General features: G+C 50.3%; 4 protein-coding genes across 5 annotated transcripts; 1 reads left to right on the top strand and 3 right to left on the bottom strand.

Moving 5' to 3' along the window:
- Positions 1 to 56,110: 56,110 nt before the first annotated feature.
- On the top strand, positions 56,111 to 116,594 carry MASP1 (MBL associated serine protease 1). Of its 2 annotated transcripts, XM_065410596.1 has the most exons (15): positions 56,156 to 56,332; positions 71,351 to 71,528; positions 72,752 to 72,883; positions 73,800 to 73,996; positions 74,773 to 74,920; positions 76,561 to 76,679; positions 77,917 to 77,995; positions 89,350 to 89,487; positions 93,486 to 93,560; positions 107,660 to 107,794; positions 110,273 to 110,386; positions 110,901 to 111,086; positions 111,697 to 111,764; positions 114,600 to 114,699; positions 116,404 to 116,594. In XM_065410596.1, the coding sequence occupies exons 1-15, from the start codon at positions 56,174 to 56,176 to the stop codon at positions 116,592 to 116,594; spliced, it is 2,019 nt and encodes a 672-aa protein (XP_065266668.1). In that variant the 5' UTR covers positions 56,156 to 56,173. The 2 variants fall into 2 exon arrangements, with proteins under 2 accessions (XP_065266666.1, XP_065266668.1); XM_065410594.1 differs by lacking the exons at positions 107,660 to 107,794; positions 110,273 to 110,386; positions 110,901 to 111,086; ... (1 more) ...; positions 114,600 to 114,699; positions 116,404 to 116,594 and adding an exon at positions 101,946 to 102,841 and having other exon boundaries at positions 56,111 to 56,332.
- Positions 116,595 to 124,520: 7,926 nt separating this feature from the next.
- On the bottom strand, positions 124,521 to 129,702 carry LOC135883688 (receptor-transporting protein 2-like). The gene is made up of 3 exons (XM_065410923.1): positions 129,467 to 129,702; positions 125,952 to 126,400; positions 124,521 to 125,634 (listed from the first exon to the last, which is right to left on the bottom strand). The coding sequence occupies exons 1-3, from the start codon at positions 129,625 to 129,627 to the stop codon at positions 125,465 to 125,467; spliced, it is 780 nt and encodes a 259-aa protein (XP_065266995.1). The 5' UTR covers positions 129,628 to 129,702; the 3' UTR covers positions 124,521 to 125,464.
- Positions 129,703 to 132,275: 2,573 nt separating this feature from the next.
- On the bottom strand, positions 132,276 to 135,491 carry LOC135883935 (receptor-transporting protein 3-like). The gene is made up of 2 exons (XM_065411208.1): positions 135,237 to 135,491; positions 132,276 to 133,025 (listed from the first exon to the last, which is right to left on the bottom strand). The coding sequence occupies exons 1-2, from the start codon at positions 135,422 to 135,424 to the stop codon at positions 132,503 to 132,505; spliced, it is 711 nt and encodes a 236-aa protein (XP_065267280.1). The 5' UTR covers positions 135,425 to 135,491; the 3' UTR covers positions 132,276 to 132,502.
- A 3,479-nt stretch (positions 135,492 to 138,970) lies between these two features.
- Positions 138,971 to 142,334, bottom strand: LOC135884021 (receptor-transporting protein 3-like). Its single transcript, XM_065411309.1, has 2 exons — positions 142,189 to 142,334; positions 138,971 to 139,526 (listed from the first exon to the last, which is right to left on the bottom strand). The coding sequence occupies exons 1-2, from the start codon at positions 142,332 to 142,334 to the stop codon at positions 138,971 to 138,973; spliced, it is 702 nt and encodes a 233-aa protein (XP_065267381.1).
- Between the last annotated feature and the right edge of the window lie 389 nt (positions 142,335 to 142,723).

Below are 142,723 nucleotides of genomic sequence, written 5' to 3'. Positions count from 1 at the left end.
AGGAGCCTTGTCTTATAACAGGCTTATTCAAAGTGATACAACTACGAAAGTGAGATCTTGGAAGAGTGTCGCCATTTTCATAATGTAATAAAAATACTGTAATGATAAATAGTGTGTAATATGCATATCATAAAAACAAATTTTATATTTCCCAGATCACTGCTTTTATAATTTATATTCAGATAAAGGAGAAAATCCCTGGAAATATTCATTTTTAGGAGGGGGTTCACGAGACTTGACTTTTTAAGTGAAAGGGGTTCACAGGTTGTTGAAGTTTGGGAACCATCAGTCGCTCTTCTGTAAATGCAACCAAACTTTTCAGCTGAAGAAAGAGCATGTGACTATCTGCATCCAAATAACCCTCGCCAAAAATGTTAGGGAACAGCTAGGTTGTGGTGATTCATAAATTCATAGATTCCAGGCCAGAGAGAAGCACTGTGATCCACTAATCTGACACAGGGCCAGAGGACTTCACGGGGTTAATTCCTGTTTGAGCTAGAGTATATCTCTTGGGGAAACAGCCAGTCTTGTTTGAAAAATTTCCAGTGATGGAGAATCCACCACAGCCTTTGGTAAATTGTTCGAATGGCTAATTACCCTCATTGTTAAAAACGTGCACCTTACTTCTAGTCTGAATTTGTCTAGCTTTCACTTCCAATTACTAGATCTCGTTATACCTTTGTCTGCTAGACTAATGAGCCCATTCTCAAAGTTTGGTTCCCCATGCGGGTACTTATAAAATGTGATCATGTCACCCCGTCACCTTCTTACTGTTAAAATAACCAGATTGAACTCCTGCAGTCTATCACTATACGACGTGTTTTCTAATCTTTTAATCATTCTTGTGGCTCTTCTCTGAACGCTCTCCAGTTCTGGAATTGGGGACACCAGAACTGGACACAGGATTCCAGCTGAGGTCACACCAGTGCCAAATACAGAGATAAAATAACCTCCCTGCTCCTACCCGGGATTCCCCTGCTTATGCATCCAAGGATCACGTTAGCCCTTTTGGCCACACTGGCACCTTATGCTCAGCTGATTATCCACCACGACCCCCAAAGTTTTTCAGAGTCACTGCTTCCAGGATAGAGTCCCTATTCTGTAAGTGTGCCCTACGTTCTTCATTCCTGGATGGAACATTTACATTTGGCCATATTAAAAACACAGATTGCTTGCTTGCCCCCAGTTTACCAAGTGACCCAGATTGCTTTGTGCCAGTGACCTGTCCTCTTGATTACTTATCACTCCCCCAATCTTTGTGTCATCTGCAACCTTTATCAATGATGATTTGACATTTTCTTCCAGGTCATTGATAAAAATGATAAATAGTGTAGGGCCAAGAACTGATCCCTGCGGGGCCCTATTCCCCATCTACAGTTATGTTTGGAGCCCTGTCAGTTAGCCAGTTTTGAATCAACTGAATGTGTGCCATGTTAATTTTATATTGTTCTAGTTTCTTTATCAAATTGCCATGTGGTACCAAGTCAAATGCCTTACAGAGGTCTAAGTATACACCATTAACTTTATAAACCAAACTTATAATCACATCAAAGAAAGATATCAAGTTAGTCTGATAGGATCTATTTTCCATAAACTCATGTTGATTGGCATGAATTATATTACCATTCTTTAATTCTTTATTAATGGAGTCTCATATCAACTGTTCCATTATTTTACCCAGGATCAGTGTCAGTTTTATAGACCTATAATTACCCAGGTCATCCCATTTAGCTGTTTAAAATATGATTATTATTTATTACCACCTGGATCATGCCTAGGAACCTAGTCATGGACCAGGACCCCAGTGTGCTCTGCGCTGTACAAACACAGAACAAAAAGCTGGTACCTGCCCCAAAGATCTTATAGTCTAAGTATAAGACAGGAGAGTCTGGCTTTCTTCCAGTTCCCTGCATCTTCCCCAGTGTTCCAATAGTTATTGAAAATTGATCCAGAGAGCTCCTTGGCCAGCTCCTTTAAAACTCTTGGATGCAAGTTATCTATACCTGCTGCTTTTAAAATGTCCAACTTTAGTAGCTGCTATTTAACATCCTCCTGAGCATTTGCTTATGTAAAGCAGGAGTTTTCAAACTATTTACTACATTCGTAGATTTTAACGGCAACAGAGACCATTATGTTCATCCAGTCTGATCTTCTGCATGGCACAGGTCAGAGGATTGGACTTAGTGGTTCCTCCATCATGCCCATAATTTCTGGTTTCATAGCGGGCACCACATCTTGCTGGCGAGATTGTCTCATGGGCATATCTCCCCTTGTAAGCGATTGCATAGATTCCACCTCCCCTCCCATTCGCAGTCAAGTAGCCTCCAGGTGGCAACAATAGCAACTGCTCTCTTGGGAAAGGACTATTACGTTTCAAATATATTTTTATGTCCTTTTAATGTGATTTAGCAGCGGGAACAAAAAGGAGGAGCCAGAACAACGTGGCTGGCAAGCTCCCTACAGACCACCCACAAGGGAGTGTTCCCTGGACCAGTGTCTGAGAGCAGCTGTCGTATGCACCAGAGAAGGGCAACTAAAATGATTAGGGGTTTGGAACGGGTCCCATATGAAGAGAGATTAAAGAGGCTAGGACTTTTCAGCTTGGAAAAGAGGAGACTAAGGGGGGATATGATAGAGGTATATAAAATCATGAGTGATGTGGAGAAAGTGAATAAGGAAAAGTTATTTACTTATTCCCATCATACAAGAACTAGGGGCCACCAAATGAAATTAATGGGCAGCAGGTTTAAAACAAATAAAAGGAAGTTCTTCTTCACACAGCGCACAGTCAACTTGTGGAACTCCTTGCCTGAGGAGATTGTGAAGGTTAGGACTATAACAGCGTTTAAAAGAGAACTGGATAAATTCATGGAGGATAAGTCCATTAATGCTATTAGCCAGGATGGGTAAGGAATGTGTCCCTAGCCTCTGTTTGTCAGAGGGTGGAGATGGACAGCAGGAGAGAGATCACTTGATCATTACCTGTTAGGGTCACTCCCTCTGGGGCACCTGGCATTGGCCACTGTCGGTAGACAGGATACTGGGCTAGATGGACCTTTGGTCTGACCCAGTACAGCCGTTCTTATGTTCTAACCTCCACTGAACACCTGAATTTTGCAAACGACGCCTGATCTGAACATTCACCCACTCGGGAGAGTTCGAAATCTGACTCCAAACTCATGCCCACCTCTGATATAATGAACTAATGACAGATTCAAAGTCTTTCCCCGCTCAAATGGGGAGGCTTTTGTCAATAACCACATGCTCTGCCTTTGGGATGGGAGTAAGGATCCAGTGTGAATAAAATAAGAACAGAGATAACCTTTAGCCCTACACTGGAAATGAACTGACTGCTCCAAGGCTGAAAAAGGATAGATCACAATTTCTTTTCAGCAATCGTTTCCCATTTTTGTGCCCCTCTTTATTTCCTGGTTCTGATGGTGAGGACTGAGCCTGCCATTGCCAGAGGGTGAGGGAAAGAACCATTTGCACTTCTTTCCAGCCCAAACAGCAGCAGAAAGTGACCAGTCATCTCAGAACACAACACCTATGCACGTTACAATTCAAGTTTTCGCAGTCAGGTTTGTCCAGCGGCGAGGATGCGAGGATCACCACTCTGACTGGGGGCTTAGCTGAGTCTCCAAGAATTTTGAGAGACTGTGGCCTAACCGGCGATACAAGCTCAGGATGGATGAGCCCTGTACAGTGTCACTGCATCTCTCTGCCCCTCAGTTTCCACTTCATTGCCGGTACGTTGCGATGTTTAATCACAGCTGAAAGGCAGCGGCGGAAGCACAAAGGATCGCAATGACTGGTTTACACTCCGGGCTTTCTCAATGGAAAATCTGCAGGGAAAGGACCGTTTCTAAGCATGACCTTTCTGGTCTCCATCTCTCTCAGATTTTAAATACAGGCAATAAAGTCTACAGCACTTGGACCTAATTAACTGAAAACTCGGGAGCTGTATCAGGGTGGCCGTTGGTGGCTACAAGCCAGGGAATATCAAGAGAGGTGCTGCTTATTGTCAAACCACCTGCCTGATTGGGACATTGTCCGTTCTGTTGCTCTATTGTCCCAATGCCCATAAATTTGACTTCCCCTCCCTCCCTGCTTTACATCTTTATCTCTGTGTGGCCTAGGCCGGAGAGCTGCCTGCGGAAAGGGAGCAGTCTTAGCACGCTGCCTTCATTCATTCCCCTGAAAGCCTCCAAACCCACAGGGCCCCATTTCCGCTTGTGCAGGTAGCGATCAATCCATGGGCTGCCACTCGATACCGTGACGTGCGACACGTCCGCGGGACTCGATAGCATTGCTGAAAATAGCACCGTCTCTGGCACAGATCGGGTCACGCGGCTGATTATTCCGAACCCATCGGAGCTGCTATTCAGTCGCTAATTGTTGGCACTGCTTATTGATGAGCAATTCTATACAAATCTTTAATGGCTGCCTGGAAAATCATTGCCCCTGTCTGTGAGCTGCCCATGGACCCACAGCCTCACAGAAATGGAGGGCTGTTCAAAGGAAATGAACGCAGGGCCTTCCATCTGAATCGGAGAGGAGGAATGAGGCTCTTGCTTGAGATAGGAAGGGGTATTCTAGCAGTTGATAGACCTGAGTGGCTAGTGTAAGTATGGCTGCCCTCTACTGGACAGAATCAGAACTGCTTACCTGTGTGCCATAGCCCCTCCATTGACAGCAGAGATTCTCCGTTGGCTCAATTGCTAAAGGTCCCTGCTCTTTGATTTCAGTTCTACCCTTGCTTCAGCTGTGATGTTCTGAGCTTCCATTGCCTGTATCCCAGTGACAACCAGAAAGAAGTGATTTATTACAACACGTATAAATTCCCACTCGCTCACCATGCCCTCTGGGGTTCCCAAGGCAAGTGGGTTTGTTAACGTGAGACAAAATAAATCTATCTCCCAGCTGTGGCGCAGCCAATGCTCTGTATTTACAGCTGCCTGCCTCTGTGTCAGTGTATTGATTTGCTCCAAGCATGAGCAAAGCGTCACTTCTGTCCTAATTGAGTGCTTTGCTGCGATAGCCACTTTGAGCAAAGATGGGAACTCAGACTGAGTACATTTTCCTGCAGAAAGGAGCTCCAGTTTGGATGCTGGAGGCCACAATAGAGTGTGACTGAACTGCTCATGTACACAGAAGCATTAGATTCATTTAATGACTCGTTCTGAGATGTGCTCTGTGTATGTAACTCCCATGGGAACGAGCCAAGGGAAATCAAAAGGGCATGGGTGATTTCCCTGGAGACTGTATCGTGGGATCAGGCCCCCAGGAGGCTCATAGAAGCAGAGAGTCATTGGCTAAAACTAAGCAAAGGAAAACTGAGGATGGACATCAGGAAAAGTTTCCTGAGAGTGCAACCTACCAGACTGTGACAGGGTCCCGGTGAGCCAGCAAGCCAATACACCAGCAATTAAAGTTCCAGTTAAAGTTTAGTCTTTACTCAGAGGTTGCATTTAGGGCACAAGGAAAAATCCTAAACAACAGCAAAGCAAGTCAGAACACTGGGTAACAACACCTCCCCCAGGGCCTTTCCCTTCAACCAGCCAGCTGGGAGGAAAGAAAACAGTATTCCCTTTCCTTCATAGCCCCATGCCAGATGAGCAAGGAATCTGGTAACCCCTTATGTGCTGGAATGAAAGGAGCACCGGTCCACCCTGTTACACTCCCGTAGGAGAAGGCAGAAGCACAGGTAGAATGGGACCCATCCGGTAGTAGCTAGGTCAGATGGGCTGGGTAACCCAAGAGTCTTTTTTTCCATGATTCATTTCTATGACTCTCACAATACAACTGCAGCTTTGATTGAAATGTTGGGCATGGAAATGATGCTGGCGGCGTAGAAAAATCAAAGTGAGGAGAAAGTCCTTCCATCCGCCCGAAGGAGCTTCTTCTGCAGATTCCAGTCCTCCTGCGTTATCGGAGCTTTATGCAAATGAGCCACAGCTCGCAAGCTAGCAAATGAGTGTGAGGGGGAACTAAACAAGCCAAACCATTGAGCAGGCTGCCAAGCCATTCTGGTGACCGTTCCGGTTATGGTGTTCCACCCAGGTCAGGTCAGATGAGGATAGACAGTCTAGATTAGATAAACAACAATTATTAATTATTATTATTATTATTATTATTAGATGCTTTTGTGCCTTATGATACACGAGACAAGCCAGTGTTTCCCCTCCATCTGTCTAGTGCCATGTTTTTTGCTCCATTGTACTCTACTTCCATGACAGCAACATCTTTCTCAATGGTTTTCCTATACACCATCGGTTGTCTCCCTCCTTTCTGTCTTCCACCAAGTGGATTCGAGTCAAACGCTTGTCTAGGAATATGGTATTTTGACAGCGGTATAACATGCTGATCAACAGGCATATCAAGTGGGGTCCCACAGGGATCGGTCCTGGGTCCGGTTCTGTTCAATGATTTAGATATTGGCATAGAGAATATACTTATAAAGTTTGCAGCCGATACCAAGCTGGGAGGGGTTGCAGGTGCATTGGAGGATAGGATTAAAATACAAAACGATCTGGACAAACTGGAGAAATGGTCTGAAATAAATAGGATGAAATTCAATAAGGACAAATTCAAAGTACTCCAGTTAGGAAGGAACAATCAGTTGCACACATACAAAATGGGAAATGACTGCCTAGGAGGGAATACGGTGGAAAGGAATCTGGGGTTCAGAGTGGATCACAAGCTAAATATGAGTCAACAGTGTAATGCTGTTGCAAAAAAAGCAAACATCATTCTGGGATGTATTAGCAGGAGTGTTGTAAGACACGAGACACGAGAATTCTTCCGCTCTACTCCACGCTGATTAGGCCTCAACTGGAGTATTGTGTCCAGTTCAGGAAAGATGTGGACGAATTGGAGAGAGTCCAGAGAAGAGCAACAAAAATGATTCAAGGTCTAGAAAACATGACCTCTGAGGGAAGATTGAAAAAATTGGGTTTGTTTAGTCTGGAGAAGAGAAGACAGAGAGAACATGATAACAGTTTTCAAGTACATAAAAGGTTGTTACAAGGAGGAGGGAGAAAAATTGTTCTTCTTAACCTCTGAGGATAGGACAAGAAGCAACGGGCTTAAATTGCAGCAAGCGCGATTTAGGTTGGACATTAGGAAAAACTTCCTGTCAGGGTAGTTAAGTACTGGAATAAATCGCCTAGGGAGGTTGTGGAAACTTTGTCATTGGAGGTTTTTAAGAGCAGGTTGGACAAACACCTGTCAGGGATGGTCTAGATAATACTTAGTCCTGCCATGAGTGCAGGGGACTGGACTAGAAGACTTCTCGAGGTCCCTTCCAGTCCTACACATCAATGATTCTATGCCCAAATCACTTCAGCCTTCTTTCTCAAATCATTGCCTCTATAGTCTGTTAGCCAGTCCCATTGTGCTAGGCACTGTACGAACACAGAACAAAAAGACAGTCCCTGCCCCAAACAGCTTACAATTCAAGTATAAGACAAGAGACAACAGAGGCATACAGGCAGACAGGGGAGGACAAGGAAACAATGAGCACGGTCAGCATGATGAGCAGTGGTACCAGCACACTAGCCGCCTAACCATTATCAAGTGTATTTGTAGGCATCATGGCAAAGCAGGGTTTTGAGGAGGGCTTTGAAGGAGGCTAATGAGATGGCTTTGAGGGGCCACATGCAAGGAAGCATGAAGGTGTTTGAAAATTTAACACGCAGGCGATGGGGGCTGGGATGACGAGCTGCTCAGAGACAGGAGTTGACTTCTCGCTAGTGAATGAGTGCAGATAAGCAGCTTATGTTTGATGGGATAGAGAAGCGGGAGCCAGTGTTGGGATGCAAAGAGAGGGGTGACACCATCAAAGAGACAGGCTAAGACGATGATCTTTGCAGAAGCATTCCGAATGGGTACGAGTGGGGCAAGGCAGCATTTGTCAAGGCCAGACAGATGGACGTTTCAGTAATCGAGACATGAGATGAAGAGGGTTTTAGCGGTGTGGATGGACAGGTGTGGCGCTCTGTTCCTCAAAATAGCACCCTGGAACCCCCATATTCACCGCTGTGATCTGATGATGATATGTTTGGGACAAAGTATGCCCTTGTGGGGTATCATTTTAAAAGTCTTGGTCCATTGAACATGTCTATCCTGTTGGATGGCGTGTACGATCATTGTATGTGAAGTAATGAAGCATTGCTGTAGGTTTGTTACTGAAATATGTGGTAAGTGGGATATGCCCACAGCCTGCCTTTCAGTGGCAAGCAAGGAACTAACTAACACTGACAAGACAGATTTACATCAGGACCAGCCAGACACGTGTTGATGGCCCATCAAGAAGAATCCATTCTCCTAGAGACTCCTCAGAGGGGGCATGTACACAATGGGGGCTACCTAGCCCCCCATCACAGCAAGGATCTTTCCAGCATCTGGAGAGAAAACATAAATGAGGGTTGATGGCATCATCACTGGGTCTCTCTCCTCCCCCACCTAAGCTGAAGGCAACAAGAACGCTGGGAAGACAAAGACTTTGAACTCCAGAGACTGGTCCCAGGCTGAGAAGGAAATTCAGCCTGTGTATTAAGAACCGCAACCTACCTGGAACATCCTGTGGAGTGAGAAAAGCTGTTTGATTCAAAGCTTGCTTACTCTGTTCATGTTAAAATTTAGACTGAGATTCTACTTTTATTTCTTATGTAACCAACGTTGACCTCTGTGCCTAACACTTATAATCCCTTAAAATCTTCCTTCCTGTAGTTAATAAAATTATTTTAATGTTTTATCCTTATCAGTGAGTTTGCCTAAAGTGCTTGGGGAATCTGCTTAGATTGCAAAGGCTGGTGCATGTGCCCTGTCCTTTGATGAAGGTGAACTAATTAATGAGCTTGCACTGTTCAAGAGAAGGTCTTGAGCAGTGTGAGACAATATATTTCTGGGGTGCAAGGCTGGAGACTTGGGAGTTTTACTGGTGTTTCCCTATATATAGTTCATGAATGGCATGGAGAACATTCATGCAACTTAGCTGGGTGTGTTCCTGCATGCTGGTGGCTGAGTGATAACAGTCCCTGGAGGGGTTTGCTGCTTCTCACTGGCACAGCATTGTGAGGGACAGCCCAGGCTGGAGAGGTAAGGGGGCACAGCAGTACACCAGTTCCAGGTTGTACCCCGGGGATCCCGTCATAATAGCAAAGCTAGTATCTCAGAAATGTTATGCAGAAAAAAAATCAGAAAGACATAGACATAAGTCAGATGTGAGGACTGAGATAGATCAGCATCAAAGATGAGCCTGAGTCTAGCCCAGTCTCCTGTCTCTGACAATGGCCAGTCCATTTGCTTCAGAGGAAGATGCACAAAATCCTGCAGGAGGCAGTGATGGGATAACCTGCCCTATAATCTGTACAGTGCCCGACAGGCAGACAGACAGCGAGAGTGGGAATTCTTTGGATTCAAGAGCAAAACAATCACTTACTAAAATCCAGTAAAAATAAACGATTATCCCATGCTTCCCGCACTTCAGACTGACAAACCAGAATACGGTGCATTATTGACACAACAGACTCACTAACGTCTGACCGCTATCTCATCAATTATGCCAGGTAATTTACACAACATGGCTAATGTCAATAATGCAGCCCGGCAACTTTATTCCACGGCAGTATAAAAAACCAAAACAAATAAGGCTCTCTTAATAGGGGTGCCCTGTGACTCAGACCTGTGTGAGTACGCAGTGTCTCCTGCAGCATGGAACGCGTTTGCCTGATGCTCTCTAATGGGGACTGATGGTAAAAACCAAGTCTGCTGAGAACCTGTTCCACTTGGTTTCCATGAGCAAAGCTGACTTGACATGACATCCAGTAACAGAGCAGCGTTAGTCTATCAACGTCCATTCAGAGCTCAGAGACAAACTGCATTTGAATGACTTAAACACACACGGCTACTGCAGAAGGCATAAGATCTCAATGAATTCAATGTGATTGACCCTTAGGCCTTTGGTCTTATGACCTGCAGGCATTTTGCCTCCAGGTATGATCTTAGCTCCAGATAGCTAAACAACATTGGACCTTGTTGTTCCAGGTCATCCGTTATGGACTTTGCTATTGCTAGTGATTTTAGGTGGAAGGTGTTCAGATACTACAGTGATAAAACCCTGGGAGAAAGTGTAGGTACTTAGAAGGCTACAGGGTGACTTGATCCTGGCCTATAATTAGCTACACAGGAAGTTTCCCGATACACAAGGGTCTTCAGTCTAGCAGAGGCATAATAAGTTTCAACCGCTGAAGTCAGCAAAGTTCAAACTGGAAATAAAGTGCAATTTTTTACAGTGAAGGTCATTAACCCTGAAAACAGATCGCTGGGGGGAGTGGAGAAATCCCCACCATTTGGTGTCTTTCAATCAAGAGGTGTCTTTCTGAAAGATCCGCTGCACCTCAACCACCAGTTACTGGGCTGGATGCAATCACCGGGTAAAGGTCTCTGGCCGGTGCCATACAGGGGGTCAGACGACATTATCATAACGGTTTTCTCTGGTCTATCAGGCTACTTGGACTAGAAACACCATCTGCTTCTGGAAGTAACGTAGGGGATTCGTCACGTGGGACTCTTCCCTCTGAGTCCGTATGGAACCAACGCCCCAGCAATGCCAGGGGACGCTGGGCAGCCGAGCAGCCCATTGCAGTGGTGAGCTCTGGGTTACAGAGGTTACGCGCTCTTGGAGAATCTGGAAGGAAGATTGCCCCCAGCAGAGCGCTTCTCTCGGAGAGGTGCGGAACCGGGCAGCTAGTGCCAAATACAGAGGTGAAATAACCTCTCTGCTCCTACTCAAGAGTCTTCTGTTTCTGCAGCCCAAGATCACATCTGTCCAGTTAGCTGCCTGCTTCCCAACTATTTGTAGTTTTCCTGACCCCCCCATGCACTTCCCTGGACCATATTCTGCTCCCATAGGATAAAAAATAAGCCCCACAGAAGTTAATAGGCATTATAAATATATAAATCCATGGTACGCCCACATCTTGAATACTGCATACAGATGTGGTCTCCTCATCTCAAAAAAGATATACTGGCATTAGAAAAAGTTCAGAAAAGGGCAACTAAAATGATTAGGGGTTTGGAATGGGTCCCATATGAGGAGAGATTAAAGAGGCTAGGACTTTTCAGCTTGGAAAAGAGGAGACTAAGAGGAGATATGATAGAGGTCTATAAAATCATGAGTGGTGTGGAGAAAGTGAATAAGGAAAAGTTATTTACTTGTTCCCATAATATAAGAATTAGGGGCCACCAAATGAAATTAATGGGCAGCAGGTTTAAAACAAATAAAAGGAAGTTCTTCTTCACACAGCGCACAGTCAACCTGTGGAATTCCTTGCCTGAGGAGGTTGTGAAGGCTAGGACTATAACAGGGTTTAAAAGAGAACTACATAAATTCATGGAGGTTAAGTCCATTAATGGCTATTAGCCAGGATGGGTAAGGAATGGTGTCCCTAGCCTCTGTTTGTCAGAGGGTGGAGATGGACAGCAGGAGAGAGATCACTTGATCATTACCTGTTAAGTTCACTCCCTCTGGGGCACCTGGCATTGGCCACTGTCGGTAGACAGGATACTGGGCTGGATTGACCTTTGGTCTGACCCAGTATGGCCATTCTTATATTCTTATTACTGCTGGAGAATATAGGGCTCCCCAAGTTCTGGACAGATATGGAGGTGCCAGCATGCACCCGAAAGGCTGTTCCCTTGAAACTTAAACTGAAGCACCCAAGAGCCAGTTCTTATGAGACTTCCAGCCCAAATCTCAATGAAGCACCAGGGGATAACTGCTGCTCTCAATTACACCGGTGTCCACACCATCTAGCCAGTGTTTCTCAACCCCTTCCATAACTAGAACTCCCCTTGCCCCTCGAGGAACCCTCTTTCCATCTAACAAGCATCCCCCTCCCATTTAGCAATATGAAATGACAGGATTGTTGGGAACCCCCCTGGACACGTGTTCACAACCCCCAGATTGAGAATGGATCTTCTAAGCGGACGGAGGTAGCTGTCTAGAAGGAGATCTCCTTCGCTGTGCTGGCTTTGCAGATCCCTGGCTTGTCTAAGGAACCCGGATTTCTTACATTCTGTGGGTGGTTTCCTTTATCTTTTCTAGTGCTGTCAAGGCTGATTCCCCACTCTAGCACTTCAAGTGCAGAAGGTGGGGGCCCGCAAGGATTCTAAAAATTAATACTGGCCACTCCAGGCTTGTATTAAACTCCCAAGGTTACAGCTTTTCTCTGACCTTGGATGGGTAGATGCTGCCACCACCCAAGTGCAGAACCCCTTGGAGAGCCCACGAAGGTGCACTTGGGAATTCCTTCCTGTGGGGCACCCTCAAGCCTTTTCACACACACACCCGGGGAAGAGCTGAGAAAGAAAAACAAAGGAAATCAGCTGTTGCCACCATCTAATTAAACAACCTGTGCACAAACCTCTTAAGACACAAAAATCCAATTCTGTTCTTAAAAAAGGTAAATTTTATTACTAATTAAAAAGAAAGAAAGAGAATCCATCTGGGAACTCAGGTTATTGCTAGATTTTTAAAAGAGCAACCATGAGGATTAAGCACCAAGAATAGCTTTCTTGAGGTCCACCTTAAAGGTTACAAGCAAAACAAAAGCACCTGGGGTTAGCCCAGAGGAGTCCACAAGCCATAAAGAAATAAAAAGAGATAAACCTAATCGCGTCTTCCTAGACACTTTTCCTGATCTATTACATAGGTGGGGTTTTAAATGAGTAGTTTCTAGCTATGATACCGAGGATTTTTCATACCTGGCCCCGAGCTTCTTACAGCATAGCTCTGCCCTGTCTGCCTCTCCCCAGGAGAACAACAACAGACCGACAAAAGGGGAGCCTTTGTTCCAGTTTAAAAAGTTCTAGCCCTCCCATTGGCTCTTTTGGCCAGGTGCCCACTCACTTCCTTTTACCTATGCAGAGCAGTGAGACTTTTTAACCCTTTACAGGGAGAGCAATTAGAGAAGAGCTACTAAGGCCGTGGCTACACTTAAAACTTCAAAGCGCTCCCGCGGGAGCGCTCCCGCGGCAGCGCTTTGAAGTGCGAGTGTGGTCGCACGCCAGCGCTGGGAGAGAGCTCTCCCAGCGCTGCAGGTACTCCACCTCCCCGAGGGGATTAGCTTACAGCGCTGGGAGTACTGCTCCCAGCGCTGGGGCACTGTTTCCACTGGCGCTTTACAGCGCTGTAACTTGCTGTACTCAGGGGGGTGTTTTTTCACACCCCTGAGCGAGAAAGTTGCAGCGCTGTAAAGCGCCAGTGTAGCCATAACCTAAGAGGGATTTTATAGCTACTGGCTGGCTGGGTGTCCATAAAAGGGAGCTACCCCCCTCCCTTCATTTATCACAAGTGTGTTTTAATTTTCCCAGCTGCACCTCTGTTCAGGAATCTTCACTAACTAAACTGAACATAGAGGAAGCAATAACCCAGGCTGGTGAGAGGAGCCAGGTAGCTAGATGGGGTGCATCAAATTTGGAGAGGGATCAAAGCTGGCATCTTGCATCCAAATCGTCCTCCCTCCCCAAACATTGATGGTTCCGATAAAACAGAGCCCAGGTCCAAACAATTCCTGGTTTAGGGTCAAATCCAGACTATGCCATTTTGCCTATTATACTAGGGTTACCATATTAAAACATTTTAAAAAGAGGACACTCCACGGGGCCCCGCCCCTTCCCCGCCCCAACTCTGCCCCTTCCCCGCCCCGGCCCCGCCCAACTCCACCCCTTCCCCGGCCCCGCCCCAACTCCGCCCCCATTCCAACCCCTTCCCCAAAGCCCCCGCTCCAACTCCGCCCCCTCCCCTGAATGCCCCGCATTCCCCCTCCTCCTCCCTCCCAGCCACGCGAAACAGCTGCCCGAGCGCTACCGGCTTCCCGGTTTGCCGGGCAGCTCCCATACTTCCGGACCCTGCGCCGGGCACTTCCCCTCCCGGGCTCCGGGGGCGCAGGGTCTGGAGGCTGCCCGGCAAACCGTGAAGCCGGTAGCGCTCGGGCAGCTCGGCTCTTACAGAGCCGAGGAGTCAGGGAGCACAGCAGTCGCGGGAGCCCACTCTAAAGTAAGCCAGGGATGCCGGCAAAGCTGGGAGTATTTTTCCCGGACACATTCGGCTTTTTGGCAATTCCCCCCGGACGGGGGTTTGATTACCAAAAAGCCAGACATGTCCGGGAAAAACCAGACGTATGGTAACCCTATATTATACAGCTCTTATTTTTACAAATTATTTACACAGCACTGTTAATTAACACACTTTATAACAGAGAGTTAAGATCACCTGCCTCAAAGATCTTAACAGCTACGTAAGAAAAGACAGGAAAAATGCAAGATGAGATTTTGGACAAGATGGGGGGGGGGAATTATGGGTAAGGAAATAGTGGAAGGGAAGAAAGATGGGGCAAGATGACAAAACTTTTGATCTGCCTAGGCATTTGGGCCATGATCTAATCAGCCATCCCCTGAGCCAGCGCTGGTTTGATTTTGCAGATCATATACCTGACCACTAAGGTTCTGCAGAAGGGAAATGCACTTCCCTTTGCATGTCTCTGACCAGATCTTTACATTGCTGTGTGGGTGGAATGTCGTGAAATTCGCTACCTCTCTTGCTTGTTTGAAATGGTATCGCCTGCAAAATGAATGGCCAGGTTTCTAAAATTTAATAATGGGGGGCAGGGAGACATGGCTCTACGAGGTGCGTTAGCAGTCATCTTGGATTTGTTTAGCTTCGTGGCTCTGTCACTGCGAGTGGCAGGGAGAGGAATACAGGACGGACGGTTTGACTCAAGCGTGGGGAGTGTTATCACAAGCCAATCAGAATGAAAAGACGAGCGCTACCATTGGGAATTCATTCCCACCCCTGTCATCAGTGCAGCGATCTTACAGCCCATGCAAATTGCAAAGTGTTACTTTTCACTTTTTAGTGAGATTCCTTCATATTTGGAAATATGGACATGATCCTAAGCCCATTGTAGCTAGTCTCAAGCTTCCATCGATGTCAGACCAGGCCGTAGTTCATCCTCTTTCTACATTCCTAAAAAGCTCTTCCTGAGTCAGACCTGCAAATGCCACCGCTGCTCAGGCAACATGTGAGGTAGCAGGTCTGTCTACCCCCCCAACTCAGCCGTCTCTTTTTAAAAGATTATGGTACTTATGCATGCACCAGACTTCAAGCACCTGAGTTGTCCTGCTGGAGACAAGATTTGGTACATGAAGAAACTCAGATGCAGAAAATTGTACCAGCAAATTCATGGGTGCCCAAAGCTGCAGCCACACTTTTAGAGGCCACCTTGATAACCTGGGCCCCAAAAGCGTTTCCAATAGTATTTTAAAAAATGAAATAAAGTCAATGGAGAGTCGTTAAAAGCCCTGCACTGACCATCTTGGAGACAGACATTCTGCATCTACTGACTAGATGGTAAGTGACGATGTCATCTTCCCACACTAGCCCATGCTATTATGTCTTTTCCTTATCCTGGAGGGGCCGCTCTCTACAGGTGTGGGGCTACTTGTGGTCCATGGCCTAATTAGCTCTTAGTCTCTACAAGTGGGTCAGTTGTGCCGACTAGGGTGAAGTTTTTGTGCTGTGGATATCTGGAATGAGTTGAGGGAACGTCTGAGATGATTACACTGGTCTACAATTTTTGAGAAGTCGTCTGCTTCAGAGATAAAATGTGCTATTTTTTATGTATTTTGAAGTGCTGAATTCAAATCTGACAATTAAAACAACTGATTGGCTACTGTTTCGAAGATATTTAAGTTTTTACATTTTATGTCTATGTATATTGTGTAGGTAGTAGAGTTTTAATCATAAATTGTAAACGTAGGTCTTTTCATGTGTTTATGGTTGCTTTACATGATAATATTTCACCTGTCCTGTTTATGTAACACTTTAAAAATCAGCAAAAGGGTTATATAAATAAAATTTATTATGAAACAAAAGGCAAAAAACTATTATGTACATAGTTTAGTCCTATTCAGTGTCTACTCGGCGCTTCTTGGCTTGTCTCTTGTATTCATTAAATGGAGCATCTCTTGTCACTGTCCAGCAATAGTCTGCAAGCATTGATGGGCTCCATTTGCCCTGATAGCGTTTCTCCATTGTTGCAATGTCCTGGTGAAATCGCTCGCCGTGCTCGTCGCTCACTGCTCCGCAGTTCGGTGGAAAAAAATCTAGATGAGAGTGCAAAAAATGTATCTTTAGTGACATGTTGCAACCAAGGCTTTTGTATGCCTTGAGGAGGTTTTCCACCAACAACCTGTAGTTCTCTACCTTGTTGTTTCCGAGAAAATTTATTGCCACTAACTGGAAGGCTTTCCATGCCGTCTTTTCCTTGCCACGCAGTGCATGGTCAAATGCAGCATCTCGAAGAAGTTCACGAATCTGAGGACCAACAAAGACACCTTCCCTTAGCTTCACTTAACCGTGGAATTTTCCACAGAGGTACTTGAAAGCTGCTTGTGTTTTGTCAATGGCCTTGACAAAGTTCTTCATCAGACCCAGCTTGATGTGTAAGGGTGGTAACAAAATCTTCCTTGATTCAACAAGTGAACAACAAGCCTCCCAGGCTCCAATGACTGTCAGAGTGGCCAATCTTTCTTGATGTAGTGGGAATCTCTTGCATGACTATCCCATTCGCAGAGAAAACAGCAGTACTTTGTGTATCCAGTCTGCAGACCAAGCAAGAGAGCAACAACCTTCAAATCGCCACAAAGCTGCCACTGATGTTGGTCATAGTTTATGCACCTCAAAAGTTGTTTCATGTTGCCATAGGTTTCTTTCATATGGACTGCATGACCAACTGGAATTGATGGCAAAACATTGCCATTATGCAGTAAAACAGCTTTAAGACTCGTCTTCGATGAATCAATGAACAGTCTCCACTCATCTGGATCGTGAACGACGTTGAGTTGGTTGAGGGCTGCCATCACACCATCGATGTTGTTGCAGGCTACAAGATCACCTTCCATGAAGAAGAATGGGACAAGATCCTTTTGACGGTCACGGAACATGGAATCCCTAACATCACCTGCCAGGAGATTCCACTGCTGTAGTCTGGAGCCCAACAGCTCTGCCTTACTCTTGGGTAGTTCCAAATCCCTGACAAGGTCATTCAGTTCACCTTGTGTTATGAGGTGTGGTTCAGAGGAGGAGGATGGGAGAAAATGTGGGTCCTGTGACATTGATGGTTCAGGACCAGAAGTTTCATCCTCTTTCTCTTCCTCGTCTGACTCGAGTGAGAATGATTCTGGTGCATCAGGAACTGGCAGTCCTTCTCCATGGGGTACTGGGCGTATAGCTGATGGAATGTTTGGATAATGCACAGTCCACTTTTTCTTCTTTGACACACCTTTCCCAACTGGAGGCACCATGCAGAAGTAACAATTGCTGGTATGATCTGTTGGCTCTCTCCAAATCATTGGCACTGCAAAAGGCATAGATTTCCTTTTCCTGTTCAACCACTGGCGAAGATTTGTTGCACAAGTGTTGCAGCATATGTGTGGGGCCCACCTCTTGTCCTGATCTCCAATTTTGCAGCCAAAATAAAGGTGATAGGCTTTCTTAACCATAGTGGTTATACTGCGCTTTTGTGATGCAAAAGTCACTTCACCACAAACATAGCAGAAGTTATCTGCACTGTTCACACAAGTACGAGGCATCTCTGCTCACTTTGGCTAAACAGAAATGTGTCCCTTTGCAAAATCAAACACTGACAAATAAGAGAGCATGACACTGTATGATTTCTAGAGCTGATATAGGGCAATTTGTTCAGCAGAGTGATGTAAGCTTCGTTAGGATTGCATCATCCATGACTTCTAGGAATAACGTGATGCAATTCATATCATGTATGACGCAATACCAGCTTCAGATTGCATCATTCATTGTTTTGCCTAAAAAGCAAGTACTGTCCAAACCCAGTCATAGATTTATTCATAGATCCAGTCAAAGCTGTATTTTAGTCATTTCTGGTTTAAATTGAGATCCCTTCCCTTTATAACTCACTTATCCTCCGCCATTCCCAAGTCAAGGGTCGTATATACTGACCCAATAGCATATCTTGAAACCTAGAGCCAATCAACAATTTTAAGCATCATTTTCGTTCTCAGTGACCCAGAATTAGTAAAGTTTGACTACATTTATTTCAGAAGTATTTTGGCTGTAGAGCAGTGGAACTGATTTGTCTAATTTAAACTCCATCCACCTCCCAGTGGCTCTGGATGACCCTGGATTTTTGGCAAAAAGAACAAGGAGTCCTTGTAGCACCTTAGAAACTAACACATTTATTTAGGCAGGTTTTAGCCCACAAAAGCTTATGCCCAAATAAATGTGTTAGTCTCTAAGGTGCCACAAGGACTCCTCGTGCTTTTTGCGGATACAGACTAACACGGCTGCTACTCTGAAACCTGGATTTTTGGGTTGACCTGGATTTCTGGTCCCATGCAGAGAAGGTTGTCATATGGTGCTTACAGTACTTCCTTCCTGGAGAATTCACACTGCATAACTTTCTGTTGTTTTCATAGACAGATTAGATAGTTTGTCACCGTAATTAGCTTTCAGGCTGAGGTCGTTTATTCTGATTTTTAATGTACAAGAAAAAACAAGAAACAGGATAAAAGTTCATTCATTTTTGTGACAGCTATAGTTAACAGCTTATTAAAAAAAGAAAAACAATGAGTACAACTTGTCTCCGCTCTTCTGACAATGCAAGATCGCAGGCACCAACTTTATCCATTCTCATGGCACCGGAACAGAAGGGGAAGAGTTATAACATCCATCTATTCTCAAGAAACATTCATCTTCTGTCATCTTGAGGCTTCCTCCTGTGCAGTAGATCAAGTCATTTACACAACATGGTTTTTGACTTAGTCTAGTAAGCTTCATCCATTTACTTTAAAGCATAACAACACGGATGATGGGCTTCGATGAAAGCGGTACCTATCAAAATGTGCCTAACTATGCACTTTGGTTCTTAACTTTTGATACTCGAGTACTTAGCTATGCAGGAGCCTACCCCCTGTTCACAAATGAAAGCTGAGATTCTCACATATTCACCTGAACCACAAGCCGAGACGCTAACAAAACCTTACATGTTGCAGATTTCGGGGTGAAATCACGTGAGTTGACAACACTATGTTACAAAAAAACCCACCTGATTTACTTTCTGCTATTTCCCTACGGGATTAGGTCTTGCATTTCTCTCTGCTTGGACCGTGAAACTAGATGAGCCAGTTTCACTTTTGTTTCACTTTCTGGGTCCTTGGCACACACACAAGGCTTGAGTTACAATCAGAGCTAGAGGATGTTTGTTGAAAAAAACTTTTCCACTGGAGCTGGGGGAAAAAATTCCCAGCAGCGTTACTGCCAGTCGCCGAGCTCCCAGTCCAGGAAAGTACTCTAGCGCATGCTCTGTCTGAAGCATGTGAGTAATCTGATGGAGGTCAATGAAACCGCTCCCGGGCTTTAAGCTGCACATGTGTGAGCACGTCTTCCCAGAACTGTACCCAGTCTTGTACGCGATTGATGGGCTTAAAGAAAGCTGTATCTTGGGCCAAATTTGACCCAAGTGTGTCACTTCAAAAGCCAAGGTTGCCAAAATACCCAGACCTAAGCAGAACTCCACATCCTAGAGTGCAAATGTCCACACCCCACAATTACTGACGTAGCTGGCTCTAATTGCACACAGACACACGCCTGGTAGGCACTCCCAGTGGAGAGGACAAGGACTGAACTGGCCATGAGACTGCACTCTCCTTTCATCCTTCCAGGCCAGGATGGATGGACATTAGCTGGGTGACATACTGCGATCTGCAGTGTCCTTTGTACACGAGTGGCTGCGTCACAGCACCACCCGGTGGCCGCAGGGCAGCCATGCACACAGCCCCAGGCCAGAGTTTCCCCTTCTTGGATCCCCAAATAAACACCCCACAGGGTTTTTCCAGTCCCGTCACAACAGCCCTCCTTAGGGGCTGATCTTTTAACTTAACATTCAAAACTAAACACAGATGCCCCTGGCCTGGGCAGAGCCCTTCCTGCCTTAGCAGGCTACTCCCAGCCCTTCCTAGCCGGAGCAATTCCCCTGATCTCAGGGTCCCCCTGCAGGAACCTCAGGTGCAGCTCACTGTGTCATCCGGGGCTGGCTTGGCCCCAGGCTGTCCAGCCCAAGCCACCCTGTCACATCCTTGTTGTGTAGCTCATCAGGTTTTAGTCGCCAGGGCTGGCAATCCAGGTAATTTCACCAGCAATAAACTCACTGGAAAGTGTGTTAATGCATTGTTTCACAGGCAACGTTTTCAATCCAGAGATAAAACCCCAAAGCCCCGGGGTAGAGAAATTCTAAATGGGATCATTGGTCCCCCAGAAGAGGGCCTGGCGTTGGAGCGATGCAACGTTATCTCCGGTGGTCGATAAGGCGTGAGAGGAAAGGGAGTAATAATTACATGAACTACATGTTTTATGGAGTGTGTGTGTCTGGGGTCGGTCAGAGAGCAGCCATGTTATTCGACTGCCAACAGCTGTTGCAAACGGTGCCTGCTTAGCCTTGGGGAAGGAGGCAGCTGTGCTGAGAAAATGGCTACCGTATTTGCATTTGACATTTGAAGTCCTTTGCTAATTACACTTGATTTTTATGAACAGCAAGGTTTGGTCCTATCTCTGATGCAACGTATCCAGGCCTGCCTCAACTGTGCTAATTGCGTGTGTGTGGGTGGGGGGGGGGGAGTTCTTTGTCTTGAACTTACGCTACTGAGCAGGGATGGTTTCCAGGGTAAGGATCACAATCTGGCACTCGATCCCATGATGAGAGTCACCTCCGGTTCAAATGAGATCCATTCAGACAGGGCGGCAGGGACCCTGAGTTCTCTTCCCGGCCTGGCTGTGATTGGCTGAAGTCACGGTGGTGATTACAGGGTCTCTGCCCAGGGATCTCTGTATTGGACACTCGTGCAGCCGCCAGTCGAGCATGGTTTGGACTCTTGTTTCGTCGTATTAAGCACTCCTTCGTGACGGAGATCCCACCTCAAGCCTCCAGCCAGTCCCCTGTCCCGGTGCCCTTGGCCTCCTTCCAAATCCCTTCCCCTTCAGCTCCACAATTCATCTCCCTCCCACAGCAACCAGCTGGAGCTAAAACTGGCTCACCTGGGGTGTTCTCCGGGCTCCCAAGGCGATTATGGCCAATTGAGCAGCATAATGAATGTACACGCGTTGCAGTTATGATTCAAACGCCTTCATTAAATGTAGTCACTGGCTCCCGGTACCAAGCGATGGCGCCTCGGATTCCTGCTCGGCGTCAATGACTAATTGCGGCACAGCAGCTATTAGACTCGGTTAAATGATCCGTGTGCCTCCCAAATAATGGTCTGTCGAGCTGCACTCGCCCCAAATCAACTTGACAGTCCAAATATTAGCTTGTTTGGATTAATAAACCCAAACTTTCTGACTCCCTGGCGCTTGGTTTGCGACACTGAGGAGCTGCCTCCTTAATTGTTAGGGAACGGAGGTACCTCCACAGCTGGGAAGGTTCAGAGAAGCAGCTGGACTGGAGGAGTCGTGCTGAAGGCAACAGCGGTTAAAAATCCAGAGGTTAGTTAGGAAATCGCAGCGGGGACGGCTAAGATCTGGACAGAGTAGCCAGTGCTGGGCACAAAGTGCTGAGCTTCCACCCTGCCCCCAAACTCACCAGCAGGAAATTGAGAGTCGACACCTCGACCTATGAAACACCAAGGGTCTGTCTTCACCGAGCAGCTGCCCCAGGTTCTTGGCACCTGGCTCTGAGCGCCCGGGTTAGCGTCTCCTCAGTGTGAGCATCCCCACAGCAAAGCCCTACCCACCTCACTGTGTCCTCACGGTTTCTGCATTCGCCAGGTGTGTCTGGCGGGGGGCATGGTTCTTTGCACGGATACGCTCTAGGATTCATACCCGGTCAGCTGTGGCAATTGCGGGAGAACGTCTCTGCCCTCTGAGGGGCATTGTGGGAAGGCACTGGGGGACTACCAGCACTTAGCATGTGCCCACAGTGCAAAGTGGGTGGGTTCCCACCTGAGTTAAATTGGACCCCGGCTCCACCACCACCCCGCCACCTCCCAGATGTGCTAGGGAGTCCAGGCTTCAGGCACTTCCAAACCTGGGTTATAGGTTTTTCTGTGTGGATGGTAGGGGGGGTTGGGGCTAAAACCCAGATTAACAGTGCAGTGAACACACCCCCGGAGCCAGCGGGATGAACTCTCACTCGCTGCTTGCACTGTGAGGGCAACATACTGGAAGCCTGTGAAACTTGCCTCTTCCAAGACACCTGTGTAATGGGCATCTCCTGCCCCACAGTCTGATTCCCAAAGTCTCCAGTGGTTTGGGTGCTGACCTGAATGCCTCTGAGTCACCCTGAGCTGGAAATTGGATCAGCAACTCTCATGGCAACAGGACGCCTCGCAGAGACACCCAGTACTTCCTGATACAATTTCCCATCAGTGGTGTAGACTGAGGGGTCAAATTGAGGGGAGGGAAGCAGCGGGGCTCTTCCGAGCTCCACCCACAAAATAAGCTCCACCCATGCGCATCACCAAAATGAGATACGGCTCGTGGTAGGTTGTGCAGATGTTCAAAATATGATTGTGCATCAAGCTATGCTCCCTCGCTGGGGCATGAATAGAGGTAGGCTTGTAACCATCAGATTTTCGTCAGTAAACCTTGATTTCACCGTACACAAAGCCACGAAAATGATATTTCCACTGACAATAATTGAAACTGACAGAGAGGCAAAGTAAAGAAAAATGCAGCTTGAGAACGTATTCGAGTTGGATTTACGGATATGTATTTTGTACTCTTTGACATGTGATGTTGACCCCCCATAATTCCGTAAAAGTGTAAATCGATAAAAAAAAATTTAAATGCTTTAAAATAAACATTGCTAGTATCGATCGAAATTGTAAAAAAATAAAAATTGAATTCTGCCAAGCCTAAATATGGGCTTTGCTGGGCTGCTTCCTGACTGAAAATAAAATTATAAACACCGGGTCTATCTCCCAAAGGCCACCCACCTGTGACACCAACATAAGCTGTCAATCACAGTAAACTACGCAGATCTGCAACCTTCCTGATCCTTTCTTTCCTGGAGAATGAAATGGTTAACTATGTTGTCATTTAAATTCCCATCTCTGTCCACCTGAGTGAACCCCTGCCTGAGCTGAAGGGGGCAATTCACACCTCTCTCAGCTATTCCAGGCTCTCTGCAGACTCAGGCAAACATCCCTCCAGGAGGCCCACTCAGTTCACATGTTTTAGGTTTTCTTCGCCACCATCACAGACACTTAAAAAAAAAAAAGGCAAGCTGAGATTCTGGAACAATAGCTCAGAGAGGTGTGAACTGCCCCCTTAACCCCGCAAAGGGTTAGCTCAGGTGGACAGTACTTTACGGGATGGCTTTGAAAACACACAAAAAGCCGTGGCCCAAAGGGGAATGATGCCACAGGGTATGGAAAATCTCTGCAGTTAGCACAAGACTATACTGCCTGCTGAGTGCACTCATCAGTATGAGCAGAGAAAAGATCTGTACTGGGCCACTCTGAGACTTCTGTCTTACCTAACCACCATGGGAAGGCAAGGGCAGGATGGGACGACCAGCCCTCCTGATGGTTGAGAGGAAGAGGTTAAGAAAAAGGGATGTGAGCAAAGGAGGAAGGCAGACCATGGGGATTTGTTAGGGGTGGAGGGAAAGAGTCTTTGGGGAGATGGGTAAGAGCTATTGGGGGAGCTCCCCCAGAATTCACTCACAGGATCCCCCCTCCCCTATCCAGACATTGGCACTATGTACCCAGAATGCCATGGGGGTGCCGCGCTAATATCCTGCCCAGGAACCAATCGGGAAACACAACATTGCAGGGTGGGGTCTATTTATAGATTCCAAGGAGAGAGGGGACCACTGTGATCAGCTAGTCTGACCTCCTGCACTACACAGGCCACAGCACGGCCCCACAGTAATGCCTGGAGCAGATCGTCTAGAAAATTCTCCAGTCTTGATTTTTAAATGGTCAGAGCTGGGGACTCCACCGCGACCCTGGGTATTCTGGGGGTTCCCAGCTAGTTACCTGCCTAGAGAGCTTAAGAAGCATCTTGATTTTAAATGGGGCACGGGGATAACTTTGGAAGAAGCCGCTTTACCTGCCCACAGGTTGCTCCTGGGGTGAGGAGACTTACATACATCCCCCGACCCCAGTTCTGCACCAGCCAGTTTCACATCAACTAAGCACCTTTACGGATTCACTAGCTAACGTGCGTCTTAATCACAGCCGAGGGGGAGCAGCTATCGGTGACCTCTAGTGAAGAACGGCACCGTGGCAACAGGCAATTCTTACAGCTCTCCAAAATGTGCTGCCCCAGTGTCTGGCTAGCTCTGCACAGCTCACTGCCCCCAGCTCTGAACAGGGAATTACAAAAGCAATTACCTACATTAATGAAAACCGCCACTCCAGCTCGACTCTCTTCTCCCCACGGCACCTTGCAACAGCACATTCTAAACTTTCTCCAGACATGCCTGCAGCCCCCAGAGCCCCATCCGGCCTCTCCTTGTTGGTATGGCTTCAGTCAGCAGGATTCAGGATGCTGGAGCTGTTCTATGCCCAGTTACTGGGAGGCAGCTCCTTAAATTAACTCATGGAGAGCTTAAATCCTCAGAGCCAGCCAAGAGGAGAAGGAGATACCACCACTAACTCCCTTAATCCTGGGGCTGTCAAGTGCCCATTCAGCCTCCAGCTCAAGCTAGAGCAGCCTCAGGGCTGCTCTAAGTTTCACTTGGCTGCAAAAGCCCCCAGCGGGCGATTCTGGCTGCTGGGGTTCAGTGGAGTGCAGAATGTTCTGGCCACACACCCTTTCTGGTCCTGACATGACACCCCCCGATGCTGGGTGTTGAAAGAGGCATGGCCCTAGAGCTCCCAGAGATTTCCCTGTACAAAAGGCTGGCCAGGTTTAAGTCTGATTTGCATCACCAGAGTGGAACAAAGCACAGTCTGGCCTATGGACATGGCAGTGAGGTACAGAACCAGGAACCTTATTGATCACGTCTGTGCTGTGAGCGTGAGCAGTTGGACCCAAGCCCCCGGAATCCCATTCTAGCATGCCCTGGACTCAGTGTGAAACCTAGGATGCATTCTCTGGGTGCACAGCCCCTCCTTTGGTTGTTCCAAGTCCTGGCCAGGAATCTAAAGGGGATGTCCCAGGATATTACAGAATCAATGGACCTCGAGAGGTTCTTGCCAGGTCTTGTTTTTAATACACCTGTATCTGTATTTCTTGGCTATTCATCTGCCCTTTCACTCCAGCCAACATGTCTTTTCCCTGGGCTTGTGGCAATAGAAAGAACCCTCACCTCCCAAACACACAATCAATCATTCCATACAGTGTGCAAGCCATGCCTCGAACCAAAGCCCCCGGAAGCCAGGCCAAAGGCTCCCGCTGACCTCGCTGGGCTTTGATCAGGCCCCTCCTGAATAAACGGGACTGGTGAAGAATTCAGAAAAATCGAGACCTGCTCACGGACAATTGGTGAGCGGACAAAAAAGGGGGAAATCCGAGGAGTAAATTGCCCGTTCTGAACAGTTTATCCGCTTTGCGGTAGTGTCGGCGCTGTACTTTAACCTGTTTGTTGCATAGATTCTGAGCTTTTCAGGCCTGAAGAGGCCAGGCTGATCTCCTGCATAACCCAGACCGGGGAACCTTACCTCATAATTCCTATATCCAGCTCATAATTTCTGGTTAAAAAAATCCCTTACCAAGTTCCTCTTATTCTAGCGCTCCCTGGGCATTTAGGCTCTATCAATACAATCATCAATACTGTTTATTATGATTATTTATTATTCAGGTCACACTTGCTTCCCTTCAGTTGCTTTTAAGATGGAGAATCAGGAAAGCGTATTCTGTTCAGATTTGCCAGCTCTGTGCAGTTAACCATGTCTGATTCCTTCGAGGGTGTGATTTTTCTTTCCTTCGATTTGCATAGGGCATTTCATCCAGCAGGATCACAAACCGCTTTAGCTATTTGACACACTGCATGAGACAGGAATCATTTCATCGATGGCTGAAGAGCAGCCACCTCTGGGGTGCAGCACGAGAGACGTTTAACAGCACACAGCAACGCTGTGCCACCGTTTAGGAGAGGAAGAACAGAATCCCGTAACCAGTTAAAACCACAGGGCGAATGTAATTATCCCACTTGGACACTGGGGCTAACTCTCTAACTTGTACGAAAAGCATCTGGGGAACTTTGATCACCACACGGCAGTTTTATATCTTGGCTGAAAGCAGCACAGGATGCTGCTTCGAGCGTTGGTTCAGCATCAATCTAGAGAGAAGAACTCCAGCGACATCATTGCATTGGCCTTCCATCCATGTACAGCTCATTCCCAATGCTGCTTCGCAGTCAACCTCACAGGCCGAGGTAGCATAGCAACACACAGGCCTACCTGCGCTTAAAAAAAACGGGGAGAATTCATCACGCCTCGTGGCACAGGAAAATTCTCTCACTGCATGTCATTGATCAGGAGCACTGTGACTTTCCATCCCATGCGCATAGACACTAATGCGTTCTCCACTCCTTTACTTTTGGTGTCACTGAGCAGAAAACACGTCCATACATCTTCATTCCCAGAAAAGGCCCTTTCGCACCAAATCGTCCAGCACTCATCCTTTTTGTTTTGCTTCTTCTACGAGCAAACGCCCAGCCGGGCATCTGTCTTTCCCTTGTAAGTCTCACTGGGCTGGTGGCAAAGTAATGTCTGGTGTGGCTGATAATTAAAAAAAAGGACACCGTTTCTGAAAACCACCACAGAGCTGCAGACAGTGTAAAAAAAAAAAAAACCAGAGGACTCCTGATGTGATAAACAGCGACATTAGCATCTGGATAACACGGTAGGGAGATGGGAATGCCGTACTGAGGACTGAATAATGCAGGACTGTAACATACGTTTGCAAAAGGCTCCCTAGTGGACTTGAGTAGTAATTATTCTATGCACCCTCAATAGCACTATACGTTGAATGTAACACCATTATCATAGAGCTTTTATTATTATCATTTGTATGATCGTAGCAGCTGTGAGCCCTAGTCATGGCCAATTGTGCTAGGTGCTGTACAAACAAAGAACAAAAAGACTGTCCCTGCTCCAAAGATCTTGCAATCTAAGAGACAACAGATGGATACAGACTGATGAGGCAGTATCACTGTGATCGTTTCTACATTAAGGCTGGCTTCTGATTTTCCCTTAACGCTGGGACTGGCGTGGCTTGGTTTGTATGAAGAATGCAAAGGTGACCTTGGTTGCACAAGCACACACCACTCGCGTCACTTGTGCACGAACGCGTTTGCACCTCTTGCTGAGGTGGCAGGTAAGGTCTTGTGTTTCTACTAAGGGGAGTAACGTGTTGGGGGTTTCCTCATCGACTGGAAGCTCCATGGGAAGACATGGGGTCTGCCCGGGCAGTGCCACGTGGCTGGGAGGGTGTGGTTACCAGGCTTCCCGCAACTTGGCATTTCCTTGCTTTTTAAGGTTGTGCATTGCAGGGGATTCACGCGCCCCTTCTAAATAAAGCTTCCACTAACAAAGCTTTCCCGTTCCTCTCTCCTGCAAAGCTATGCCACACGAGGAGACCATTCCACAGAGACACCGAAAGGAAAAGTCACATTTTAATGAGTAGCTGTGGGAGAACACTTCTTGGCGTGGCATGGCATAGCATCTTGATGGCATACGTTCCTCTGCTGGAGCAGCCGGCTATACAAGAAGGGAGGGAGAACTAACTGGCTGGTGTTACACCAACGGCTGCCTTGCTTTTGTGCTCAAGTGATGGTTTGATTTCCAGCTATGGGGGAAAGTGACTGCTCATCTCACCTGTCTTCTTGAGCAGCCTCACAATCTTACCTGGGGACTGGCTTTGAGCTGGATCCACTTCTACATCTGATAAAGAGAGAAACGCTCTCTGGTTCCCTTTGCCTTAGGTGAACCCAGGCAGACCTGAGCTCATATTGACAGAAAGGGTCCGGGAGGCTTAATAGCAGCAGTGTGTTCTGACACCTTTGGACTAAGGGGTGAAATCAACCTCCGTGCAGAGGGCTAGCACATAGTCTATCCATCACCCGAGTCCGACATGCTGGGAAAAGGAGCGAGTTTGAACCCAGATCAGGATTCTATCCTCTTCCCTTTCCTGTCTCCCTTCGCTTCGAAGCCAGGAGAGTCTAAGTGCGTCAGGATCTCACCCTCCTATTTTCTGCACCATGCTCCCAACCGTGCCCCCGCTCATGTCTGTCACTCTAATGAATGTGCTATAATCACCCAGAGATCAGAAAGCGTTTCTCTCTCAGGCGAAGGTAATGAGACCTGATTCCCCCATCAGACAGCAGCTGAAATACTGAAGTCTGTGCACTCTGCATTCTGCTCCAGAACCATCGCAAAGAGGAACTCCGGCATCCAGGGGGTATCGTCCTTCCTGGCCATCCAGCTGCAGCGCACCCCATGGCTCTGTAATAGCCACTTGGCACTGCATTGGGCAACTGAAGATGAGCAGTATTGTAGACAGAGGCCAAGGTAGCATGGAGGAAGAGGAAGTCACTGCTTAACCAAAGCAATGGTCCATCCATTGCAACATCCTCCTACCCGTGGTGGGAGACCTTACAAAACCAGAGATTTAATTGGTCAAGTGGGTACCACTTGCTAGAGCTGAAGAAACTCTAGTCAGCAGTGCTAGAGACAGAGCTCCCCGGCCCCGGGGACGATGGAGGACCTTGTGTTACTCTGCAGCTCTTCTCTCTTGCACACACACCCCAGGCACACCAGGAATGGTACTAGCCTCCCTTGGTGTTTTGGAGAGAACCCTGAGGCTGGAGAACAAAGAGGAGGAGACTGAAGGAATCTCCCAGCACAAACAGTGAGGACTTCATGTTCCACTCCGGTCACCTTCCCCGCACACAAGGTGCAAAGACAGCACTGATGAATCTGGCAGTTTGGGACGGCGGAGCTGGGAGAGCCCCTCCCTGACTCTTGCCAAAGGGCTCGGGTACCTGTAGCAGGAACGTGGGCACCATGGGGAGCAGTCGTTCCGCTGAGCTGAGCTGAAAGTCAGTGCGCTGCACCCACACAAGAGGGGCCGGCTCCAAAGCCCACTGGCATGACCAGAAAGCTGCCAAGGCAAAGTCAGGAGTCCTGGGTTCTAAGCCTGGCTCTAGTCCACTCTGTGACCTTGGACAAGTTGCTTTTCTTCTCTGTTTCTCCTTCTGCCCTTTGTCTGGCTTGTCTATTAGGATGGGAAGCTCTTTGGGGCAGAGTCTGTCTCTTGTAGCGCACCTACCCAAATGGGGGCCCTGATCTCCTGTGAGCCCTCAGAGTGCTACTGGAATAAAAAACGACCAATCACACATCACCAGGAGGCCCAGTAGAGGATGAGCAACGAAAGCATTAACTCCTGCGAACAGCGCTAGAGAACTATCTGTCTGCCATAGCGGTAGCTTCATCCTTTATTTATGCACCGATCTCTTCTCTACAGGAGGGTTTTTAATTTTTCAGTGAGGTCTGGGCCCCCCCCCATCACCCAGAGTGGTTTAAATTTTTACCGGTTTCCTCACACACACGTAGAGGCAGGAGGACAGTAATTAAAGCAGGTCGGGAGTGTGACGCAGTCTATATGGTTTTATAAACATTTGATGATGAGTGAATATAATGTAACTGGAATATGCTTCATGCAAAAGGTCTCTTGTAAGGTATCATTACAAAGCTTATTGTCTACGGAGTGTGATCATCCTATTTGTATCAAGGTATCACTCTTGTATCTGAAACTAGAAATATGACATAACTCTGAGGGCCTATTGTAATTATGCAAAGGGTGGGCCATTAATGGTGGTTTGGAATCTTAATGGCGCCCATCAACCAGGACAATTGACTGGATGGCTCTGTTTGCAGGCAGGCCTTCCTGTGAGTCAGGCTGGGAGGAATGAAGGCTTGGGGTCTTACAGTGACATGTGATCATGTCACGTGAACTGGAATCCATCTTTAACCTGGTGCTTTTCCAGTGAGCAGGGGTGGAAACCCAGAGGGACAAAGGATTCCTGCCTTATGCAAAAGATATATAAAGGAGTGGAACAGAACAAAGAAGGAGAGGAGCCATCATGAAGAATCCCCTAGCTACCACCTGAGCTGGAACAAGAGCTGTACCGGGGAAAGAATTGTGCCCAGGCCTGGAAGGTGTCCAGTCTGAGGGAAAAAAATACTGAAGCATCTCTGAGGGTGAGATTATCTGTATTCAGTTTGATTAGACATAGATTTGCGCATTTTATTTTATTTTGCCTGGTGACTTACTTTGTTCTGTCTGTTACTACTTGGAACCACCTAAATCCTACTTTCTGTATTTAATAAAATCACTTTTTACTTATTAATTAACTCAGAGTATGTATTAATACCTGGGGGAGCAAACAGCGGTGCATATCCCTCTATCAGTGTTATAGAGGGCGAACAATTTATGAGTTTACCCTGTATAAGCTTTATACAGGGTAAAATGGATTTATTTGGGTTTAGACCCCATTGGGAGTTGGGCATCGGAGTGTTAAAGACAGGAACACTTCTGTTAGCTGCTTTCAGGTAAACCTGCAGCTTTGGGGCAAGTAATTCAGACCCTGGGTCTGTGCTGGAGCAGACGGGAGTGTCTGGCTCAGCAAGACAGGGTGCTGGAGTCCTGAGCTGGCAGGGAACACAGGGATAGAAGTAGTCTTGGCACATCAGGTGGCAGCTCCCAAGAGGGTTTCTGTGATCCAACCCGTCACAGGGAGATTCAAAAATCAGGCCCCAGACGAGGAGATTTATTTTACCCTGATGGGAAATGCAATAATGTCTGTTTTACAAGATGAAAATGACCAGCCTGTTGGTCGACTCGGTGACCTACGGGAATTAGAACAGAAAAACTAAATGAGTTTTTCACTAAGATCACTTAACAGGCTTTCCGCCAAGGAGCATTGCTGTTAAAAACAAACTGCTAAAGAATGGCAGTGCCCATGAAGGGGCTACCAGGTTTTAGGAGGACACACAATAATACCACCTAGCTCTTTCATACAGCTTTTCATCATTAGATCTCACACCACTAGTCACTCGTTTCAATGTATTTATGTCCTCTAAACGCACTTAGAAAGTTGGACAGTGCCCAACTCTTATCCCCATTGCACTGATGGGAAACTGAGGCACAGAGACTAAGGGACTTGCCCAAGGTCACACAAGGAAACTGGGGCTGAGAAGAGAACTGAATCCCGGTCCTAAACTGGTGCCTAACCCTGGACCATCCTTCCTCTCTGATGTGCAATAGGTCCTGAAAAGAGAGCTTAAAATATAATAAATTAAGGTCAAGGTTTGCAAACTGACTAGTCATTTGGGATGCTTCAGCTCTGGGACACCTCAGAGGGCTCTGATTTTCAAAAGGCAGATTTGCAGCATTTTCTGAAAACCGGGCCCCTTAAAGTGGCTCAAGCTGGACCACCTAAAAACCCGAGTCACTAAGATCTGGGCCTAACCCTGTATTAAGTCCCATAATGCAACTGGATCCACTAGCACTGACTGCTCAATTTCCTGTACCAGGGCCACATGAGAACCTACAAGTCATGTCGCCCTCTAGTGGCTGACCCTAGTGACCATAACAGCCTGCCACTCACTTGCCCTTTAAGGAGTCCTCCTGTGGCAGGGACTCATGTATTTGAGCAGAAGGGCCCAGGTTCAATCCCCAGGGACAACTGTGGAGCCTGCAGGTAGGTGGCCACGTGTCTCCGAGACACAGTCATGATGGCAATTGGCTAACCTACATTGAGGGCTCTGTGTGATCGGGTTGTTCGTGTACATAACCAGCACAACCCGTTGACTTTGCTGAAGAAATTGACAGGCAACTGTAGAGGAATATTTGACTGAGAGAGTGGTACCTTCTCCACCTATCCACCTACGATGTGATGCCATGCTCATCACCATGGTATCGGAGCACTTTGTCTCTGCAGTATTCCTGGGTTAAGAAAATATGGGACAGATTCTCATCTTAGTTACCTCATTCTTATTCATTGTATTGCAGACCTGCCAACAGGCTAGGGACTGTACAGGTACAAAGCAAGGCAGCCCCAAGAGCTTATGATCTAAGAAGACAGGACAAAGGACGTATTATGAGCTCCTGGGGAAACTGAGGCACCGAGCAAGCGAACAAGTGACGTGTCCAAAGCCACACAGGGAGTCTGTGCCAGAGCTGAACCTGACCCCGGAGTTCACAAGTCCCAGTGAAATGCCATAACTAGAAGACCACCCTTCCCCCTCATTCTACAGCAACTTTGTTGAAGTAAGTGGGGTTACTCACAATTCAATCCAGTCTCACTGAGATTAGAATCTGCCCCTTGTGTCTTTAATATCCTTTGAGCCTAGCCTGGCATTACAGACCCCTGTCTCTCTGCATGTTTAGCAAGAAGACAGCAAGATAAAACAGCACTGACAAGTCCTAAAGCCATGTCATCAGTCCTAGCTGCGGGGGGGCAGGGGGGGTTGCTTCGGTGGAGGGGAGGGGAAGTTTATTTGTTTTTTCACACGCTGGAAGCTCTTTAATTGCACTAAGTTGTTTACCAAAGGAGGATGTAATTAAAAGTGAATGGATGTAATTTCTTTATCATCATGAATATTAATTAAAGATAAACACCGCATCAATATTAATTGAAGCGGGACTGGAAGATGAAAGGCAGGATTCGATCGGGGGGGAGAGGGGGCTGGCGTTTAAACCTTTGGCAAATGAAATTACCCAGAGAGAAAGCAGAACAATGGAGATCTTCGGAACAAACGAGGCGCTGCCAGACTGGATCAGAGCCATGGCCCATTGCAACAGAAGCGGAGCTGAAATGCACGAGGCTTATGAATGCTGTAGGAATTGCTGTGTCTTCATCCAGGAGTATTGATATGCAATATTGGTATGGGCCCTGTATAAGACCAGGTCAGTACATGGGGTTTTAAGACTTTCCTGTGGGAGTGCATTGGTCTAACCTGGATTGCGCTTAGTGGAATGTTGGTTATCCGCCTGTAATGCTTGTATCCCATGGGAACTGGATAGGAAGGCAACACAATGGCTTCCCAGAATACCCACGTACACACAAGAAAGCTAAGGGGGGGGGGGGCTTGCTGATAGCTTCGAAGACCCTGGATCTTGTCTCCAGCGTGCTAGAAAGCTGGGCTGGGAACTGGGGGCAAAAGGCGACTAAGGAGTTAAAAAGGTGCTCAGAGGGAGTGAAGGGGGTGGGCGGTTTCCCTTGTGAGCAGCTGTCTAGACAGACAGCCTGGGCCTCCGAGCTCTAGGGGCTGGTGAGCCTTAGGGAAGAAGAGGGGATGCGTTCACTATTGTTTTCAGAGATTTTCACTGATGTGCTTTTGTCCTACATCAATGATCCTTTGCTTTAAGGAAGCAGCTTGGTCACTAAGTACCACTGTCATTGCCCCTGAAGGACTGGAACTGCAGGGTCTGAGCCCAAGGCAGACCTGCTCTGGTGCTCATGGTTGATACATGGGGGACTGACACCCAGCACCTGGTCTGAGAGTGGGAGAAGCCTGTGTTTCCACCCCAAGAAAGATGTGATCACCAAGGCCTGAGACCTAGCGGGGGCGCACTCAGAGTCCAGGAAGCGTAGTTAGCACAGTAGCAGACACCCATCCGGTCCAATAACCTCTCCCTAAGAATGGCCAGCCTCAGCTGCTTCAGGGGAAGGTGCAAGAAACCCCCTAGCAGACAGTTCTGGAATAACCTGCCCATGGAGTGACTTTCTTCCTGACCCCCATTTGTAAGTGGTTGCCTTACGCCCTGAAGCATGAGGGTTTCTATGTACCGTTCTGTATTTTTTCAGTTCTCCCTCGATGTTCTCATTGGCCTTATCAAGATCTCATTCTTTTCTGAATCGCACCATGCCCTGGAGCTGCCATGGACCAACCCAAACTACACTGGACAAGGGAACCCTAGTGCATTCACACTCTGAGCACTGCTAACATCCCAGCCAGCTCAGTGTAACCCAACCTTTCCCACTGAGAAACGGCAGGCATCCTCCTGAAAAATGGATCCAAAGCCTGTTTCCTATGCACCATCCTCTTCTTTCCCTTTGCTCCTCTCCTTTTTTTAAATCTTCACTTCTTTATTAATCTTCAGATCCTCATTTGAGTAACCAACACAACCGTAATAATAATACACAGTCAATAGCCTAGTATAAGATCTCTGTATCTCTTCTGGGTATATTAGCTAGCTGTTGCCTATTTTGATTTCTTTATGAATTATTATATGTATTACAGTAGTCTCTAGATACCCCTCTGTGGTAGGGGCTGGAAGTCTATATCGCACACACAAATCTACATTAAAAGAACATTAAGGCAGCAAAGCCAAGCACTGCAAAGTTAGCAATGCCAGTTCACAGTTGCCTCTGAAATCTGAATTCCCCCCTCCCCCCTTGCTCAGATGCAAACCTAATCCTAATAGAAGGGCGTGGGGTAGGACACACGGTCCACTAACAGAGAAGACAGGCTCCATCACATGAGACTTTTTCCCCTTACAAAGCTCTATGTTCCCAGCTTGTAACTAGCATCACGACAGAACAGCCCACACTCCCCCAGAGATCTCTCAAACCCCTCTGCCCTCCAGGTAGCTGTTTATATAGAACTGCCTGGGTTCCCATTCTGATTGGGCCTTCGGTCTGCAGCCCTGCCTCATTACCCCACCCTGCATATCTGAGTGAGATCTGGGGAGGATTTAACCCCGTGATTGCTGGCTGGCAGCCTCAGGACAGTTCCATAACATTACAAGAAATCCCCAGCCTTGCAGAACTGGGCTAGGGGCTGCAAGTGAAACTGACCAGGGGGAATTTCACCATTCAGACTAAAGCCACAATCCTGTAATGAACTCTGCACAGGCCCAGGGGGAGCCCTGCTCTCCTTTGTCTGAGCTGTGCAACTGACGTCTTAACCTTGCTAGTCCCAGGTGAGACTAGCCCAGTGCCCTGATTACATTTCAGTTCCAGCATCCACAGTCTGTCTTCCCCAAGGTATAGAATGTCACAGGGGAATTTTAGGGAGCGTCCTGTAACCCCCATATTCTTCATTTTTATATAATCATGATCTTACATATAAAGCATGCCTTGTAAAGTACCCGGGGAAAGGTTACGTTCTGCTGAAAATCATTTTTCTACCCATATATGTGTATCATTGATGCGTATGAAGTTATGAGAATTGTGTAGCATGGTTGTCACTAAAGCAGGCTGTGAGCTGGGGAATCAGCCAGATATTAGCTCCCTAGAGGCAACAGCAGGGAAAGTAACCAACGCCCAGGTAGGTGTCAAACAACCCATCACCAGCCATTGTCCAGCAAGGGAGCTACAATGCAATGACTCACCTGCATGAGGCCACACCAGGGGAACTGCTCAACCTTGCCTGGGGACTCAGCAATGCCCCCAGACATGCCTGGACTTGTGCTCCCCAAGCACATGGGACTGAGGATATAAAACCGAACACAGGGGGCCCATGCTTGGCATTTCTCCTTCACCCACCTATGCTGCAAGCAACAAGGACACTCTGAAGACTCCAATTGAGGGGACTGGCCCAGATTTCAAGGGTGAAATCTGTGTACTATGAACTGCACTATCCAGTGGGGTGGTGAGAAAAACAGCTTAGTCTGGCTGTTGCCCAGTCTAATAGGGTTGCGAGTTTAGACTGCGTGCTTATATTTTATTTCTGTTGGTAACTAACTCAGATCTTTTTGCCTATCACTTAAAATCTGTCTTTTGTAGTCAATAAATTTGTTTAACTGTTTATCTTTACCAGTGAGTTGGCCTGAAGTGTGTGGCAAATCTGCTCAGGTTTTGCAAAGGCTGGTGTATGTCCACTTTCCATTGATGAAGTGTTGAACCAATTAATAAATCTGCACTGCCCATCTTGAGCAGTGCAAGACGGTATATTCCTGAGGTGCAGTGCTGGGAACTGGGGGGATTTGGCTGGTGCCCTTCTCTGTGTGATTCATGAGTGAATCTGGGAGCATTCACGCAATCTAGCTGGGTGTGGGGTCTCCACATGCGGTTGTGCTGAGTGATAACAGCGCCTGGAGGTGGTTGCTGCTGATCACTAGCAAGGCATTCTGAGAGAGTTCAGGGGGGCACAGAAGTCCCACAGTCCCAGGATGCACCCCGGGGATCCCGTCACATCCCCCTTCACTTTCCATCAGACACTGCTTTCTTCTTCCCTTCCTCTCTTAAAAGGTGCTGTGCTGCCATGTGTTGTTGTGCTCTGCCCCAGAAGTGGCTGCATTTCAGGGATGGGTGAAATGATTTCTGTATAAATCACTTTGAGATGAAAGCTGCTGTATAAACATAAAGTATTGATCTGTTATGATGGAATGTGCCACTGAGAATTCACTCCTGAAGGATGAGTGAAAACATCGCTCTCCCTGAATAAACCTGGGGCATCATCTATTACTCTAAGCCACTATATTGCCTTCACTCTTGTTGTTTTTCTCTGCCTCTGAAATGCACTGTTACTCTTCGGTTTCATTTGTATGTCATGCTTTTTATTTTGGGGGCTGAGACACAACAAGCCTTGTGGCTTGAATGAGATTGTAAATACTGCCCCGCGTCCCATCGGGGACTTTACGATAAATAATTACCTGCTCCTAGACGTAATCAATGCAGATAGGTCCTTAATATCAGCCCAACGCTCCTGCCATCGGTTCTGGAATTCAGAACACAACTTTTTCCCCCAGAACATGTTGTGCGTTGGCTGCAGTTCAGTGTTTCGCCCCAAGTTCCATTGACAGGCGGTTGGCAATCATTTAACAGGTTATTAATGAGAAAGGAGCTGATGGCTTATCAATCATATTCAATAGCAAGCAGGCGAAAAGGCCTATGTGATGTATCTGAGGAATGGTCATTTGCTGTCGGGTATGAAATAATACACGATGCTTCCTTGGACAAAAATGAACGGCTTCCAGTCCACGTACAGTACCTGTCCTTTATTCATTCGTCTCCTATCCATGTCTATTCCCTCGTTGCCTGGAGTTTTCATGGGTTTGTATTGTTGCTTCAGGGGAAAAAATCAGTGAAAGGCTCCCCAGAGGCTCTTAAGCAAAGTAAGCGGTCCTGGGAGAACAGGGAAGGACCTCTCATGGTTCAGTCACTGGTTAAAAGATCGGAAACAACCGGGAGGAATAAATGGCCAGTTTTCACAATGGAGAGAGGTAGATAGCGGGTCTTGCGCTGTTCAATATGTTCATAAATGGTCTGAAAAGAGGGTGAACATTGAGGTGGCAAATTTGCCGGCGCTACAAAATGATTTAAGATAGTTCAGTCCAAAGCAGACTACAAAGAGTTACCCACACAGAACTGGATGACAGGGCAACAAAATGGCAGGTGAAATTCAACACTGGTCAGTGCAAAGTAATGCATATTGGAAAACATAATCCCAACTACGCATATGTAAGGATGGGGTCTAAATTAGCTGTTGCCATTCAAGAAAGAGATCTTGGAGTCATTGTGGATAGTGCTCTGGAAACTTCAGCTCACTGCACAGTGGCAGTCAAAAAACCAAAGAGACTGTTAGGAACCATTAGGAAAGGGATAGATAATAAGATAGAAAATATCATAATGCCACAATATAAATCCATGGTGAACCCACACCTTGAATACTGAATGCAATTCTGGACATCCCATATATACACATATATAGTGGAACTGAAAAAGGTTCAGAGAAGGGTAACAAAGATGATTGAGGGTATGGAACAGCTTCCATGTGAGGAAAGTCTAAAAACATTAGGGATGTTCAGCGTAGGAAAGAGATGACTAAGGGGGGATATGATAGAGATCTATACATTATGAATGATGTGGAAAAAGTGACTAGAGAAGTGTTATTTATTCTTTCCCACAATACAAAAACCAGGGGTCACCCCCTTGAAATGAATAGGCGGGAGGTTTAGCACAAACAAGAAGAAGTACTTTTTCACGCAACACACGGTTAACCTGTGGAACTCATTGCCATGGGATGTTGTGACGGCCAAAAATATACCTGGGTTCAAAAAAGAACTCGATAAGTTCATGGAGGATAGGTGCATCAATCATGGCAATTAGCTAAGGTGGTCAGGGATGCAACCCTAAACATCTGACTGCCAGAAGCCGGGAGGGGAAGACAGATGTGAATCTTCCCAGTATTTCCCTGTTCTGTACACTGCCCATGAAGCTCTGGCATTGGCCACTGTCAGAAGACAGGATTCTGGGCTAGATGGACCATTGGTCTGACCCAGTATAGCAGTTCTTATGTTCTTAAAGGGTTAAATGGATTCAATTCAATTAAACTGGGGGAGTTTCTTTTACCTCAGGACCAGGGTACCAGACCAGCTGTGGGGTGTGTTATTCTCTAGCTGTCTGCTTCCGCTCACAGCATTATAAGGAGTCTGTTCTGGAAAACACATTTTATTCAAGAAGTGATTAAAGATTTTTCTCAATTCATTTTTATTTACAGGCTTTTTCCTGGCTCCATCACCACCCTATCTGAGCATCTCCCATGCACTAATGGGTTTATCCTCAGAGCTAGGGCAGTGCTGCTATCCCCATGTGACAGAGAGGGAAACTGAGGCAAGCTGAAGTTAAGTGACTTGTCTCAGGCCACACAAGGACTTGATGGCAGAGCTGGGAAATAAATCAAGCTCTCCTGCATCTCAGGACAGTGCCCTAATGTGTCCCCACATAGCAACATGGTTTGGGGGCTTAGCTAAATATATCCCTCGTTAGCTATTTGAGCCAGGAAATGATGGGAACTCCACTGTGGGTTCATAGCTAGTTCTGCTGCTACAGCGCAGTGCATTGTGGGCGCTGACCTGCAGAGATGCTCAGCTGAGGTTCCCTCCTCTCCATCTCTGGTGGTTGGCTAACTCAATGTGGTAAGCACTAATAAGCCAGTAGGTCCACTCAACTAGCTTCCCTTTCAATATAGAATGGTGCCCTACTAGATAAGGGCCCTGGGCTGACTCCACTTGTAAGGAACCCAGGTTCTATTCCCATCTAAGCAACAAAAAATTTTGAGTGACCTCATGCCAGTAATTTAGGCCCACATCCTCAAAGCTATTCAGGCTTTTAACTTCCATTGCAATCAGATCCACAAAAGTACTTAGATTTATATTTCAATGGACATTAGGAACCTACATACCCTTATAGATCTGGGTCTTTGCCTCTCTGTGCCTCAGTTTCCCATCTGCAAACTGGCACTGCCCTACCTCCCAAGGCCATGGGCGAGTACCAGGCACTCTGGGGAGGAAAGCCACGTGACCAGACAGATGGAACATTCCCTCTGTTAGTAAAACAGGTTCTAACATCCAGAGCTGGGCCGTTGCCTTTGCGTCAATACACTCGCTGCATTACTGGGTAAAGTGCTTTGGGAGACCTTGACTGTGAAAGGCACTAATACATACAACTCACTGATTCTCTGCTCTCCTCGCTGACTAAGTCCTGGCCAATTGGTGCCTACGGATCTGTAGTAAAGAGCAAATAAAGTGCCCCTGAGAGCCACTCTGAAGACGGGTCTGGAAGAAAGATTGACAATTGAAAAAAGGAAACATAAAAGATTGAGACTGGCGGAAGCTGCTGAGATTGTTTCCGGGCACAGGCTGAGGGGGGGGGGGGGGTCCAGAGCGGCCTGGGGAGGCAGATGAGGAAGAGTCGCTCCACGGAAGGGTTATGATGCATCGGCAGAATTTGCACATGCAGAATTTGAAGCTGGAACGGAGATTCTTAGCTCTTAACCAGGCTGCTGGGGCCATAGATCTCAAAGCAGGGTGAGTGCTGCTGTTTCAAATCGGGGGCCAGGAGGCCCAGCGAGAGAGGAAAGGTTGCCCGGTGACTGGCAGAGCTGGGAATTTCCCTCCATCCACGTGCCTCATCCCTGTTCTAAAGGGACCAGGCCTACTGATCCAGGGGGTACAGTCTATCTAACGTATGTACACAGGCCCCCATGACCCCAGGAGCTCAGCACCTCACAATCCTTAATGTATTTATCCTCACAACCCCCGGGGAGGCAGGTCAGGGCTCCTGTCCCCATGGTACAGCTGGGGAGCTGAAACACAGAGAGAACTAGGGCCAGATATTCATCTAAAGGTGCAGCCTGGCGTTTCGGAAAGCCCCTCTAGCTGCCTAGCTCTCGGTGGCTTCCCCAGGGTCACACACAAAGTCTGCCACAGAGCCAGGGGTGACACCCCAATCTCTCAAGCACTAAGCCCCCTGGACTCCTCCCCTCAGTTCAGAGGTGACGGCTGTGTCACATGACGGGGACAGGTGATCTCCCCTGGATTGGCAATATGGTCTCGGATTGGACATATGACTTCACTGTCCCCTGCTATTAATCATCTTCCAACAGGTAACGAACAAGCCAGGGAGTCAGGTTTATTTTATGGCTTTGCTAGAATTTGGCTTAGTGACTAGGAGGAAATTAGCAGACCTCGTTAGTTCTTGAGTTGTAATTGACACCCCCTGCCATGGCTGGCTCCTCCTCGGAAGGAGCAGATAAGTGACGGGTGAAATGGGGGAATAAATGCTACCGGCGCTGTTTAATCCCTGGCTTCGAAACGCAGGCCGCCTCCCAGCCCGGCCCACACTGACTGGCTTTGTGGTCCCCCCTTTGAAAGCTCCATGACTCTTGAGTTTGTGCTGCTGATGCTAACGCTGGCACATGCAAGGCCGCGAACCTCGTTAAGTCCCGCCGAGGGCAGATCTGCTTTGAAAACACATCGGCTTTCGCAAGCCTCTGCTGAGCTTCTGCCCAGGAAGGGAACAGACATGGCGGGAGAGAGTTGGGTGTAGGGTCCTTCCGTCCAAGCCACCGTCGCGTCGCCTTGCGCCAACACCTACTGATGTAACTCTGAGCCTTTCCTCAGCAGGAATGATCGTGTCTCCTCCGGGTGGATGGTTTCAGCTCCGAGGAGATGGAAGACCCGGGTTCAGTCCCTGCTGATGTCTGCATGAATGTCACCACAGTGCAAAAAAAAAAGGCTGCCTAGCAGAGGGAGTATGTGAGATGCTGCTAAGGGGGGTGTAATCTTATCACCCCCCTGTGGCTGGCCCCAGTGAGGCTAAGAGCTGCTACCTGGGCACAGCTAATAGTGTTACCCCTGCCACTCAGCTGCTGGGAGCTTGAGGCGAGGAAGGTCCCTGCTGATTATGGGTGTTGGCGTGCAGGGGGTCCTGGTGCATTAGGGAGGACTAAAGCGCTTACAAGTGACCCAGACGAATTTCTAGGCTGGAGATGTTTTGGACACATGCCTGAACAGTGAGAACCAAACTCACAGGGGGTCTCCCATCCCTGACTCAGCAGCTCTCCAAATCAGCCAAGCCAGGGCCTCGGCATGCAGCTAAGGAACTGGGCTGTGCTCTCCGAGGGGCAGCCTTTCAGGTGAGACATGAAGCCAAGGTCCTGCCGACGTGTGCCATTCCTAACCCCAGGGCATTGGGGTGTGCTGGCGCTGGCAGGCATAGGGCTCAGCTACCTTCTCCCTCTGCAGTTTCAACAGGACACAGTATTCTTAGTAACTTCCTGTCTTAAGCTGCCACGTCGCATTGCAGTTAAACAGCATCCCCGCTCCACCCCAGAGGTGGCTGCATTTCAGAAGCGGGCGGGACGTGATTCCTCTGAGTAGGGCTTGTGAAGCACTTAGGAATGGAAGGTCCTGCACGTGTGGAGGTTATGACTGTTGCTGTAGCAGAGGGCCTTTCCTGCCCGGTCTCAGTGAAGAGTAACTTATGCTGACAGTGATGCTCACGTCTGATGCCAGGAATCTGATGCCATGTGTCACGGTGCCATTTCGCCATGTGCCCGGCCCCCTTTATGTCTCTTTGCATACAGGCCACTTTGCTGAGAGGTGCTTACGCCATTCGGAAATGCCACCGGTCGTTTCATACGCGGCCCATCGAAACCACAGACAAGGGCCTGCACCAGAGCCAGTCCTGTCGGAGCAGGCTGTTCATTCGCTTGTGATCAGTTCCCAGGTGCCTGAGGACTAACAGCAAATGAGCCACTCAGGCCAGTATGAAAGCCACACAGACCCACCCACCTTTGCTGGAACCCTGTTGATTTCAATGGGGATCAATGTCTCCCCTCGTGCTGCTAAGATCCAAACATGCCGGCTAGATCGTAATCTTTACCTGTGATGTTTTCCCAGCACGTCTCCCCATCTGGAGCCATCAGACAGCTCCCCCAAGCAGCCATGTATCAGAGACCTGGAGATGGATCAAATGTTGCTATGCAGCGTGTCCCACACTGGGGCAGTATGATCCCCAGTCCTGGAGAGTAAAGACCCACCCAGCCCAGCCCAGCCCAACCTCTCCGTGTTCCAGGAGAGATTTCTGCCATGTGTTCTCCAGGGCCTCACCCAGTAACGTTTCAAATGTCCCAATGAGTGAGGGTCCCAGCACTTCCCTTGAGGGGTCCAGTCAGGAGTCTAGCAGCTCACGCGGTTAGCAGCCGTGCCACTGCACACGGACGAGATGGGAGGGTTCCCTCGTCTGTTCACTGCCCAGCCTCCATGACGTCTCTCTAAGCCTCTGCAGGCGTAACTCAGTCGGAGAATGGGCCTCTTTGTGCCTCTCTAGTTGCTGCGCTTTGAGGATAAAAGTCTGCTACAGCCGCCCGCGACACGCGTTACTCCTTCAACTCAAGCATCAGCAGAGACCTGTTCTTTCCCTCCTCACGGTCAGGGGTTCAGTCCCCAGTGATGACACAGATGGCGTTAGTTATGCACACAGGCAGCTTCAGAATGGCAAGCTCTCCCACGGTGGGACACTGAACCGGCCCCCTTGCAGCCCCTGGCTTAGCCAAAGGAAAGACAGGGCAAACAAACTGTTGATCCAACTAGCAGAGGGGTTTGACTAGCCTCAGCATGATCTGCAGCTGGAAGTCGGTCCCTTGCAAACGCTGCGGCTTTGCTATCATCCCCTGACACCCGAGTAATCACATCGGTCACGCCACGCTCTTCCACTGCCGCAATTTCATGGCTCCTCAGCTGCGGGAAATCGTTATGATTTGGGCTTGTCTTAAAGTATTAAGGCGCTTTGCGCTTCCCTTTAAAGGGATGTAGACGTGGGCGGGGATGGGGCTGTGCTGGGAGGGGGCATCTCGCTCTGGCCCCCGGCCGAGCCCAGCACTCCACAGTAACACACTTTCAACGCAGACAAGGCAACATTCATCTGAGTGCATGGCAGGGAAGAGAAAGGAGCTGGGTGGGACGCTTTGAGCCTGGCCCGTGTATTGCATTAGAGGAGCGGGAGGGAACTAGTGTGTCACAACCCAGGATTGCCTAGTGGTTAGAACACTAGCCTATGACTTAGGTGACCTGGGTTCAAATCACAGAGTCGGTCTGTGCCTCAGTTTCCCCTCTGTACAATGGGGTTGATAGTACATTGAAGACTGTGAGATGCTCTGCTACCATCGTGGCATGTACTGTAGAAAGACGGGGGTGTTAGCCGGGTGGTTGACCAAACTTAACTAAGAGGAGGCTGCCTCCTTGTTCCCTGAATGCCATACTCGTGTTCACTTCCTGGCCTAAATCATCATGTGGCATTGTGCTGTTAAGCCGCTTCCATCCCAGAATGAGCTCCATTCCCATGATCAAAGATTCTTCGCGGCAAGTACAAACCATAACAAATCTTCGGCCCCCAGGCCCTAGCATTCAGTGTGTCTGCTGCCACAGCCACAGGGTATTGCACCACGGCAGCGGGAATAATTCAGCTCCTCCTGATCCAAATCACAGGTGGCCACCATTTGTGGCAAAGGAGAATCCCTTTCAACTCTTACCAGTGCAGGGCCTATGACACACATAGCTGCCCCACTCATGCCTAACAAAGTCCTCCCGAACTCCTGGTGAGAAAAGCTCCATGTCATGGTTTTGCTGCAGAAGGTATTTTACCAAAGCACTCATTTCGAAAGAGTTTGGAGGGTTTGGAATTGCCTCTTTCCTTCACTGGGCTTCTCACGTCTGCAAAATCAGAGCCCTGCTAGATGTTGCAGATATGGCTAAGGAACTCCCTTTATACCCCTGGCAAGGAAGGGATTTAGAAAGCACGGATGTATGTACATGTCTATTCTTACCCCAGCTGACCTGAGCAGTTTGCCAAACTCCAGGTGTTGCAGACTGTTCCACCTCGGAGGAGAAATTGACAATGGAATGAAGTATTTTCTTCATTGCTATCTTGTTTATTTACAAGGACCGTATGAAGTTCTGTTTCCCTGAACACAGGAGGAAACAAACACCAGGAGACAGTTTCCTTGCTCACAGCAGCACCACCAGAAGCCCCCTCTCTGGGCTTCTCCCAGGACCACACACCAGGCTTGTCCAGGTTGTGTCTGTCTCATTCTCTGTCTCCCTGTTTGCTATCTCCTTCTCTTGCAATGCCTCCTCCTGCATAATTCAAATTCCTGGGCGAACTCCCATAGGCCTTTGTTTTAGGGAGTGGCTTGTCTCCTCCAGCTATTTTAAACAGAGGGCGGGGCCCACAACCTCAGCAACGCTTCGCCCAATCTACAGAACTAGGGCCAGATCTCCATCCCCTCGAAAAATCCCATGGACGGCAAAGGATTTAAATCCGGACAGGATAAGGCCCGTAGCTGGGGTCCTCTCCAATTGTAAGACCTGCTTGTTATAATCACCCTTCCAGAAGAGGGATAACAGCTGGCTTAAATATTGGCACAAAGGGTCCCTAGCAATCAGTCTGTAGCAGATCGCAGACTCACCACCGCAGCGCCTCCTTCTGGTCAGTCCGGGAATTAGCTCTTTTCCAGCCCCGGAGCGCCTCCTGCTGGCCGGTGTCTCTTCTGCCCCCCTGTCCCTCCCGGACCCTGGTGCCCTTTTACCTTGGGGTTCTGCCCACAGCAGTACCCCCACACTCTGGGTCTCCCCTCCCAGGGGAACCCCCAACGCTCTAAGCCCACCTTGCCTCAGTGGCTACTGCCAGTCATCATCTAGCCCCCGCTCCCTGGGGCAGACGCAGTCTGTCATGGCCACTCATCACTGGCAAAGGGGTTGGACCAGCTGCCTCTGCCTATCCCGGGGCTACACCTCTGCAGCCCCAGTACCTCCTTAGGCCTTTACCAAGGCCTCAGCCTGGGGAGTTGCCAGGCTGGAGCTCCCCAGCTCCTCTTGCCCTTCCCCAGCACTGCTCTGCCCAAGGGACCCGGTGCTCCCAGGCAGCTGGGCCCTGGAGTGAGACTCTCTCCAAAGCTAGAGAGAGCCTGTTTGCCCTCTTTTATCAGCCTGGCCCTGATCGTCTGCCTCCCAGCCTTTTCTGATTGCTCTGCCCCCGCCCTCTCCAAGGGCTGGCTTTTAACCCTTTCAACAGGGCCGCCCAGAGGGGGGGGCAAGTGGGGCAATTTGCCCCAGGCCCCGGGCCCTGCAGGCGCCCCACGAGCCCTGGCCGAGAATCCCTTTCCTCACCTGGCGGCGGTCCGGGTCTTCGGCGGCATTTCGGCGGCGGGGGGCCCTTCAGTGCTGCCGAAAACGCGGAGCGACTGAAGGGCCCTTCGCCGCCGAAATGCCACCGCTGCCGCAGACTCGGAGCGCCGCCCGATGAGTACAAGCTCCCCCGCTTTGCCCCAGGCCCCCTGAATCCTCTGGGTGGCCCTGCCTTTCACAGTCCTTCTTTAAAATTCCACAGCAGCCCATGCCCCATTCACCAGCCCCGCCGTTTTTCCTCCGGATCTCCCCTCCAAACACCGATCAGTGTCACCTCTGCTCAGCCTGGGAAATCCGACCAGAGCCCAGAGCAAGGCGGGGTGACACTGGTGAGTTTTGGCCCTGAGAATGTTTTCACAATCCGATTAGAAGGCACATGAAATGGGGGAACCCAGAGCAGCCCTTAGCCGGGATGGGTCAGGGCGAGACGCTCACTTTCCTATTGCGTAGGGAGGATGAAGACACCCTGGCTTTGCTAAAGAGAGATTAAAGTGCCATCTAGTGGGCAAAAGAAGCCCCTGCACCACCACAAAAAAATCACCGCCTCATGTCAATAGCGGCCTTGCAGCTGTTCTTGTTCCTGTTATTTTTAAAAGCAGCGAGGGCCTAGAGACCGCAACAGTGACAAAGACAAGTTACAAACAGAGAGAGAACAGTGACGTCCCTGGCCCCTTGTCTGCATTCAGTCAGGAGAGATGGTGGCAAATACAAGAAGTTGCTTTTCCTATCTGAACAGTCTGGTGAAAGGGGCTGGCTAGACAGCCTTGAATCCCAGAGTGATGGGGGCTGTATAAAGAGAGACTTGTGCCGAGAAGGTAGTTTGGGTGCCTCTGCCTACCACACTGCTCTGGCCCCCTTTACCAGAGTCCCCGAGCACCTCGCAATCTTCAATGTGTGTAGCCTCAAACACGCCTGTGAATTCGGGTGTTCTCCCCATGGTACGGCGAGACAGCGGCCTTGTCCATGCTGCTGAAAAAGGTGCCTTTTTACCCCAGGGTAATGCGTGCGCGAGCTCTCCTGAGGTAAACACTCACAAGCGGCAGGCCCCTTTCATTCGGCCACGAGGTGAACAAGGCGAGGTCAGCGCTATTTGCCCACCAACGGTGCATTTTCTTCCCAGTGGTTTTGCGCATTACTTACCCAAGGTACGAAAGACGCAGCTGTTAGCAGGGAAGACAAGGCCTTTGTGATCTGCCCCAGCTCACCCAGGAAGCCTGGGACAGAGCAAGGACTTGAAACCAATTCCTACGCTCTAACCACTAGGACACCCTTCCTCTCTCTCTCGTAATACAAGAAAAGGAGGTTAGAGCTGGAATCCAGGCTACTTGTGTTCACCGGGGTCACAACACGGAGGCTGTGCTGGTCATCCTGACGGAGGGCTATGGATGGAGGTCGAATGCTCATGCTAATATTGTTAGATCTGCCGGCCGCCTTTGATGCTGTTAGCGCTGAGGTCTGTTCGGAATCCTGACCAGGACTTTGGACCAACCAGAGAAGTGACAGCACCTGAGGAGGTTTTGCACTGAGCCCAGGGTGTGCTGGGCCAGGGCTTGGGGAGTTTAATCAGTGCTGCGCTCAGGCAGGATCGGTGCTGCTCGTAGTGGTGCTAGGGGGTCTCCGTGCCTTGGGAGCCACGTTGGCTGGCTTCGCTCTCTCCTCCAAGGGCTGCGACATGCAGAGGCCCCTCCCGAGCGCCATCTTGCAGGGAGCTCCGGGCTGCGGCTGGGAGAGATCAGGAGCTCCGCTGGGCAATGTGCTGATGACCCTGCTCTGTGGCTCCGGGAGCACAGGCGGCGCTGCCATCTGTGTCAGTGCCAGGGGAAAGGGGTGCCAGGGTGGAAAACATCAAGGTCAGGCTTAGTCCAGGGGAGAAATGATGATGCCAGCAGGCAGAGGGGAACTCACCCCACGCAGCCATGGGGAGGCCATGTCCAAGAGTCCTGTTGAACTTTTTACTGCTCATAGATAAGCAGAGGGCATCCATGGTCACCAAGGCTTTCCCCATCTCCAAGGCTGGGCAGCTGCACCCTCCCCTCTCCAATGCCACCTACCCACGGAGATCCACGTGCTGACCACCACCTGGATGGACTGCTGCAATCTGCTCTGCCTTGGTCTGACCCATGGGCCACCTGCTGGGTGAGAGCACATCCCGCTCGTTCTCTGCCCCAGCTGCCAAGCCCAGTCAGGGCCAGCCCCTTCCTGGGGCCCCAGGGGCATCCTGCTTGGACTAGGGATACAAAGCAGCCTCTCCTGAGTGTGGAGCCAGGCCCGGAACAGCAGCAGGGCAGAGAGTGGCCCAGCTGGGACACCCCCCCCCCCCCAGACCTTGGCAGCCCCTTCAGTGATATCAGCACCCTGGTGACATGAAGCCACACCCAGATTCGCAGGACGTACAGACGTCGACGAGTCTATTACGGAGCCTGCACCAGCGCAGGGAAATGAGCAGCACTTGGGATTCGTGCAGGGGCTGGATAAGGAAAGTTTCGCACTCTTCGGTTCTGTGGCCTCGTTAGCCCGCAGCTCTCTACCTGCACCACCAGGGGGCTCCATGGCCAGGTTATTCATTAAGAGAGCATCTGTGGCTGCCTGGCCACACCTTGCCCAGAACTCACCCCAAGTCACACTGCAGACGGCCAGCACCTCTGCCAATCCGGCCTCTTGCTTAGGAGCCTCCTCGTGACCATAGGTGCTGCGCGTGGAGCATGGTGGTTGGTGGGTCAGGATGCAGGGGTGGGTGCAGAGGTCTGGAGGTCATCTTCCACCCTGGAGGGCAGGGGGCAGATCGGGGAGCTGCGGGGGCAGCCATCGCTGAGTTGCATCATGTTTAAATAAAAGCATGTCCCTGTTACAATACACGTGCTCTTCTCTTCGTGCCGAGAACAACAGTGGTGCCTAACGTTCCCCCCCCCCCTTCCCCCCGGGTCTAAACAATCAGGCCATGTGACTCATTTTTCCCCTCTATACAATCAGAAGAACACTGCCAGGGTGCAGCAGGGAACAGGCAGAGGGGAAGGGGCAGGGCCACAGCTGACTGACACCGTTGTTGTGCCTGATTTACACCATTGTCAGGGAGGGCGAAATCAGGCCCCAGAAGTTAAAGAAACGCCTGCTGAAGACCAGCTGGATTTACTAAACGGTTTGCACTCGGAGCTGCAAAGTGCGGTGCCCTTTTAATGAATCGAGTGCCACAGGCCAGAGTCATGGGGTAATGAGCTTTTAACTACACACAGGAGTGACGCATCATCGGGGCTTTTCTACAGTGGAACAGCTGAGTCAATTCAAAAGCTTGCATCCAGCTTGGAACTTTTTGCAGGCATGTGAGCGGCCGAAAGAATCTCAAGAGCGGCTCCTGCTCTCAGACATGTTGCTTAAACAGCAACCGGAAAAGGAGACCTGCAAACGGGGGGGTTTGGCGCTGTGCATTTTTGTCTTTCTTTACGGTGGGTGATGAAGGCCTGGACGGTTAAAAAACTATGTGTGGAGGAATCTACATGGTCTTTTACCTGAGAAATGCACCTATCTTGTTTATTCTAGCAGACTCGAAGGAGGATTGGGAAACTAGTCGGATTATGACACGCCAGGTGTCAAGGAAGTTCAATAGGATTTCATCGAGACAGGGAGTGATTTATATTCAGGCTGTTCTACGTGCTCCTTTTTTATTACTATCACTTAACTCAAATGTCCAATCAACACTTAGGGGAAAAGCTCTCTTTGTTAAAGAGCCATCCAGGCTATTAAGGGCTGAGACAGCTCCAAAAATACATCTGTGTCCTCCAGCAAGACAAGGACAATAAGACTCCCCATTTCTGGTATTTCTAAGATATTTAAGAAAAAATGGCCAATTTAGGAACGTAAGAATTGTCTGACTGCACCAGACCTGAGGTCCATCTATCCCAATATCCTGGTTCTAACAGTGCCCGGCACCAGATAATTCATAGGAATCGTAGAAATGTAGGACTGGAAGGGGCAGGACAAAGTATTATCTAAACCATCCGTACCAGGCATTTGTCTAACCTGGTCGTAAAAACTTCCAGTGGCAGAGATTCCACAACCTCCCGAGGTAATTTGTTAACTACCCTTAACTACCCTTATAGTTAGGAAGTTTTTCTCAATGTCCAACTTAAATCTCCCTGGCTGCAATTTAAGCTCATCGCTTCTTTTCCTGTCCTCAGTGGCTAAGGAAAACAATGTATTGCCCTCCTCTTTGTAAGAACCTTTTACGTACACGAAGACAGTTACCATGTCCCCCCTCGGTCCTCTCTTTGGCAGACTAAACAACCCATTTTTTTTCAATCTTTCCTCGTAAATCATGTTTTCTAGATCCGGTTCATCTTTTTTTTTTTTTTTCTTCTTGCTCTCCTCTGGACTTTCTCCAATTTCTCCACATCTTTCCCAAACTGGTCACAATACTCCAGCTGAGGCTGAAGGTGCAAGAAAGCTCACAGAAGGCAGATGTAGGGTAATTTGCCCTGACATTTGGTCTCATCCTAATCCCTAGCAGTTACAGATTGGCTTAAACCCTGAAGCAGGTTTAATATCCCTGCCAAAATTGTTCTTGGGTGCAGTGTGGTTGTAGCCGTGGTGGTCCCAGGATATCAGAGACAAGGTCGGGGGAATGTGGAGCACACTCCTGTAATGATCTTTGTACAAACTATGCCTAAGGAGGTATCATTTGAAAACTACCAACACACTGCTCGTTCATATTGTTGTGTAACGTATGTTCAAAAGGTGTGTTAAGAGTTATGAACATAAACTGAAATCATGACCGAAGTGTGTTTACCAGACAAGTCTGGGGAAAGAGGTAAACATGCTTCTCAAAGACAAGGGACAAGTTGACACCTCTAGCCAGGCGTCATCAAAGCTGATTGGCAATCACCTGTCAATGGCCATTCTTTGGCAAGGAAGGGGGGCAGGAACAGATCGAGTTGCGTTTTAGCAAACAATATGGTTTGCTCTCTTTCACTACGAGACTCCATGGCTCCTTCCTCACAGCCGGAATGAACTTTATTTGGGAGAAACCTCAGGAAAATGCATTTCAAAGGATGACTGGACTGTAAAAGTGAGGGTCAAAACACCCCAGTTCATCTCTCTTTCACCTAGAAAGACAAAGGAACCAGCCCTTTGACTTTGGGGGGAGATCCTGGCCTAAGGATGGGGTCAGCCATGTTGCTGGGAACTGGTGATAAGGATTTTACCTTGAACCAAGTATAGCTTGTTAAGTTTTAGCTACTAAGAAGTGTTTCATCTTGATTTTTCTTGTAACCATTGCTGACATTAATACCTTGTACTTGTACTCACTTAAAACCTACCTCTTTGCAGTTCAATAAACTTGTTTTATTTTTGACCTAAACCAATCCGGTGCTGTGTTTAAGGGGAACTGTTTGGGAACTCCAGTTACAGTAGCAAACTGTTGAACATTGACCCTTTACAGAGGCAACAGACCATGAATATCTGAATTGTCCAGCAGAGGGCAGGAAAGCACAGAACACATGCTTTGGGGGAAATTCAGGACTGGGAGTGTGCTGAGGTCGCTCTGCAGGTGGTAACCCAGGCTGGTGGAAAGCAGAATGTGGCTGACTGGCTGCTGGGGTCAGAGTTGCTGGCTCAGGCCTGCAGCTATACACAGATACTCAGGGGGTGACCTGCCTGCTGGCAGGCTGTTGTGAGTGGCCCAGGTGGAAACTACAGCAGCAAAGCATTATGAGGCACCCCGGGTTGCAGGACAGGTGGTGACACAACCCCCCCCCCCCCCACTGGTCTGTATTGCAGCCCGCAGTGCGACAGTGAGGTCATATCTTTTATTGGACCAACTTCTGTTAGTGAGAGAGACAATCTGTCAGGCTTCCACAGAGCTCCTCTTCGGGTCTGGCAAACGTACTCAGGGGGTAGGTCCACACTGCAGTTAGACACCCGGGACTGGCCTGTGCCAGCTGACTTGGGCTCACAGGGCTCAAGCTAAGGGGCCCTGGCTCTAGGATCCTGCAAGATGGGAGGAGTTGGGTGGGTTTATAAGTAAACACGGAATCCGGGTGCTTGTGTCATGATGACCTGTTAAAACTTCCTAAATGAACAGTGATTGGGGGGGAATAGCAGCGACAGCTCCTCCCTCAGAGCCCCCGGCTGGTTTTTTTGTGGTTTTACAATAACATTTTCCTAATTAAAAAACAAACAAACGTTATTTCTTCCCCTGGGGCTGAGGCGGAATCCCACACAAACAATAGAGGGCAGCAGTGAAACTGACACATACCAACTGCTGACAGGAAACATGGACAAAAGCAGAGTGAAATATTTTCCTTCCTTCATTTAGAATCATCTTGGAGGTCTCAAGGAGCTATAGAAGATGAAGGCCTTTCAGCCAGAAGTACAGGTCTTAAATCAACAGGTCCCCTCTAATTACTGAGTCCCAGCCCTGCATCAGAGAGCTGGTAAAGTCCTGGGCGATTTTAGAAACATGCTGTTTAGAATAAGTTGTGCCAACACATCCTCATTTCCCTGCCTGGTTGCTTTCCTTGTCTGGGTGTGTGTTTAACATGCTGCATGTGTACCCAGGCCTGCCTGCCTCTGGGCATCTGCAGGTTTTACATTAACCGGATTAAGCAGACATCGGCAAACAGCTATTAAAATTTTACTCCGAAACTCTCAAAGAGCATCTTGTCTGGCAGACGAGTGGGTGCTCTCTTTGATTCCCTGCTGATGGTCTCCTTGTTTGCAGCCCATATAGATTTTGTTCCCATTATGTGTTATAGGCAAATCATTCCTTTTGTTCAGAGAAAGGGGGAAGGAATCTATTTAGGGTAGGAAAGCATTCAGGGTTTTAGCTGTTCCGTTTAGAGATGTGTCTGGATCAAAGGCCTGCATCCCTGAGCGTTAAGGGGCTCTAAATCCAGAACCGAACCCAGATCTGAATGTTGCCGTTAGCCCCGGAATGAGAATCCTGAACCCATCCCGTCCTGAGCTTTGCGGGGGTTGGAAACCTGGATCTGAGCCTACATCTGACTGGTGATTACAAGCTTTCTCTGAAACCAGAGTGGAACCCCAAACTCTGAACAACTTCGGAGCTGTGGCAGGGACAGGCTGAAATCTGGTCCCCAAAACCCCTATCTGAATTCCAGCGCCCGGGCCCAAGTCTAATTTCAGTTATTTACATTGGACAATTTTGTGTTTCATACATTCCCGGCTCGTCTTGTGCTGGTGTCTCTGCAGCGCGCCCTGTTGAGAAGCAAATTTTAGCCATCTGGCACAGCAGCCTGGAAAAAAACCGTACAACACAAACACACACACACACACACATACCCTTTCAGATTTAGAAAGACAAAAACCTAGCTGAGCCCTATGGCTTTTGTTGAAGTCCAGGAGACATCCCTGTGGAGTGAGAGAAGGGACTGTGAGAACAGCCTGGCTGAGCGGAGGACAGTTTCAGCACAGTCAGGTTTGTGTGTGTAGAACTGTAGCAGGCAGAGGAAGGCGTGACCTGCATGGAGAATGCCAGACAACTCCAGTCACACATACACACACACACACACACACACACACAAATCTGGGTTGAACAAAGATAAGGCAGACAGCGGAGCGTTTGGGACAAGACAGCCTATACCAAAAACACCCTCATTCCAAGCAGATCAGAAAACACCAACAGCAGCAAAATGAAGTAAGTACCCATCTGGGAAACTGACAAGGGGATTCCCATGCTATTTGGGCAGGGTTGGGGAGGGGAATTGCCTCTGGAAAATACTTTACTTTGATGATTGCTTTTTTTTTTTTTTTTTTTTTGATTGCTTAGCCTGCGAGGCAAGCAGCAAATAAAACATTGTCCGCGTCTCGAATCCATGCCAGTGCTGGGATTGCGTGCCGGAGTCCCCGGGAATTCTAGCTTACTGGGGGACGACTCACCATGCAGGCTGGCTTTTTTGGGTTGCAAAGAAAGCGCGTGATATCATTGCCACTTAGTGCTTTATTTACATAGCGTTCGCTGGGATTCTGAAAAGTGTGAGTTTCAGCAGAGGCGTTATATACTGTACGTGTTTCTGTTTCTCTGTTCACACCAAAGTCATTTTTCTCCCTTTCCTGAGGATAAGACTTTCCTGGCATGGCAGAGAAGTTTGATCTTATTTTTCCTCCTCTGTTACTGAGAAAGCAAAGCAAAGACATAACAGGCCAAATCTTTAGCTGGTGCAAATTCGCATAGCTCCATCAAAGTCAAGGAGGCTTACACGGTTTACACCAGCTACAGATCTGGCCCCATAGATGTATTTCAACCAGAAGAGAAACAGTTTTTCCCTTCGCACATTTTTGTGGTTTCGAAGAAGCCATCAGAAAGTTGCATGTTAAAACTCACTTGCGTTGAGAGAAAAATTGATCCAAATTTCTCAGTTCTCGTTAACTTTCTCTGCTTCTCAGCAAAAGCTGAGGAAAGTGACTGTGGTACATGAAACCACCCCAGATATCTACTGCCCTGCTTTTAAAAGGACTCCATCAGGTTAAAAATAATTCATATAGTTTTAATTTCTTCACTGGCATAGCTAACTCAAACCGTGATCTTGCAAACATTTATCCAGGCTTTGTGCATAAATAGTTCCGTTGGCTTAAATGGCTTCTGAAAGTCAAGGCCTGAGTGCCTAGTATTTAAAACTGAAATAATATTTTTAATGGATTTGACTTTTACACAGTCCCTTTATTGATGCACTTTATTCCCTTGGATAATGGAATTAAACTGCTTAGGTTCTGGTTAGTTTCAAGCACGACAGAGGCAGTATGTCTCATGCCGAGCAGACCTCCTGTTTTCACTGGCTTTGTTAAAAAAACAAACATAATTATATTAGATTTTTGTGCCAGAAAAATGCACAAGACTGGGCATCAGGATGGCTGGATTATCAGCATCAATTTCTTGGGACCTGAGACAAGCATAGAATCCAAACTCTGCTGTGACTTTGGGCAAGTCACGTAGGCCCAGAACCAGACAGGACGCCTGAGAAATGGCTGCTCACTTCCACTGATTTCAGTAGAAATTAGGAGCCTGTCTGCCTTTGAGGATCTGGGCCTTAAAATCTCTGGGCCTCAGTTTCCCCATCTGTAAAATGGGGATAATACCTACCCTCCCAAGAGAAAGAAAGGAAGACTCACAAACAGAAAAGAGGGAAATAGATAAAAAAAATTAACTTTAGCCTCTCCTTACATAACATACACAATATGTCTACTGCAGTGTAGTTATGGAGCTATATAAGCTTGGGGAGTCAGCGCTGGTCTACACTGGGAATTTATATTGGCCTAGCTACGTCTCCCAGGGGCATGAGAAATCCACACCTCTAAGAGACGTAGTTATGTCAATCTAACCCCCGGTGTAGACAGCACTAGGTCACCCTAGTGTCTGCCTCTGAGAGAGGTGGATTACCCACGCTGATGAGAGAACCCATCCCGTCAGTGTAGGTAGTGTCTACAAACCCTCAGTGATCCAAGTTTAGTGAGATGAGGGTAAGTACTAATAATAAGGCTTAGCTGTTATAGCCCTGATCCTTTCATTAAGTCTATTTAGGAAGCTCCATTATTTTATTAAACTTTTGCATGTTTATTCTTCCATTAAATTAAAATTTCCTGAACAAAGCAGCATTAGTTGCTGTCTGTTCCTCAGAAAGTGTTAGGTGCCCTGGGTTTGCGAGGAGGCCGTGTGCACAGATAGGAAATATTAAGCCGTAGATTGCACCTTGCGCTATATCTTTCAAAGACACTTGATTCCCTATTATCTGAGTCAGCACTGACACTCCCACCCCCAACATGGGGATAGAGGACGCTGTGCTGCTTGGGCGCCCACCGGCTGGGTGAGATGAGGTCCCGACCACTTGCGTTCATTAACAATCCTAAACATTTCTCATCAGAGTCAGATTATTTGCCCCATATCTCACCAAATTCCTGTTTGGAGTCATTACAATCTGCCTAAGGAAATCCCCCCCATGGAGGAGCCATTCCTGGTTTCATAGAGTTCAAGGCCAGAAGGTACCATCAGGTCAACTTGTCTCACCTCCTGCCCAGGAAAGACTATTAAATTCCACCGGTTACCCCTATCTTAAGCTCAAAGGGCGAGTCAACCTTTCCAGTGCCATTGGCTGGATGCTAGTTGTGCAGGGCACCGCCATGGGCCACATACAGAAATATGTGCTCTACAAAACAGCGGCCTTCATGAGGCATGACCTCGCAGGTACGGTGCACGGGAGGTTGCGCCGCTCAGGGATGCCATTTTGTAGAGCAGGTCTGCTGAGGGGGCAGACACGTTCAGGGGCGGATGGAATCATTCCCTGGGCCAGATCTGGCCCACGGGCTACCAGTTGGACTACTACAGGAGACTAAACTGCATGCCACAAGGAGGGAACAGGAGAGACCGAGGTGTCGCTAAGGCCCCTGCACTGGCAGGGAATTGTTAAGTGAGACATGCCCAGGTGATTTTGGCAGGTGAACCACATCCCATGCTGCAGAGGAAGGTGAAAAGAACCTCCATGCTTGCCATCATGAAGCCATAGTGTACCGGTCCCAGGCACTTTTCAGAGTAGAACCACCCTTGAACGCAGGACAAACCAAGTAGATGGTGACCTCGATGGGTTTCAGCCTGGGGAAACATTAATTTGATCTTCATGTTTGTTTTGCAGGTACCTTCTGACCTGGTTCCTTTGTGCCTTCCTATTTGGTAGTGCAGCTGCCATTGAGTTGACGGACATGTTTGGGGAGATCCAGTCCCCTAACTTCCCAGATTCCTACCCCAGTGACTCGGAAGTGACTTGGAATATTTCTGTGCCAGATGGATTTAGAATCAAACTCTACTTCATGCATTTTGACCTGGAATCGTCCTACCTCTGTGAATATGACTACGTGAAGGTGAGATGCCCAAACGGCTCTATGCCATTGCTGTAGTGTGTCAACCCAAGAGCCAGGAGGGCATGCAGGTTGGGCGCGTTGGAGTGCTTAGTGTAGCAGCAGCATGGGCGAGTAGCTTTTTTCATTCACAGGGCACAAGCGTTGCTTTTCCAAGTAGGAAACTAAGAGGAAGCTGAGTTGGCGCTTATCAGCCAATGGCAAAAGGGACAAAGGTAGATCGGGTGATGTTCTTTATTGGACTAACGAATATGTTGTGAGGAGGGACAGGCAGGATGTTCAGATTCAGGGCTTAAACCCAAAGTGTGGACCTGAACCCAAACGCAAGCACACCGTGATGCTCACTAAGGAGAACCTGTGGCGGCAAATGTGCCAGGATCATGGCAGGTGGCAAAGATAATAGAGGCATAATGCCAAGGCCAGGAACATGCATAGAAGATGCCTTTAATTTGGAAAGGCTTTTTCATGTGCCGGGCCTCTCATCTTGAATGCTAAGTGATCCTTGCAGGCTTCGCCTTACCCTCTAGTGAAGAAGAATCCTGTATCCAACTCAAACTGTATCCAGTCCAAGTCATTAGCTATGGGCTTGAGCTGCTAAAAGTTTGGATCTGGTCCCAGACTTCCCAAAGGTCGTCAGACCCAAAGGTTTTGTCTGGTCCATTACAGGAGCAGGGATTGGCTGTTAAAGTTTGGATCCAGATTTCCAGGCCGTCTTTTACAGTCACCCACATTGTAGGTAGGACTTTCTGGTTGACATCCCTCCGTGGGAGCTGTAGCAACCCTGAGCAGTCCAAGATTTCAGGCTAACACCTCCTCTGAACGATAGCATCTCCCCAGCCACACCACATTTCCTTACTACCATCCTGGGGCAAACAGAGCCGTGCTGCCCCGGAGCACCACCTACTGGAGCAGCCAGTACAGACAAGGCAATACACCTGTAGTTAGCTCCCCCTTTCTGTGCTGACCCTGGCCTATAGGACTGGACATACGTTACCATTACCGAAGGTTGTCAGTAGAGCCGAGTCCAAATCCAACCTCCAGTTCCAAACCCCACCAATCATTGAGATGGGAGGAGCGTGGATCTAGAGCTGACTTTCATGCCTTAGCCCCCATCTCGTTTCCAGCTCATTTCAATTTCTGCTTTGAGAAAAGAAAACAAAAATGCTGGTATTTTATTTTCCCTGCTTTAGTTGTTGTTTGAACTGCTCCATCGTGCTGGCACCGTTTCCCTTACTAACAGCGCTCGCTGCTATTTGATTAGTCCTTTCTGCTTTTCCTGGCTCTCCTCCAAGAACAAAGGTCACAGACACATACATATATATATAACTTTACAAAAAAGCAATGAGTTTGAAGATAGAATTCATTGGAAACTCCCCAATTCCAAGCATTACCCTTCACTCCCTCCCCCAACCCTCACATTCTCATCATAACAATCCCTTTTATTTGCACCTGGTGCCATTTGGCAGCAGAACTCTCCTCGCTCCTGGGTTTCCATAAGAAGCTGGTATTTTTCACAGGGATTTACATCTCGGCTGTATAAATTTGCTCCAGGCTGAAATGTAGCCTGCAAAGCTTCAGCCAGGGAATTACATTCTTGATGTGAAACGCTCAGCAACATCCGTCTGGCTGTTTTGATGGTGACCTGAAAACTATCCATATGTATTTAGATGAAATAATTACAAAGTTCTGACTCAAGTGACCTGGCTAGAAAAAGTCAGGAGAGTGTCCAAGTGGCTGTGCGAATCTATGGAGATTTCCATCCTCGGTTCATCTCCCCAGCTTTTGTTAATATCGGTGGATTTTATGAAGGGGGCATATGCTCTAAAGGCCCATCGAACTGAGTGGGAGACTCTCCATTGATTTTGATGGATTTTGGACCAGTCAATGCACTCTACAACATCACCACTGCACAAATACCTGGGCTAATCCATTGTGACCATTATTGTAACACGGAAGAAAATCCTGGCTCGGGACAGAAAGAGGAAAGATCATGTGGTGCGTCGGCCATTTGCCTCTGTTTCCCAGAGGTCAGCACGACTGAGGCCAAGAGCCATATTAGCCAATAAGCCGACATGGGTGAAGGCCTCCAGATTGACAGCTGCTGAATTCAGGGCAAAGGATGAATCACCTCTGAGCCAATCAGAGAACATGTCCAAATCTCTGCTTCCTGATTGGTTCGTCAGAGGTGAATAATAACTTTTCCGGAGCTCTAAATCCATTCCTCGTTGAAAACAATCGTCGTAAAAACAATAAAGAAAGAGAACTTGCTCCTCACAAGGAATTGGCAAATTAGACTTGGGAACTGTGATAAGCCTAGTGAAGGGCACGAAGAATTCCTCCTGCAAAGAGAGATTGAAAAGATTGGGCTTGTTCACCTAGAAAGGAGACATATCAGAGGGGCCAGGAGAAAAGTACAAGAAATTACACACACACAAACCGACATGAAAGGAATGTTAAGGGAGCAATCTCAAGCACTCAGAAGCTAGGAGATACCAGAATGAAGGTCTCCTGTGCAATCTTAATTCGGCCCCCTTGTACGTATGCATTATGAAACCATCTTTAATTGTATGAGCACGTACTATTTTTTTCCAGAGGATCCCTGCCTTAATCAGTGCCAGGGATGGATGGTGCTCACTCAATATTTTCTTTTATCCTCATTGTTCAGTGGGTGGCCCCAGCCCTTATTTACTGGCCCCCGTTCCAACTCTGCTCTGAAGACAGAATCATTAATTTCCTTGTGGGTTTTTCCAGGGTGCTTATATCAAAGGGCTTCACAGACATTAATGGGTTTATTCTCCCAGCCTGCCTATGAGGTAGGGCAGTGCTATTATCCCCTTTTTACAGGTGGGGTACCGGGGTGCACAGAGACATTAAGGTCATAGGTGTTCACTAATTTGGGGTGGCTGATTTGAGCCTGCTAGGACCTGAGTTTTCAGCATACTTAGTATTATACCGCACTTGATATGTTCACAGCATTGACTTCAGTTGTAGCTGTGAGTGCCCAGCGCTTCTATACGTCAGGCCCCAGCTTCCCAAGTCAGGCAGCAAGAAAATGAGGAACCCACAGCTATGGCCACCTGTGAAAAGGCTGGTTGAAGTGACTTGTCCAGTATCACACAGGGGCTCTATGGCAGAGACAGGGACAGACTCCAATTCTCCAGCACAGCGTTCAGCATGAATCTGTCCCTTCTCTCCCAGCCGGCCCCTGCCTTGTTCGCTGCACACCTTCCAGCTTCTGCAACAGATGAGGCAGAGATCCTACGGACAACAGCCTCCTTCCCTACAAAACCCTGATTCGCCCCAGGACTGTCCTGTCCCAAGCTCTCTCCCCCCCACTCCCCCAGGTCTGCCTCTTGTCCCCCCTGCATTCGAGTCACACAGCTTCCTCCACCACACTGGGACTAATCACAGCGTAAGGCCTAGGTACTGCTTAGTGGGAATGAGGTTATTGGAATGTGGGTAAGGAATGGTGTCCCTAGCCTCTGTTTGTCAGAGGGTGCAGATGGATGGCAGGAGAGAGATCACTTGATCATTACCTGATCAGTTAGGTTCACTCCCTCTGGGGCACCTGGCATTGGCCACTGTCGGTAGACAGGATACTGGGCTGGATGGACCTTTGGTCTGACCCGGTACGGCCGTTCTTATGTCCTTATGGTCCTCCTGGGAAAATCTGACTCAGTTTCCAGGTGAACCGGTGCCAATCGGGGTGGTTTTGTGCACGGTTCCACCTGAGACTTAGGCCTGGTCTACACTACGGGGGGGATCGATCTAAGTTACACAACTTCAGCTACGTGAATAACATCGCCAAAGTCGACGTACTTAGAGCTACTTACCGCGGGGTCCACACTACATGATGGCGACGGGAGACGCTCTCCTGCCGACTCCCCTTGTGCTTCTCGTTCAGGTGGAGTACAGGAGTCGATGGGAGAGCGATCTGCGATCGATGCATCAATCACTGCACATCAGTCCCCCGGTATGTGTAGACAAGCCCTAAGCGAAATGCCTCAACTTCGGTGGAATTTCTCACCTCGCTCGGACCCAGAAAATCAAACCAGGGATGTGACTCCGAAATAACAACAGATTGGCGTGATCTCTTGCGAACCAGACCGAGCAGCTTCACACAGCTCCGGGTAATAGAACTGGAGGAGGGGCAGCTTGAGATTCACCTGAACGAGAGTCAATGATATTCATTGTTTATGTCACCTCAGGGCACTTTACGGGCAAACTGGGAAGAAACAGCCTCATCCCCAAGGAGCTTACTGTGCTGGGTTGAGGTTTTCAGATCTAACTCGGGGATCTAAACACACAACTTCCATTCCTTTCAAGGGAGGGATTCTGCCAAAAGCCCCTACCTGGATTTGAAAATTTCACCCTAAGGCCCCGTCCGTGTTCCTGCAGTTTTATGCACGCAGCAGGGATCTCTGTCATAGGAGTCAGCCCGGTGGATTTAATAGCAGGATCAGGGCTGAGGTTAGACATTCCTGACATCGATTTTAATCTGGTCATTTATTTATTATAATTAAGAGTCAACCCTTTGAATGAGTCGATTGCATCGCACTCTGCACATCACGAGCCTATGTAACCCACATCCTCCCTTCCCTGGTCTTTGCATCAGCAGTGATTCAGGAAATCACTTAAGCTTGTACTTAAGGCCCATTGATATCAGTGAGATTTTAGCATGTGCTTAAGTGCTTTCTGGAATTAGGGGCTCAGTTTGCAACCCCCACATGTTGCACATTGTGTATATGTAAACAGGGTAAGGAGAGTCTCTGAGGGCTTGTCCAGCTATTCCGGAATTGCTCCCCATGTGAACACTCTAGTCCGGAATAAAAGTCACTCTGGATTGGGAATAACTAGTGCACTCGCCAAGTTTATTGTGCGAGAGCTATTCTGATCAATCTCCCCGTGTAGACAAGCCCGTACTGTTTGTTCATGCAGCACCCAACACAATGGAGCTCTGAACTTCTGGGTGGCGCTGGCACACTGACCGACACAGGGGAGGGCGTGACTGTAAGATAAAGTCAGGAGACTTTTCATTGTTGAGAGCAGGCCTGTCTCGAGTGGCTGCAGATTTTGCATTCACAACTAGATGCAGAGGCAAGAGAGGCTGCTTAGCTAGGAAAGGCCAAGCCAAAGAAGGGAGCTTTTAGGAGCAGCTGGAGGAGAAAACCAAGGTGGTTAATCACCTTGGATCAGGGAAGCTGCTCAATAGGGGCATCATGAAAGAAGCCGGTATTTACGTTAATCCCAGGAGGAAAAATCATTGCGTTGTGATACTGACATGATTCCCCCGAGGACTGCAGCTGCATTCAGGGCGTGGGATGCAAAGGATCAGCCTCGTGCTGTTTGAGGCACTGCGCTACAGGCTCCGGGTTTGCTGGCCCTAGCCCAGAAGGAGCGGAAGGAACTGGTGGAGACCCTGCTCTTGCAAGATGTCTCCAGTGAAGTATATTGCAAGACCACAGGCCAGGCTGGACTGTGGAAAGGCCAAATGGTGCCTCAGTTGGTTGCTTGATTTTAGAAGTGTGTATAACACTGCAGAATGGATACATCTTGTGCCGCGCTCAAGCCACACGATGCCCTCTTGACAGCATCAGTGAGCGCCCCGTCCTGTGCACATTTTTCACATTTCCGTGGGACTGCGACTTGCTGCCATAAAAGGATCCCCGCGGATTTGCCTTTATCGGCGGTTGTTTCCCCGGCCCTGCGCTGGGCCATGTTGCACACTTGCGTGGTGTTTGGTGAGTCCACTTACAGATTCCTCCGCTCAGTGCTCGGACCACAGTGCTGCAAAGGAACGTCTGGATGTACTGGATGACGTAATCGACAACGTTCCTAGAGAAGCTTTACCGCAACGTATGGTCAGATTCGCGGCATTCAAAAAGGCCGTATTCCTGGCCGATCCAGAGAGTGGAGATTCCCACCCCATGGGAATATCGTCTAGTGACATACAATCACTGTCCTGAGTCACCCACCCCTACTCAGATTAAGTGTACAACCAAGGGGGTGGCCAGGACACCACTGCATCTGACTGATCCCTCACTGCCAGGATGACGCCTTGAGACCCTTAGCAGCCAGGGTAAGACAGAGTTGCTCTGTCTTTATTACTGGCTCCAGGTTTGTACAGCTTTGCCCTCATCCCCCTCTCCATTGCTCCCAGCCTGGGCTTGCAACAAGCACAGCTCAGCCAGTCCAGAGAACCTGGGGCTGTAGCTAGAGTGAGACCCTAGCAATAGACAGAGTTTTTTTAAACGTTTTCTAAACGATGGGCCAAATGAACTGCTGGTGAAATGGAATTGTGTCCATCTACATTAGTGGTGAATTTGTCCCTAACTGCCTAATTTGTATGTGCACATTTGCATGCTCAAGTGCCTCTAAGTACCAGCTTAGCACAATCACCCGCATATTTTCAGGACAATTTAGAAAACGTAGCCCATAAGATGTATATGCACCTAGAATCTTCATTCAAACCATCTGCTGGGCTAGTATAACAGCTGTGATCCCTGTGATCACCAGGGAACTCCAGATTTAACAGCATGAGTGTCAAGAAAGAGATCTTGGAGGTATCAGGGATAGTTCTGTGAAAGCCTCTGTTCAATGTGCAGTGGCAGGTAAAAACGGGAACAGAATGTTAGAAACCAATAGGAAAGGGATAGATAATAAGTCAGAAAATATCATAATGTCACTGTATAAATCCATGGTACGCCCACGTCTTGAATACCGCCTGCAGCTCTGGTCACTCCCATCTCAGAAAAGATATATTAGAATTGCAAAACCTACAGAGAAGGGCAACAACAATGTTCAGGAGTATGAAACAGCTTGCATATGAGAGAGATTAAAAAGACTGGGACTGTTCACCTTAGAAAAGAGATGACTAAGGGGGGATATGATAGAGATCTATACAATAATGATTGGTGTGGAGAAAAGTGAGCAGGGAGATGTTATTTACCCCTTCACATAACACAAGAACTAGGGGTCACCCAATGAAATTAACAGGCAGCAGGTTTAAAATAAACCTAAGGAAGTATTTCTTCACACAACGCACAGTTAACCTGTGGAACTCATTGCCAGGGGATGTTGTGAAGACCAAAAGCATAACTGGGTTCAAAAAAGAATTAGACGAGTTCCTGGAGGATAGGTCCATCAATGGACCTTAGCCAAAATGGCCAGGGACACAGCCCCATGCTCTGGGTGTCCCTAACCCTCCAACTGCCAGAGGCTGGGAGTGGACGACGGGATGGATCACTCGATAATTGCCCTGTTCTGTTCATTCCCTCTGAAGCACCTGGCACCAGCCACTGTCAGAAGACAGGATCTTGGGCTAGATGGACCAATATGGCCGTTCTTACGTTCTTATGTCAGTGACTGGGATGTGGGTGGTCATGCCCAGTGGCTAGAGCAGGAGTCGAGTCAGAGCCCAGGCTCAGAGCTGGAGTGAGAGGCCAGAAGCCAGAGCTCAGAGTCAGCACCAAAGTCAGAAGCTAGGAATTGGAGCCGAGGGTGAGCCTGGAGTCAGGCAAAGCAGGAGCAGGGATGGCTCAGGACAGAGGCAAGGAAAAAGCAGGCCCTGGAACTATCACAACTGTGAGCAAATGCATTAAGCAGCTGCTCAACACTTCCTAACTCTACCGGTAGTTAAGCACTGGAACAGGTGACCCAGGAAGGCTGTAGACTCCCCGTCATTGGAGGTTTTTAGGAACAGGCTGGACAAACACCGGTCAGGGATGGTCTAGGTATGTTTGGTCATGCATCACTACTGGGGACCGAACTAGATGACCTCTTGAGGTCCCTTCCAGCCCGACATTTCTAGGTTTCTATGGATAGAGACACAAACATTGAGACAGAATCTGGACCCCTTCCAGGCGATGGCATTTTCTCTCAAGATGAGTCCCACGTACTCAACGTAAGAGCCGCAGAACCAGGCTTGCAGAAAAGAGCAGCGTCCTCGCTGAAGGTATCTGCAACTCTTTATCTGCGATGGACTCCATCCCCTCCAGCACATGGCGCGGTGACAGGCCTCTGGCAGTAAAATAAACAGCAAGGTCACCCTCCCTGGTTAATATTTGCTGCTGCTGCTGCTAAGGACTGTATACTTTTTCATAGATCATTTACATCCAGAGAGCCGGCTGGTAATTAAATCTCGGCTGTTTGTTTGGAGTGTCCCCGTCCAGGGTCATTATGTCAACATTTTCACTAGAGAAGATGTGTCCCTTCGGAAAACATCAATTGCAGCGGAGAAATTCACTGCAAGAATACGCTGAACTTAATCCTGGTTTAAAAAACAGCAACATTCTCTCTATTGCGTGTTAAATCCTCTTAAAAGTTGAACAAAATGCCTTCGGCTTTTACTATCTTTTCCAATTCAGTCAACCTCGCGTCCGTAGTTCAAAGCCATTTGCACCCAGAGGGTAATGATTTATGAGCATTTCTTCTTGGACAATTGCTGAGGGGTCCAGAAGAAATGAGGTCTACCTAGGCACACACTGAAGCAAGAGATGCAGCCCCTGCTCCATCAGATTTCATATTCAAGGCCAGATCCTCAGCTGGGTTTCAGTCCCCATAGTTCCTTTGACTTAGGCAGAGCTACAACGGTTTTGTTGACACTGCCCTTCGTAGGGCACCGGCGGAAGGATAAACAGGGCAATAACACCTTGGAGATTGGTTTGAAATCCCCAAGTTAATGGAATTTCGTAAGCTCCAAATGGAATTTGGTCTTTCCGCTCAGCACTGGAAATTTCTGCAGCAGGAAAACAGCACAAAGCAGGCAGTCAAGAAACGCAGCCATCACCGCTTCCTTTGCCCTCCCAGGAATGCACTAATTGGACTGAGGAGAGCAAAACATACCACTTGTAATGTATATAAATGGCTCATTAGGCAGAGCAATCCCAGGGCAGGGCTGAAGGCCCTATGGGAACATGACAGCAGGAGGGGAGATACCGACAGATTGGAGAAGGACCTTCAATAGCGTCTGCAGAGCGTCTCTGCTTTGAACGTGTACAGCCGTCTCGTGAAATAAGTCACACGGTATGTGGGATCCTCACAACGTTACCAAAGATGATTCTTATTATTAGAGATGAGGCCAAGTTGGGACATGAGCCCCAAGCCCCCTCGGTCTCAGCAGAAAGTCAGATCTGAAGGATGTAGGACAGGTTCTCCTCTGCGTCAGGATCAGAACAGCGGATCTACACCCCTGGAAACTTTGAGGGAAGTTGGGGCTCAGAACCGATGGCGGAGACCTATCTTCATTCATTGTTTAAATCTGGCGGTTGGGAGGGGAGGTGTTGAGCTGACGTTTCAGCTGGCGTTCTCGTCTCCTTGTGGGAAGGAGTTCCCCAGTCTACGTCCAACTCCTGGGAAGGTTCCTGTCTCTGACACTTGTGACCCTCCCCCTGTTGGCGGACAGGTTCGTTGTTCCAGTACAATGGAGCTGTGGTGGGAGATCACAGTTGCAGAGGGGGTGGTGTCTCTCGGGTAGCTACGGTCAATCCCACAGAGGGCTTTGAGTATTGGGGCAGAGGCCTGGTGAGGCAGAGCAGAGAGCAAAGCGCCCAGCTGATGCCTTCACAGTGTCGGCAAGCAGATGGGCTGCTGCGTTTTATACCAGCTGGAGCATTTTCCGGGAGCTTTCATTCTCCATATGCTGCCTCTGCCTTGTAGGCACCATACTGCATGCAGATGGCTTTCTGCTTTGTGCGGCGGGCCTGTCTGCAGCTGGCGTTTGCACTGGATCAGTCGGACACCGAGGCCAGCAGAGAAGTGCTCACAGTAACGTGAGATGATGTATGCCCTGGTGCTGCGAGCGTGGCGTCTGGGCCTGGAGTCTAGGTTAAATCTAGCCAGGGTTGTAGATCGGCTCCACCTTTACATATCTGTCCTTCATTTAATGCGAAATCTAAAACTGTCACGGTCCAAATGCTGCCCCCTGTCTCTGTGGGCCAGTGCAAGGCAGAAAGGGTGGGCCCTACATCCCCGGTGAGCCAAGAGCCAGGGTCCCACAGGGGCTCCCTGCACCCCAGGGTTTGGAGGGGAGGAGCTAGGCATGGGCTCAAAGCAGTGGGGCTGGGGCCAGGGGAGCAGCACAGTGAAATCCTCCAGCCCAGGAAGGGGGACGGCACGAGTGCCCAGGGCTGCTGCTGCCTTGAGGCAACAGAAATGGCCAGGCAGAGATGTTGGGGGAATGGAGGCCACGCCAAGCTTGCCACCCAGCCCCCGCTCTGAGCCTGGCACCTCCCCCGGGCGCTGGGTTGCAGGCCTGGCACTAAGGAAAGAATTCGCAGCTCTGCATGCTGGCGAGAGCGTTAGGAACATCTTGAAACCTCCTGCCTGTCACGCTCACAGTTTCCACACCCCCCCCTCACTCGTACAAACACAGCCCTGTCCAACTCACAACCCCCCACACGCCCATTCCCCGGACTTCTGCAAACACACACACACACAATCGCCGCACACACCCATTCCCCTTCCTCGCACGCACACACTCCTCGCACACTCACTTGCCTCTCTCTCACACCTGTCACGCTCACAGTTTCCACACACACACCCCTCACTCGTACAAACACAGCCCTGTCCAACTCACAACCCCCCACACGCCCATTCCCCTGACTTCTGCAAACACACACACACAATCGCCGCACACACCCATTCCCCTTCCTCGCACGCACACACTCCTCGCACACTCACTCGCCTCTCTCTCACACCTGTCACGCTCACAGTTTCCACACACACCCCTCACTCGTACAAACACAGCCCTGTCCAACTCACAACCCCCCACACGCCCATTCCCCTGACTTCTGCAAACACACACACACAATCGCCGCACACACCCATTCCCCTTCCTCACACGCACACACTCCTCGCACACTCACTCGCCTCTCTCTCACACCCGTCGCACTCTCAGACCTCTTCATTTGGTTGGCGGGGGCCCCCCGTGTCACATCCACCCCTGTCCGTATCCCGACAGAAACAGGAGCTCAGTCGCTTGGCCCCGCCCATCCTCACATTCCCAGGACAGGCCAGATCGTCCAAACCCACCAGCATGCAGAGCCCTCTCCTCTGTGGGGCACGGGGAGCAGCCGTTCCAAACCCCGAGACCAGACAATCCTCCGGAGGGAGGGAAATGGGAAGATCAGGGCAGCCTCAGTGCTGATCCATCCTCTGGGCAATGGGGGATGGCTTCTTTAGTCCTCCCCTTAATAGAATTCACTTGGCATGAAAGGGAGCAGTGCTGGCATGAGCTGGGAAAGCAACATTCCTCCCCCGTCCCCCCCCATCCCCCAGTGGGAGGAAGCAGGGGGGCTCTTCCTATTCAAATCTCCTCATAGGAATGCAGGCAGGGTGCTGTGAACAGCAGCTGGAAGGGGTTACAATGCACAGGCCAGCATGGAGCTAGGAGCCAAGGGAGAGGACAAGCTGACAACAGAAAACCACAGCAACAGGCCCAGATGGGTTTACCGCAGCAGCGTTCATCTGGGGTCTCTCTCTGCTCTGTACAGCAGGCAATCTGCACACCCGCTGGTTTTCACTGAGGGTCTGGCAGCATCATTCCCAGCATAGGTACGCATACTCCCACCGGCCTGATGGAGCCAGCATGCTACAAGTAGCAGTGTACCTGTGATCTGCATGGGCAGCCACCCCAGCCAAGATCCTAGGGGCGTACTCAGGGTGGCTAGCCCCTCCCGCAGCCTGTGCACCAGCTCCGTCAACACTCACACGGGTATGTCTGCCCAGGATGGAAATTGTACCTCCAGCGCCAGTGAACTCCAGCAAAGGCGTATGAGAGCTTATTCCGACGGGTAATTAAACAATACCAGCCTACTGAAATCCGGGGCTGACAATCATTTAACATGATTCATTTGTCCCCCTTCCGTGGAGAGATCACAAAGAGGAACATTTTCCAAAGCATCCAAAGTTCCATTTTCAAAAGTGACCTGCAGGACTTTCAGTGGGACTGGGGCATTGAAGCCTTTTGAAATTGGGAACCAGACGTCACGTCAGATGTGTTAGAAAACTTGACCCCAGCGCCTTTACCAAACGTCAATGAATTTAGCCTCCCCGTCCCACTAGGAGTCAGGAATTAGCTCCATTTTATAGAGGGGGAACAAAGAGCTACAGAGCAATTTACCCGAGACCAGAGGCAGAGCTCGAGCAGAACACAAGAGTCATCTCTCCTTTGCCACAACGCCTACAAAAAACCTCTCGGCGGTTAGGTGGCTGGTGGACTGAGATGACTCTCTCTGACGTTGACCAATATTGTCGCACTGTGGCCTTCGTCACCTCTCTCTGCCTGTATCCATCGGTATACTTAGGCTGTCAGCTCTGCGGGGCAGGGCGGGTCATTTCTGTTCTGTGTTTGTACAGCGCCTTGCACAGTGGGGTCCTGGTCAAGGACTGGGGTGCCTACGTGCAACCATGCTATGAATAAATAATAATCGTAATAATCACTTATATATGAAATATATTCAGCTAAATGAAATTTCACTGAAATAGGCTGTTTCATCGAAGCCGAAATGTTTTGGAGAGACATATCAGTTCCAATGACGTTTTCATCAGAATGATTTTGAGGTCTGATGCTCTCAGGTTATTTCTGAGCAGAGAGAGAGGGGGCGAGTGCCATTCGGACACAATTCCATTTCGCGAAAAAAGTTCAAAGGGTTTTGGTTTTGTTCTGATGCGTAACGAAAACAAATTTTGAAACCTCAGGAATAGTTGTGAAATGGAATAATTGTCCTACTGCTGACGGTTCTTATAATCTCTGTGTGTACCACATAGGCCCCAGGAGGCTCGCATGCAAAAACACAGGCATGCAAATTCAGAGGGGAAAGTTTGGAGACTGGGCTGGGGTGGGGCGGTACTTGGTCCCATCTGCTTATTTAAAAAAATCTCCCTGCCCCTGTTCCTAATCGCTCTTTCAGATATTAAAACTGAATGCAATTCCACAGGCTCCTGATGCAGTTCAGTTACTTATCGCAACTAGGCTGGTCAATTTCACTTTGGTTCCTAGTCAGTTTCACTTTCTGGATCTGGTTCACAGGACAAAATGGGTTGCGTTTGGGTCTCCAACACTGCAGGGGAGCGTACATCCCAACAACACTCCAAACACTTCTCAATTCAATTTTTAAAAATAAGCCTGTGGAAATCTTTGGGTTGGTTTGTTTCTTTTTAACAAAATCTAAACGCTGGGCCTCCCTCTCCTTGATGGCCTCCCTTGAATTTGCTGATTGGAGCGCCCTTTGTCGCCCTGTTACTCTGCCTGGCATTCTCCTGGGGTTCTGAAGAGGCTCCCAGTAAGCGCAGAGAAGGATTAAGCGGTGCCTGTGGAGCTGATCAGCATATAGGCAGGAGATGGGGGGGGGGAACCTTCCAGAGGCGAACAGCTGTGAATATAAATTGCACACTTTGGCTCTAACCTTCACATTCTCTCCTCCTCCCTGATTCCCCCCTCTCCCAAAGCAGACTCACCTCCCCTTTTCTCTGTTATGTGTAGCTGATATTACCAGGTCTTTTGGATGTCTCCCTCTGCCTGACCAGGTGGGTGAGGTAATATCTTTAGCAGGCCAACTGCTGCGGGTGAGAGAGAGAAGCTTTCGCTTGGAAGACACAGAAATAACCCCTGATTTCTGTCCGGGAATAGAACACACAGCAGTGTCCCTGACCCTGCATGTGTATGTCAAGCTAATGTTGCGTTATGTCACTTCGATGTTGCGTCTTAGGGACAGAGGAATTACCACATTGCATCAGATCAATGGCCCAGCTAATGCTGTCCGTGAGAATGGCCAGTACCAGCTGAGGTTTCAAACATCCATAAGGGACACTGATAGAACAACCTCACCAAGAGGAAGCTTCTTCTTAACCCCAGGCAGCTGGCTTTTGCTGCAACGATGTCATGAAAGATGCATAGCCATGAGCTCGCTGGGATGGACAGTGTATGGGGGAAGTCTGCAGTATCCTTGCCAGCACAGGGCCTGGTAGGTGGTTAAGCAGAAGACTTCAGTCTTCAGGGATGTAAATCTGGCGGCCCTTTGGCAGCCGTCGAGAAAAGAGTTGTTGGTTTCTCTGTCTGCCTCCAGCATAAATCTGTAAGCGGCATCCTGTTGTCAGGCTCAGCAGAGAGGTTAGAATCAAATGGATCATGAGGAGTGGGCTCTCTCTCTCTCTGTTCCCTGGTACACTAGCAGGGTTGGGGGTGAGTGGAAGTTCATCCAGACGCTGTGCAGATAAAGAGGGAGCTTCAGTCTCCAGCAGTGTCGATCTGACATGTCTCGCTAGCTCTTTATCCTCTAAAATGTAGATCTATCTTTTTTAATTAAAAGAAAAATAATAACCCTATGGAAACTATTTTTTCATACCTCATGAGAGAGTCATTCCTCGGCTGTTCTTAAGCACTGTTAATTAAGACAACCTGCTGAACCATTTCAAGTGGTCACATGATAGATGGCGCTTGACTCTCCGCCTAAGCTGCGGCAAACAGAATGTGAGTTCAATAGGAAGGGGGACTTTATGTAGCTGCAGGATGGGCCTGGGCAATGGGGCAAGCTACCAAGAGCAGTTGCAAAGATGCCAGCTTTGGAGTGCTTCAAAGCTCATCTGTTCTTCATCAGTTGGAGACGCCTTTCTCAATGTTCAACTGCAAGTTATTGGGTTCAGTGGTGTTTACTTACCCAGCCGGGGAGAAAAATTCCCTTCGCTACAGAAATTACTAGGTGAAGTCTGGTGGCTTGTGCTGTGTAGGGAGGGGTCTCACTGGCTGATCATGGTGGGCTCTTCGGGTCTTAGTGTCTATTAAATGGGTGGTTTAGGAAGAAATCTAACTTGCCCTGATACAGGACTGACTAGAGACCTCACTGGAAGCTCTTCCACACCAAGTCAGTCTCCTTGTTGATGCCTTTGGTGGCCTGAGCCCTTTCCTATGAGTAGAGTGTCAACTGTGAATACCGTGCACCACGCTGGCTGCCTCAGCTGAGCAGACTGGTGAGTCTCCAGCCATGGCTTGTGTTAACAGAGTCTTTCTTTGGCTTTTAATAGGTTGAGGCTGAAGACCAAGTCTTGGCAACTTTCTGTGGCAGGGAGACTACAGACACGGAGCAGGCCCCTGGGCAACAGGTGGTCTTGTCTCCGGGTCCTTACATGGGCCTCACGTTCAGATCTGACTTCTCCAATGAGGAGCGCTTCACTGGCTTTGATGCCCATTACACAGCAGTGGGTAAGTAGCCCCTTTGCAGAGCCCTTGGCTCTCCATCATTCTCTCTTCTTTATCCTCTTCTGATTTAGTCTTGACCCCTGCAGCGGCAAAGTCTGTTGCGTGCACCATGGGCTGGGTAATAACCCGAGAGGACTCCATGTTTCTAAACCTAAACTGGTTCTTTATTAGGAAAACTATTTACAGAGATGCTCCAACTGCAGCTAGCATTCCAGCCACGTGCACACAGACTGACTTGCTGGTGCCTCTTCCTAAGTCTTCCCCCTCTGCAACCTCTACTCTTCCCTCCAAGTTCCAGGCAGGTTGCTACAGAGTAACAGATTGTCAGGTCGGTGTCTGTCGCTCCCCAAAGTGCTCCCAGATTCTGGGAATCGGGGCTTCAGGCTGATATACCAGCCCAGCTCCTGCGCTCCAAGACTGGCCCAGCATCACCTTTCCCTCTCATACTCTAAGGAATCCCCAGTGAGATTATCCTACCCTCAGCCCTCAATTTTGGGGACCAGGCTTCAGACCCCTTAATCCACCCTTGCATATCAGCTGCCATTTTGGTGATGTGGAGAGAACTTTTAAAGGAAATTGTTCTATCTACTATTTATGGCTGCTTTGAGAGACTCTTACACCCGGGTGACATCATGCAGTTACTCCCGAATTATGCCGATGTAGCTGAGAGCAGAATCTGGCCCGAAGTGTTTAGAAGGCAACACACAGTGATCAGAGCATTGGGAGACAGAGGGAACAGCCTAAGCATGACCCCTTGTAACACACATGCACACATAGCCCTAGGGCCCCGGTCCCAGCCGTCGAATTCCTGCCCTGCGGGGGCACGCCATTGATAGACAGTGCGTTGCTGTTACAAACAAAACACTCGCTTTCGGCTGGACGGTTGGATGTGTAAGGCTGTAGGATCATAACCTCCATCCCCCCACCCCCTACGCGGTGGGGCAGGTGTGCCGATTGCCAGGGCAGGCTGGCGTCTCCTTTTCTCACACCAGTCAGCCCCGTGTTCACCCATCGTGGGATGGTCAGATGTGGGCTATTGCTTCAGCCCATTACAGACGAGCCATGAAATCTGGTCCGAAACCTCGTCGCCATTTGGTCTGAGTGCATTCTAGCTCCTCCTCGTTGCCTGTGTCTAAACGCCCCCTTGGGAGCAGTGCTGGGGGGGGGGGGCTCCCGTCTTGGTGCCTGCCTTTCTAACGCCCCGCTCTCCTCTCGCTCCCCTGCAGATGTGGACGAGTGCCTGGAAAAGAGCGACGAGGAGCTGGCCTGCGACCACAACTGCCACAATTACATCGGGGGGTACTACTGCTCCTGCCGATTTGGCTACATCCTGCACTCCGACAACAGGACCTGCAAAGGTACGGCCCGGCTCCGGGCTCTGCACATCAGGCAGCTGGGACAGCTCATGCCGTGCTCTCTGCCACGCTGGGGTCTTCAGCCCTTATGGCAAATCTGCCCTCCCTTGCCTGTGTCTTCTTTCCCTGGGACTTGGGGAGCATGCTGGCCGTGCGCTCTCTGCTCGGCGTGCCCGAGTGGGTGTGGTCGGCCAGCGTGGCCGGTTCACCTCTGCTCTTGGCATGCGCGACACCAAAGAAAAGACTGACCTTGGCCCAAAGAAGGCATTATCTTCGGCCTTGATCGTGCGTCAGGACTGGCCGGTGCAGATTCCTGCGACCGCGCCGAGCTCCGCTGCTCACGAGGGTCTCAACACGCTTGTTTGGAGCACACCTGTAAGGGGGCTCCCTGCCCCCGAGCAGCCTGCGGGGGTTACGGCAGGGAAGGGCCAGTGGCTCCACGATGATGCAGAGCCACCAGCCAACCTCCCTGGGAGTGCGTGAGGGTTGGAGCAGCGATGGGGTCTGTGACAGCCGAGCAGCCTGGGGATGGAAATGTCCTTCCATGGATCCCAGTGGATCTCCCCTGTGCCCAGCACTTGTACTCGGGATGCGCAGAGCACTTCCTCTCAGCAGCGATGGGTCCGATTCCCCTCTGGCTTGCACCAGCGTAACTCCATTGGCCTCGGTGGCACCACTCCTGATGGGCCCGGGTGGGCGGGAGATCAGGATCCGGGCCGGAGTTGCCCTGTCAGCGAGGTTAGGTCAAGGTATTCTGAGGGGAGATTGCCCAGGTCTAGGACTAGGAGACAACATGGGGTCCACAGGAGCAGCAGCTGCTCTACGGGGCAGCAGGCTGGATTTGAACCCTGGGCTCCATCTGGGACCAAGGGTCTAGCCCAGAGAGGCCGGTTGCTCAGGGTTCCCGTGTGCCTTTCAGTGGAGTGCAGCAGCAACCTCTTCACCCAGAGGAGCGGGGTGATCACCAGCGCTGACTTCCCCAGCCCCTATCCCAAGAGCTCCGACTGCCTGTACCGCATCGAGCTGGAGGAAGGCTTCCTCATCAGCCTGCAGTTCGAAGACAGCTTCGACATCGAGGACCACCCGGAGGTGTCCTGCCCCTACGATTACATCAAGGTGAGCTGGCTGGGCTGGCCCCAGCTCTGGGAGATCTCCGGGCATGAATCCCCCCACGTTACCTCACCTCCTAGCTCATCGGACCACCCGCGACCCAGGCCCAAGTGGGGACAGCCAGTGGGAGCTGAGCCTGCCTGAATATTTACCGCAGCCCCGCTCCAGACAGCTCTGGCTGAATTTAAGCCCTGCCTGCAAAACTAAAAGCCCACCACTAAACATTTGCTCAGGTTTTACTCAAGCAAACTCCCTCCATTCCCTGAGTAAGAACAGAGCCCCAGCTCACCCCCTGTTTGCAGCACCCCCTGCTCGTCCAGCACTGGAGCCCGCCTCGCAGCCCCAGCTTTGCCCGTGCACCCCATTCCTGAGCCATCACGCAGCACCATGGCTGGGTCAGTCCTGAGCGTCTCATGGCCTGTGTGTGACCTTGCGAAGCCTTTGAGATTTGGGCAAAGATTCACTGGAGACCAGTGAGCAGTGCCCCTCCTTGTCCCCGCCCCGGCATTTCATAGAGGGGCTAAGGGTCTATATCTGCAAGGCCTCCGGGTGTAGTGAGACCCACGCGCCAGCCCCTGGGCATAGTGAGACCCACGCACCAGCCCCCAGGTGTAGTGAGACCCCCCCGCCGGTCCCCGGGCGTAGTGAGATCCACGCGCCGGCCCCCAGGCGTAGTGAGACCCACGCGCCGGCCCCCGGGCGTAGTGAGACCCACGCGCCGGCCCCCGGGCGTAGTGAGGATCCGAACTCTCTGCATTAGCTCCTCTTGTTGCTCCTGGCAGATTAAAGCCGGTCGGAAGGAGTTCGGCCCTTTCTGTGGGGAAAAATCCCCAGGACGTCTAGAAACCCAAAGCAACAGCGTCCAGATCCTGTTCCACAGCGACAGCTCAGGAGAGAACCAAGGGTGGAAGTTATCCTACACGGCAATCGGTAACTGCTCTGGCTTCTTCCCTGCACCACGCATGGGGGACTGGACCCTGCGGATGGAGACCAAGGCTCCACCTGGTCCCGAATCCTGTCTCTGACAATGGCCAAGGCCAGAGACTTCAGGCAGGGGATGGGATAGCTCTTGCATAATGAATTTAACTGAGCCATCCTGTCCTTTGGACGGGGACTTCTCCCTGAGCGCGGCTGTGTCCTCAAACATGGGGACAGGGATCTCCCATGATCCTCACTAGCCAGTGTCACTGCACATGCTACTGCCCATCAGACAAGCATCAACCCCTCTTTTCTGGACCTTACCAAGCTCTTTATTGACCTCACTAACATCCTGCAGCAGTGAGTTCCATAGGTTAACCCTGCACGCTAAATGGGCTCCCTTTTTAATTTCATGGTGCACCCTCCCTCAGTAATGTCGCTCTGTGCCATTGCCACAGCTGTCTTGAGCCAGGCCTGGGGAACGGCTTGAAGTCTGTGTGCAGCCTGCCTGGCAGCGCAGTCCAGACTGGCACGCAGGAGCCTGCTGGCCTATAGGGTGTAACCCGCCCACATTCAGCGCAGCTCTCTGGCCCCCTCTAGTGGTGGCGGGCCCGCAGAAACAGGTGGCGGCAGCCTGGGCTAATACAGCTAGGTAGTGGTCTGAGCTTAGGACAGACTTATGCTTTTGGATGCAGAGGTTCCCAGGGTCAGTTGCTGCTGCTGGCATCTCACCCAGGGGCGCAGCATTGCATGGAGTGGCCCCCGGGGGGACCTGACCTCGGGTGTGTCTCTGCGGGGTTGTAAAGGCAGCAGCTCTGCTGGGCTGGCGGCGGGGGAGTGTTTGCCGGGCCGTGGTAAAGCCTGTCTCTCTGCGCCGCTCCCGCTGCAGAGTTCTCTGCTCCCTCCATTCAAGACTCAGGCTTTGGCAATGAGGAAGGTTTCTCCAGCTCCAGCTCCAGCTCTTCCCCAGCCTTCACCCCCTGCCCTAATCCTCCTCCTCTGCATGGTGCTGTCCAGGAGAGGTCACTGAGCCCGTCCTAATCAGTGCATGTGTCACACCGCCCCACCGGCGGGCGAACCAACAGCTGGGGTCCTTGCTCCCCCCAGCGGCTTGCCCTGACCTACCAGCTGGATGGTTCAATCCCAGCCTGGTACACGGGGTGCCAATCACATTGCAGGTTCAGCACAGCAGGCAGCTCACCCCGGGCATTAGCTTAGCTGCAGGGACGACCTCACTGACCCCGTCAACAAATCTTTTTGCCACTTGGAAACCACCTGGCTGTACCTGACTAACAGCAGCAGTGCCGAGCATTGGGCCACTGGGAGGAACAGGAGGACTATGCTAAGTCTGCAGTCATCGGTCCTCATCTCATCCAAAACATTCGAAAATAGCCAGGCCAGGGAGCGGGCAAGACAGCTCGGGGGGGATTCCAAAGGCAACCCGCTAGGAAGCAACAATATCTGTGCCCCCCGTGACACGCCCCTCTGCCTGCAGGTCTGGCCCAGTGAGAATTGCTGGGTACTATTATCCTAATAAACAGCTGTGGGTCCTGGAATTTCAGAGCAGCCTCCATAGGTTGGGGCTCCCCTCTCGCACACTCTCGCCAGTCAGTCAGCGTGGTCTTTCTTTGTTCCCCCCTCCCCCCTCGAAGGGAACCCGTGCCCACTGGTGCAGCCGCCAATCAACGGGAAAATCGAGCCCTCGCAGGCCAAGTACACTTTTAAGGACCAGGTGGTCGTCAGCTGCAACACCGGCTACAACGTGCTAAAGGTACAAGAGCCACTGGCTTTGATCTGAGAGTTTGGGGCAGTGGGCCAGGTTCTCTTCTCTCTTACACCAGAGGAAACCTGGGGCCACTGGGGGGCGCTCCAAATGTCTGGCGTTCGAGCCAAAGGCAGGTCCTTATTTAAGGACGCCTACAGTGTTCTATAGTAATGAGCCAAAACCCGGGCACAGGAGGTCAGGCTAGATGATCGGATGGTCCCTAAACGCTCTGAAACGATCCCGGGATGGGCGTCGTTGCCACAGGAGGCGGCAGGTGCGCCCTGCAAGGCCCCAGCGATACATGAGCAAGCCGCCTCATTGTCCTAACTGGGCCAGCTTCTCTGCTGGTCTGACTCTACTGAAGCCAAGAATTTGGCTCTCCTTCACTAAGAGGTTCCCTTCATTTCAAGGCAACCGGGCTCTTCCATTATCTCATTTCCTTTCCTCGGACAGTGCTCGGAAGGGAGAAATTAAACAAACAAAAGCTCGTCAAACTCTCCCAGAGCAAGAACTATCCACAAGGGCCCAATACACTTACAGCCACAAACTCGCCACTAAAGAAGTGGGACGAGAGAGAATACAGCACGTCCCCCAACCACCAGCTAAACCTCTCGCCCAAGCCAGCTAACTAACTACCTACAAATAAGCCAGACGCGAGGCTTGGCATCTTCCCAAGAGACGGAGGCACCTGGTGTGCCGCTGTCTGTGATTCCCCGCTACGCCCTCCCAAGCCAAGCAGGGCTGGTCCTTTGGTAGGCGACCTCCACGGAGCAGCTGGTAACTGAGGGAAATGCTGATGAATCAGTGGGTGGAACCCTTACCTCTGAATCAGTACTGAGCTGTCCTCAGCTCGACCTACCCCATCCCTGGGGCTTCATAAAATGATCTCTCTCTCTCTCTCTCCTTATATAATCTGTCTCTAGCATCACTCCTACATCCCAGTACACTAATATCCTATGATAGGTTGCTCCATCCTCCTATCTAGGTTCTAATACTGCGCCCACTGCCATCATATTTGGGAAAAAAAAAAAACATTTCTTTTCTAATTTTCTTTCAAACTCAGTAAACTGAGGGGTTCTTAATGAAGAGGAAACTCTCTTTGTTACTGGCTTGTCCAGCGAGCAGCGTCTCTTTAAGGTGGATAGCTGGCCCGGTCAGGCATTGGGAAGACGAGTCTTTGCAGTGGGAGGGGAAGGTCCTTTGGCTGCGTGGATAATGGTTTTCGCTTGTCCCTTCCGCCCAGGATAACATGGAGAGCGACTCCTTCCAGATCGAGTGTCTGAAGGATGGAACATGGAGCAACAAGATCCCCATCTGCAAAAGTAAGAAACCCGCCCCCCTACCCCCCTCATCTTGTGCAACCACTGAACGCTAAATGGAGCTACCGTGCCAGGCTCAGAGTGCAATCCGCTGCTCAGAGGCACCTCACCAGCCAGGGTGGCTATTAATTATACCTCTGAAATCCAGGTTGGCTTTTTCTCCTAAACGGAACAGAGTTTGTGCCCAATGCCACAGGTTGGGTGTTTTATTTTTTCCCTTGAGTGACTTACTAATGCAATTGTATTTCCAAGCTGTTTGAGCTTCTCACATCTCAGACGGCCAAGCAAGCCATAGCCTGGCACATCTGAGTAAATCTTCAGCCAGACATCCAGTGCCTGTTGACATCTGTGGGAAGGCTCCAGTTAACTTTTCTGGGAGCTGGATCAAGCCCGAAAGCTACTAGCAATGGGTGGGGGGATATGGAAAGGTTCAGGTGCCACTTAAGACCTTCTCAGAACTTCTTTCATCCACAAAATCTGGGTGGAGATCTCACCAGAACAATCTTTGTTGTGATCGTTCCGCTCCTTCGCTTCTACTCACAGCTGCGGGGAGCCGAGTTCTGGTGTGAATCTGGACTTGCCCAAGTCTGGGAGATGTCTGGAGCTGGGTGGATGGATGTGGTTACTCTGCCCATTATAGACATAAGGGCCATTTGTAAAATCTGAATATAGATCTGAATTTCTTGCCAGTTCGGGGGGGTGTTCAAAACCACAGCTTTGGTGTGGTTCTAGCTCTACCCAGAACTAGGCAATGCAGAGACAAATCAAACGAATTAGAAATGTTGGCCAAATATTTTTGCAAACCTCAAAAAAAAAAAAAAATAATAAGTTCCATTTGAAAGAATGCATGAAGACTCACACCATGCCTACGCTACAGACTTTGGTCGACACAAGTTGCGTCGGTGGACAGCTGCCACCGTTAGTATAGCGCTTGTGCACGTGCGTACCTGACTGCTTGCACACAGGGGAGAGCTGGTAAGGGGCTCACCAAGCTGAGGTTCGCACCGTTCAAGGAAGTAGTTTTACTTCATCACCATAGTGGGGCGCTTATGTCAGCCAGAGACAAATTTGAGTGTAGACACTTGCACAAATAGGTCCATGCAAGGCGACTTATGTCGACCTAACTTTGTAGTGTAGACCAGGCCTCAGATCACTTCTTATGTCTTCTGACCCAGTTCCCCCGTCTCTGAAATCAAGCTAATGAAATGCACTATTTACACCCTTCATCACAATTATTTTTTTCCTGCAACCACTGGCTTTTCTCCAGCATGCACAGCTATGGCTCTCCTCACTAATGTCTGCCTTTTGAACTAGCTTCCTGGTTTCCATGTCAGGGAATGTATAGATTGCTTAAACCCACATGTCCCTACTCTCATGCCATCCATAGGTGGCTCTTACAGAACAGGAATAGCTGCATCCCAGGGTTTTAGGACACTGGGTGGTACCAGGTTGGCAGTCCAGGCTCACTCTTGTGCTGCAGGTGAAGCTAAAAAGGAAAGGTAATGTTCCTCCAAATGATCAGCTGAGTGAAATGTTCAAGATTAAAAAGCTAGTGCCACGGTAAGGAGCCTTTGACCTCAAGGTCATCGGTGCCGATCCAGCCCAGGTCAGAAGTAACCGAAAGGCATTATCATCTGACAGTGGCCAGTGTTAAATGAACTGGCAGAATCCACCCCAGGGGCATGTAGGCAGGCGTGCAGTTCTACACTTGCGTACAAAATGGTGTCTTCTATGCAGCACGACCTTGCACATACGGCACTTGCGAGGTCATGCTGTGCGGAGAACGCCGTTTTCTTCTAGAAAATGGCATCTTCTGTGCGCACTCGAGGGCCGGATGGAATTGCACCGCCTGTCCTGGGGCATGCAATGCATGCGTTGCACACGCAGACGGCACGCCACTAGTCCACCCAGTTCCTAGCAGAGGACTTGTGTGCGTTATGAAAAACACCATCCCAATTAGCATTAGCTGGCACCCGAATGTTGGCAGTGTCAGCTTGGAGTCTGAACTCCCCTCTGTCCCCTCTAGGTGATCTGTCAGGGGCCTGGTCCCCCTGCAGCCCCCATTTGGGTCACGTCCTTACTTGGGCTCTCATCATCCAGGTTGTGGATGTTAACATCACCGGCCCAAAGATGGAAACCCAGCCCTCCAGCTGAGCTCCCCTGGAGTTCACCCCCACCGAGGTTAAAGGCAGAGAGAAAATTAAACAAATGAGTCCCAGACGAGCCCCCAGCCTCTCTTCCTTCAGGCAGTCTTGGGCAAGCCACAGTCCGGCTCAATGTCCTCTGCTCAGCCACCGGAAAGGGTCTTGAGGTGACTGTTTATAGCCTGGCCCTCCTCTCAGGGGGCCTGGACAGTCTGTGGTCATGGGAGCAGCCCCTGCCTTCCGTCAGGCCTCTCCCTGGGAGCTGGAGACTTCAGGTCTGTCCTCATCCCAGAGCAGCCTCCTGCTGAGCTCTCACAGCACTCCTGACGGGCCAGGCAGGGCTCGGTGAGCCCAGAACCGCTCCACCATCCCTTCCTGTCTGGTGCAGGGTTTGCACAGCCCGTCACACAGCCCCGGCCCGGTCAGGGTGGAGGCACATGGGGCAGTGTTGGGGAAGAACGCACCAAGCTGGAGCTGATCTGTGACGAATGGAGGAGGGCTTTGGCCTCCCGAGCAGTATGTTCAGAACCGTCCAGTTTAACTCCGCTACGCGAAAGAAGTACCAATCCCCAAACACTGACAGTTTCCTTTATGCTGCGATATATTGAACTTGCTGCCACCTATTCCAGAGCAGAGAAGAGGGAAGGGTGGGGGAAGTCAGCCGGTCTCCCTCGCTTGGCAATCACCATTCAGGAAGTCTCGAGTTCAGTAAAAGGGGGTTACGTTTCCAGCCACTGCAAAATGTTCTACTCACAGTGAGAGCAATGGCAGCCTGGCCTGAAACCCTTGTGGGACTCTTTGAACCTTGACCCTTAGTCCCTATCACCCATCTAGCAACCAAGCACACACTTGAGGAGAGAACATAAGAACGGCCACACTGGGTCAGACCAAAGGTCCATTTAGCCCAGTATCCCGTCTTCCGACAGTGGCCAATGCCAGGTGCCCCAGAGGGAATGAACAGAACAGGTAATCATCAAGTGATCCATCCCCTGTTGCTCATTCTAGCCTCTGTTTGCCAGAAGCTGGGAGACACCATCCCTGCCCATCCTGGCTAATAGCCATTGATGGACGTATCCTCCATGAATTTATCTAGTTCTTTTTTGAACCCTGTTATAGTCTTGGCCTTCACAACATCCTCTGGCAAAGAGTTCCACAGGTTGACTGTGCGCTGTGTGAAGAAACACTCTGGTGGCTGACCAGAGGACCAAGGTAGGTTTTGTTGGTTATGGATGGAGGAGCTTCAGAAGGCTCTGGGAAGTAGCGCAGCTCGAAGAAGGCCCCTGCATTTTGGAGGCTGACCTGAGCTTTTGGGCTTCAAAATCACAGTTACAATGTCACGGGCACAGACCCCGTCCTAAGGTTTCCAGTCCATCCAGCTTGTGGCTAGGCTGGGCATGCTGGGATTTCCGCTTCTGATCCCATACAAGCCCAGGAAGCTCACTCCCAGCCTTTGATCTTTGGTGGAGCTCGGACCTGGATCCCGATTCAATCTTTGGAGTCTTGGGACCCATTCGGCTGATCAATCCAAACCCCTGTGTGGAATAATGGATCCAAATCCTGTGGCTTGGACCCTTCTGTAGCTGTGAGGAAACATTGCCTCTCCCCCATCTACTCTCTCTCCACACACCCATTTATATCCAGGATAGGCTCCTATGAGTCTACTCTCTTGCTAATCCATGCAGTTGCTTTGAGCCATAGAGGCACATTTTGGCTTTTGTTCCTCTCTTGTATTGGTGACACTTGGGAACAGCTCTGAGGACCCAGAAACGTAGCTGGGTGGAGTTTTCCTGATCCACAACCTTCTCCTCGCAAATATCATTGCGGGCGGGATCTTTATTTGAAAATAATAATACTACAGGCATCTGCAGAACCCGCTGCACGGTGGTGTTTGTAAGGTTACATTTTGGTTTGCAAATCTCGCTGAAGATGGAAAGCGTGACGCTGCTAGAATTGCTAAACATGATCATATCTTACACTATTGTCTTTGAAGCGGGTGGAGCAATTATTACTGTAAAATACAAAGGAATGCCCCTAATTCAATCAAACCTTGAGTTTCCAATTCCCCTATTACTATACCAGTCTCCGACTGATTTCATTTGGAGCTCTGCTTGGGTGGAGACTGAATAAAAACTAGAACGGGCTGGAAGTTTTTCCTCACAAACGTTTTTCCCCCCACCAGCTTTTGGACCAAAGAGAAATTGTCATCAAAATCTTTTCAAGGTTTCGTTGAAAAATTGAAACCCCAAAAACTGTCAGTTTTGGTTGTAAAAAAAAAAAATGGAGGGGGGGAAACTGTTGTCAATTAAAATCCCTCCAAAGAAATAATCAATGAAAAAGTTGCACAAAAATGAAACTTTCCCCCCAAAACATTTGGCCGTAAATACATAGATTTTGGAACGAGCACTAATAAACACTGATGGGGGAGCTGACTTGGGCCCAATGAGGAAAGTTTCATTGGAACAGGCCAAGCTGGTGTGGGCTGCATCCCACTGGGGAATTTAGCACAGTGAGGCCAAGGAGGATGTGTGAAATGAGGAAGCCCATAGAAGCAACAGAGGACTTTTACTCCTCTAAGAGAGGTTTCCCTTTAAGCAGATTCCATTGCACTGTAGTGCCTATAGATTTTTAATAGAGATGGATCCCTGTGCACAAACTCCAGAGCACAGCAGTCAGTGTGTGCAACCCAAGCTGCCTGTCACGCTTGCTGAATTGATACTGCGGATCATTAACGATTTCTGGTGTTATTGGGCTGTTTTTCCTGCATGAACTTTCTCTGCTCGTCCACTGATTCTGCTTTCTCTCTCTCTGCTTTCCTCTTTCCCCCGTTCTCCTCTGCTTTCGGTGCAGCTGCAGAAACAACCGACCCCAGGCCAGAGAGAGGAGCTGAGTCGGACCAAGCAACAGCATGAGCCCGGGTGCCATCAAGCCACACCCCTTAGAGTGGCCAGTGTCTCTTAGACGTGTCAGGGAGTCACTAGGGCTCCAGCGGGGTATCCCCACCCCCGTCACCCTTCCTGATCTGTATGAGACACAATGGGATTCATCGCTGCTGTACGTACAGGGCTGTGCTCTTAACCCCTTCCTGCCCGGCACGCACTTAACTCCGGAAAGGGAAAGAAAAAACAAAACTGAAACAAATTCAAACGCTCAAGCCCCCGCCGGAAAAAAACAAACAACCCTCTAGGCTGCTGGGAGACATAACACACGCCAGGGAGCTCGCATCCTGGCGCTCTCCATGGACACGCCCGCTCCTCCCACTCCATCCCAGCCCCGCTCCCCACCGCAATGAAAGTCGTTCTGCACAGCTTGGCGGTTTTGTCTGTGCTTGTTTTGTTTGCTTGGTTTAATTTAACTCTTTGCTCTCTGGGTAAATCTGGGAATCTGTTTCAGTGTAATGAATAAGAAACGTTCCTCCCTCTAGCTTAGGGTGACCAGATGTCCCGATTTTATAGGGACTGTCCCGATATTTGGGTCTTTTTCTTATATAGGCTCCTATTACCCCCCATCCCGATTTTTCACACTTGCTGTCTGGTCACCCTACTCTAGCTAAACAGCATGAGGCAAAAAAAGCCAGCCTAAGTCAGCATGTTCCAGTGCATTTCAACCCCCTGCCCCCAGCTCTTTGGGACTAAAAGGTGCTTACAAGATAGATCCACGGGGAAGCTGTCTGTGATCACAAGTCTCTTTAACCTGCTTTTGCCAGCCCAAAGCCCTGACACGACTGGATTCTTCATGGTTCCATGCGGAGGGTTCCATCTCCTTGCCACCCATCCCAGATCTAGCAGAGACCTCCAGGGCCAGAGAGCACTGGCTAGAAGGAATTGGGGCAAGGGCTGGAACCATGCTATTGGGGACAGAAAGGGGGAAGAAAATAGAGCAAGCCAGGGAAAGGAGCGGGGGCGGGGGCAAAAGGGGGGAGAAGGGCTAGGTGGTAGTGACGGGCACGGACAGGGGAAATGATACGCCGCAGCGGGAGTGAGGGGGGAGAGTGGATGAAGATGGGCTCTTGAGAGCTTCCCTTCATCTGCCCCACATGGGAGGACCAGCAGATCTGTCTTCAATTTCCTGCCGTGGGGACCGGCAGCAGTAGACCACCATGGAAGGAAAGCTACAGAATTCATAACTACCTTCACCCCAGGCCAAATTCACTGTCCAGGTCAAATCTATCTTCCTGTGAGAGCCCCACACTTCTGGACATACCTGCTATGGCCCCATCCCCTTTGCTCTGTTCCCAGGACTCTGCATCTGCTAGGTTGCTGAAAGAATGTTAAGAACCATTAGGAAAGCTCAATAATACGACAGAAAATATCATAATGCTACTGTATAAATCCATGGAACGTCCACACCTTGAATACTGCATGCAGTTCTGGTCAACCCATCTCAAAAGAGATATAGTAGAATTAGAAAAAGTACAGTGAAGGGCAACACAAATGATTAGGGGTCTGGAACAGCTTCCATAGGAGGAGAGATTAAAAAGACTGGGACTGTTTAGCTTAGAAAAAAGACGATTAACAGGGATATGACAGAGGTCTATAAAAGCATGACTGGTGTGGAGAAAAAGTGTTATTTACCCCTTCTCATAATATAAGAACCAGGGGTCACCCAATGAAATTAATAGGCAGCAGGTTTAAAACAAGCATAAGGAAGTATCCGTCACACAACGCCCATCGGTCTGTGGAACTCATTGCCAGGGGATGTTGTGGCCAGACGTATTAGTGGGTTCAAAAAAGAATGGAAAAGCTCACAGAGAATAGGTCCGTTAATGGCTATTAGTCAAGACAGTCAGGGATGCAACCTTATGCTCTGAGTGTCCCTAAACCTCTGACTGCCAGAAGGTGGGATTGGACGGCCGGGGATGGGTCACTCAATAAATTGCTCTGTTCTGCTCATTCCCTCTGAAGCACCTAGCACTGGACACTGTCGTAAGCCAGGATACTGGGCTAGCTGGACTATTGGTGTGACCAGCATGGTTGTTCTTAGGTTCCTGGGGCCTACACTGTGACACAAACCTCAGTAATATTTAAGGCCTGGAATCAGCATTATTGTGAAGCCTCAGAGAGCTCCCCAACGGGGTAGTGCCAGGCCAGTGAAAAGGGGTCTTCGCGTGACTGAGAATCAGGACCATGGAGTTTAACTTCACCCCATACCACCCGAACACCACCTCCCTGCAAAGACAGGCCTGAGGCAAACCCTGCGTGTACAAGTCACAAGGCACAACATTTTCCATCCATAATCCAATGCAAATTCTCTTCATAACACAGGCACCCTGGAGGGACAGGAATCAGGTTAGGTCATTCTTATGAAGGGTACAAATGGCCACTGGGTCACAGGTTGTACCGACTGTCTCCTCCAGTGGCAGCAGGGGGTGGGAGCAGACATTGTGAGGGGTGAGCACAGGAGAACTAGTTCCCGGCTCTAGATTCTGCAGATTTCAACACCCTGAGAAGGCCACATCCTCAGGCCATTGCTGCCAGCACCACTACGCACCACTCGTCGTTCATGAGGAAGGCCTGTGACCCGGCACGTCTCTGGCAGCTTGAAGACCTTGCTAACTGGAGGCCTTTTCCCCACAGCGGGCAGCATGAGACTAAAAGGAGGAGGAAGATCATGATGATGGTGCAGAAGAAGCTGCCATCTCTGTCTCTCCATTCCTGACCCTCCCCTTTTGCTGTCCATCTCAAGAGACCACAGTCTTTCTCCTACTGCAAACCCACCCTCAACGACTCATAACCAAGTCTGCTCGGGTGCCACTCAACTCTTGTGCAGTGTTTTGAAGCAGAGGCTCAGCGATTGGTGCAACTGGCCCGGAAGTACCGGCAGTTGAAGGCAAAGGCCCTGGGAATGGCGTGACAGCATTACCGTCATCCCCAGTGGTAATATCTTGTGAGGGGCATTGATTGATACACGCTGGTAACGCCATAATACTGCTGCATACGGACACCTGACTGGCCAGGGCTGTCTGGGTCCCTTCTAACTCCTGATGGTAAAGGGTTAGGGCTTTCTGGTCACAAAGGGCATAATCTGTAGTCTCAGCCCAGATGGCTTTGACATCCAGGAGTGCCACAAGCAAAGGCAGAGCGGAGAAAGAAGGCAGAGTGTGTCTGTCTGGAGAGAGATGTTCGGACAACACCACCCTACCCCTCTTTGTCTGGTGATTCTTTTCCAAGAGGCTCACTGCTCACCTGTAACTCAGAGCCTCTACCGAAAACCAATCGTGTGGAAGACCGAGCCAGTGCCCATCTCTGCCTGGGCCCTCAGCTCCCCCAGGCAGGTACCCGAGCTTACCAGGTAAGAGAGCGCTGATCTTAGAGACCTCACCACGGTTCTCGTAGCCAGTTTGACTGTAGTCTATGAACGTTCTGTTCTGTGCAGCTTAGTAAGTACAGGCGGTTCTCTGTGTGTGTGTACAGTGCCTAGTACAATGCGGCCCCGGTTCATGACTAGGGTTCCTAGGTGATACCGTAATCCAAACAAACAACAGCATATGTTTCCCCTGGGCTTTCCTATAACACCCCGGCGTTTCTGCTCATGGTCAACAGGTCACCACAGATGTTGATTAGCCCCAGCGTCATGACAACAGCCTCCATTTCCAACCCAAATGTGTTGCCACTTTAAAATGTGACAAAGCCCCAGCCAGGAAGATGCAGGAAAATAAAACGGCAGGGGAGGAAGTTTTGAAGTGATGCGGAGTGTGTCTGGTTTTACTGTGAAGATCCATTTTTTCCCTAGAACGTCAGTTGCGTGACTCAGACATCAAAAACGTGGCCCCTTGGCTGATTATTATTTATAGAGTGCTAACAATGTGCTATGCAGCTCAGAGACAAATATGATGTCCTTGTCCAGCAGAATGGGCAGTCTTGATATAGAATATCAGGGTTGGAAGGGCCCTCAGGAGGTCATGTAGTCCAACCCCCTGCTCAAAGCAGGACCAATCCCCAGACAGATTTTTACTCCAGTTCCCTAAATGGCTCCCTCAAGGACTGAGCTCACAACCCTGGGTTTAGCAGGCCAATGCTCAACCCACTGAGCTATCCTTCCCCCCTTCTCAAGTTGTAGAATTCGCAGAGCTTGTCTTAACCAGCATGTTAGCTCGAAGTATAACTTGAGTGTTGCCGCTACCCTGACTCCCATCCACGCACACAAATCTCTGCTTAAGTTCAGTGGGGCTTTAAACTGACATGTTTCAGGCATGGTGGAAGCTCAAGTCTTACTGCTGCCCCATCTACTAATGCAGTGGGCATGGGACTCCTGCTGGTGTTAACAACTCATCAGCGGCTGACCCAATCGCGCTGTGTCGCCCCGGTATTATTCTGCAGCGTGGCCGCTCTCACTGACGCTAAGCTAGCTCGTAACTTCAGGGTGGTAACAGTGGAGACAAAACCTAAGTCTCTGATCCTTCAAACACTTCCTAGCTGGCGTGGTGCTTGCTAGGGGAGTCGTTCTGTTGGTTTCTGGCAGCGCTTGCAGGGCTGAGTTCTAGACAAAGTGGGGGATGGGGTACAACAAAAGCCCACGTTTAAGCAAAAGCACGAATCCAAGCCGCAATGCGAGGCAATGGACAGAGCACTGGGCTGGGATCCAGGACATGTGGGTTCTCTTCCCGTCTCTGACCTGACTTACTGAATGACTTTGTACCAGCGTTTCCTGCCTCTGTTCGCCTCCCACCCTGTGTCTGTCCATCTTCTAGTCAGCGCGTAAGCTCATCGGGGCAGGCAGCATCTCTCACCCTGTGTTTGTACAGTGCTGAGCATAGTGGGAGCTAAGGTGTCATAATACGTAGCAGCCCATTGAGCGGATCAGAATTCAGAGTACAGCCTGCTTACTGCACCAAGCTGCCATAGGATCTTTAAAGATCAAGTGGCCTTTTTCATAGGCTTTATGTCCTATGAAAAAGGCAGTTGTAGGGGTTAGTCTGAGCAGGGCCTGCCCTTTGAACATCTTGCCCTTGTGTTTATATCATTCGTTTGCTCCTGTGCTGGTTATGTTCCCGGGACTGCATTGCTCCTTCTAGTGATTAATTTGCTGCCTGACAATTCTAGGCATTTGTCCACCAGCAACTGTGCAGCCAGATAAAGCTACTAACGTGTTTAGCATGGGATCCCCCCTTGTCTGGGCCCGGCTGGTCATGATTACACCAATGCCTGCCTTTCCCAGGCTCTGATGGGAATGAATACCGATCAGGAAGCAAGGCAAAGTGTAATAACTGAGTGTCTACAAGCTCTGAACATGGTCAAAGCTTTTGAGAATCCAACCACAGCCCAGGTACCGAGCGCCACATGCAGTACTCAGTCCAGCAATGGCATGAACTCTTCGCAGTTCATTCGCAGAGTTCCCGTGATGCCATCAGAACCCCTTTGACACGCGTGTCTGACCGGTTAGCTCCTACTCACCTGTGCAGTATTCATTCCCTAACCAGGAATATATAGGGATTTTATGGTAACAAATCCATAGCTGCCTAGTGATTTCAGTTAACACTACAATACACACCACAGTAGCTCAGACTTTGACAGTAATAGCAGGGCTAGAATTCAGAGTCTCCTCATCCCAAAGGCCAGGCCCTACCACTGGAGCCAAAAGAGAATCTCCCTTAGCTATTAGCAGTATAATGCCTATGACACACAGTTGAGCAATCCAGTGCAACACAAGGGTGCACGTACACACTGGCTAGTTCATTGCATCAGTGACCTGGACTTAGACAGAGTCATATCTGCACACAGACTGACTGGAGTTACAGTTCATCACAGAAAACCATTGCCCTGCGTAGGGATGGAGTGGGCAAACTCACAGAGGGAAGGGTTGGTAGGGGGCATATTGCAAGATGTTGTGTGGCAAGGCTAAATCGTGAAATCATGGCCTGTTGAAATCAATGCCAAAATTCCCACTGACTTCAACAGGGCCAGGTCTTCAATGGGAGCGATTCCAATGGGAAAGGGCTGAGAGGGCCTGTTGGAAGGAAAGGGAAAGACGAGGAACTAAAGACAGATATACTCCTCCTCAGTGCCCGAAGGGTTAAAACCATCTCACTCGCACACATCCCCACCTGCTGCTGGCCTAGCTCTGGGGGGGCTGGCAGGCCAGCTGACATACAACCCCCTTTCGAGCTCCCCCAGGGGCAAGCCATGCAGCAATACCCAACAGAGGCAGTGGGCAGAGCCTACTACGGCGGGATATGTATGTAGGCTACTAAAATCTCCTTTCCTTATGGACTTTTAGTTGCTGACTGCAAAGCACCAGTGGAGCTGGAACATGGGTCCGTCACCTTCGCCACAAGGAACAATCTCACCACGTACCGCTCAGGGATCCGGTACTCCTGCCAGCGACCCTACTATCAGATAGCCCCAAATATCACTGGTGAGACCATCCGCTGCTGGGGAAGGGGCTGTGGCCACTCAAGCGGGGGTGGGGCTCTGAACTGGGAGAGCGGGCGGCATGCTCATTGCTGGGCTAGTCGATGTGCACGAGGCTAGTGTTAATAATAAGCACGTATCTGCAGAGCATTGTGCAAATAATCTAGTGGGTATCTAAGTGAATCTATTACATAGATTGGGCATAAGCTTTTGTGGGTAAAAAACCTCACTTCTTCAGATGCATGGAGTGAAAATTACAGAGAGAGGCATAAATATACTGGCACATGAAGAGAACGGAGTTACCTTACAAGTGAAGAACCAGTGTTGACAGGGCCAATTCAATGAGGTTGGATGTGGTCCACTCCCAATAATTGACGGAGGTGTCAATATCAAGAGAGGGAAAATTGCAGGGAAAAATCTCCCTGGACAGTCAATAACAGATTTAAAAGTAGCCATCCTTCAACAACAACAACAAAACTCCAAAAACAGACTTCAAAGAGAAACTGCTGAGCTACAATTCATTTGCAAACTTACCACCACCAATTGGGGCTTGAATAGGGACTGGGAGTGGCTGGCTCACCACAAAAGCAATTTTCCCTCTCAGTATAGACCCTCCATTGAAGCCAATCAGTATAAAGCACTCGGCTGCCGAACCCAGAGTGTGCACGTAAGAGGATTGCACCAATTGAACTAACTGGCTTTCCAAACGGATTCCGTTAAATCAGGGCTGCAGCAGGGTGTGAACCAGCCCTCACTGGCGCACACCACTGCGGGGGCGCTTGCCGGGATGGCAGTTTGAAGAACCAGTCTTTTCCTCGCAACGGTGGATTGAAATGCTTTAGCCTAACTAAAGTTAGTGGGCTCAGTGTCAGGCGATCTGGGGGAAATGTAACAGCCTGTGATATGCAGGAGGGTCTGTAACAGTGCGGGACTCACCCCGCTGCGCCTCCTGCTGGTCTCTGTTGGGAATTAGCTCTGCCAGCCTTGGAGCGCCCTCTGCAGGCCAGTGATCCGCCTTGCTGCTGGCCCCATGTCCCTCCCAGGACCCCAGTGCCCCTTTTCTCTGGGTGCTGCCCCCTGGCAGTAACCCCTCAGTCTTAGGGTCTCCCCTCCCCACGGAACCCCCACCCACTATCCCCACCTTGCCTCAGAATAAGGCCACTGCCAGTCACCAACTAGCCCCCGCTCCCTAGGGCAGACTGCAGTATAAGCCACTCATCATCGGCAAGCTTGGGTTTGGACCTGCTGCCTTGGCCTAGCCCTGGGCTGCCCTCTGCAACCCCCAGTACCTATTTGCCTTTTGCTAGGCCGCAGCCTGGGGCTTTCCAGGCTGGAGCTCCCCAGCTCCTCAGCCTGTCCCCAGCCCTGCTCCACTCAGGTACCTTGTCTCTAGCTCCCTGATTGGGGCATGGCCCCAGCTGAGCCTGCTTCCTCCCAATCAGCCCAGGCACCTTGCCCTTCCACAGCCCTCCTCCAGGGCTGTTTTAAACCCCTCAGGGCAGGAGCGGGTAACCACCCCGCTACAGGGTCAGACTAGCTGCTCTCCTGGTCCTATGGATCTGACACAGGGCCTGATCTTCAGAAGATCTGAGCGGCCAATGCTCCAGACGAAGTCAATGGGAGCTGGAGGCGCCTAGCACCCCTCCAGGTCAGGCCCCTGGAATCACCGAGAGACAATACAATTGTCACAGGGTCGGCTGCTTCCTGAGCTCCCCCTCGTGGCCAGAGGTGGACCTGCGGCATTCTGCCTCTGTTTCCCTCCTTCGGGGCCCTTTAAGAACCCCCCACACACACAAACTCATCTCTAGCTCAGCCACGCCCCTCCTTGAGCCTGGATTTCTTACGCTAACAAAATAATTCCCCAAATGGAGTTCTCCAATCCCTGTGAAAGCTGCGCTCCCAGTCGTCCCGCTGGGAGCTCCCAGGCCTTCCCTGTCTGGAGTCTGCTCATTCCCAGCAGCCATTCCCTGCCTTGGCAGGCCCCGGTCTCCCTCCAGCTTCACTCTGGTACCTCTCCCTACACAGCCCCACTCCTCAGCAGCTTCCTTAGAAAGGAACCCGCGGATCCCTGCTTCCATGTGCCTCCTGGGCTCTGAGACCCCACAGGGAGGGACCCAGAGCCCGGACTCCAGTCAGAGTCTGAACATCTACGCTGCAATTTCATAGCCCCGCAGCCCTAGCCGGAGTCGGCTGCCCCGGGCTGCCACAGCTCCTGCCTTGGGTCTTTGATTGCAGTGTAGAAATACCCTCACGATACAGCGGTCAGAGCATCGATAGCCTGGTAACATCTCCGCTACTCTCCCCTCTTACGGGGAGTGGTCTGCAGCGACAATAGGTCCCAGCATGCAATGCTTCCAGCCGGACCCAAGCAGCTGCAGTCTGCAGAGATGAGGCCCGGATCCTCAAAGGAATGTAGGTGTGTCACACGGCGGGAACTCACCGCCATGGCGCCTCCTGCTGGTCATCCAGGAATTAGCTCTTTCCAGCCTCTGAGTGCCTCCTGCTGGCCGGTTTCTCTCCCTTGGCTACCAGCCCTGCTGTCTCTACCACCTCTGGCCCGCATCCCTCCCAGACCCCAGTGCCCCTTAACTTGGGGTGCTGCCCCACAGTACCCCCACACTCTGGGTCTCCCCTCCCTTGGGGGAACTCCAACCCCCCTACACCCACCTTGCCTCAGTGGCTACTGCCAGTCTTCATCTAGCCCCCTATCTCTGGGGCAGACGCAGTCTGTAATGGCCACTCATTGGCAAGGGGGGTGGACAGGCTGCCTCTGCCTATCCCGGGGCTGCACCTCTGCAACCCCAGTACCTCCTTGGGCCTTTACCAAGGCCTCAGCCTGGGGAGTTGCCAGTCTGGAGCTCCCCAGCTCCTCTTGCCCTTCCCCAGCACTGCTCTGCCCAAGGTACCCGGTGCTCCCAGACAGCTAGGTCCTTAATGAGACTGTCCTGGCTCCTGGCTCACAGGCCTCTTATCAGGGCCAGCTGTGCCCTGATTGAGCTGGCCACACCTGGGGCCAGCTACTCAGTCAGCCTCCCTCAGCTGCTCTCACTCCTTTTATCCCAGGAGCGGGGTAACCACACTGCTACAAGGTGCCTGACTCCCCTGGATTTCAGTGCATGCAAGGGCTCCGCTTTAAATACTCTTACCGCTCCATTGTGATGACAGTGGCATTGCCAACCTCCATCAGCCACATTTGTTCTCAAGGCCACCCTCTGGGCACGCCTTGGCATCAGGGGATGCGGCTCGTAGGTTGTCCCAAACCCATCCAGAAAAACAGACCCACTGCTGCAGGCTAGGGGTGGAGATTGGAAGGATTTGCTCACATCCCAGCCCCCCTGTCCATAATCCTGCTGCTACCCAATCGGCCTCCGGGCCTAGTGTGCAATAACCTTTGGCATGCTGGTTGCTTCCTGGATCAGCCCAGCCCAGCACATCTGTCCTGCACTACTTTATCAGGGACTAACAGCCTGGCAGGGAGAGGCAGATCACAGCAGAGCCTTCGGCCTGAGCATAATGGGCACAGTGCCCTGGGACAGTGCAGGGCTCCGGCCACCACTTGTTTATCACTAGGACACCGGACAGTGACATGCCACAAGCATTCCGAAAAGGCTGTAGGGGAGCGGAAATCTCCATAAACATCGGCGTGCAGATGCCCCACGGTGCAGTCTGAATAACATCTGTAATTTCTCCATGCCCTGCAAAATCATTTCAGGGGAGGAAGGCAGGGGAGGGGCCTTTCACACAACCCATCTCCCCTCTGACAAACACATAGGGCCAAATTCCACCTTCAGGGCACCTCCGCAAGCCCAGCATAGACTCTGGCTCCTCGAATATATTTATGGCAACACCCCATCGGCTGCATGTCTGAACATGCGTAGCTGACCCACAGCCGCAGCCAACGACGCATGCACCTGCTGCATGTGCAAACCCTGCATAGGCAACAGGCAGCTGGTCATGCAGGTGTGCGTCTATGCTCCCAGTTAACGTTTCGCTCTCTTCCAGGCACGTACACCTGTGATGCTAAGGGGGTGTGGAAGAGCGAGGAGCTGGGGACCAAGCTGCCGTCTTGTCGACCAGGTACCTAGAGAGCTCTGGCATGATGCACCACCAAACGAACTGCCGTCTCGTAGCAGGGTTGCTTATGCCATGAGTCAGCCAATCCAGCATTCGCTCTCCAAGGGGTAACAGAGCATGACGCAATTGGTACAGGTTGGGGAATGTGGGGGTCTGTTCAGCACAGCTCCGCTGGCTTCACTCCGTGGCTGGGGCAGCCCGATGCCTTCACTATACAGTGATGCCCCAGGCTGTGATCCACAGGTACGTCACCTTAGGAACACCTGAGCAGCAGGCAGGGACAGTGAGAATCCGCAGCGCTGTACACAGGGGATGAGGGGCCTTGTGGCTATAAAGGGCAGAGCAGTGAGCGGTAGCTGTGTGTCACCGAGATGGGGCTGGATTCTGAACACTCCAAAGTCCACAGGAGTTGAGCTCCGGGGGGGTGGTTCAGGGCCATCTCTAATGCCAGGTGGCCAACTCCTGCCCTGCAGGTCACCAGAGGTGTTAACGCGATTGCAGTGATGGAACTTGGCCCAGCACCTTAGAACCTGCCTCAAGCAGCCACCCGAGAGCCCAGCAAAATTCAGACACCCGGCAGGGGCGGATCTTAAATAACGGCCCAACAGCGTCTCCTCTGGGGGGTGCTGTACTGTGCCCGCTGAGATCTACTCCGACAGCACACAGTCCTCCACAGACCTTTACTGAGTGGTCCTCACTAGGCCCCTGGGTGAGAACTAGCCCCACTTCACAGCTAGAGACACTGAGGCTGAGCAGGTAAGGGTCTGGCCCCAGGTGGCAAGGAGAGGCATTGTCCGAGGAGGGAATTAGGCTCAGCGGCTGCTAGGTACCCTGCCTGCAGTCAGACCACCTCATACTGTGGCTTCGGTGACCGATTGCCTAGCGCCAGTGGCTGTTAATGCAGGTTTTCTCTGTGTACGCGCACCCAGGATGCAGTGTTTTAGGAGCAATTAGACCCTAGAGTCTGAGCCACAGAGAGAGGCAGCAAAACCTCAGCTGGCTCCTGGGTGAGGAAAGGCATGTATCTGTTCCTCTCCCACCTCCACTCCTTCTCCAGCTCACTGCCTGCTTTGTCTTTGAAAAAGAGAGAACCCCCGACTCCTGCCCTCCCTCTGATTGGCACACACGCCTCACTCCAGTCTCTGGCAAGCATACGGCTTACTACAGCTGCACTCCAGCCAAACGTGCCCTGCCTTACACGCCCACCCCCTACGGTGCATGCCGCTATCTCCTGGGACCCCACAGGCCAGCAATAATACCTCTCAGCAGACATGAAAAAGGCAAACATTCCCCTCTGCTCACAGCACATACAGCGTTGGGCAGAGCTGTCTGCCCTTTAGAAACACCCTTTCCCTCACCTCACAATGCACCCAGACCTGACCTGGCCCTGGGCAAATCCCAGCACGTGGTTTCTGGGAATATTTGCTGGGACTCGTTCAGGAATCCCACACTTCTTTAGCGGTCTTGTCCCAAGAGCCTTTGTGGTCGGGATGCGCTGGCAGGAGTGTTTGTGGGAAGCGAATTTCAGGCCAAGCTCACAGTTATTCACTGAAACTGACCATTGCAGCCACACACCCCTGTATGAAGTGTTTGCAAGCTCCCCTAGTCAGGGAGGACTAGACACAATATCATGGGACTTGGCTGGCAAATCACACCGAACCGAGAGAGTGCAGGTGTAGTACATTTCAACGACCCGACACGCTGTACCCGGTCAATCCAGAGACAGCCCAAGCTGCAAAGCATCTGGGTTTGGAACCCACCATCGTTTGGGATGTTTGGATCCCTCAGATCCTGGGCCCAGGCTCCTGGAATGCAGCCAGATGGTGGTGACTTCACTTTGCTCACTATCAGCTGAGCTCGGGTCCAACCTGTGACCTAGAGGTGAAAATGGAGCCTCATGTCCTATTGCCATTTCTCTCCCTGATCTCTGCACCACAGTCTCCATGGTGAAACAAACACAACCATGTTAATTTCAGCCCCATTCGTAAAACTCTTATTTTCTTTTTAAAAAAACATACATTGTTAAATGGAAAAGGATAAAAGTAGCCAGAACATGTGTGTGTCCCCCCCCCCCACCCCCAAGGTTCAAGGGTTTCAGGGCCAATGGAGAGTGAAGAGGATTGATTAGTGTGTGTGTGTGTGTGTGTGTGTGTGTGTGTGTGTGTGTGTGTTTTTAAGTACAATTATGGGCCCCAATCCTGCACTTGGATCTGCATGGACAGATCTCTGGAGAGGTGCACGGGTTTGATTGCAGAGTTGGGGCCAAAGCCAGAGAATAAATGACATTGTGGCTCCATATTTACGCTCTCTGAACCACTGCCAAGGACACGGGAGTTGCCAGTCCTGCTCAGCCCCCTGGCCATCTAGTCCAGTAAACTGTTTCTAGCAGTGGCCGCACCAGATGCTCCAAAGGAAGGTGTGAGAATCCCCTAAGCTGTGACTGTGGCAACCTCCTCTTTTCTGGCTGCTCCTTGCCCCCCTCCTCGGTGCTCCGGCGCCACACGACCAGGAGCCTTCGGTGACAAACATTTGGACTTGAGTCATTGGTGCTGCTGTTTGGGCTAGGGACTCAATGCAGGCAGCCTTTGTGCGCCACTTCCAGTGCGCCCGCTTCTGAGCCCCGAGGGCAGCCAGGAGCTCATAGAGACTCGGGGGTAATGAAGCGTGACAGCGGGGAAAAAGCTGTCCAAATATCTGCGTCCGTTCAGCTGCGGTTAGATTCCTCTCCCCCTTTGGCTCCAGCCAGGTGCCCATCGCTACTAAACCCCTCTCTCAGCCCCTGCTCTGCATCCCCCATCTGCCGTTAGCAAGAGCAGTTCCAGGGCTTTCAGTGTGTCTTATATTTTTATTAGAATAAATATTTGGCTAGAAGAGCTTCCTCTAAACGCGGCCCATCGCCTTAGGAGGAAAGGCAGCATCCCGGCAGCCTGACAGCTGGCCAGAGCTGGGATACCGGAACTGTTTGGCTAAGCGCATTTTATATTCCTGACTGTATTTGACATGGCAGGGAACCTAAACACACACACATGCATACACACACACACACGTACACGCACGTACATGCACACACACATATACGTACTCATTCACACACATACATGCACACACACACATATACACACACACACGCACACCCATGTACACACACGCACACATACACACATACATACTCATTCACACACATAAATGCACACACACACATATACATGTACACACACACATACACATACCTACACGTACACACACATACCACGTACACACACATACACATACTTACACGTACACACACGCACACACACATGTACACACACGCACACATACACACATACATACTCATTCACACACATACATGCACATACACACATATATACACACACACGCACACCCATGTACACACACGCACACATACACACATACATACTCATTCACACACATACATGCACACACACACATATACATGTACACACACATACACATACCTACACGTACACACACATACCACATACACGTACACATATACACACGTACACGTACACACACATACACATACCTACACGTACACACACACTTACACATTCACACACACGTATCCATACACACATACACACACACACACACATGCATATACACGTACAAACACATGCACGTACACACACTTACATACACACACATGTACACCTATACACACCTACATGTACACATATGCACATGTGCATGTGCACACACATGCAAATACACATACACCTACATGCATGTACACATACACATACACACACACGTACACAAACGTACATGTACACACATGCCTATACATGTACACACATATGTACACGTACACACATACACACATGTACATGTACAGACGGGTACGCACACACACATATACACGTACACACATGCACACACACGTACACAAGATACACATGCGTACACATACACAAATGTACATGTGCACACATGTACGCATACACACCTACACCTACACACGTACACACACGTGTACACACACATACGCATACATGTACACATACACACGCACACACATGCCCACTCACATACATGTACACATGTACACACACACACACACACATACACGCACGCATGCGTGCGCACACACACACATTTCCGGGAGGTTTCATCTTTTCAAGACAGACTTTCCCCAGTGCTGGATTTCAGATAGAACAGTGTCACGCTGGTGTAACAAAATCGGCAGCACGGAGGAATGAAGCTGATCACGTCCCTGCTCCGTATTATGGAGCTCAGCATTATTGTGCTTCCTTAATCACTGGGGCCCTCTCCCGGAGAGGCAGAGCAGTCTACTGGATTGAGCATGTGGCTGTGAGCCGTGAATCAACCGAATCAGCTACTTAGTGGCTCCCCTCACTGAAGTCTGTGAGTGTCTGAATCTGTCCCTGGCTTGCTCTGTGACCCACTTTCCCAGGCACCAAACAGAACAGCCGCGATCTGTCCTCCTGTTGCTTTCTTGTATCTTCTCCGCTCTGTTCCACACCATGCCAGCCTCCCTCGGAAGGCCTGGCTAGAAATCGGAATTGCCAACTGTCTTCCTCTAGCGGGCACCTTTCCTTCCCAAGCGGAGAGAAATGAACTGGAGAAACAGTTAAAGGGGATAATTCACAGGCATGGGAGTAGCATATTAGGGCTCTTGGGAGATTCATTTGGGGCCTATTGACTGCAGTGGGCTATGGATCAGGCTCTTAAAGCCTATACTGCAGTGCTTGGCAGCCAAACCGATTTGCTTGCATCAGCCTGGCAAAGGGGAAGGTTGTTTGGTAGCCAGAAATGTGGTGGGGGCTGGAGAGGAATCACTGCTCGTGGAGTCATTAAGGGAAGACAATTCTCCTAGGTGCACCAGAACGCTGTGTACCCTCCAGGCACCATGCTCTGGAGAGAGCCGACATATCAGCTGGATTTTCTTAAAGAACCCTTGTATCGAACAGAGCTTGGGACAAGGAGCTGAGCCAGCAGTGAGAACATTTCCACCCAAAGGGGGCGCACTGCGAGAGAGTCGGAGTTCAGTTCCCCCGGCTTCCCGGAGGGCAGGAAGTGTCGCATGAGTAAGGACTGAGTCGAAATTGCACAAGAATGTCAGGCTTCTGCAGAATCAGACGTATGAAGCTGAAAGGGACCTCAAGAGGTCAGCTAGTCCAGTCCCCTGCGCTGAGACAGGACCGTGAAAACCTTCACCAACCCCGGCTGGTGTTTGGCCAACCTGTTCTTAAAGTCCTCTGCTGATGGGGATTCCACAACCTCCCTTGGAAGCCTGTTCCAGAGCTTAACTGCCCTTAGCGTTAGAAAGCTTTTCCTAATATCTAACCAACACCTCCCTTGCTGCAGATTGAGCCCATTACTTCTTGTCCTACTTTCAGTGGACATGGAGAACAATTGATCACCATCCTCTTTATAACAGCCCTTAACATATTTAAAGACTGTGATCAAGTCCTCACTCAGTCTTTTCTCAAGACTAAACATGCCCAGTTTTTTTAACCTTCCCTCAGAAGTCAGGGTTTCTAAATCCTTTCTCATATTTGTTGCTCTCCTCTGGACTCTCTCCAATGTATCCATATCTTTTCTAAAGGGTGGTGCCCAGAATTGGACGCAGTACTGCAACTGAGGCTTCACCAGTGCCACACAGAGCAGGACAATTACCTCCCATATTCATGTATTACACTCCTGTTACTACACCCCAGAATGACATTAGCCTTTTTCACAGCTGCATCCCATTGTAGACTCAGTCGGTTTGTGACCCACTATAGCCCCCAGCTCCTTTTCAGCAGTGCGACCACCTCGCCAGTTATTCCCTGTTTTGTAGTTGTGCCTTTGAGTTTCCCTTCCTAAGCGTAGCACTCTGCTTTACTGAACTTCATTTGGCTGGTTTCAGACCAATTCTCCAATTTGTCAAGGTCGGTTTAAATTCTAATCCTGGCCTCCAAAGTGCTTGCAACCCCTCCCAAGCTCGGTGTCATCTGCAGATTTTAGTCACACGCTCCACTCCACTCTGCAAGTCACTAATGAAAATATTAAACAGTACCAGACGCAGGACTGACCCCGGCAGGACTCCACTAGGTACGTCCTCCCAGTCTGACGGTGAACCATTGAGCACGGTCTTCCAGCCACTTGGGCATCCATCTAGACCACAGCTCCCTAGTTCGCTTATGAGAATGTTTCAAAAGCCTCACTATAGTTTCATTTAAGTCAAGATACATCATGTCTATTATTTCCCCCCACCCATCCACTAGACCAGTAAACCTTTGGCCTCTTGTTGTTAATATTTATTATTTCTCTTTTATTTCTGTATTTATTTCACTGGATCAGGTCTTTATTTAGCATCAGTTTGCACCTGTCTTGTTAATAGCATCGATTAAAGCATTGTTTTAGAATGGCCATTTAAATTGCGACCCGGCCCCGCAGATCTAGGACACTGCAGAAGACATGTAACCCGGGCCTAGTATTTTGGGGTCTTAGCATAAGTGGGATGATACCCACCTACATGGTCCACGGATAAAGACCAGAGGCCTGATGCTGCTCTCAGTGACTCAGGAGCAAGGCCTGATTCAAGTCAACGGACTCCTCGCGCGCTTAAGGTTACACACAGGCTTAGCTGCTTTGCTGGATCAGAGCCTAACGCCTACAAAATCAGCTGAGTTACATCAGTGCAAAACCGGTGCCAGTGAGCTGGGGCTCAGCTCCCTGTTTCTGAGGTTCTTCTGGCATCGGCCCGGTAATATATCAAATGCATTAGGAAACCGAATGCTTTCCCTTTGAGAGCTGCAAGAAAACCAGTGATGTCTGTTGAGGGGACAGAAGATGGCCACAAGGTCTATGATGGGGCAGAAGAAAGGATACGGGGTTCTGGGTATAAGGGAGTCCATCCCATTAACTGAGCCACGGGCCTTGGGATCAATTCGATTTCATCTACACAGGCATTGCATTCCAGCTTGACTTGCACGGCACGTTGATGGCAAACCGGGGGTGGGGTCAAGCTCCACGGATCCCTCCATCCCAGCTCCAGGGCGGGGTGGGGATGGTGCAACTTGTTTTTGTTCTGTTTCATTTGCCAGCCTAGGCTAGAACCGAAGACCGTCCAATTCTGGGCGAGGTGCACTGGCGGTGGGACCCTTGCAGCCTCGTTTCAGTGTGTGTGTTGGGGGGGGACGGAGAGAGTTCAAACTCTTCCCCCCACCCCATGAAGGTATTCTGGGCTTCAAAGGTGCAATGATGGATGATGCTAGGCAGCGTACATGCATCATTGCTGGTAGATTATGCCATGGGCCTATCTTTTCCGCCTAAATGATGCTGATAATATGGCACATTGCCTTCTTACAGCATGTCCTTCCTACAATGTGAGTCCGTCCTGTGGGGTCAGAAATCCAAGAGGAAACTCTGCCAGCAGCCTTCAGGGGTAACACATGCATTGGTAGTAGAGTGCAAGGGTAGTTCATTTAATTACATACATCAGTGACAGCACAGGACAGAGGTCACCAAGGGAAAGCAGGATGACCAAGAGGCAAGGACATGGGCAGGAGAGTCAGGAGACCTGGTTCTAATTCTGGCTCTGCCACCAATTCACTGTCTAAATAGACAAGACAGAAAAATAGGGGGAGGTGAAACTGAGGCACAAAGTCTCAAAGGTCACCCAGGAGATTAATGGTAGAGGTAGGACTAGAACCCAGGTCTCCTGAGGCACATTCCAGTGCCTTGTCTACTGGACTGCTCAGACCTAGTGATGGAAGTAATCTGGCCCTACTCCAAAGCCCATTGAAATCAATGGACAGACCCAGTGACTTCAGCAGACTCTGGAGCAGCCCCTATAGGCCCTGACTTACATTAACAGGAGCAGAATAAGGCTCTGGAAATGCTAAGCAATTATGGTTATTATCACTACCACCATCATCACCATCCCTGTCACAACACTAGCGTAATGGACCATGGTATTCCACTAGAGGGTCCCTCCCAACCCAAGTAATTCCACCTTCCGCCAAGCTATGGAGGTACAAACCTATGGAGCAAGTGACTATCTTTAGGGACGCAAACAAGGTAGAAAATGTATGTACCCATTTTCCAGACATAACAGAGAGGGCCCATTCAGGACATGGAATTGGGGTGCCCATGTCATTTAAAATCAGCCTGCTCCACGCCCTAGTGCATACATTGTAGGAACCAAACCTGCAGAGGCAGACGGGGTTGGGTCTTTTCCAGCACAGATGTCCACGAGAACAAGGATTGTCCCCTGGGGGCAGAAATAAGAGTATTTGGTTCTTAAGAGACCAATCCAAACTGGCATAATCTACTGGAGAATCGCCTTTCTACTGTTTCCTGTGGAAGTGCTCGCCCCTGTTAGATTAACTGTCCTGTCCTTTCTCTCACCAGTGTGTGGCCAGCCAGTTCGCCCTCTGCCCGGGATAATCAAGCGCATCATTGGAGGGCGGAACACGGAGCCCGGCTTCTTCCCTTGGCAGGCCCTGATCGTGGTGGAGGACACGTCCAGGGTCCCCAACGACAAGTGGTTCGGCAGCGGGGCCCTCCTCTCTGACTCCTGGGTGCTGACGGCGGCTCACGTCCTCCGCTCCCAGCGACGGGACAACATCATCATCCCAGTGTCCAAGGAGCACGTCACCGTCTACCTGGGCCTACATGACGTGAGGAACAAGAAGGATGCCGTCAACCGGACGGTGGAGGAGATCATCCTGCATGGGGGATTCGACATCCAGAACTACAACCATGACATCGCCCTGGTCAAGCTGAAGGAGAAGGTGACCATGGATGCCTACGTAATGCCTATCTGCCTGCCCCAGTTTGAGCACGAGCTGGAAGGGCCTCACCCCAACACCTTGGGCCTGGTGGCCGGCTGGGGCATCTCCAACCCCAACATCACCGTGGATGAGATCATCAGCTCGGGGATGAGGACGCTGTCCGACATCCTGCAGTACGTCAAGCTGCCGGTGGTGCTGCATGCCGAATGCAAGACCAGCTACGAGTCCCGCTCAGGCAACTACAGCGTGACCGAGAACATGTTCTGTGCCGGCTATTACGAAGGGGGGAAGGACACCTGCCTGGGAGACAGCGGAGGAGCCTTCGTCATTCAGGACCCCGGGACCCAGAGGTGGGTGGCCCAAGGCCTGGTCTCATGGGGTGGGCCGGAAGAGTGTGGAAGCAAGCAAGTGTATGGGGTGTACACCAAAGTGTCTAACTACGTGGACTGGGTAGAGGAGAAGATGGGATCCTCACACAGGTGGACATTCCTGGATCCTGAACTGAAGAGATGAGCTCACCCCAGCCAGCAGGCACGACTCTGGTCTTCTGCAACCGGTAGCAGCAACTCTCAGTCCCCTCCAGCCTTATTTCACGGGGTTTGCTTGGCATCACGTTCCTTCATGTGCTGTCGTAGGAAACGTCCGCTCGGCAGCTCATGGGAAATGAGCTGATGGGCCTCGGCCAGGTTCCTTAGCGGGACAGGCATCCACCTCACCCAGAAGATACCACCACAACTACCTGGCCCCTGTGCCGGTGTCTCCGCAGAGGGGCCAAAGAATGGGTGGGGCTGTGGAGACTGACCTGCACCCTCACGCTTGCTGGGGGATGGTTCCTTCAGGTCAGGGTTGACGTACCCTCATGGGGGAAGCCGTGCCTGCCACTGCCTGACCCGCATCTCGCGCTGTGCAGAGAGGCCATCAGCACCCAGGGCTGTCAAGCCAGCACATTCCACCAGCTCTACACCCACTTCTGAAATTCCTCCGGGGCGGGGAGAGGCAGGAAAACCCAGCTGTACCGACACAGGGCCCACAAAGCCCTTCACCCTGACTCTAGAGAAAGAGCTCACCTCCTTGGTAGCAATAACAGGGGAGGGGAGGGGGTTCTTGCTGATCAATTTATCCTGCTTTATCTTCAAACCAAACTCCTGCTGGGAGCTCCCTTCAGCACCAGGCAGTCGGCGGTGTCCTAACATCAGCCCGGAATAAAGGCCATGGTTCCACCAGGGCTTCTGGCTCGAACTGGCTGGGTCAAGGCACCAGAATCTGGAATCAGGCCCTTAACTGACATGCATTTGGGGGCAGGGGGGTCACTGGCCCGAATTCAGAGTGAATCAAGATATCCCAGCTCTGTCCTCTGAGGCCAGGTCCTGATATTGTTTACACTGGTGTAGATCCAGAGTCACTCCACTGACTTCAACAACCCACTGGTTAGCAAGAAAGCCCCGGTGCACGCTTTCCCGGCTGTTCCCGCCTCTGTCTTCTCAGCTGGTTTTTCAGTGTGGACACACAGGAGCAAAGGGTGTGAAATCCATCCCGCTCCCTTCCATTGGTGCCCTAGGCTGGAGCCTGGGAGGAGGTTTCCTCGCTCCCTTTCCTAGTATAGCATCAGTAGTTCAGTGATGATAAGGATACACCCGTTCCACCTGTGCCATGAGACGCCTATAAGCACAGTACACGGAGGTGCAGCCATTGAGAGGCCTCTGTACTGTACTACGCCCAGGCTTTTCCGTCTTCCCCCTACAAAACGCAGACTGCCAAGCAACGGCCTGAGCTTTATCCCAGATGGGGAGAGTCCGGGTGCATTTCATGGCACTTACTATGCATGACCCTTCCCCTGCTCTAGAGTTAAATGGGCCACATTGTCCCCGCTGAGCACGTCATGCTGGGACTTGCAGCACGTGCGATGGAGCTTAACACCATCAATGCCTGGTGAGAGGACGAACCCCTCTTGCTAGCAAACCCAGCTTGTTCCGAGAGCGAGATGGGCAGAGGATAAAGCAGAATAAAGCCAGGCAAAGGAGTGGGGCTTGCATCCAACACACACACACACACACACACACACACACACACACACACACACACACACACACACACCGGCTTGGCAGGCGTTTGCAATCCTTTTCTTGCACTTCATTTCCAGTGGGGTATGCCCCATGTGAGTTCTGCTTTGCGTTGGAGGGTTCCCAAAACCAAATTGAGTCAAACCTCCCGTGTTTCCCGTGGTTGCACATTGAAGCCACATAAAACTCCTGAGTTTGGATGGCTTCAGCACGACTCCATAAACTGACCCAGATTTGGGCAGAAGTCAGCCCCAGGCTCACTGGAGACTCATTTCTGGGTGTGGTGCATGTCACAGCTACCGGGCAAACGGCACTGCTGACCCCTCCTGGTCTCTCTGAGCGCCTCCCCCATCCTGAACCTCAGGCCTCGAGTCGTCAGCCGGCATAGGGTGGAATCACACGATTCTCCCTCTCTCAGACCAGGTCTGGGCTACACTCCCATTACGTTCAGCTCCTGCAATGGGCCGGGACGGTGGTACCCAGTGACTGGATGCCTCCTTAAAGCAAAGAATCATTTATTTACCATTTCAGCGAAAGCGGCTTTTACAGACCAAAACAACACACTCCGTGCATGTCTAGCTCGCCATGCGGGTCGGTCTCCTCTGTGTGCTTGTGAACCCCCACGTACACTCCCATCGCGATGCCGGTTAGTAAAACGCGGAAAGGTAGCTGCTGTCCGATGGATACGTGCATGTAGCTTCTGCTGGGCCAAACCTTACTATTCTGGCTTGTTTTTACTCAGACCCGGGGAGCTTTGCCTGGGTACGGGGTGAGCAAACACTGAGCTAGACCCTCAGGCTTTGACCCACAAACATTTAAGCAGTCGTATAGCAGCAAGAGGAGCGAGATCCTCCAGAGACCAAAGGAACGTGTCTATTGTACACACATGCTATGGCCTGTACTCCCGACTATGCCGCGTAGCTAGAAGATATTATATTTTTTGTACTCTATTCTGTCAGCTGTCGAACGCTGTGTATGGACAGTCTGTATCATTCTGACCGGGAAGGAAATAAAGCCCTGGTATGTACAAAGCATGTGTGCTGGCAATCCACTGTTCTAACCGGGAGACTGCAGCCTGAGTGAAGTTCATGGGACTGCCCCCTGCATTCACCCTGCTGTGCTGTGCTGCTCCCCTTCCACAACCTCGGGGCTTCTTCTTTCTGTGCAACCCCTCCCAATGCCCTGGCACCACTAGCGTCATCCTCTTCTTAATCCAATCACAAAAATAATGCATCAAAGCACGGGGAATAATGGGACGGGTGAGGCTCACCAACGCCCAACCCCTGCGGCCACGGGGAACTCGCCAAATGTGGATACACCTATTTGATTCCAGCAGACAATCCCTGCTCCCAAAGGGAAGTGAAACATCACTCCAGGGTCCTGCCAATGTGCCCTTAGGTGGGGATTTCCTTCCTGACCCACGATCAGTTTAGCCCTGTGTGCATCAGTGGGATTCAACCTACTAATGACCAAGTGTCCTCTCCTTGCTGAAGACTGCAAATCGGGGAACGCGCTCCTCTGCATCGAGACCATCTGTGATGTGTCTTCGGGCAGAGAGGAAGGAGCAGAGGAACTCATATGAAACAAGCAAATACCTCCATGCAAACATCCTTCTAATAAAGGAGAGAGAGGGACTATAAAGTACACCTCTACCCCGATATAACGCGAACCAATATAACACGAATTCGGATATAACGCGGTAAAGCAGCGCTCCGGGGGGGCGGGGCTGCGCACTCTGGCGGATCAAAGCAAGTTCGATATAACACGGTTTCACCTATAACGCGGTAAGATTTTTTGGCTCCCGAGGACAGCGTGCTATCGGGATAGAGGTGTATCAAAACTGGGGATAACTAGAAGGCTGCTTTCAAAGTTTCCGAGTGGTTTGACAGCTTTCCATGCCGTGCCGACCCATCCCCAGCTGCTGGCATGCGCCGTGCCAATCCACCACCCCAGTCCTAGCTCTTTGAGTGCTGGTCCATCTTCCAGCATGGCTAATTCTTTGAGTGCAGTTCACCCCCCACAGTGCCAGGCCTTTGATTCCCATCCCATCATCCCCAGTGAATAGTGCCGTCCTTTAGAAAGAGTAACCTACATAATTCAGAGTCATACCATGGGAGACCATGGACCATGCACATCGACATTGCCTGTGCTAGGCTATAAGAACATAAGAGCGGCCATCGGGGTCAGACCAAAGGTCCATCTAGCCCAGTATCCTGTCTTCTGACAGTGGCCAATGCCAGGTGCCCCAGAGGGAATGAACAGAACAGGTAATCACCAAGTGATCCATCCCCTGTCGCCCATTCCCAGCTTCTGGCAAACAGAGGCTAGAAACACCATCCCTGCTCATCCTAACTAACAGCCATTGATGGGCCTATCCTCCATGAATGTATCTAGGGTCTGTGGGACCCGGGCTTGTGGACTCGGTGTTTCCAAGACTGGGTTTACAATCGCTGAACCTGGGTCTCCCAGCCGTGCTAACGTGTCTATACTGCACCATGCAGACCTTCTGACTCAGGTCTGCAGCTCGGCCTGCGTCCGCACTGCAGCATGACCAGCCGTCGACCTGAGTCACAGGTCGATGATAGAGCTATGAAGACCCTGGTTTACAGCGCCGTGGAAGACAAACTTTCCATGATTTACGAGCATCAGTCCCATTGACGTTCAGTGTTATTGGTGCTTCTAAGCCACTTGGTCACCTCTGGAACTCTCCCCGCCTACTGCCGTCGGCCGCCTTGGCAACTTGCCTGCATAAGAACTGAGCCAAGGGACTCGGGACTTGTCCCAAAGTGCAGCTACATTTTTAAAGAAAAACAATCTCTCCGGAATACAGGCTGCAAAGTGAGTTGCTCCATGAGCCTTTTCTCTCTGGAGGCCTGGGGTCCCCATTGGTTGGGTCTCAGGGATGCTAAGGGGCCGTATTTTGCTTCATGATAATCCAGTAACTCCCAGGTAACTCCATCACACTTACGCCGGATATATTTAGAGAAACGACATCAGATGCGGGGGAGGTGAACTGAGGGGAAAGGGGTCTTGGGAACTGTTTAGAATTCAACAGGAGATGATTTCTTGTTGATGTCTTGTAGTAACATCTGACTAGGCCGAATCCTGAAGTCCTGATGCACTCTTCACTCCAGTTTTACTCAAATTCCCAATAAAACAGAGTAAACAACTGATCTGGGGATTTGCCTCCATCTACGCTAGAAAACTTGGCGTCTCAGGTGGGTTTCGTGTGTGTCTCTCTTGTGTCTGACCTTACTCCTTGCGGTTTCAGTGTGTGGGAAGCCAAAGTTTTCCAGGAGTTGGCTGGCCCGGATTTCCAGTGGACACTATGCCAAGCGAGGAATATCTCCGTGGATCGCCATGCTGTGTAGGGGAGGACAGCCCTTCTGCGGAGGCTCTCTGCTAGGTAAGAATCTCTTTGGTACTCAGCGTTATCTGAGATGAGACCACGGAGTGCATTGCAAAGCCATGAGTTAGACACTGAATGCTCAGTGACCGTGGAGGGCTATGAAGATGTCTCTACATGCAATGGGTCCCATGCAACCTTGGAGAGCAGAGTTTGTTTTACCGGGAGAAGGAAATTCAGATCAGACACCAGGGTTCTCCCCTCCTCTCTTCAGACACGACATAGGTGCCGGCTTCCTCCGAGCCGTGCTCAACCCCCCGCTCCATCCCAGGCCCTGCCCCCACCCAACCCCTTCCCCCAAGCCCCCACCCCCATCCCACCTCTTCCCGCCCCCGCTCCGCCCCAGGCCTGCCCCCACCCCATAGCCCCGTCTCTTCCTGCCCTGCCCCTGCCCCTGCCCTGCCTATTTCCTGCCCAGTTCCACCCCCTCCTCCCAGTGTGCCCCATCCCCAATCCTCCCCCTCCTCCCAGAGCCTCCAGCATGCCGCGAAACAGCTGATCATGGCAGGCGGCAGGTGCTAGGAGGGAGGGGGAGGTGCTGATCGGGGGGGCAGCAAGCGGGCAGGAGGCACTGGTGGGGAGAAGGGGGAGCTGGCTGCCAGTGGGTGCTAAGCACCCACTAATTTTTTTCCGTGGGTGAAACACGACCTTTAACTTCCAACCAGGCAGCCAGCAGAGGGGACAATTTAATACCTTTTTCCAAAAAGGCATCTCCGACACCCCCTTGTGCTGCCCTGGGACAGAAACGGGGATGGTTTGGAGTCCACACGCAAGACATGAACCCACCAGTGACTGGCCCACTAGGCAAGAATACTCTTAAGTGAGCCATGCCCCTGGTGTCTGAGCGCATGCACTGCTGGGGGATGGGCTATAAAGGAGATATAAGAACGTAAGAACGGCCATACTGGGTCAGGCCAAAGGTCCATCTAGCCCAGTATCCTGTCTACCGACAGTGGCCAATGCCAGGTGCCCCAGAGGGAATGAACAGAACAGGGAATCAAGTGATCCATCCCCTGTCGCCCATTCCCAGCTTCTGGCAAACAGAGGCTAGGGACACCATCCCTGCCCATCCTGGCTAATAGCCATTGATGGACCTATCCTCCATGAACTTATCTAGTTCTTTTTTGAACCCTATTATAGTCTTGGCCTTCACAATGTCCTCTGGCAAGGAGTTCCACAGGTTGACTGTGCGCTGTGTGAAAATAATACTACTTTTAAAGCAAAGATATGCTCTGCTTTAAACCTATGCTGCGGGGCCTGATCCTGCATAGCACGGTCACTCCTGCGGGGAGGCCTAGGAGGGGAATGAGCACCTCCGAGCTGCATTAGCAGGCTGAGGCCCAAGTGTCAGACCGTGTCAGATATGCCTGGTCCCTGCGCAGACCTTGCACTCTTGCATGCCAAGGCCTGGGCGTGCAGGGGGACTGAGCCCCTCTGTGCGAAATCTGTGCCTACTGCTTACCTTGCCTGGAGCTCCCGCGTGGGCTCTGCCCCCAGCGGCGGGAGAGCAGAACGACCTAGTGCTGCCCGCTGGTTTCCTTGCAAAGACTCATGGAACTCTCCCTCCCCCTCCACGAAATACCGACAGGAGCGAGGAGGCTGGGTTGGATGGGCGCCATCTCGGGGCAGTGGGGAGCAGGAGAGCGCCTCCTACTGAGCAACTCCTGGGTTAGTTTGAGGGATCAGCGGCTCTTTGGCCACCTTCTTGCCAGCTGTTTCCTTTGACCAGCCAGTAGCGGGTCTCAGGGCTCCCCTCCTGGAAGGCCCTGAGAGCTGGGACTCCCCTTAGGGTCAGTGGGCTTTGGCGGCCTCTCGCTTGTGCTCAGCCCCGTGCCCCAGGACTGTAGAGCAGCCCCTCTGCGCATGGGGTGAAATTCAGCACAAGGCCTACCTCACACGTGAGCCCCAGTTCAATCCAGAGTCCAGCACACGGGGTCTTCGTCCCATTTGGGCATAAGCGGTGCCTGGCCCTAGTGTGGACCCCATGTACAGGTGTGAATGTCACACACACACACCCCTCCGCGGAAGGAGTTCAGACGCCACAACTGCCCAGCCCTGGGGACCAAGAAACCTTTCGAAAGCAGCAGATGGCCTGGAGGGCATCCGATGTTTTCTCAGCGTGGTGCACCCCATGGAGCAGAGGTGTTGAGAGATGTAACTGATCTGTGTAAAGTGCCTGCAGAGCCATAGATAAAAGGTGCCATGTACTTTATAAGCAGGGTTATTGTTAGAGAGGAGGTCGGGTGTTGTGAGCTATCCCATGGGTGAGGACTGGGCTGGACGGGTGTTGTGAGCTATCCCATGGGTGGGGACTGGGCTGGACGGGTGTTGTGAGCTATCCCATGGGTGAGGACTGGGCTGGATGCGTGTTGTGAGCTATCCCATGGGTGGGGACTGGGCTGGACGGGTGTTGTGAGCTATCCCATGGGTGGGGACTGCGCTGGACTGGACAGATGTGCTGACTCTGTTATGTTCTAGGAACCAAATGGATTGTCACTGCTGCTCACTGCCTCCACCAGGAACTGGAACCGGAGAACCCAGTGTTCCGCAGCTCGGATGTTCTCAGCCCTTCATCATTCAGCATAATACTGGGTGAGTGACCAGCAATCCGCACTGCACACTGGCTCAAGGGGTGGCCATGGGGCAGAGACAGGTCACTGACTACGTGGCCCTCCAGGCGGGCAGAGGCATGGCCATCTCCCATGATCCCATGGCCTGGGTAATTAAAGGCAAAGTGGGCTCAGGCCAGCACCCTTCATGCCATTCCCCTGTGCGATTGCTGTGTGTGTCCTTGGTTCACACACTGGCTCACCACTTCCTCCAGGAACCCTTCAATATACAGTCTCTGATGTTCTCTGTGGCTCCTCTCTGCCCCCGCCTGCTGAGCTGGGTTCCCTGCCGTGGGAGCCCCACAAGCTAGTTGTGCCATGATGATATGTTATGTCTGCCAGGCACAAATTTGCTAGGACATGTCCTGCTCTGAGCTATTTGCTTCTCCAAGCCCCCGAACGACTTTAATGGGAATTCCCTCCCCTTTGGGAAGGCAGGGTGATGGCCTCCCATAACTGCATGTAGCCACCTCTCCCTGGCCCTCCTTCCTTCACAGGGAAACACCGGACTTTAAAGCAAGACGACACGGAGCAGCAGCTGCAGCCGAAGAACATCATCATCCACCCCTCCTACAGGGCGGCCACCTTGGAGTACGACATAGGCCTGGTGGAGCTGTCTGAGCAGGCGGTGCTGAATGATTACGTGATGCCGATTTGCTTTCCTGATGGCTCGCACCACAAAGGCAAGAGCTCTGACCCATGTGATTCTTTGATCCAACCCCCAGAGTTTTTCCTTTCTCTCTGGTTCTCCTGGCTGCTATGTTCTTTATCCCGTTGTCTCTGGGCAAAGGAGACAGAGGACTGTTCCAAAAGGCATCTCCTCTGCCTGAGACAGTCAGACACAGACTGTCTCAAGAACCGCTTGCCATGTGTGTGAGCCCCACATCTCCCCAGGCAGCCGTCCCTCCCGAGACCTGCTTTGCTTGTGACCCTCACTGCACCTAGTTTCGGAAGAGGGGACTTACAAGCTAGGATCAGTGCCTCAGGCCAATATCAGAGCAGCTAAGTGGAAGGATGCACTTTTAAGGATTAACGATGCAGCGGGCTACATGAAAGGAATTTATACGCCTGCCCCGGACTCCTCTTGTAAAACAAACCAGGCACGTTGGATACAAAATCTGCTTTGAGGGAACTAACAGTTGCCTGGGCACAGGCCAGTTCTGGGGTAGTGAAAGAATGGCTTCACATAGTCTGATTCACTGCCATGTTCAGCAGGGTCCAGTTAATAGCAGAATCCTCTTCCCACACCCAAGTATCCCTTCGCTAGCAAACTCTTCTTGATTTTGCTTTCAGATGCCATGGTCATTGTCAGCGGATGGGGGAAGGAATTCTTGAAAAAACGCCCTGAAGCCTTGATGGAGGTGAGAATTATTAATCTGAGAATACCAGGATCTAGGGGCCTGAGCACAGGGATGGGGGTCCAGCGTCCTGCCTCTGACGCCGGCCTCCTCTGTGACCTTGGGCATGTCACTTCCCCTCTGTGTGCCTCAGCTACCGCAGCTGTAAAACGAGGATGCTGGTGCTGGCCTCCTTCTCGGCAGCCGAGTGAGAGTTCGGTTTGTCCAGCGCTGTGAGCCGAGCAGCACCACAGACACGGACGGAAGTGCCGCCGTCGATGCAGTGCAAGGGCTGCTGGAATCCTGGTAGTGCCTTGCCTGGAAAACTCTGCAGAAAAATGCATCTGTCGAAAGCCAGAGTGGCTCCAAACTCCATGCCTGTTGTGTACACCGCTGCAGTCAAACAGCCACCAGGGCCTTGAACGTGAGTAAACCCACCTCTCGGCCTAGCATCATTTCCCCAAAATCACTGCATGCGGTCGGCGACCCGGGAGAAACCAACAGACACGTGTTGAGCAATGAGCAAATATGAGCGCTTTGCTCAACCACTTCACTCGGCTATGAGGCATCGGGGGCTTTGAAAGACATCGATTGCGGACGAGGCTGCCAGCAGCAGAGTCCAAAGGAGAAGCAGGTCAAATCTTCAGCATCAACTGGAGACGTGTAATATCAGCTGTGCTAATGGAATCCAAATGGCTTGGCTTTCTCTCCCTTTACAACAGGCTGTTCATGAACGCTGCATCAAATGGGAACATGGTATATTCTACTAACTCTAGCCCCACCAGGTCTCACCTGTTGCTTCAGTGTGATCTTAGTTTGCGGGTCAGCCCAGATGGCTCGTCCTAGTCATCCTTTTCCCAGACAAACCCCAACCGGAGGTGCTGGGGGACCTACAGGCAGATCTCATGGTGCCACTGTAGCCCATGGAGCATAATTATTATTTGTTTGGATGATGGTGGTGCCCACAACGTGGTCAAGGGCTGTCCACATACACAGGAACACGTGGTCCTTGCCTTGAAGAGCTTAAAAATCTAATGGCATGTCTCCACAGCAATCTGAGGTGTGAATGCACTCATTGATTAGATTTCAAGGCCTGAAGGAACCCCTGTCATCACTTAGTCAAACCTCCTGTATAACACAGGCACTCGGACGTCCCACCAATAACTCCTGTTTGAATTCAGCAATGTGAGCATGTTCCCAGGGTTTCTGGCATGCTCACACAGCTCACGCTGTAGCCTACGCTGCTGCATCTACACTGATATTTTTCACCAGGCTAGCATGGGTAAAGCTAGCATGGGTCTGTCTACCTGATCTGGAGTCACACTTGGGATTGCAGTGTAGACAAAACCTACAAAGTCAAGAAGAGCGCGGGAGACAATCAAGGACAGGTAGCATGTGTGTGTGTTTTAGAAAAAAATACACAGCCGCCCTCAACCTATCCATGGTTAGCGGGCCAGTTTCTTGTAGGCATCGTGGTAGGGGTGGGTCTGAAAGGAGGCCATGTTGGTGGCCTTGCAGATCAGTTCTCGGAGGGCAGCATGGTAGAAGGTGCAACGAGGTGTGTGGGAGAAGCAGACAAGTGCATGGATGAGGCTGCGGCACTGGTGGGGTGATGGGGGCAGGGAGCAATGCAGTGGAGACCAGATATGGGAGTGTTTATTACACCTTTTGGCAAATATTGGGAGAGCCCATAATCATCTGGCACCTCGGAGCCCCACGTCCACCTCCTCATCCCACCACCTCTGCTTAGCGAGAGCAGCTGTGTCCTCGTGTCCCTTCCTGTTCCTAAGCTGTGTTCGTCCCTTCCATCACTGGATTTACTCACGCCGGTGGCTTTTCCAGCTGGCTCCCCGTTCCATCGCACTTTGGGCCAGACTCTGTGGTCAAACACACGAGTGTGAACGGGAACTGCAGACACGTATCTGAGGGCAGGATTAGACCCTTTGCGTGAAGGCATTCGGCGTGAACGCCCACACCTGCCCTCTTCTAGTAGGACATGATGAGGAAGCTTTCAGTGTACACAAGGAGCTGGGTCTTCTCCATCTCTGATTTCTATAGGTTAACTGATGTGGTTACAGGTGTATGCCCCACGCCGGCTTGTCGTGGTGGTCTGACCCCTCTGACAGCGGCTTGGCCATGTAGCAATTAAGAAACCTGCTACAGCGTTGAGTACGGGGGGAAGGCTCCTTTGGCTCAAGCACTAGACACTTTTGCTTTGGGATCTAGATGTTCCAGGTTCAATCCCTGTTTCCGACCCCCAGCCAAGGGTGCGTATAACAAAGAATAAAGGATGTTTGGGCTTCTGTAGTTGTAGCTGTGTCAGTCCCAGGCTATTAGAAAGAGAAGGTGGGGGAGGTGCTTGCAGAACTCAATTTGTGTTTTCTTTATCATTTCAGTGGATAATATCGGTGTTTATTTATACGCTTTTTTTTTTTTTCAATTTTTATCAATTTAAATATTCACAGGTGTGGGAAATCCTGGGCCATTCAGGCAAAGGTGGGGCTCAGACAATTATTTCATGCCAGTTGAGGCTGAGATTCCAAAAGTGAAAGCTTTATAAACCATTACGATGCAAACTGCGACCATCAGATGTCAACATTTTAGCCTCGACTCAAACGCTCACAAGTTTTCAAGCAGCATTTTTCTGACTTGGGCCACGTGTGAATTTCAGTTGCTCTCGACGGAAATATTTTTCCGTTGGTTTGTGTGTGTGCGGTTTGTGTGTCTACAGAGTACGGTGTGTGAGATTTAGTGACATTTACCACTACAAATCTGATCCTTCCAAGCCTACGTAGGTACAGCAGGGGCCGCCGCTAGCCAATGGGCACCTGGTAACTAACTGTTTTTCCTGTCTTACAGATTGAGATCCCACTCACTGACCACGCATTGTGCCAGGAAGCCTATGGGAGGCTGAAGAAAAAGGTGACGGATGATATGATCTGCGCTGGAGAGAAAGAAGGTGCAGCTCCCTTCTATCCAAACCAGCTTTGGTGCCAGGGTGTCCTTCCATCCGCCCCAGCGGGAAGGCCTCACCCTCATGCTGCCTGTTAGATACCTGGCTAAGGGGTGAACTCGAAGGGGGTCACAGATCTTTACCAACTCCTCGTCTGAAGAGGGGCCAGGGGGCACGTCACCCTGTGCAGAGGCCAGCTCGAGGCTTACGCGCCACCCAGCAGAGCTTACAGTGGATTGAAGAGATGCACAGCCCTTGTGCTGACCCACCCCGTGGTGTGACCCATCAGCATGGCTCTGTCTGCTTCCCCTGCACAGGCTCTATCAGTCAGGGGACGCGGATGGGGCTCTGTGCCCTGAGGCTGTGCTGAAGGGCTGGGGCCAGCAGGGGGCTCTGTCTGGCAGGGAAAGAGCAGTACTCCCAGGGTGCAGCCTGCAGCCCCCCACTCAGTCTGTGTCTGCCTTTCCAGAAGAGGAGGGTGACTGCACTTTGTGGCTGCAGCTGTGGGGGAGCAAGATGGGCAGGGAGCCTGATCCTGGCAGCCGAGACTGCCTATACGGAGCCCCTCCTGCTTCCCATCCGGACAGATCCCTCTGCTGACTCTGACCCTTCAGCGCAGCCCTGTCCGGTCATAAAATCATAGAAGTGTAGAACTAGAAGGGACCTTGAGTCTACTCTGCTGCCTTCACAACAGGACCAAGTACCATCCCTGACAGATTTTTGCCCCAGATCCCTAAATGGCCCCCTAAAAGATTGAACTCACCACCCTGGGTTTAGCAGGCCAATGCTCAAACCACTGAGCTATCCCTCCCCCTTACACCTTCGATGGGGTCATGCCCCACACTTTGAAAATCTCTGATCTAATGCAACCAAAAGTTATTGGGCTGTTGTCAGGAATTCCTGGGTGAGCTGCCCTGGCCTGCGTCGGACGGGACATCAGAACGGATGCTCACCGTCTGGCCTTACAGCCATGAACTCTGGGAAGTTCCGCAGTGGGGATGGGCTATGGACAGAGGTTTACTCCACGCAGCTCCTGCAAGGGAATCAAAGGGGACGCAGCATCCGGTTTGGTTCCGGACAGATAGATTCGCCCATACAATGCCAGGTCCTGTTTCCTGATAAGATGTGGTCACATCTTAACATCTGGTTTTCACATCTCCTTGAAACCAGCTTGAGAAGTTAACCCATATTTTCTCCTGTGCTGGATGTCTTTGGATTGGGGTGACCAGATACCAAGTGTGAAAAATCAGGACAGGGTGGGAAGTAATAGGTGCTTATATAAGACAAAGCCCCAAACATCAGGACTGTCCTTATAAATTTGGGACATCTGGTCACCCTACTTTGCATGAAACATCAAACCAAGGTCCTGGCCACATGTAGTCACTAAAAGTTCTACACCACTTTCCATATCAGAGTGTTAACTCTGATGTCCTGGCCAAATTTTAGGTTAGGTCATTCTGCCTCCCTCTATTTCCCCTTTGGTTTCAACTAGGTCCAGAATTCTTCCTCCCTTCCTGTCTTAAATCGCTTCTCAGCCTTGCTGTGTGCTGGTAAAGAGTTGCCAAGTTTGCCACTCAGAGGTGGCTGCATTTTAGTGGGGGCACGCGGCTAACCCTGTCCGTAACTTTGAAGTAGCAATTTGCAAAGTCTGCAGCACGTTTGGATCCCTTGGGCGCCCCAGAAATGACCAACCTTCTCTTCTTCCCGCAGGAGGAAAAGACGCTTGTAGCGGAGATTCAGGGGGGCCCATGGTCACATTAAGCAACCAGAATAACCACTGGCAGCTGATTGGCACAGTGTCCTGGGGAGATGGATGCGGGCAGAACGATCGATATGGAGTGTACTCCAGCGTGTCCAAGAGCTTGGCCTGGATTAAGCAGGTCACTGGGGTGGAATATTGAATTCTCTGGCCTGCTCACAACCCCGGCTAGGTGAGAACAGCTGGGAGGTGCAGCAAGTTTGCCAGTTCTGCAGCAGACAATGAAGTCGGTGATACATAAATGGGTCGTTCCAATTTCTGCCAAAAAAGCCACCTCAGGGAGATGCCTTGGATGCCTCAGAGTGTAAATTCCCTCAGCATATAGTGGCAGGAAAGGCCTAGACTGGATTCCTGCACCTACCTGAACTGACCTGTGACCTGAGCCCATCTCTGCAGCCGATCCTGCGGGGATAAGTCAATTTCCCTTTGGTTTCCAGGCACTGACAGCCACGCACGGACAGCTCTGCAATTCCTTGTAACTGTGCACTTACCAGGAAAGGACAGGATAAACCTGATGCCATAATCAATACTAATGATTTAGACTGGGGGAAATCCTGCCAGAGTTTGGGGTTTTACAAAGCCCATGAGACTTTTTTTTTGTTTTAAAAAGCTGGGGGTTTGCAAAACTTCTCTGTTATGAAACACTGCAAAGGAAAGTTTGCTCCTGAAACCAAATAATTATTTTTAAAACCATTGAATATTTGTAAAGTGCTTCTAATTAATTGGCAGCCTATGGTATGCAAGCAAAGGGCCCAATGCTGCAAATACTTAAGTATTCCCTACTGTGATGCTAATGGGAGCATTCAAAGTACACCTCTACCCCGATATAACGCTGTCCTCGGGAGCCAAAAAATCTTACTGTGTTATAGGTGAAACCGCATTATATCCAACTTGCTTTGATCCGCCGGAGTGCGCAGCCCCGCCCTCCCCGGAGCGCTGCTTTACCGTATTATACCCGAATTCGTGTTATATTGGGGTAGAGGTGTACTACGCCCAGTAATATTTCCAGGATCAACCCTGAAAAAGATAGTATCAGGGGGTAGCCGTGTTAGTCTGTATCCACAAAAACCACGAGGAGTCCGGTGGCACCTTAAAGACTAACAGATTTATTTGGGCATAAGCTTTCGTGGGTAAAAAAACATTTCTTCAGATGCATGGAGTGAAAATTACAGACACAAGCCTGAGAAAGATACTCCTTCTCTGCTTCTGGGAATAGAGTGGATGAAATTCACCCCTCTGTGTAAAGCCAACACAAGATCTATATCACGTGGGACTTAGGTGGCATGTCCGGCTCTGCCCAGGGTGAATTTTTACATAGGCAGAAGAAAGTCTTTCAAAACATGCAGCCGCTCCAAATTCAGGATCCGACAAAGCAAAAGGGTCCTGGACCCTTGGATGTTTCAAGTTCTTTCCTCAGCGTACAACCCATGATTGTTAGATGGGCTCTAAATTTGGCTCTAACGTCTCCATTCCCTTTCCCAATGACTTTGTTGTCTCTAGCAGGCAGCTGCGTCTCAGTAACCCACAGGTTAAACTACGTTATTCTTTCAACACCCAATATTCATACCAAGGAAAGCGGGGGGAGGGGTTTACAGCGAGCGGAACTTTGTCCAAATCTATGCCCTGATTCTGCCCCCGTGAGCAGAGCAGCAGCCGGGTCAGACCCACTGCCTACTGGAATACACAGGCCTGCCGGTGGCATTTAGCATTTGCACTTGAGGAGTTACCTGTCTGATACTCTAATTAAAGCCTATTAAAATTAGGTGATGCTGAGACAACCGGTGCCCACAGGATCGATCCAAAGCCCACTGAACTCAATAGACAGACGCAAATTTCAGTGGGCTTTGAATCAGGCCCTAGGTCACCATGGCTCCTGCTGGGTGATGCTCACCAGTCAGGTACCAAAAGGCTGCAATGATCACGTAATAAAGCTCCCCATTCTGTCAACTCTGCCAGCTTCAGCGTCTGCTTTTCCTGGCTTCGTTGGCATGGTCTGAAAGGTCCACCAGACCCGGTCGACTCAGTCAGTCCACAGCGGGCAAGCCAAACACACAATGATCCTTGCAAGATGCAACATGTAACACATGCAAAAAACACGTCAAGCACATAGAAGATGTATGCAACATATAGGAAACACAGCGCATGTGCAGCACTCCAACGCAACCTGCGTAATACTTGGCTCGTATTCTCTCTTGCATTTGAGCTACCGTAAGGTAGCCGTTTAGCTATTGCTCTTCTAGCATCGCTCAGGAAGGAAGATCGGAAGCAGGTCTCTACAACTGCAGGTGAATAGGGTTTGTTAAAAATGACTATGGCTTGCACCTTGCAGTTCGATTATTTATAACCTTGTAACAGCCTTAAAGAAGCACTCGGCAGCCAGCGGGGAGGTAGCTGCACATAGGTTCAGAACAGAGAGAATAACAGAAATTAACAATGTGGCTGGGCAAGTAGCAAGCAGCTACCGTCCCAGAAAAGTACATTTCACATCAAACTAGCTGAAAACCAACCAGTGCCTCTACTTCCCTGCCATGTCTTGAGTTGAGGGGTCAGCTCTCTGCCATAGAATGGGGAGTGGGCCGGACACTGACCTCAGGGAGACCCTGGTGATACAACCTTACTGGCTGTCTTTCTCCCCTGAGGAAGGCAGGATGGGGGAGATATCGGGGGCATGGGGGGGATGGCAGGTAGAAGGCCACTGGGTTACTTCCCAGAAAAGACAGTGGAAGGGAAGAATGGGGTGACCTGTTGTGGGGTGAGAGATCTCAGCTCAGCCAGGCAAAACCCCAAGCCAGGTGAGACACCCCCCCCCTCCCCCTTTACAACACTCACTCAGGTCTGTGATACAGGAGAGATGGGGCTGAAGCAGAACCCTGGGTCTGAGCTCTGAGTCGGGAGCCAAATGTCCTGGCCCTGACCCTGATCCCACTGGTACTGGCTTTCCCCTGGGGTGAGCGAGAGCAGAATCAGGCCCCGTATCTCCCCAAATCCCTGCAGCAAAGGCTCCTAAGGACCCAGTTCATTAAATGCACGGAGGTGCTGTGCTGGGCTTTGGCCCCTCTGTGCTCGCCCAGCAGCTGATCCTTGCAGTGGAGGGCTAGAAAACAGGGCGCAGAGAAAAGAAAAAGCAATGACGGACGCCACCTTTGCTGGCACCTCTCGACCTGTCGGTGGCGCAAGCCCTGTTCTGCAGCCAGAGGCCGGCTGATTCTGTGGAGAGCACGAGGCAGGCAGAGTCTGGCTGCTGCGTCCAAGGACGAGGACAAGGTCACTGGGATGGCGCATGTCCACTCGCTGACCCCGTGACCAACAAGGGGTCAGGCACCCACGGCTGTACACGTCCTATGCACGGTGTGTACCACAGGCAGGCCCCTATGTTCTGCCCACCGGACTCACTCAGTGACAGCCTCTAGACCGGCTACAACAAGGACAAGTAAGGGAGAATGGGTCAGCAGTGTGCACCACGCAAAAACTGCCGGGGGGCCCCCCGGCTTGCTAGAGAATATTGGCCCAGAGAAGCTGGGATACAGGGCACAACGGTGGGCTACTCCAGACCTAGCCTCAAGAGGAGAACCAAAGTGTGCGCTTGCTATCCCACCCTGCCATGCTACTGGCCTGGGGGGAACGGCCAGCTGGTCCCCAGCTGCAGTAACTGACCCTTACACACACACACACACACACACACACACACACACACACACACACACACACAAGCTGTAACTCTGTGTTCCTCGGCCATCACAGAGGAGCTAGGTAACAGCATGGCTCTGCTGCAAAATTCAGCTCTGGAGCTCCACCTCCACCAAGAACTGAGACTGAATCCCAGCCTTTCTGTGCTACACCACATTACCGCTGCGTGCCTCAGTTTTTCCATCTGCAAAATGGAGGTAACAATGGTCCAGGAATGCTTGCCCTGTGCTCCAAAAATATAACTGCTCAATAATATTATTTTTTAAACTCTGATCTAACTATTTCTTGTAATGCCTAGTGATCAGTAAGCCAGCCGTTATCCAGCCGCAGTACCTGAGCCTGCAATGAATTCCTTTCTCTGATCGATTATTGTGTAAACTCAGTCAAGGAAGAAGAAAGGAGAATGACTAAGGGAGATTCTTGAGCAGGAGGGGACGGAAGCTTTACTTCAAAAGAAACCAAATTCCTTTCCTGGGACGTTTACCAAAGGGAGTTGCGTCTTCAAAGGGGGAGTTGGAAGGACTTAGAGCCAGATTCTGATCTCATGGACACCAGGGTAAAAACGGAGTTACTCAGATGAAGTCAATGGCACATTGATACTGCCCTAAAAATGCCTACAGACAGAGCGATTAAATTAGACAGAAAACCACTGTGAGGGTAGATTAGGTTGCTGCTGAGTTCAGAATTGTATCATCTGTATTCCAGTTTGTGCTCGGAACTGTCCAAACACGTAGCGAGAGCCAGGCCCTGTCCTGAAGAGCTTACAGTCTAGACAGACAAACAGTGGGACAAAACAATGATCTTCATCCTCCTTTCCCCAGAGAGAGTAAGTGACATGCCAAGGTCACACCAGGAGTCTGTGGCAGAGAAGCTACAACAACAAGAGGTTTTTTAAGAATCTCCTTTTTATTTGAAGAAATGTTTTTTTAGCAAAGAAAATGAGGCCCGGTACGTTTCTATAGCATCCGTCCCAGGAATGCCATTAGGCACGGCGTGATTAGACTCGGGGCTGGTGCACAATGGAAACCAACAGTCAGTGTGTTTCTTTGGAACAGACAGAGCGTTCCCAACAGAGACAAGGGGCATCACAACTAGCGCTGGGCAATGCTGTCATACCCACGCGCGCGCGCGCACACACACACACTCCCCTCAGAAGGGGGGGAAGGGATGCAGCACAAACCCCCCAACGTCGGAGCTGGAGAGAACCCCTGGACAGTCTGCTTTGCCTGGGGACTGTGGAAGTCCCTCTCCTATTGACTGGAATGGAGCATCTCGGGCACAGCACCCGGCATTGTTCTGGGTGAGGGGGTTGGCCAGGCCTGGCCTCCCGAGCCGTTCAGTCCCAGACATTGTTCCAGCAGCCAAACCCCTGGTTTGGGGAGTGGCGCTTTCCTGGCCGTTCCCTGCCAGTGGGAATGAAGACTCGAGCGCAAATGGTGGGGTGGGGCGTTTGGTCACCACCTGTGCCTGGTGCAGCAAAGGAGGGGATGGAAGGTGAGCGTGGCTGAAATCAGCACCCGCTCCAAGCCCCTTCTTCCGCTGAGGAACCTCGGGGAGGCTCGTAAAGTCAGAGGGGCCTCAGGTGCATGGGGCCCACGTCAGCGCTGTTAGTGTGTCATTTCATTTCGGTCTCATCTGCACGTACATGAACGTGCCCATGTGTGAGACAGAGGGTGTGAGTGTGCATGTGTACCAGGACAGGCAAGAGCTGGCAGGAGACATCGAGTCACACCTGCAAACGCAACGGGAAACACGTTATTCGCGGAAACAAGGAACACAGCTGCTCCTCCCTAAAAAAAGCCCTCAGAAAACACAGGGCTGGCTTGTGCCCTCGGTCGCAGTGGAATAGCTGAAATCGTTGGCACCAGTGGCCTTTCATCAGGGGTTACTTTGGCCCGTTATGTTTCACTGGATGTGTATTTTCAAAGTTCAATAGCTAAGAAACAGCGTAAACAAACACAGGCCTGGTGGGAAGTCCCTGGCCGCTTTTTAGCAGCCAAAAAGCCACTTTGGCTTGAAAGACAGAGCTACAAAAGAATTCAACTTCATTAGAATGCCCAGCAGTGTGCGCTGGGTTTAGTATAAAGCAAGCAGAATAATTAACTCTCAGTCACAGCAACTTTCTCACCGCTGAAAGAGCCCAGCAGAAATTTTCAAATATCTTAGCTGGCTAGTAGGTAAAATACAGAGGAGCACGGAGCTCGGGACTCTCCCATGGTTGCCCAGATGAGATTTCGGTTGCCTTTAAATTAGACCAGCCATATGTTTGAGTCAATGCAGATTCATTTGCTTCAGGCTGGATTCTGTGCAAGGCCCGAGGAATATTTCTGAGGCTCCATCTATCTAATAGAGTTTTATACTACTGCCCACCAGCGCAGCATCCGATCACTTTCCAAGTACCATCAATAGCAATAGCAAAGGCCAGAGTGGATTTTATGGCACTTCTCCCTTTTCAGGGTAAAAACTCAGGGGTAGGGTTGACATTTGTTTCGATTTTATTAATTTCGATTTGGCTTTGGTTGGGAGGGGTCGGTTGGGCAAAAGGGGCAAAACTGAGACGAGAGAAGGAAGATTCATTGCCTTGCCCTTCAACAGCACAGACCCCCGACGGAGATTTAACCCAACCAGGCTTCTCTAGGTTACGTCTGTCCCTGAGTCAATCATTGTAGCCCAAAGGCAATAGGTGGTTCAAAGTGTTGTCTGGGAGGAATAAAATCGCAGGCTAAGGGCGCAGGGCGCCATCTGCAGGCACAGGCTCAGTGCAACGCTTTGGTTGATGCCTCTCTCCTCTGGGTTCAGGACAGAGATTCCCTTTCATACCCAGCCTAACAGAGGGGTGGGAATGGGGGCTTGCAGGGGGGGTGGGGGCAGGAAACTCACCGGAAGAGCACCTTGTGGGAGCGTCGCACAGTTGCACTAAGCAAGGCCACGCAGCAGCATCTCTGATTGCCTGAGGCAGGGAATGGTTACAAGTGAGGATTATCTGTGCCCATCCGATGTGTGTAACTCCAACACCTCCTTGAGCCGAGTCAGCGCTGCCCCTTGGACACAAGAGAGAGATGGACAGAGCGGGCGTTTCGAAACATTAAGACGGCAACATCCTGAATTCCGGAAATGCCAGCACTAAGGTTGCCCGTGCAGCTTTAATCCAGCTCCCTTGTGCCTATGAATTCTGATAAGGTAATTTACATGATCGGGCACTATCTTTTCCCCAGGACCTCTGCGTCTTTCAGTGCACAAGAGAGGTGGTTCTTGGGAACGACGCAGGCCTGAGAAGCCCCTGCCTCATTTGGTGTGGAACTTGGTACTGTGATGGGTGAGCCTATGCCCCCATCCCACCCCCCAGCCAAGGGAGAGGAACCACTGGATCCAGGCTACAAAAGAATCCTTAGAACTGTGGGTAAATTGTCTAGTCAGTTCCTTCACCCCCCTTTGGTTCATTATGAAGTATACTCAAGAGACTAAATAATCAATGTCACTCAGGTTTATTAATATGGTCTAGGGCAAAGGTTCTCTACGATACCAGTCTCCGCAGAGCAGCTCCGTGCCAGGTGTGTTCCCCAAAGTGACAGCCCTAAAGCCATCTTTTTATACCCGACTTATTTACCAGTAAAAGCTAGTACATACATCACCTGAAACTGGATTTCATTAATCAGCTTTTCACCTTGTTTGTTCCTGGTACCACAGTGTATCCTTTGTTCTTCTGACCACATGCATTCCAGGTCTTAAGGGGTGTGAAGACACCCTTTCAGCCTGTACCAGGATAAACAGGCTTGACACGGTAACTATGAGGCAATGCTCACATGTCCTGATCCTGACAGTTTTCGCATCTACTTAAGCCAAAGTCAATTTCAGCTAATGAGAGGTGTTATGGGACACTTAGCATAAGTGAACAGATCATAATAAAGTTACAGGCCAATCTGGGCTATACAACTGCTGTATTCAGGGCCGGCTCCAGGCACCAGCCCACCAAGCATGTGCTTGGGGCGGCCCCTGGAGGGGGGCAGCGCGGCGCGGCGCTCCGGCCCGAGAGCAGGGCCGCGACTGGGCTCGCCGCCCTCCCCGCGGCGCTCCGGCCGCCGGGGAGAGCGGAGCCGCAGCCGGGCTCTCCGCCCTCCCCCCGGCGCTCTGGCCGGTCGGGGAAAGCGGAGAGCCACGGCGGGCTCGCCGCCCTCCCCCCGGCACTCCGGCCGGTCGGGGAGAGCGGGCCTGCGGCCGGGCTTGGCGCCCTCCCCTGCCACGCTCCCCGCGGGGGGGGGGGGCGGCGACAGCGGGAGGCTTTTTTGCCTGGGGCAGCAAAAAAGCCAGAGCCGGCCCTGGCTGTATTAATGCTTAATAATATATATACTTAAATGCTTGGAATATATATTGCGGGTGGTATTACCAGCATAAAATGTAAGTATGCTAGTCAGCGTATATTAGTCAACAGGAACAACCCATTTCAAGGGCAAACCGAAGAGTTGCTTCACTGTTAACCACAACATTACACATGTGGCTTTGTAACTACCCAACCTGCATTATGGCGTTTAAAGAGACAGCAACTAAGCTTCCCCATCACCTTGGCTTTTTCAGTTACTTACTTTTTTTTAAAGAGACACACAATTATTGACGGAACAATTCATTTCCTGCACAAGGGGAAAAAAGGGTGACAAACACAAAAGGTAACTGACTACATCACAGCGAAGCAGTCGGTGTTATGAGATGCATTAGGGATACATATCGTTTTTGTAAAAGTTGGATCCACGATTTTGGTCATGTTTAGTCTAGAGAAGAGGAGGCTGAGGGAGATGTAATAACTCTCTTCAACTCTGTCCAAGGCAAGAGGACGGTGATCAATTGTTCTCCATGTCCACCAAGGGTAGGACAACAAGTAATGGGCTTTGCTTGCAGCAATGGTGATTTAGGTTGGATATCAGGAAAAACTTTAGGGATAGCTAGGCGCTGGAACAGGTTGCCAAGTGAGCTGTGGAATCTCCGTCACTGAAGGTTTTTGAAAGCAGGGTAGACAAACATCTATCCGGGATGGTCTAGGCTTACTTTATCCTGCCTTAGCATGGGAGTGGGGGTGGACTAGATGACCTCTTGAGTTCCCCTCCAGCCTGACATTGCTATGATTCTCTTTTGAATTAGCTCATTTCCTTTGGCCCATCTTTCCTCAAATAGTTCAGTTGCTAAATCCAGTCTCTCTCCTTGTTCAGTTTTCAATGTCAAATGCCTTAAAAAGCAGGAAGGTAACAGATGGAGCCATCTGCATAAGTCGTCACGAATCATGTTCATTATTAACGTAGCTCCTTTCTAGGTTCATGGATCCAACGTGTTGGTTATTTAGATTTGCCAAATAGTCCAGACAAATAATTTCAGTCTCTTGGACTGTTCACAAACTGTTCGTTTTAGCCATTTGATACTCCTGGTGTGTGGTTGGTCACCTAAGTCATGTGGTATTGTTTCTGCTCCTTGATTAGCCAACTGGAAGTTTTCAAACAGGAGAACAATAACTAGAGAAAAGCGAGGGATGAATGATGTAGTTCTGGTTAGAATTTTCTGACGCAGAATCGTTCCCACCAGAATTCATGAAGTTTTTGGGGACTTCAAAAATGTTCTTGAATCCCTAGTAATTATCTACGCACACAGGTAAAATAAGAAATACAAGCTCACCAATCAGAGCAAACCAAACTAGCTGACTGTATTTGCAATTATTCATGAATCGAGGGGGTTTACCCCCACTATTTGACTAGCTTTAGTATCCAACTGTTCATATAAATAAAAATCAAAATGCAAATAGTCCACAAAACACAGCAAAACACAAAACTACCGCAAATCGTGTCCTGGGGTAAATTGTGTGATGGTAGCTGAACTGGTGGCATTGTGTCTTTGGATGTCCCATGGTACACTGTGTCTTTGGGTCTTCCATAATACCTCGTGTGTTTGGGCTTCTGATGTATTCCCAACCGACAAGCCTCACAATGGTCACTCCGATGTGGTCCATAGTGCCGTCCTATCACTGTAACCTCAGATAACTGGGCCACATACTCTCCATAGCATTTCTCTCTAATGCTGATGACCAAGTTCTCCAAGACCTTCTGGACGCTTTCCTCCTTGAAATTTGGCTCTTCTAACTTACCCTCGGAGCACTCATAACATTCTTGTCTGAAGACTCTCATCTTCACCCAGCCTTGTCTCCTGCGCTGGTCCAGGTACATGTGGAACAGAATAACCACTTGAACTGATGACCAGAAATGCTGGCAAGATGAGCACTGGAAGCTAAAAAGACGAAAGAGACATAGCATGCATAGGGTGACCAGATGTCCCGATATTATCGGGACCATCCTGATATTAGAGGCTTTGTCTTATATAGGCAACTATTACCTCCCCCACCCCCAAAAAAGTGTCTCCATGATTGGCAGCTCCGGCAGCTGCCTGTAGGTGTGGTTGAGCTGCTTGCCTGCAGACAGGAGAGGCTCCACTCCCGCTCCTGCCCACGCTCAGTATAGGGTTTGTAGATTCCATTACAGCAACCAACCAGCAGCGCCTGCTATCAAACTCAAGGCTAATTAAAGGCATGGGGCCAACCTCAGATCTGGTGTGAGCAGGTGTAATGCTCACCACGCTGTGTCCGCCACTGCCTTGCCTTGTTTTAATGCATTTCAATGTAATTACAGATTCATAGATTCTAAGGCCAAAAGGGACCATTGTGATCATCTAGTCTGTCCTCCTGTGTAACATAGGCCAGAGAACTGCCCTACAATAATTCCCAGAGCAGAGCTTTTAGAAAAACATCCAGTCTTGATTTTAAAATGGCCACTGATGGAGAATCCACCACAACCCTTGGTAAGTTGTTCCAATGGTTAATTACTCTCAATGTTAAAAATGTACGCCTTATTTCTAGTCTGAATTTCTCTAGCTTCAACTTCTAGCCATTGGGTCCTCTTAGACCTTTCTCTTCTAGATTGACAGCCCATTATTAAATATTTGTTCCCCATGTAGACAGTTATAGACTGTAATCAAGTCACCCTTAACCTTCGCTTTGTTAAGCTAAATAGATGGAGCTCTTTCAGTCTATTGCTATAAGACATGCTTTCTAATCCTTTATTCATTCTCATGGCTCTTCTTTGAACCCTCTCCAATTTATCAGCATGCTTCTTGAATTGTGGGCACCAGAACCAGACACAGGATTCCGGCAGCACTCGCACCAATGCCAAATTCAGAGATAAAATAATCGCTCTGCTCCTGCGTGAGATTCTCCTGTTTATGCGTCCCTGGGTCGGATTAGCACTTTTGGCCTCACATACAGCAGATTATCCAGCACCACCCCCAAATCTTTTTACAATGAGGTAAAACCGGAGTAGCACCTTGTATCAGGCACCATCAATGTCAGTCCAGCACCTTCCACCAGCACTAAATGTACCAGAGGCTTTCACAACAATACATGTCCTTGGGGTGGTATTGCCCTGACTGCCAGGCAACTGGATATATAACTATACATATTCATACTGTAGCGACTTGATGGGCGAATCCTCAGCCAGTGTAAGTTGACCTAGCTCCAGGGCACCCAAAGGAACTACTCTGATTTACAACAGCTGAGGAGCAGGCTAGTCCCTACCTGTTCTGACACCGTGCTGCGCCCCGGAAGTGGCCAGCAGCAGGTACAGCTCCTAGGCGGGGGGGCCACGGGGCTCCGCGCACTGCCCCCACCCCGAGCACCAGCTCCGCACTCCCATTGGCCGGGAACTGGCCAAATGGGAGTTGGAGGGGGGAACAGTGCCTGCGGGCGAAAACTGCGTGAAGCCGCTTGCGCGCCTCCGCCTAGGGGCCAGACCTGCTGCTGGCCACTTCCGGGGCACAGCGCAGTCCGCGGTGCCAGGACAGGCAGGAAGCCTGCCTTAGCACCCCCGCTGCGCCACTGACCGGGAGCCACCCGATGTAAGCCCGTGCGCCAACCCACGCCCCAATCCCCCGCCCCATCCCTGAGCCCCCCCACAAACCCGGAGCCCCTTCCTGCACCCCAAACCCCTCATCCCCAGCCCCACCCCAAAGCCTGCACCCCCAGCCCAGAGCCCTGACCCCCTTCCGCATCCCTGCCCCAGCTCAGAGCCTTGACCCCCTCCCGCACCCCAACCCCCCGCCCCAGCCCTGAGCCCCCCCCAAACCCAGAGCCCCTCCTGCACCCCAAACCCCTCATCCCCGTCCCCACCCCACAGCCCTCACTGCTACATTCCAACCCTCTGCCCCAGCCCTGAGCCCTTCCCATACCCCAAACCCCTCATCCCCAGCTCCACTGGGTCGCGGGCATCAACAATTTTCTTCAACTGGGTTGCCAGAAGAAAAGTTTGAAACCCCCTGGTCTAAGGTACTTATCTGGCTCTCGTCGCCATAGCATCTGGGCACCTCACAATCTTTAAAGCATTTATACTCACAACACCCCTGTGAGGCAGGGCAGTGCTCTCACCCCCATTTTACAGATGGGAAACTGAGACACAGAGAGGCTAAGACCCAGATCCTCAGACCTATTTAGCCAGGCGCGGGCTCAAACCCAGGTCCCCCAAACCTTATGATAGTGCCATAACTACTGAAGCATTAGAAGGAGCACCTCCTCACTAGGCCCTGGGGACAGTCCTTAATTTGTGCCGGGGCTTGCTGCACTTCTAGGCTCGGCAATTCATAGCCCCTGCACCTCTGGGCTCCCAGCCACACGCTCCAGCCACCCAGCTCTGAAGGCAGCACCGTCGCCTGCAGCAGCGCAGAAGTATGGGTAGCAATACACCAGACCATGCCATCCTTATTCTGTGCTGTTGCTGGCAGCGGCGCTGCCTTCAGAGCTGGGGGCCTGGCCAGCAGACGCCGCTCTCCAACCGCCCAGCCAGTGCTTAATTTGTGCTGGGGCTTGCCGAGGCGGAAGCCCAGCACCTCTTTCATTACAAATTAAGCACTGGCTTGGGTTGCTGTCCTGGTGCTATCTCCATGTCCAACAACTTTCAAATAGCATAAGAGAGAGACTATAAAACCCAAACAAAAAACTAAACTTCTAAAACAAGAGGAGTAGCAGCAGCTTTTGCAGAAGCGGGGGGAGGGAGGGGCGTGTGGTGGCTGGAACAGAAAATGCCTCTAAAAAAAGGAAACATTTTTGAAATCGGGAGATACATTTAAAGGCATAATTAATTCCAAGGCATAATTAAAGCAATTGCATATATGCTACTATGCCCCCCTCCCCCGCCACACACACACTGCATCCCTCATTAAAAATAGATCATTTGTCAATGACTAAGGAGGTGTGATATATGTGAAGTCCTAAAGAAATCCCCAGCTGCCCTATCAGCTGCTGCTTCTCACCTGGCAAATGCATGTTCTTGCAGTGATTGTTTCCAACCAGGTCCCAAGTCATTGTAATCAAGGTTCTGGTGCATCTTTAGGTCCCAATAGTCTTGTGGCTTCACCTCCGCTATCTTCTCATAAAACATTTCTCTCCAAGAATCCATGTTCAGCTTCTTCATCTCTCTGGATGTTCGTGAGGACACTCCAAAGTGTGCTGAGTTACAAATGGAGTTTTGATTGTTTACTTCCCACTTCTATCTCATCACCTGCTGAGCGGCAGGGTGGGGATTTGAGTTCCTTCGCTGCCAGAGATACCGGATAACTTCTGTGTGTGAGAGAAATGAAACTGAAAGGAGTTTTGTTTCCAAAGCTAATCTGGTTCTCCAGTTTCTGCCTGGGGTATATGATAAGGACTGTATTTCCGAGATGGGTGAATGCCTCCAAACGATGTGTGTGAATAGTCACTCAAACAAAAAGCTGGACTGGCTTTGTTTTCCCCATTGGCATTCAGATTCAGCAGAGCTGCGGCCATGTGATTACTGAGACAGGCAGAGAAGAAAACGGGACACAGACTTCATCCCAGGGCCTAGGTTTTTCCCATGTCATTGTGTCAAAATGCGAATGTCATGACATCTGGAGAAAAGATGGGCTCCTTCATTGCCCCTGGCTGCTATACTAGCATGACATGGGACAGACCCATGGAAGCAGGACCAGTCAGCCAGTCCCTGGTCAAGAACGCCTCCCGGAAAGTCTTTCTCCAGCACTCAGCCCTGCAGGACTGGGCCATTCTGTCACTTAGTCCTCCAGTTCTGAACTGCTGCTACTACTTTGTTCTGTGGTTGTTCTTCAGCATCTCCTTTGGCGATTCCTCCTCCTTCTCCCTCAGGGGAGTTACCTCCACTTACATCAGCTCTGCATCCGAACACCATGTGTTGTGTAGACCCCAGAGCACTAACTGGGCTGGTATCTCTTACTCCATCAAACCAAGACACTCCTAGCTAAAATTGGAAGGCATCGTGATCCCACCAACAGCCATCGCGGTAACTATTTCAAGAACTTACTCCTGGTCAAATGTAATCAGGCAGTTAACGCATTAAGAATACAGCCCTATGGGCAGATATTGGGAATGACGTTTTCATGTGCTGGCAGGACGTGATGGGACAGATACATGCTGTACAGTGGGGATCCTTCACTTGTTCTCCAGTGGGTAGCTTAGAGGTTAATAGACCTCAGCGTGCTGCTAGGCCAATAGCTTTAGTTCCAGACTTTAGCCATTACGGTGTAGATGTGCCACGGATCTGTGGAGTCCCCACACCCCAGATCAGCAGCAGTGCTGTGAAGGCCAGCCCTGCCACCGGAGCCGTGACTGGCTAAAGGACGGGCAAGCAGGAGAAGCATCTCCCCACACCCCCAGCCTTGGCTGGGAGACCTGCCAGGACATCCTTCCCCTACATCCCGCTGCCAGCTCTCCTCTGATTGGAGGATGGGTGTGACAGTCGTCTGTCGCAGTGGGTTTGCCATTCCAGGCTGCCGGAGAGGGCGTGTGCTGGCTGGATAAAGCCCGCCCAACCAGAGCCTGAGCTGGGAGGGACGCCGGGGCAAGGCCAGGGCGCAGCCTGAGCATGTCGCCCCGTCACCCTGCACTGCCCTAGTCCGGGACTGAGACGCTAAGGCTGGAGGGATCGTGGAGGCTTTGAGTGTTGGATGGACGCAGAGCTTCCTCTCAGGCATCTGGGATTTCTGTTACACTCCCACTGAGTGGCTACTGTTGGCAATCACCCTGGGGTGCTGCCCCTGCTAATAAAGGGACTAGGATAGATCTGTGCACCAGGGCAATTGCTGGGTGAACTCCTGCCTCCCCAAAGGGTGTAGGGTTCACACAACACCCCAGCAGAGAGGGAAGCTCCCCTGCTTCCTCTGATATTTCAATTTAAATGTGATGCGTTATTGAACTGATACAATAAGGAGAAAATACCAAAGCCAAGTATCGGTCTATTAACATGGAAAATACAGGAAGCAGGAAAAGGAACTGCTCTATCCAGTACAGTATTGCAGAGGCACTAAAACTCAGCGGGGGCCGTTTTTCAACAGGGACACAGACGGAGTTGCCTTTTCCTTGTTACATGTAAACCAAGCCAAGAAACTCCTTCATCTTCAGACGGCTGCTCGGCCCAGGATTCTGTCTGTGAGACAGAAAAGCACACTGCAAAGCGGGATGTGACCAATGATTGACGAGCAGCCCCTCGTTTCCTGCCATGCAAACACCAGGTATACAATGCCCAAGAAGGCTGTAATTAAGGATCTGAACTTGCTGTCCTGTGAACATGGTCCCTGCTTCTGGCCTGCCCCCGTGCCAAGCTCCTCCACTGGGGACTCTACTCAAATCTAGGCCTACATCAGCCCCACTCCCATGGAAGGGGACAAGTTATCCGGGGATCGATTAACTCCTCGGGCCAGATCCTCAGCTGGTGAAATCAGCAATGGAGCTACCTGGCTCTGGCTCCTGGCGTTTACCCCTCCCGCCACCCCAGAAGGGACGGGGAAATGGCCCTCCAGTTGTGCAGATGATCCAGGATGCATCTTGCACACAAGAGCAATTACTCTCAAGTCCAGCCTCTCCTGGGGCAGCAAAACCCCCTCTGGGGTCCTACCCTTCCCCTCTCAGGGGGGTACAAGGCATAGAGATGGAGCATGAGGATTTGACGGGGCAGAAGGCCCAATCTAATGCCCACTGGAGTCAGTGGGAGTCTTTCCATTCATTCCACTGGGCACTGGATCAGACCCCCAGAGGGGGGCACAGGTGCCAACAAGAAGGGGCATAATGTGCCCTCTTGCTTTTGAGGAGGCCTGTTTTTTACAGCCCCTGTTTATTACCCTGGTGCATTACGAATGGGCATGATCAGTCTCTCTAAAGCCTTTCATGGTAATATTAAGCATATGATGATTTCCCAGGCAAACGGCGCGGGCCAGATTTTTTTTTCTCCATGAAAAAGGGAAGGTGCATTAGCAACCCGTGTGGATAATATTAGGGAACCATTCTGAGCGCTGAATTTCCTACTTCCCACTAAAAAGCACAGCAAAGATGAGCAAAACCACCACAAAACACAAGAGCTTCCAGTCGCTCTCTGTGTCTGCTCCCCGCCAAGCCTGCTGGCCAGGCTGAGAAGCTGCAGCCGGAGAAGTGGGGCTAACGAATCCGTAGGTAGATGAGTAGGGCTGGATCTGCAGGCCTTTGCCTTTCAGATAACAGATCCCCAGAGCACACGCCTCACAACGGGTCGTGTCATGTGGCCCTTCCACATCTTCTTCGACTATGGGGTCAGCTAAATCACGGTTTGCGATGGACTCTCGGTAGCATTTCTCACGGATCTTCAGCACCAACTTGTCCAGGATCCTCTCAATGTTCTCCTGGCTGAACGTGGGCGTCTCAAACTTCGCTCCATGACACTTCTTACACTTCTGCCCACAGACCCTCATCTTTACCTGCCCCTGGCGCTGGCTCCGGTCCAGGTGCATGTGGAAGAGAATGAGCACTTGAGCCGATGGCCAGTGACGGGTGCAGCATGAGCACTGAAACCTACGGGGGGGAAAGGAAGGAACATTTAACCCGGCGCCCACACCAGCCCCCAAGCTCAGTGCTGAGAAAGACTCATCCCCTGACATTGGGCTTGATTCTGCAAGGGGCTGAGCGCCCCCAAACCCTGTTGCTGTCCACGCAAGCAGCGCTCAGCGCTCTGCAGGATCAAGTGCCCATATGGCATAGTCCTAATAGCATTCACTCACATTCACCTGCCACCCCGAAGGGTCAGGCAGCAAAGTGTTGGACAAGTTCACAACTTGGTAATATTTAATAACTGAACACTCCAGCAGAAGTGCCAGAACCTCCCCTGCCCCGCCTCTTCCCCCTGAGGCCCCACCCCTGCCCCACCCATTCTCCCCAAAGCCCCGCCCCCATCCACTCCTCTTCTCCCCTCCCCCCATCGCTCGCTGCTTTTCCCTTCCCCCCTGGCCACCCAGGGACTCGCCTGTGGAGCTGGGGCTGGGAGCTGCAGCTGCCTGATGAAGGTAGGAGGCGGCCCAGGCTGAGTAGGGGCTGGAGAGGGTGATGACCCGGCGCCTCCCCGCCTTCCCTGCTCGCAGTAACCGGATTTTGGGTGTCTGGTCAGTAGATCTGATCAGACACTGCCAGGTCTCCTTTTCTACCAGAAAGTCCAGTCGAAAACCAGGCAGCTGGCCACCCTACAAATTCAACGTATTGGGTTGCAAAGCCGGCTCCTGTTGGACTCAATGGGAGTTTTGCCCTTAATATCCAGACCTTTCTACAAACATTGCCAACTCAAATGACTTCCCCAGAGGAAAGCTCCAATGCAATTAAGTTTCCTCCCCTAGTTCTAGATGGGCAAAGACTCTACTTACTAATCAATCCGAGTAAAACCCAGCCCCCATTCCGCCTGGGAGAATAGTCACTTCCTCCACATGGGCTCAGCATGCCCATGGGTCATATTTCATGCAGCATGGCCCACTGCAGCTTTCCGAGCTGGACTGAGCCTAGAACTGAGGCACTTTTCAATTTACAGCTGAAGTCTAGGCTCATTCAGGATCAGTCTCCAACCTGAATTTGTTTGCATTTGTGGATCAGTCTCTCGCCCATAATGAGAGATGAGCAAAAAATTCATTTGGAATCATTTATTCCACAGTTTTCATCTCTCCTTCTCTTCACAGCCAGCAAGCAGAGCACGATTGTCTTGACCGCTGCCTATCACACTGACCAATACTGTCTAAATGTTTCCTGATGCTGTCTGTATCCATCTGTTGTCTCTTGTCTTATATGTAGACGGTAAACTCTTTGGGGCAAGGACTGTCTTTGTTCTGTGTTTGTACAGCACCTAGCACAATGAGGTCCTGACTGGGTCTCCTAGGTGCTCTGGTAATACAAATATGTAGTGATAATAATATATTATTAGAGGGATAATCTCTGTGAATAATTCTTGGCCTACTGTCCCTTAGTGAGTATTTGACATTCGAAATGTGATCAGTGTTGACGTGCCATGTATATCACTTGATCCATCTCTGTTCCCGGATTGGATGAGCACAGCTCTTAGCTGACGGTATCTGGAGTGAAGACGTGTGGTCAGATATGAAATTGAAAGATGCATATATCCTGCAATAGTAAATTCACTGCTTCCGCCAGCTTTCTGCTTGTTTGCTAAACTACTGATGGAAATTCAAGGGAATTTGTTTAAATATGCTGTCTTGCTCTAACCATGACATCATTTCCACTCCTGGGAGGGGGGAGTCACAATTTCCTGCTCTACAGACTTTTACGGTGGTGGAAAATGCTAATTAACAGGAGGCAAATATTTAGTGCCATCACGGTGACTCATCAGCACTAATGGCTAGGTGCCGTACAGCTAAATCCCTTTTACACGTGTGTGCAGCGAACACAAGGACTAGCCCAATTGATCATTCAGTCGCAGCTATTCCCAAATTTCGCACCTGCCCTCCCTGCTTCCTTCCCCACTAACACTAACCTAAGCCTCCCCTAACCCAGGCTGTGGCCTTGCCCACGCTCCACCCCAAAGCCGGCGGGGGCTCAGCTCGGGCCAGTGGCCAGGGCTCAGGACGGTTTGGCTGGGCTCCTCTGGCCGCAGTGGGGGAAGAGGGCTCAGGGCTCTGGCAGGCAAGGGAGGTGGAAGGGACGGGAGGCTAGCCTCCCCAAAGGCGGGGTTCACGTGCCATCCATGCCTTCGAGCATCATTCACTGCCCAGTTTGTCTGCTCCTCCTCACCTGGCAAATGCTTTTCTCTGCTGGTATAGGTGCCATCGGCGTTCTGGGTTTCGAGGACTGAGGTTATCCTCCACGGTGAGAGACCAGGTGTTATTTGGCTTCTCCCATTCCATCTTCTGATCAAACATCCGCTGCCAGGTTTTCATGTTCTCACCTTCCCCTTTACAGCCTCTCTTGAGCAGCAGCATTTATTGTCTGAACCAGGAATGTGACTTATTTAAGGGGGGGGGGGGCCTCCGGGTCTGCAACCGTCCCCTCCCTCTCTGAGGAACAGCCTTGCACAGGTGGGCTCCTTTGCCTCGTTGCTACCGACTCAGGACCCTGGGTGTGGAACGAAGCTCAGGGCTTGTGAGAAACGAAACTGAAAGGGGAGCTAACGTGCTGCTTGTATGCAGGACTGCCCTCCCCACAGGGATCAACTCCACGGTATTTCCCCTGGGCCACATTCAGCCCGGGGACCACACATCCCTGCTGGAGCTCCACAGCTTTCTCGTCCCCTCGTGCACACACAGCCTCAGCAGCAGACCCCACTGTATCCCACCTGACTTTGCAGCACTCATTCCCTCCTGTAGGCATCTACCTCCCTTTCCATAGGGTGGTGCTGCCACATTGCTGCCACCAGGAGGCGCTGCTTCAGGGAGACGGGGAGGGACTTCCAGCCGGGGCCAACGGTCTCTGGATCAATGTTTTTGCCCTCTGCATCATTCAGCCGTCCTCGGGAAACAGGCCTCAGCCCTCTCCTCGCCCTGCAAAAGGCTGCAAAGCCCTCCTGGGAAGAGCCGTGTAAAAACCGACACACAAGAGGCCATTTGCAGGGCACAAGACGTTTTACTGGTCCTACAAACGCCAGGAACAATGTATTCTTGAGCGCCATCTAGCGGCACCTTCTCTAATATCTAGTTACAGATATACGCACACAGCGTAGTCTTGTGTAGCGCGCCCTCTCCACCCGGTTACCCTCTTTAATGCCAATCTGCTTACAGGTTTTGATGGATAGGTCTGGGTTCTTCTGGATCCCGCCACACACTCAGCAGGGTGTATCTTCTTTATTTTTCCCTATGAAGATACCTCCTCGCTCCTTCCTGGCAGGGTCACCAGGGCAGCTTGGGAAGAAAATTCTAACCACAGGGTAACTCCCACTTACTTGCCAGATAGTTGGAGACTCCCAAGAAATAACACAAACACATACAATATCTTCAGCACAGTAATTATATTAAACAGGAGACAAATACAACATAACAGGGTAAAACACTATTCTTAGGGTCACCGGTGCCCACGCTGCTAATACCCGTTACTTTCCCCAGTCACGTGACCTGATGTAGCAAAAGTAAGATTAGTGTCCCGTTGGTACGCGTACTTTGTTGGGGCCCTTGATGACCTATGACCACGAGATCGTCTCTGCAGTGGTTTAGCAGTGACTGGGTTCAGTACAGCCCAAAGGACTCACAAGTGGGAGACGATGGTAAATTCCCCCACAGGTTTAATAGGCAGCAGGATATAAAATCCCCAAACCCTCACTCCCTGGCTTGAGGACACAGCTCAGGGAGTAGGGGGTCCCCAAAACAAGTTCCCTGACTGACTAACTAAAAGATGGTGCACTCACAAACTCTATGAATGATCCTCACGTTCAGAGCTGACTCTGGACTCCTCAGTCACTGCAGAGGGGCTGATCTCTGCTGACTGGGATCCTCTTCAGGCAGGAATCAGGCTGCTGCGGTCCCAGGATTTCCCCTCCCCACAAAGGGGTGCAGGGCTCAAGGTGCAGGTTACACAACTGTACTAAAATCCAAACTGTCGTCTCCTAGCCCAGCATCCAGACTCACTCACAGCAGGCAGCAGCCCTGGACTAGCAACAGGAGCAGAGCTGACCATGTGGGGACTGGTCTCCCCTAGGGAGCTGGAGGGCGAACTCAGCTTGGCTGGGGAAGTTTCCCAGCAAAACTCTACAAACTGGGAATTATCAGTGGAGAAGGAAAAGCCCAGCTGAGGGATCTTGCTGTCAGGTCCCTAGAGGCCAGTTCTCCGGGGGAACCCTGGCCTGGGACACCTTAGCTCCCCCCACAGCCAGTCCTGCCCTTGCCCTGGCTGGCTCCAGACAGACTCAAAAAAATGGCTCCTCCCCTTTCCTGAACTCCCTGTGTGGGGCATCTCACTCCCTATTGGTTGCCGGGCAGACTCTGAGTCTGCCCAGGCTCCCCCTCCCCACCAGGGACAGTGCGCCTCTCCCTGAGCTGCCAGCAGACAGAGCCCCGAGAATCTAGGTCATCTCCTTGGGGGTGCACTTGTAACACCACCCTTTAAAGAAAAGGACGCAGAGGAGAACTTGCCAGGGGTTTGCAGCAGACTTTCCGAGCAGTTTGTCACAGGCAGGCAACAACAGCTGGCCCGTGGGACGGAGAGGTTTCCAGAACGTTTCATGGGAACGCATCAAACCCGCGTTGAATGTAAAGGGCTCAAGGCCTGGCCAATCAGCCTGACACACAAAGGGCCTGAGGTTGTGAAACAGCCTCCCAGTTGCAGGCGGGAAACGTTGTGTCTACAGGCACTAAAATTACAGGCATCACGGAGGGTATCTAGACTCCTCCCGACTCAATTGCAGCTACATAGATATTTAAACAGGAGGCTGTCTGTCCTCAGGCAGCTTAGAAAATCATGCCCAAGTTCTCTATCTAGGGGCAGGGGTTCCACCAACTCAAGAATCAATGAAGCCCTAAACACTCCTTTGAACTCCCTAGGATCAGGGGAGCGAATTCAAAGGTCTTTTGCCTGACGTACATCTTTCTGTTCTATTGCTCGGCTTATCCAGGGCTGGATCCTGGGGAAGATTACATATGCAACAATTAAAGAGCCGTTCTACTCTGAAAACTGACCATGCAAAAAGGGAACTTAGGGGTCCATAGCTACCGTCCCCCAATGGCTCTTAGATGAAATCTGCTCAGCTGGCCAATAAAAAGATATTTGTTCTAGCTCTCAGCCCAATGCACGCATTATCTATTATTACTAGGCTTGGCAGAATTTGATTACTTTTTTTAACAGAAAATATCCATGGTTATTTTTAAGCTTTTTTTTTTTTTTCCTCTCTGTAAATTTTCACAGCTGCAAAAAAAAATGGGTTAGGCGTTTTTTCCAAATGTTTATTGATTTAAATGTTCATAGTTATGGGAAATTAGGAGGCAGTCAGGCAGTTGGGGGGGGTCAGACAATAATTACTTCATGACAGACAATGTTGCGATTCAAAAAATTAAAGCTTTATAACCGTTAAAGCGCAAACTGTCAACATCGCCCGTCAAAATATACCAAGTAAATATCCTGAAATCAAGTATCAGAGGGGTAGCTGTGTTAGTCTGGATCTGTAAAAAGAGTCCTGTGGCACCTTATAGACTAACAGAAGTATTGGAGCATAAGCTTTCGTGGGTGAATACCCACTTCGTCAGACGCATGTCTGACGCATCCTGAAATCAAATGCTAACAAGGCCCCAAGCAGCATTTTTCTTACTTTGCCTATCGGTAAATTTCAATTACTGATGTTGGTTTATGTGTGTGTGGTGAAAATTAACATTTACTCACATTTACAGATAAAAATTTAATCTTTCCAAGCCCAATTATTACTCAGGTTATTACAAAAACAACAAGGAGTCCGGTGGCACCTTGAAGACTAACAGATTGTGGATACAGACTAATCAGGTTATTACAGTTCAGTTACATTAGGGACAAGTATGAGTGTCGAATTTCCACTACTTGTTTTTGAAATAAAGCAGAACAAAAATGAGCACAGCCAAAAATATGACCAAACAACAACTGTAGCAACAGAAGCGCCGCCAGTCACAGCTGCTCCCCGAGTCACGGCCGCTCCCCGTCTCTGCTTCGCTCCATTCCTCCTGGGCAGGAAAGATGCGTGGCAATAGAGAAGCAGGCCTAAAGAAGGTGCTGGCTGGTGCTTGGGCTTCATATTTCATGCAACAGATGCCCAGCCGGCAGGCTTCACAGTGGGAGCTATCATGCGGCCCCATTATCTGAGCTTCCACAATGATCTTGGACAGGTCATGGGGATTGATGGCCTCTCTGTAGCATTTCCCGCGAATCTTCAGCATCAGGTTCTCCAGGACTCTCTCGACGTTCTCCTGGCTGAATTCAGGCAGTTCCAGTTTCGGCACAAGGCACTTCTTGCACTCTTGTCTGAAGATTTTCATCTTCACCTGGCCCCGTCTCTGCTTCCGGTCCAGGTGCATGTGGAAGAGAATGTTCACCTGAGCCGAGTGCCAGGTGTGCCAGCACTGTGAGCACTGAAACCTAACAGGAGAAAGCAGGAGACAAAACTTAACCAGATTCAAAGCCCTCAACCGGCTGCAGCTGCTAATCTGAGAACTCAGCCTCTGTCCCGCAAGATGGGTTCCGGAGCACTGTACACGGGCAGTGGAGATCGAGAGGTGTAGGTAGTTATTACTCGACGGAGCGCTATCTACTAGCACTGAGGAATGTATAGCATTGTTTATTAGTTAGTAGGTTCAATACAGCTGTCGTTGTTATGCCTTGCAAATGGTTTCCGGCATGAGTTCACTCTAAACAGGATGGCTTCTGCTCCTCTATATGATAGATATTGAGTGCTGGTTTTGGCTACAGATGTTTGACATTCAAATAGTTATGGACTCTAGTGGCCTCTGGACCATATCTCACGCTTCCCCGATGCCTAGAATTCCCTCCTGATCTGCAGCAGCAGCTATCGGATACTGACCCAACACACAGCTTTCTGTAACATTGACCCAGGTGCGGTGACGAGGGCCAGGAAATAAAGACCAGTCTGTTCCCCGCCCCCCTGCATGCCATGCCCTCACTGCGTCGAACACCACAGCTCCCCTCGGCCACCTTCACACCCCTCCTCCAAACCTACTGCTTCAAGAAGGCTTCCGAGCTGTAGCCCCTCAGAGGTTTAAAAATAATAATGGTCATGGTCATAAAAATCCCCTTTGGCCCCGTCTATTGAGAGTTTAAGCTTTCTAGGGGCAGAGATTCATTGCTCTTTGGCTGAGAATGCCTAGCCCAAGGGAGTGCAAGCTGACAGAGGCCTTTGGGTCCTATCACCATCCAAATAACTGTACATCACATGCGTTAGCTTCCCAAGTGACCACACGCTCATACTGTCCTCTCCCTCCTCTCTCCCTTTCCCGGCTCCTCCATCTCCTTCTTAATTGAGATTGTAAACTCTTTGGGGGCAGGGAATCTCACTTTTGCTGTATTGGACAGCCCCATAGTGCTCCATAAGTAACATATAACAATCATCCAAGTGTTCGGTAGAACGAGGTATAGATTTAGCTGCTACTGCATCCATATTTGCTCCCAGAATCCTTCTGCAAGCCTCTCCTAGGCTGCTGCCTGTCCACCGCAACCGGCCCCTGGCTCCAACTGATCTTTCCATTGTTATATGGATTCGGGCTGACCCTTAGAGTCTTCCTCTCTGGCCCCGCTTGCAGGCGAGAAACAAAGAGGCGACCCTAGAGAAGTAAAGAGCCAGCAGCAAAACCGACCCAGTTTGGGCATGGTGGCTCCGTGGGCACCTCTGAGGACAGCAAGCTCAGCATAATTCAGCAGCCATAAAGCTGCAGGCCTGGAGCCCTGGGGGTGGGGAAATAAACACCGGGGATGAAAATCAGCAGAATGAGTGGGCGGCAGCACTGGGTCAGATTTCGAGATGACACTGACAATGTCTAGAAGAGCCAAGGTGGGTGTAATTCACTGCTTCCCCCAGCCCCGTCCATGTGCATGACCCAGCCCTCCATGGCCACCCCTGCATTGTCTGGCCCCTCACTCACCCACCCCCAACCTACCCCTCGGCCTTCTCATCTCCCTCCTTCTGGGTCAGCCTCTTGGTCTCTCCCCACCCCCTCTTCCTCGCCCTCCCCTTCTGTCACCATCTCCCTCCCTGCTGGTACTTTCCAGACATTTCTCCCTCCCCGCCCATGGCTTTCTGTGGTCTGTGGCAGGTCTAGCATGCTCCAGAGCAATAGATATTATCATAAAAATCCAGCGCCCAGATACTACAATGATGGTCACACTGCAAATATTTAGGTAACTAGACATTGTTAGAACTGGTCAAATTATTCCTTAAGATTATTTGCAATGATTGAGCCCTATTTTCTGGTTAGTGAATCATTCATCAACTGATTCTACATTTGTTCATGGGCTTGCTATTTGTAAGGATTCACCAAATACTTTGGGCTAATAGCCCTCGCCGTCTTCAATTGTTGCCAAGCCGGGCTCTTTAACTGGTCACCTGAGCCATATGCTATTGCTTCTGCGCCCTGATTGGATGGCGAGCATTCTAAAGCAGAGGATAACAAACGATGGAGTTCAGGTGTGAATTTTCAGGCGATGAATCAATCGCTGCTGCTACATTTCGTGAAACTCCTGGGTTTCGCACACATTTTGACAAATGCCCACTAGTTGTGCAGATATTTACAAATATAGAATAATATGATCTCACTCATCACAGGAAACGGAACTTGGAGTCTGTATTCACAAGACTATTAGTGAATAGAGCTTGCCTGAAAGTTCAAAACTGTCAACAAAAATGGTGCAAAAAATCCACAAAATTTGTCAGTAAACATCTCTTTGTTAGAGCCGATAAGTGATTCCTCCCTTCCCCCCTCCCTATGAAAAATTTTGAGGGGATGTCGAAAAACCGAAACATTTTCCGTTTGGGGCTTTGGGGAGAAACCCCAACGTTTTTTGAAAAAAACAGCTGTTTTTCATGAAAATTTCCATTCGATCCAAAAAGCCATTTCCCTTCGAATAATCATTTAGGAGGAAGATTTGCCACCAGCCTGACTCTTTGTGCATTAGTTCTTCCTTTACTGTTCAACCAGCTCTTAACAGCCTGTGGTAGTGCTATGCAAGGAAGATGCTGCTGCTCACAAAGCCCTTTGCTAACCCCGTTCTCCTGCTCCCTACCCCTCACCTGGCAAACGCATGTTGTTGCAGGAATTGCTTCCATCCAGGGTCCAGGTCGTTGGACTGAAGGTTATAATCCACCTTCAGAGTCCACCTGTCTCCTGGTTTCATCTGCCCAATCTTCTGAGAAAATATTTGCTGCCATATCTCCATGGTCCCAACTCATCTGCCTTTGGAGCTGGTTTCGTTTTTGCACTATGACCGTGATCTGCTGGAGGGATCCGGACTGAAATTTGAGTCTCCTGGCTTGTGACTTCCACGGCTGTGGCTGGGGAAGAGACCTTTGCGGGTTGCTTTCCTTTCCCCAGAAACAGGTGCCATCCCATGGCACAGAACCAAGTTTGGTGTTTGTGAAGTTCGACCTTTGCTTCCAGACAAAGTCCCTGCACTGAGTCACACCCAGAATGACTTTGCTGACACTGCAGGTGCTCCGTGTGGTGCCAGCCAGGGCAGAATTTGGCCACAACACAATACAGAGCAGCTCTCCCAAAGGAGTCTGCTGGTTTTGCATCTGTGGGCTGTGAAGTAGTGGCCATGCACGC

Source organism: Emys orbicularis, chromosome 9 (genome assembly GCF_028017835.1).
Source record: "Emys orbicularis isolate rEmyOrb1 chromosome 9, rEmyOrb1.hap1, whole genome shotgun sequence".
Classification (NCBI taxonomy): Eukaryota; Metazoa; Chordata; order Testudines; family Emydidae; genus Emys; species Emys orbicularis.
Note: the sequence above shows the minus strand (reverse complement) of the source record. Positions and strands in the feature narration are given on the sequence as shown.

What these genes read in the sequence shown, in the direction of transcription:
- MASP1 (XM_065410594.1), top strand. Translation starts at nt 56,174, where the DNA reads ATGTTTGGGGAGATCCAGTCCCCTAACTTCCCAGATTCCTACCCCAGT. An exon ending in CCGGCTACAACGTGCTAAAG is followed by an intron (nt 76,680 to 77,916) that starts GTACAAGAGCCA and finishes CCTTCCGCCCAG; the next exon opens with GATAACATGGAGAGCGACTC. An exon ending in CAAGATCCCCATCTGCAAAA is followed by an intron (nt 77,996 to 89,349) that starts GTAAGAAACCCG and finishes ATGGACTTTTAG; the next exon opens with TTGCTGACTGCAAAGCACCA.
- LOC135883688 (XM_065410923.1), bottom strand. Translation starts at nt 129,627, where the DNA reads ATGAAGAAGCTGAACATGGATTCTTGGAGAGAAATGTTTTATGAGAAG. An exon ending in CAAGAACATGCATTTGCCAG is followed by an intron (nt 126,401 to 129,466) that starts GTGAGAAGCAGC and finishes TCGTCTTTTTAG; the next exon opens with CTTCCAGTGCTCATCTTGCC. An exon ending in ACCCCAGGACACGATTTGCG is followed by an intron (nt 125,635 to 125,951) that starts GTAGTTTTGTGT and finishes GCTTTTCTCTAG; the next exon opens with TTATTGTTCTCCTGTTTGAA.
- LOC135883935 (XM_065411208.1), bottom strand. Translation starts at nt 135,424, where the DNA reads ATGCTGCTGCTCAAGAGAGGCTGTAAAGGGGAAGGTGAGAACATGAAA. An exon ending in CAGAGAAAAGCATTTGCCAG is followed by an intron (nt 133,026 to 135,236) that starts GTGAGGAGGAGC and finishes TCCCCCCCGTAG; the next exon opens with GTTTCAGTGCTCATGCTGCA.
- LOC135884021 (XM_065411309.1), bottom strand. Translation starts at nt 142,334, where the DNA reads ATGGAGATATGGCAGCAAATATTTTCTCAGAAGATTGGGCAGATGAAA. An exon ending in CAACAACATGCGTTTGCCAG is followed by an intron (nt 139,527 to 142,188) that starts GTGAGGGGTAGG and finishes TTCTCCTGTTAG; the next exon opens with GTTTCAGTGCTCACAGTGCT.